The 112,856-nt window shown below is 34.6% G+C and overlaps 2 protein-coding genes across 2 annotated transcripts; one reads left to right on the top strand and one right to left on the bottom strand.

The window, feature by feature from the left end:
- Positions 1 to 6,658: 6,658 nt before the first annotated feature.
- Positions 6,659 to 16,232, bottom strand: LOC126886192 (scaffold attachment factor B1-like). Its single transcript, XM_050653049.1, has 3 exons — positions 15,850 to 16,232; positions 15,573 to 15,774; positions 6,659 to 6,963 (listed from the first exon to the last, which is right to left on the bottom strand). The coding sequence occupies exons 1-3, from the start codon at positions 16,069 to 16,071 to the stop codon at positions 6,659 to 6,661; spliced, it is 729 nt and encodes a 242-aa protein (XP_050509006.1). The 5' UTR covers positions 16,072 to 16,232.
- Positions 16,233 to 18,841: 2,609 nt separating this feature from the next.
- Positions 18,842 to 88,897, top strand: LOC114334968 (protein pelota). The gene is made up of 7 exons (XM_028285104.2): positions 18,842 to 19,023; positions 29,821 to 30,064; positions 36,616 to 36,870; positions 39,769 to 39,991; positions 41,362 to 41,554; positions 71,632 to 71,738; positions 87,914 to 88,897. Exons 1-7 carry the CDS (start codon positions 18,983 to 18,985, stop codon positions 87,994 to 87,996), a joined length of 1,146 nt encoding a protein of 381 aa, XP_028140905.1. The 5' UTR covers positions 18,842 to 18,982; the 3' UTR covers positions 87,997 to 88,897.
- Positions 88,898 to 112,856: the final 23,959 nt, after the last annotated feature.

A 112,856-nucleotide genomic window follows, 5' to 3' on the forward strand; every position in this document is an offset into this window, starting at 1 on the left:
ATATCTATCTCCAGAAATAAAAAAGTCTCTAGCTCAAAAATAAAGTGACTTATAATGAAAAGAATGTCAGTCTCAATTTTTTTTTGTGAAAAAGTGATCGGAAGCAACCCCCTAATCACCACCCTAATTAATATTAGTCATTGACCTTATTTGGTCTTCTTTATTTATGTATTATTAATAGGTTTTAGAAGTTTGACCGGTTTATAATGATTAATTTTTAAAAAATTGGGTTAAAAGCGAATAACGAATTTTTGTAGTTTGGTAGAAAATGCTCTTTTCTTCAGAATAGAAAGATTAGCAGCAGAGATACGAAAAAATGTTTAAATCGGAAATTGTAGCTTATTTAATTCCTAAGAACTTGGTTTGCAACCATTTTTTCTACGGCAAAAATTGAGTGAGCTATTGACAATTAAAACTTGTAATAACATGCAAAAACTATCTTTGCCAACCCTTTCAAAGTCACCAATTTTTGCGACTGAGGATTCAAAAAGGATTTAATATCAATAGTCGTATATACCTTGTAAGCTCCTATAAAATTCTTTTTTATTAAACTTTCTAAGATAAAAAATAAAAAAGTTACGGTTAAAAAATCAATATATTTTTTGAAAAAAAAAAAGGAGAAATCAAATTGGAAGCATAATAATGTAAGTTAGCGGTGTTTTTAGTCATTGGTCTTATTCAGTCTTCTTTATTTGTGAATTAGTAATAGATTCTAGAAGTTTGACTGGCTTAGAATGATCAGTTTTTAAAAAACTGGAGTTAAAAGCGAATAACGAATTTCTGTAGTTTGGTAAAAGATGCCATTTTCTTCAGAATAGAAAGATTATGCTCAGATATTCTAAAAAACATTTAAATAAGAAATTGTAGGTTATTTAATTCCCAAGAACTTGGTGTTAAAAAAATTTTTCTATGGTAAAAATTGAGTGAATAGTAAATAAGGAGATATCGAAAAAATCACTGTTTTATAGCGAATAAATCGAAAACTATCAATTTTATCAAAAAAATGTATAGAAGATTGTTTGCTTGGAATGAATGCTTTTATCAAGTTTTGTGGTCAAATATAGTAAAAAATTTCCACCCCGAGATGGGGTGACAACCACCCCCATGCTAAAAGCGACTTTCAGCATCATATAGATTTTGATCCTTGGACTATCCACTACATCTTAAATTTTCAAGCAAATCGATCCATTCTGTAAAAATTGCGAGATGAACAGCTTCGGTTCCTGGACTTATAAATCGAACTGTGAGAACTGTTTTAACTGTAGTATCGCTACAATATTTTAATCCCTTTGTACTCAAACGTAAATTTTTTATAATATAGTTCTTCCACTCTAACTTTTTCCATGCATTAAATTATTTACTCACAGAGTGAATTGCTCACTCTTTTTCACAGAGTGAAAACAATACTTTTTTACTCACGGAAACTAGTATCGCAAAATTAAGCAGCTTGTCTATAGGAACTACAATACCTTAAACAAGGATAAACATGGTTGATATAGTCGGTTCGCTAAACTCAGACACAACTGGCTAGTGATTTTAGCAAGTAATTTTGCCAATTTGGTAAAATTGGCATAAAAATAAAATTAATAATAAATAATTTTGGCAAAATTGGCAAAAAACAAAAAAATTTGCTACTAAAATCACTAGCCAGTTGTGTCTGAGTTTAGCGAACCGACTATACCTTGTTTACTATAGGTTTGTTCCAACTCGATACAAAACCGTTCGTGAACCGTTACGCGCATGCGGAATAACGAATAATTATGCGCAGTAACACATTTTTCGTTACTGCGCATACTCGTAACCGTTCAAGAACGGTTTTGTATCGAGTTGGAACAAACCTTATGAATTTTGACCTTTATGATTTTAGGTGAGAGTGACATTAGCGCATTTGTTGGTTATTATTTGAATTTACTGTTTATTTGGTTTTTCAACTTATTTAAGTTTTAGTCTTTATAGTATGTTATTGTAATTTTTATTTTCAAACATAATTATTATTGTTAGAACGACTAACTCTGTCCTCTCTTAATTTGATTACTTCCTCTAAGTAGGTACATACATACCTATTTATTTTTTACGTAAACGTGACAAGTAATATTTATGAGTGTGGTTATAGTTCTGTCGAATGGAAACTTATTTGCTTATTTTCGAGATTACTGTTTAATTTTTTTTATTTATTTATTTAATTACTAACGTTCTATATTGTAACGAGCTTACAGTTAAATTAAAACTCTCCATCTCCAAACTCCATCTCTAGTTATGATCGAGACATTTAGTTAATTGCACGTCCTCCTCGCCGCTGCATCGCGTCTTGTCAAGAAAGATCGATATCGGTCTGTGTGGAGATGGGACCTGTTATTCGAGGGTCAATCAAATCTAGTCTTTTGTTACACTGCTCCCCTCTTAAGTTTTGAGTGTCCCGATCAGCAACTCTAGATGAAGGCCCAGGATGGCGGAATCTACAGGAATCTCCAGCTCTCCATACACCCTTCAAGAAGAAATAACAGGCTACTGTCTTTGAAGGGTACGTCATCTTTCGGTTAATTCAACACACAGTAATTCGTACGCCGGTTTCTCTGAAAATCACCTCAAGCATGCTTCTCACAATCTTCCAATCCAGATTTTCTACTGCATGGCCTATTTTTGGTAAAACTAAATTTTTGATGTCATAATTACACACGATTTTCTTCAAATTAGTTAGAGCACGCCATATGTTCTCGTAGCTTGGCGTGTCCGTATAAGACTTCCTGGTCAGCGTATATAGCAAAGATCGAGGACCATCTTCCAATCGCAATACTCTTCCAATTTTAGGCTGCTGATTTCTTAATTCGTCTAGGCGGCCGAACTTTCTATTGAATACGGACGAGATTCCTTTAGTCATCTCAAGGTCTTGGGCAACACACAGTGGGCTAGAGAGACGTCTTCTGTAACACTAAACAGATCTTGCTAAACTTGTGTTGTCACGCCGAATCTTGCACTCTTTCTCTCTGCATAATTTGACATAAATTCCTTAAAACTTGGCTGTGATGCATCTTTCATCTCCTGTTGGAAGACTCGGGCTTCTTCTGTTTCATTTGAGCCAGCAAATGGTGCAAGACGATTTATGTAAATAACTTTTGGTTTACAGTTTGGCAACTTCTTAATTCTGTATATTACGTCATTTATTTTCTCCTTCACTTTATTCGGACCATCCCATTGTCTTTGCAGTTTAGGACACGAGCCTCGACGACGTTGTGGATTATAAAGCCAGACAAAATCGCCTACTTCAAAGCTTTCATTCTTGCATCGAGAATCATATTGATCATTCATTCTATCATTGGGTACCTGGATGTGTTGGCAAGTTCATGAATGTTGTTCAATCGTAACTCCAGGCGGTCGACTTATTCTTCGCCTGCAACATATTCCTCGGAGCCAAACTCTAGGTCGCATGGCAAACGAACTTCACGACCCAACATCAGGCAGGTTAGTATCTGACCTGTAGTTTCATTCACGGCCGAGCGGTAGGCCATCAGGAATAAATGAATGTGCTGGTCTCAATCTGGCTGAGGTTCAGATACAACTTTGGACAAGTGTTTACCCATCGTTCGGTTCATCCTCTCGACCATTCCATCTGATTGAGGATGCAGGGTTGTCGTACTGATCTTATTGAAACCAATCAATTTACAAACGTTTTGAAAAAGGGCTGACTCAAAGTTTCGCCCTTGGTCGGAATGGATCTCCAAGGGAACACCAAATCGGCTGAAGAATTCTTTAACAAGTACCTCTGCAACGGTAGCAGCTTCTTGATTTTTGTAGTTCATAGGCCTCGGTCCATTTCGTAAAATAATCCGTGGCTACCTGGATGTATTTATTTCCAGCAGCGGTTTCTGGAAATGGACCTGCAATGTCGATTGCTACTCTTTCCATAGGACTGCCAACGTTGTACTGTCTCATGGGTGCTTTTTTTTACCAACTGTATTATTACTGGATGCACACAGTTCACATTTCTGGCACCATCTTCTTACATTATCTTTACAGTTCACCCAATAGAACCGTTCTCGAACCTTTTGCAGAGTCTTCGTAATACCAAAGTGTCCACCTGATGTACCGTCATGCAACTGACGCAATACTTCTGACACTTTACTTTTAGGTACAATCAACTGAAGCTTATCTTTGATTATTCTGTACCATCATCGTTCTCAAAGGTTCTGTACCGAAGATCATCTTTTAGTACCAGGCAATTCCATTGGCTCCAGTAGGCCTTGACTTCCGGACTACATGCACTAATGTTTTGCCAACTAGGTCTCTCACCTTGCTGCATCCAATCCAATACTCTTTTTATACATGGATCATCTTTTTGGGCGTCTTGTAACTGTGGGGTCTGTCATTGCTCATTAACTACGGTGGTTCGTCTCACGGGGCAAAATCGTTTCTCTAATTTGGCACAGTGATTACAATTTGCACTGCATGGTCGTCTCGAAAGGGCTTTTGAATGAACTCTTCCGGCACTGTGTTCTATCTCGTAATCATATTCTTGTAATCATTCTAACCATCTTGCCATCTGTCCTTCTGGATTAGGGAATTGTATGAGCCATTTTAGAGCAGCGTGATCTGTTCGAAAAAGGAACTTTTTGCCATACAAGTATTTATGGAAATGTTCGAAAACCTTCACTACACCCAGCAGTTCTCTTCTGGTGATGCAACAGTGTCCTGTTTCCTAACTGTCCATCCTGGGTTTGTGAGATAACAGCTCCTATGGCACTTTTGCTAGCATCGGTATCCAAAACAAATTTTTCTGCCTATCCCGGGTAGCTTAATATCGGTGTACTAATCAGAGCCATTTGAAAGCTTTTTGGCACTCTTCACTCCATGTATATTCTTTGCCCTCCTCCGTCAACTTTGATAGGGGCTTGGAGATATTGGCAAATCCTTTCACAAATCGTCGGTCGGTAATATGTGCATAGGCCAAGGAAACTTCTAATTTCATGTTTATCTTTTGGTACTGGCCAATCTTTAATTGCTTCAATCTTTTCAGGATCAGCTGTTACACCATTACTCGATACAATATGTCCCGAGTACTTAACTTCTTTCGAAACATGTGACATTTCTTCGGACTTAACTTCAAGGTCGCTGCCCCCAATCGTTGAAAGAATTCTATTAGATTCTTGGCATGTTCATCAAAACCAGGCATGTTTTCCATGTTAGACCTCTTAAAACTGCCTCCATTAATCTTTCAAATATGGCAGGAGCATTACATAAACCAAACGGCCTAGCTGTAAACTGCCAAAGTCCTGATCCTATCGAAAATGCGGTTTTCTCCCGATCGGCTGGCTCCATGTCTACTTGCCAATATCCACTTTTTAATCGAGTGTGGAGAACCCACGAGAACCGGAGAGAGTATCCAATGTATCGTCTATTCTGGGCACAGGATAACTATCTTTTTTTGTTACCGCATTGTGCTGGCGGTAGTCGATATAAAAATGTGTTAAACCATCTTTCTCCTATACCAGAAATACTGGTGATGTCCATGGGCTGTTCGATGGTTCAATTACCCCTTGGTTGTCAATATCCTTGATAATCTCTTCGGCTTCATCTCTTTTCGCAAATGGAAGTCGTCTAGGCCGTTGTCTGATGAGGTCAAAACGGCAAACAGGTGTATGTTCTCAAAAGCCTGATTGGCTGAGCGCCTCCGGTATTTATTTTATGCGTTGCTATGCTTGTTTTGCCTTTATCTTTTTTATCAATAGCAAAAACATCTTGATACTCTATTAGCATGGACCTCACTTTTTCGGTTCGTTCATGATCAAGATCTTGGCATCTTCCAATGACCATCTCAACAAGCCCCTTTGGATACTTCGACTTCGATGATTTCTCATTGGTATTCGTAAAGCAAATCGAAGCCACGGGAACACACTGTCCGATCAAAGTTCTTCCACTTAACTTGATAGCAGTTTCCCTTAAATTCATAACTCTTACCGGGATGACATCTCGAAATCTCACCAAAGCTTTTGCCGTTAGGAACTCGACATTGTCCACTTCTTCGACCATCCTTAAACTTCCATCTCGGCATTGTCCATCAAGCATGGTTATCAGAATTTTCTCACTATTAGCGGGTATGGTTACGTCGCATGTGGTTAGTAAGCGAATGGCATCTTCTTTGCCGTCGTGAAAGGGCAATTCTTCACCATTGATCTTGAGAACTCCATTTTGAACATCCAATATTGCCCCCACTTTTCTTCGTACGTCCATCCCCAATATGAACTCGTCAGAGATCTCGACAATTAGCACTTGGTGTTTAAATGTGGTCTAGCCAATGGATACTGACATATTAGCCTCGCCATATGTATTAATTAGCTCACCAGTCGCTGTTCTAAGCTTTACTGTTGCAGATGATAACTTAAGATGGCCTCGTGCTAATTAGAGGACGCAAGGTTGACAGTTACTATGGGGGCTCTATAGTTCTCGAGGTCGGCAGTTACCCCTTGGTGTCAACCGGCTCTAGTTTTCCGACTGCTGTACGATCTTCTTACAATTACAACGAATATGGCTTACCGTCGCCGCAATTCCAACATCTAGGCTCGCGTCTCTTTGGCATCTCGTTACGAACTACTCTCCGTATCATTTCCTCCAGAAGTTCATCGTTGTGTTCGTCACTTCCTTCAATGGTTCTTACTCTATGGCTTCATGAAGTTTGACTGGCCGTCTCGTGTTCCAATGCAGTAGCAAGTGCTTCATATAAAACTTTCGGTCTTGCTAGTCGTAAAGCTTTCTGTTGTTCACTCTCTTTCAACCCATTGACGAAGTTGTCTACCGCAATGTCTTCTAAAATGCTGTCGAGTACTTCCGGATAAGCCAACCTCACCACACGAGCAACATCTGCTTCAAATTCTTGCAGATTCTCATTTGCTTGTTGACTTCTACTTCGTAGTTGTACTTTTGTTGTAGATGGGTATCTCCATAGCGTTTTTCTAGACGAGTTAACAAAATCTGGTAACATTTTTCTTGACCCTTAGGAATTGACCTGAATATATTTGCAGCATCACCTCGTAGAGCAGCAGTCAAGGAAACAGCCTTTTCTTGTTCGGTCGAATGGTTGACAGTCGCAATAGCTTCAAATTGTCTAAGGTATATAGACCAAGAAGACTTTCCATCAAATGATGGTAATTTAAATCTCATATGATGCGATGTTTCGTCTCTCAGTGTTTCATATTTCACTACAGGATGCGAAACGGAAGAACAACTGCGAAAAAGGGGAAAAATACCTGGCTTCGAACTACTAAGTGCCACGTACCATCGATCATATGGCACAGCAACGTACGTTAACCAAAACATAGAAAACGCCGTTCTTGTTTCTCTGTACTAATGATGAAATTCATAATGTTGTAAAAATTGGAAGCATCATCGTTACTAACACCTACAAACCATCAGCTATATCCTGGCCAGCACAAGTCATTCACACACATCCTCACCCGTCAATATACGTGGGGGACTACAACAGTCACCATGAACAGTGGAAATATAAACAATGCAGCAACAATGGGAACGCACTAGTAAAATGGGCGGAGGACGAACATCTCTTACTTAAGTTTGATGCTAAAGACCGACCTACATTTATATCAGCAGCATGGAAACAGGGGTACAACCCTGATCTATGTTTTGTCTCTACTAATAGAAGCGGGCAACCTCTATCAGTCTCACAAAAAGTAATGAACGATTTCCACACAGTCAACACCGCCCAGTAATCATAGAGGCAGGAACCCAAATTCCTATAATCACATCCATCCTTCGCCCATGGTGGAATCTGAAGAAAGCTAAGTGGAGTAGGTTTTCTACGGAACTGGACAAGACTCTAGGATGGATACCCCCTACCGGTAGAAATTACAAAAGATTCGCTGGAGCCGTAATAAGCACGGTTAAAAAGCATATACCAAGAGGCTATCGAAAAGAATACATTCCTGGTTGGTCCCATAATAGTAAAGAACTGTACCAAAATTTCCTTGAAAGTGGCGATCAAGAAATAGCAGATGAACTGCTCTATAGCCTAGATGCGGCGGGACAACAAAAATGGACCGAAACTGTAGAAAGTCTTAATTTTCAAACATCAAGCTGGCAAGCATGGACACTGTTAAGAAAATTAGGAAGCGGAACTCCTATAACAAGGAACAAAAGAACAATTAACCCAAACACTATTGCCTCACATCTGGTATCAACATCTAGAGCACCGAAAGACAAGCCACATACAACCAAGGTAAAACGAGAGCTCAAAACTTTAAAATTCCAATCTACAGACACCGAATACTCCCGCCCTTTCACTTTCGAAGAAGTCACTATTGCTCTCAACGATATAAAGCCAGGTAAAGCCCCAGGTTTTGACAATATTCATTCCGAATTCTTAATTAACTGCGGCAAATGTGCGAGAGAATGGATAGCCCCCTTTTTCACGGACATTATGAAAACCGGTATCATACCACAGGAACTCAAACGCTCGGAGGTCATTGCCATATTAAAACCAGGGAAACCAAATGATAACAACCCTAAAAATTACAGACCAATAGCCCTACTATCGGTGAAGTTTAAGCTTCTAGAGCGCCTTATCTACAATAGAATTAGCCCAAAGCTGCTTGAAACAATACCGGTTGATCAGGCAGGTTTCCGACCCAAAGAAGCTGCGCAGATCAGGTTCTTTCACTTACCACATTTATTGAGGTAGGGTTCCAGCAAAAACTTAAAACTGCAGCCGCATTCATAGACCTAACAGCGGCCTACGATACAGTCTGGAGAGCAGGCATGATATACAAGCTCCTCCGTATAATCCCCTGTAAATCCACCGCTCGAATAATCAACAGCATGCTAGCCGACCGAACGATTCAAGTGGTCATGGGATCTGACATCAGCACCCCAAGGAAACTGAAGAATGGACTGCCTCAGACATCTGTCCTGGCTCCTCTTCTCTTTAACCTGTACATCTCTGATATACCAGAAACCAGATCAAGGAAGTTTGGCTACGCCGATGACTGGGTCCTTGCAACAAGGTGTAAGTCATTTCAAGAAACAGAAGAAATCCTTACGGTGAAACAGAAGGTAAACGCTACGAAACGCTACGAAAACAGAGGTTTCCAGTTTCCACCTAAATAACAAGCTTGCAGGAAGAATACTCAATATTCAGTTCGAAAACACCACACTCGCCTACAATAAAACACCAAAGTTCCTTGGGGCGACTCTTGACAGAACCCCATTATTCAAGGAACATCTGATAAAAACAGCGGAAAAACTTAAATCCAGAAACAACATCATCCAGAAGCTGTGCGGCACAACATGGGGAGCATAGGCTTCCACCTTGCGATCATCTGCCCTGGGTCTAGTCTTCTCAACTGCGGAATACTGCTCTTCAGCATGGCTTAACAGCCCAGGTATACACAAAGTAGATGCCCAATTAAATAATACAATGAGAATGATTGCTGGAGTTATCAAATCCACCCCTACGCAATGGCTCCCAGTACTGATCAACATTCCACCACCCAAACTACGACGCATACACGCACTCACTAGTGAGTACAGAAAGATAGTAGATAACGAGAACCTGCCAATCCATTAAGATATAGATGCCGCCAACGGTAACCGTCTACGCTACAGACGACCACCAATAAAAACAGCAAAGGTTGCTGTGGAAAATGAGTTCAATTTAACGACAACATGGACTCGAGAATGGATGGAACAATAAAATAGCAACTTACCCTGCATCACACAAAAACCACCAGGCTTTGACTTACCACACAACACATGGTCTATGCTGAACCGAATCAGAACCCAATACGGCAGATGTGGTTACATGATGCACAAACGGGGTAAACAACCATCCCCACTCTGTGACTCTGGACAACCACAAACCACCTATCACATCACAGAACAGTGTCCCACAAGATCATATCATGGCAGGTCAGAGGATTTCCTGATGGCGACTCCAGAGTCGATAGACTTTGTAAATAAGTTAGATGTACGATTGTGAACCTATGTATTTACTTATACAAAAATATATTGTTACGCGATTGACTCTACTATTTTATTTATTTATATCTTTAGGCACTAAGTTTAATTTAAATAAAGGAAGACTTACTTATATTATTTTATTTACATCACTTATTTATTTTAATAATTACAAATAACACCAACTAACACATCTAATTTATTTACAACTCAAATTTATGATTTAATTAACTAAACATAATAACTACGATAACTAATAAATACATTTCACTAAATCCGATCGAATACAATTATATCACGCGTCGCGGCTCGTTCATTGACTGACTGGCCTGTGATCGGATTCCTGTTCTTAAATACTCTGGCAGCGGTCGCCTCGAATCGCCGTGGAAGATCTGGCCTTTACTCGTAACGCGGAGAAATATCGAGAAGAATTATGCCGGGTTGTGAGGCGTCACATTGCCCCCTCCTCAAAAGATGGTTCCTCCTGGAACCTTGTCGGGACTGGAACTGGATGCTGGTATCTGCAACTGGACCCTCTTTTACAACTCCCAGTTGTATAAAAGTGACAGGGGACGGTCTTCTCTCCGCACCAGTAACTATGCGGATTGCAACAGACTAACACCTGGACCTCGGTGTCTTTAAAAATTTCTTCTACCATATTTCGGATAACTCTCCAGTCTAATTGGCGGCATTCTAACTTTGGCATGGCTAACTTTTGCACTTCGGACTCCAACACGTGCTCTCTCAATTGAATTAATGCATCCCATACATCTTGGTAGGTAGGTTGGTCATGGACAGTGTCTTTTGTTACCAGATAGAATAGGTAACGTGATGCATCTTGGAGTTTCAATGCTTTGCCAGGAGCTGGCAGTTGGCATTGAAGTTCTGCAACTCGACCAAACTTCCTTCGGAAGGCGGATGCCAACCCTCGTGCGTCTTTGATACTGGCCGGGATGGTATGGGCCAGCGAGTAGTCATCGGGAAGTGCGAGAAGATCTCGCTTTTCTTCAGTGGTAACACCATGTCTTGCTTTACCGGTACCTCCGTAGGCACCCATGAACTCTTCAAAGGTAAGGTCAGGTATTTCTCGAACTTGGTTGACTTCCACTTCTTCATCTACGTCGTGGTCTCCCTCGTACGGCGCCAACCGGTTATGGTGGACTATCATCGGCTTTCCCCTAGGAATCTTGCTTATTCGGTAGATAACGTCATTAATTTTCTTGACAATGAGGTACGGACCTTCCCAGAACTGCTGCAACTTGGGAGAACAACCTGTTCGCTTCTTTGGATTATAAAGCCAGACTTTGTCGTTCTCCTTGAAACATCCCCTCTCGGCTTGGGTATCGTATCATTTCTTCATTCGGTCGCTAGCGATCTGAAGATTAGAACGGACCAACTCATGTATATCGTCCATTCTTCTTCGTAATTCATTCACGTAATCCTCACCAGCAACATCTTCTCCAGGTCGACATCCAAACTCTAGATCACAGGGTAGACGCATCTCACGTCCAAATAGGACTTTTGCTGGTGTTTGGCCAGTTGATTCATTAACAGCAGATCTATAGGCCATTGCGAAGAATGGAAGGTACTGGTCCCAGTCTCGTTGATGATTGGACACCATCTTTGTCAAATACTTGCCGACTGACCTATTCATACGCTCCACCATTCCATCCGATTGCGGGTGATAGGCCGTGGTTCTTGTCTTCTTCATGCCTAGTTTATCACAGATTCCTTGAAATAGATCGCTCTTAAAGTTTCTTCCTTGGTCACTATGGATCTCCAGAGGTACTCCGAATCGGCTGATACAGTCTCTGATTAGCACATCTGCAATAGTGGCGGCCTTCTGGTCTGGAATTGCGTAGATCTCAACCCATTTCGTGAAGTAATCCATTACCACCAACATGTATTTGCATCCATTGTCACTTTCTGGAAATGGCCCGGCAATATCCAAAGCTATTCTTTCAAACGGACTTCCAACATTGTACTGTCTCATAGGAGCCTTTCTTTTCCGGTAGGGTCCGTTACTTGTAGCACAGGTAGTACATTTCTTACACCAGTCCTTCACATCGTCAGAACTATTCATCCAATAAAATCGTTCCCGAATTCTCTGAAGGGTCTTCTTTACACCAAAATGCCCTCCTGATGGACTGTCGTGTAACTGACGGAGTACTTCGGCTACTCTGCTCTTTGGAATCACCATCTGTGTTCTCCTCACTGAACCATCATCATTTTCTATTACTCGTTTAAGCAAGCTATCTTCCAAGATAAATGAGTCCCACTGGGCCCAATACGTCTTAACTACTGAGCTTAGGCTTGATATTTCTTGCCAAGATAGTCGACGATTTTCTTCTTTCCATTTTCGAATCTTCTGTAAAACTGGATCTTTTTCTTGTTCTTCCTTGATCTTGGTAGGCGTCCACTCGTCGTTGACCACTGTTGTTCTTAGTACTGCTGCTTCCTTCGACTCTGTTTTGTTGCAATGGGAACATTCTGCTGGACACGGTCTTCTAGATAGAGAATCAGCGTTTCTGTGGCTAACTCCGGCCCGATGCTCGATCTTGAAATCATATTCTTGAAGTCGTTCAATCCATCTGGCTATCTGACCCTCTGGATTCTTAAACTGCATTAACCATTTAAGGGCGGCATGGTCGGTTCGGATTAGAAACTTCCTTCCGTAGAGGTATTGATAGAAGTGTTCCACTGATTTTACTACTGCTATAAGTTCTCTTCTCGTGACGCAATAATTTCGTTTAGGTTTTGAAAGCACTTTACTAAAATATCCAAGGACTCGTTCCTGTCCTCCTTGGATCTGCGACAGCACTCCTCCAATTCCCACATTGCTTGCATCCGTATCTAAGATGAACTCTCCTTCTGGCAGTGGATACCCTAATATTGGCGCTGTAATTAAATGCCTCTTCAAAGTTTCAAAGGCCGTTTGGCAGTCTCCATCCCAGCAATAATCCCTTGCTTCCTCTGTAAGTCGCGTTAATGGCTTAGCAATATCTGCAAACTTCTTAATGAATCTCCGGTAGTATGTACATAGTCCCAGAAAACTTCTCACTTGATGTTTATCAGTTGGTTCAGGCCATTCCTTAATGGAATCGATTTTTCCTTTATCCACGGCCACTCCTTCTTTGCTGACTATATGACCTAAATTATTGACTTTACTTTGAAATAACTGGCATTTCTTGGGATTTAACATTAACTGGGCAGCTTTAAGTCGATTAAAAACGTCTTCTAAATTCTTCAGGTGGTCTTCAAACGTCTCTCCCAAAACGATTATGTCGTCTAAATACACCAGGCACGTTTTCCAAGATTACCCTCTCAACACATTTTCCATAAGCCTCTCAAATGTCGCAGGAGCATTACAGAGTCCAAACGGCATAACGTTGAATTCTCATAATCCAGATCCTGTCGTGAAGGCCGTCTTCTCTTTGTCCACTGGATCCATTTCTACCTGCCAATATCCAGACTTCAAGTCCAACGTAGAAAACAATTTACTTCCAGCCAATGTGTCCAACGTGTCGTCGATCCGAGGCAGAGGATAACTATCTTTCTTGGTAACATTATTCAACAAACGGTAGTCCACACAGAACCTCATAGTTCCATCTTTCTTCTTGACCAGGACCACCGGAGAGACCCATGGGCTCGTAGAAGTTTCTATCACCCCGTCTTTCTTCATTTCTTGAACAATCCTTTCAGCTTCCTCTCTCTTCGCCTGTGCTAATCGTCGAGCTGTTTGACGAATTGGCCTAGCGGTACCAGTGTCAATTTTATGTTTGACAACTGTCGTTCTTCCTGTCTTTCCTCCTTTCGGTACGAATATGTCACGATATTGCCTAAGAAATTCCCTTAATTTCCTTTTCTCCACTTGATTCAGAGATTGGCCTGCAACTGCAACCATTTGGTCGAACTTGTCGTTGGAATTATCTGATGTTGTTGTCTGACGGATTATGGACGTCACGGGTACACAAGTTCCTACTTTTGTCTCCTTCTTGATGGTCACCGGGTAGTCATTGACATTAATCAATCTCACGGGAATTTCTTTAGCAGAAGTAACCAATTCCTTTCCAATTATGATTCCTCGGCCAACCTCCTCGTCGTGGTTCCATGGCTCCATCATAACAGGCGTTCCTTCTTCTACAGTTCCCTGTAGCCGCGCTACGATGATCGTTTCACTCCTCGCAGGCACAACTGTATCTTCTTTAATGGCTGCTAGCACAGTTCTGTCATCATGTGGATGAAGAAATACCTCCTCGTTGCCAACTTTGATTACCCTATTCTTAAAATCCAATTGAAATCCATGCAAATTCATTACGTCCATTCCTAATATAACATCTTCTTCGATGTCTGCAACTATGACAGTATGGACGAACTTTTTTGCTCCAATCCCTAATTGTATCTGGATTTCTCCATGGGTGTTGGCGTTTTCACCTGTGGCAGTCCGCAGTCGCAACCTCGTTGGTAAGAGTTTCTTACGGCTGTTTAAAACTGACGGTCGTATAATGGTCCTGGTCGCTCCGGTATCCACCAACAATGTATACTTTTTACCATTTATTTCTCCATCCACATATACACTATCTTCACGACATTTCAAAGAAGCTATTAGTATGAGAGTGTCTTTGGAAAAGTTGCGGGTCGAAGCTGCCCCCCTAAGGCCGACCCGTTCTAGTTTTCCTGCTGGTGAGTCTCTTGACTGTTATTGTACCTAGGGTACTTACATGAACTCCGTACGTGTCCCATTTCCCCACAATTCCAGCACCTTATGGTCTTTGTTTTCTTGTATGAAATGCCCTTTATCATATTGACAATCTGGTCCAGTTTGTCTTCATCCTCTTCCTCTTTCACAGTCCTAACTTTACTGTACCCGCCAGAGGCCTGGGTAGCTGATTCGTATTCGAGGGCGGCAGACAAGACATCAACCAGCGTCTTGTGACGAGCTAATCGCAGTGTTCTTTGCATTTCATTATCACGAAGGCCATCAATGAATGTTTGAACAGCCAACTTTTCCATCATGTCTTCGGGAGCTGTTGGATATGCATATCGTACCAATCTGGCAATATCGACCTCGTATTCTTGAAGAGCTTCATCTTTCTTTTGTCTTCGATTTTTAAACTGCGACTGATAGACATGCATTAAATGTTCGTGCCCGTATCGCATATTCAGTCTCTTTTTCAGCTGCTCGAAGTCATCTGTCTCCTCTACGGCTATGGTCTGGAGGACATCCAAAGCGTCGCCTCGAAGAGCAATAGTGAGGTTTACAGCTTTTTCTTTTTCGGACCATCCGTTCGCTCTGGCCGCCGATTCGAACTGTTTCATGTAGTTGTTCCATGATGACTTTCCGTCGAAATTTGGCACCTTAACACGAGCATGACCTACACTCCCTTCAACTATCGACCGTGGCTCCAATTTGTATTTGGTTTCATCATTTTTAATGTCTGTTAAGATGGGTTCCATACCTTTGTCTACTTTTTCCGTTTCCTCCATTTTCTTTTCTATTTCCTTGATCTTTTCTTCAAAAGTAGATTTTATGGACGATATCTTGTCGTCAAAATCCGAAGTGACTTTAGAGATCTCGTTAGTCATTTTGCTGTCAAGGGATGAAATATCACCCGAAACTTTCTTCTCTAATGATGCGATGTCTGTCGAAACTTTCAAAACATCCGAGGAAACTTGGGAAATTTCACTAGAAACCTTTTTCTCTAACGATGTGATCTCTGTTGAAACTTTGTTCTCCAGCGATGTAATGTCTGTCGAAACTTGGGAGATTTCACTAGAAACTTTGCTCTCTAACGATGTAATGTCTGTCGAAACCTTCGAAACATCCGAGGAAACTTAAGAGATTTCACTAGAAACTTTGCTCTCTAACGATGTAATGTCTGTCGAAACTTGGGAGATTTCACTAGAAACTTTGCTCTCTAACGATGTTATTGACGAAATTAAAGCAGCATGCTTGTCTTCAAACACGTAAGTTTCTGGATCATGACCCTCTTCTTTTAGTGCGTTCTTCAGACGTTCAACTAGATCAGCCTTTTTGCCAGTAGAACTCAGGTCCCTTTCTTCCAATTCAAGTCTCAGGTCTGCAATTGTTAGCTTACACAAGGAAGGCATGATCACACACTTTATTTATTACGATTTATATTTTATTTATTTTTAAAGGTTCCACACTCTATTTAAACCGAAAATTTACGTTGAATTGATTTATTTCAAGTATCCTCACTTCTGCACCATTTTGTTACGCGATTGACTCTACTATTTTATTTATTTATATCTTTAGGCACTAAGTTTTATTTAAATAAAGGAAGACTTACTTATATTATTTTATTTACATCACTTATTTATTTTAATAATTACAAATAACACCAACTAACACATCTAATTTATTTACAACTCAAATTTATGATTTAATTAACTAAACATAATAACTACGATAACTAATAAATACATTTCACTAAATCCGATCGAATACAATTATATCACGCGTCGCGGCTCGTTCATTGACTGACTGGCCTGTGATCGGATTCCTGTTCTTAAATACTCTGGCAGCGGTCGCCTCGAATCGCCGTGGAAGATCTGGCCTTTACTCGTAACGCGGAGAAATATCGAGAAGAATTAGGCCGGGTTGTGAGGCGTCACAATATGTAAATGTAAATGTGTCAGGTGCCATACGCTAAATAAAATAAACACTACAGGATCTAAAGCTACTGGTATTAACTGATGCTTGCACTTTTGTATCGGTTATCACAGTATCTAATTGTTTGATCTTCTCTTCTAGCATTTCTTTATTGTCGTCTATACTTTTCTGTATCTTATCGAATGTTTTCGAAACTTCTTCAAATTTCTCGTTGTTGTGTTTACAAACTTCGTCAAGTTTTTTGTTGTTTTGTCTACAAATGTCTTTAATACTTAAGAAGTCTCGTCAAATTTTTAGCAACGTTTTCCAATCTCTCGTCGAATCTTTTAGCAACATTTTCGAATTTCTCGTCGCTTTTTCTAGAAGTTTCATTAAATCTTTTAACAACATTTTCGAATTTATCGTCGCTTTTACTAGAAGTTTCGTCGATCATTCGACGAATAAAGTTCAAAAGTCTTTTAAAATCATTTTTATTTTATTTAAAAAAACTTTTAATCCCACACCTGACTCCACTGTAGCGAGCTTACAGTTAAATTAAAACCCTCGGTTCGTTTATACGAATTTATTTATATGTATAAGTTACAGACGAATTTATTTTACAGAGTATTACAAACTCTATTACAAAAATTGTTCCTTATATACCCTAGCCGTTATTTTTAGAACGTTCTATCCATCTCTAGTTATGATCGAGACATTTGGTTAATTGCACGCTCTCCTCGCCGCTCCATCGCGTCTTGTCCGGAAAGATCGATATCGGTCTGTCTGTATGGAGATGGGACCTGTTATAGGAGGGTCGGTCAAAACTAGTTTTTTGTTACAATACAGTCGTAAAAATGAAAGTATACGCATGAAAGATCACATCAATCACTTATTTTGTATTTGCTGTCATTTTCTATAACAAATGTTTGTTATTCATAGAAAAAGACAGCAAATACAAAATAAGTGATTTATGTGAACATTCATGGGTATTCTTTCATTTTCCGACTGTATTTAACTTTATATTAGTAATAGTCAGTATGATGTTCAAGCTGTTTAACGTTGAGTCCATCAATCTCCTGAATAGTGAAAAAAGATTAAACACTTCAATAAAATAACTATAAAATACGGCATGGGATAATAGCCATTTCCAAATTATTACCACTGACAGTACCTACGTATCAGTGATATTACCTATCGACCTACGTTTCACTTAATGTTTTGATTTAACTTTTTTGAAAATGAATCCTGACGCATCGACCAGCACAAAATGGAAAAAGTATAATAGTTTTCAATCCCTTTGTACCACTTCTCGAAATTTTAGTAGGTGTTATTAGGTTTGTTCCAACACCACGAGAACCGTCATGTAACGATCACGTTACTATAAAATAATACGTTCCATGCGTTCTGTGTCTTTATATAGTGCGTTCCATGGGTTATTTTGTTTACTGCGCAGGACGGTGATCGTTACATGGACGGTTTATCGTTGTGTTGGAACAAACCTATTATAACCTATTCGCTATGAGCCGATGAGTAGAGGGGATTTGACAGTTTTCTCCAGCGCTGTTAGTGGCAGTTTTGTGTATTGAATTTGAACAATTTTATCAGAAAAGTACAAGTTTCAAACCACGAGAGAGCGCTACCGACGAAACCCACAGCCAATAAAAACAGAGGTAACCTCTAAATTTCACATAAACTTCTTCTTTTTCTCAATGGCCTCTTGCGCAATTAGTCATCCAGTCGCACCAATTTATATATTAAATATTAAATTAAAATGAATAAAATAAAAAAAACTTAATTACTGTTACTATTAATTCAGTGTATTCGTTCAGTAATCAGGTTACAATAATATTTTAGTTCCTAATTTGTGTTTTTCTAGATAAATATCTATTTTTCTTAATGTTGTTCTGAAGCTATTTCCTTGTGGCATTTTTTATAATCAACTATTTTTAATGGGAATAAGCCACAATTGTACCAAAAAAATGATTTTATTAACGTTAATTGTTAATCATAAATCTTGTTTTGTATATATCACATACACCAATTTTATCAGAAAAGGACAAGTTTCAAATCAAGAGAGAGCGCTACCGTCGAAACTCATAGCGAATTCAGGAATTGAATTTTTTGTAGCTTGGCAACAATGTCGCCTTAGATCTCTGACTTACATAATGACGTACATCGTGATTTATACTGTACCAGCCATACATAGTTCTAAGACCCTAAGCGAAAAAGAAGATCAGTGTCAAATGTCACGCGTCAATTAATTAATAAATTAATATGTCAAATTCTGGAGTGTCATGTGTCATGAACAATGAACATCTCTCAAAGAATTTATCAACAAATTATGTTCTCAGTAAACAGATTTCTTAAAGTAATTGTAGTTAATACAAGTATGTTAGACACTAACTCAATATGAAACTCATATCGCAAGACGTCGATAAAAATGGTGAGGGGTAAGTAGCTTCCAAGAGAATATAAATATTAAGAGGTTATATCACATGTAATAAAACACCTGCTAAAATGCTAACAATTTTTCCATATGTTTTAGAATGAAAGCACATAGGTACATGATAGAATTATTAGTTTATTCGTATTTACATTTTGGAAAGTGCATTAGTTTTATTCCTTACCTACTGCAATGATACATTATTTGGGTACATTTGTATAATAGTGATTATAATATATTTCCTATAGGTAGGGTTACCATAATGTATTAAGGCTAAATCCGGACAGAGGTAGTCCAAGGGGTTGTGGAAAATATAAAATGTGAATCTGACTGTGTTGCTGTTGCTACCTCTACATTGTACATTATATGCGAAATGCATATGGCACAATTAAAAGTACAGCTGTTTCGCTACAATATGCAAACAACATCGAAAGTCTCTGCCAGTTTAAAGTACATATACACCTAACATACTTTAACATACTTTAGACCTATTAGAGAATAATATTACAGCACGATATAAAAAATATTTTTAAAATAGAAGAAAAGGTAGTTAAAATAATAAATTGCGAATATATAATGACATTATGTTTAGTACACTTTTACTTAACTAAAAACAAACAACTTAAAACATTCATGGAAAAGAAAAGGATAAACATTCAAGTTTTGCTTAGTCTGTACTGGGCCCAGGGATAGGTTGTTCTTCATCTGTCCTTCTTTCGTACTGTTCAGAAGAGATAATTTTTCAAGATTATATTGCCTTACAATAGGCAGATATAATCTTCCTCTTTCAGCCGTCCATACAAAATTCATCATCGAAAAGATACGTTCAGCAGGAGCCGAAGTACCAAGCAGACAAAATATGAATTCTGCTATTTTAAAAATATTCGTAAAGTAAATGTTGCTTTTAGAATATGCTTCAAATATTTCTTTCTATTTGTCATGAGTGTTTGTGGTTTCTTCTTTAGGTAGTAAAGTCCATTTAGGTTTCAGCTTTTTTAGAACTTGGAGAAGTGACGAGCGCTCATCAAATAATTCATCCACATTGACAGAATTCAGTACAACGCTGACTACAGTTAAAGCGCTCTCTCCATCTCTTTCCAGGTAGGATCATCTTGTAACGTTAACCATTTAAAGTTGTTAGCCTTGTCAAAGCTATTCGCCCAAAATTTCAAGTAATTTATTAGCACATTCGTCATATCGCCCATTTTTTAGTAAAGAAAAAATCCGGACATTTCTCATATCCGGATGCCAATCTGGATATGTCTTTCAAATCCAGACTGTCCAGACGTATGGTAACCCTACCTATAGGTATATCAGGGGTAGTAAAATAAAATGCGAATTTAATAAAATTTTTCGATGTGAACATATGGATTTTTAAATTTAAACAAAGATTTAAATTTAAGATTAAAACAACAGCTTTATTGTCACTGAAAATTGAAGAATTTTATGGACAAAGTGTACGAAGAGTCAGAAAATATCAATAACAATTATAATTTACTGAAATAACATAAATCGTCAATATTTATATAATACTCTTATTGGTGCTTCAATGTGTAGTTGCTAATGGATGTTCAGTTGATTATCTTTATTATCAATTATCAATACATAAACAGAGATGTTCAAATTTGCATTAGTGTTACAATTTTAGGTTTACAAAATATTATGCTTACAAATATTATGCTTATAGTTTCCCATTACTTGTTTTACTCTTTTTGTCCAGGTTCCTCATTTCAGCACTTTGAATTTCCAATTTCAGTTTGTATAGTTCCATAGTTTGCATGACCTTCCTTTGGGTTTATTTTTCATATGGTTTCTATTTAGCATCATCGTTGTTATTCTATTGTTTCCATCTTGTCTGTATCCTGACTATTTTACACTCTATGCTTTTCTGTACAATGTTATTTTCATGGGGTATGGCTCTTAAGATTGTTCTTTCCTGTTTTCCAGTTTTTTTACTTCAAATTATTTTCCTTTCATATCTAACTGTTGCTCCTATTATGGCCCTTAGATTTTTCACAATATATACCGTATTTTCATAATCTTCTGGTCATTCCATACTTCTGATTTTCTTTTGACAATTTTAAGTTTTGATTCCTTTTACGGCTCTCTACTATTTTTTGTCATTTTTACCCTTAGATATGGAGATTCTCACACTGTTTCAAATTTGTAAACTCATATCATATTTATATCCTTAAATCTTTATCTCGTTTGCCGTGTGTCTTCCTTTAGCCTTTCTTTATTCTTTTAGCTTAGCGCATGATTCCCTGCATCTTCCAATCTTCTTGTTATAATCTGTTTCAGATCGTTTTTATTTTTTATTATTTATAATAACTTTGTTTGAGACCTTGTTCTATTGGAAACATTTTAGTCCTATGTCCTGTTCAACCCACTTTATCCTATATTTGTTCTAGATTATTCTGGTAAGGTTAATCATCTGGCTAAGTATTCCTAGCTCTACAATTCCAATATATAGTCAACTTCATTTAACCTTTCTGGTACTGGGCCACCACCCCGTGTTGCATATATTCTTTGATATATTTAGTTTTGTTGACTGAGGTTCATGGCATCCACTTACATTGTTATTTCTTATTTTTGGACAAAGATGTAAAAATAAAAGATTTAAAATTTTAATTATTCGTGCGTGTTAAATGTGTGTGGGGTTCGCTCGTGTCCCCATCCATCCATCCAATGGCACTACAGCCCAAATCGAGCCTTGGCCTCCTTCAATAAGCTTCTCCAATCATTTCGATTTACCGCTGTTCTTTTCCATGAACGCGTTCCCAGGAAGTTCCTGGCATCCTCATCGACTTCGTCTTCCCATCTCTTTTTAGGTCTTCCAACCGGTCTTCCAATCGCTCGTGTCCCACCTGGTACTATGTCAAAGTTGACCACGAATTGTGTTCAAAATTTGATAGTTGAATTCTTTCTGATTTCTTTGCTAATTATTTTGTTTTGATATGCAGCCTAGATCAAAATCCTTGTTGGTCTGACAAATCTCTTTTTTACTTTTTCTTAAAATTTTGGAACATTTTCATACTGTTATTGTTCATTTATTTTCTTTACTGTTACTTTCATTACTGGTATTTTCATACTTCTAGACTGTAGAATCTTTCTTGGAAATTTAGAAATTTGCCTTATCATTGCCAAGTAACTACTGTTATTGTTTGTACATTTCGGAATGTTGTCTTAATGGCCCCATTAGCTTTGTAATTTGCATATTGTTTAGAATCATAGGACAAATTGCTTTTATTGCATTTCTTTGAATTTTGATTGCTGTTCATACTTTTATTGGTTGGCTTATTTTCGTAATTAGGATTTCGTGGAAAATCGTTATGAAAATAAGTGATTAGTGATTCTCGTAATTACTTTATAATGTATTGAAAGTCTTAGAGTTTAATTTTAAAGGTCTATACAGGGTGTTTCAAAAAAATGTAACACTGTCTCTAGGATAGGTAAAACCTGAAAAATAATTGAGGTTTGCTTAGTAAAAAATTTTTGTAACGCCATCCGTTTTTTTAAGATAAAGGGCGGTGATTGTAATAACATTTTATAAGAATATGTTTGGAATGTGATACATCCATGAATTTGTTTTTATATCTTACTCTCATGTAGTTCGCTAGTTGCAAGGTTAGTACAAAGTATTATTTAAGATAGCTTTTTTAAGGGTAAAACTATTAATTAAAATTCCAAGTGACTTATGCCTGGTTGCACCAATAGATATTAAGATTAAGACGTACCTTAAGCTTAAATATATGTATATCCTTATGATGGGACCACACTAGCGTCTAATGCCGTTAATTATCGCATTATTTGCATTACAGAGATGGCAAATAATGTGATAATTAACGGCATTAGACGCTAGTGTGGCACCAGCATTAAAGTATAAGCTGAACTGGAGCTTAAGATCTGTTAGTGCAACCAGGCATTAAACTTCTAAGTAAAAAGTTACTCTTGGTAAAACTCGATACTGTGTACTGTTTTCGGAATATTTTGATTTGAAAATTATGAAGTAATAACCGATGCTGGTAGAAAGTAATGATATAGTAATTAATTTAAGAAATCACAAGAATAAAATTAAGTAAAACTAAGAACATAAAATAAAATTCAATTAGAGTAAGCCTTGACGATGCCCTCTGTTTCCACGAATACACAAATCTATCTGTTTTTCTAATAGACAAGGCGGAAACGGCGGATTCGTTGGGAAGAATATTCCCATGAGATATTTTTGCATAATCACTTTCGTGACACATCCCAGAATAAGGTTTAAGAAGTCGCCCACGTGAAAAGTGGGCCAATTTTTTTTAACAATTTTTTTTAATCAAATTGCAAAAAATCAATATTTTTGAACCGGACTAATTTTTTAGGTTTTTTGGACCATTCTGGACAAAAAAGGTCTCTTATAATTTTTCTCTAAAGTTGATCTTTTTCGAGTTATAAGCAATTTAAAATTTGAAAAACGCGAAAATGACCATTTTTAAGACTTAATAACTCGGTTAAAAATTATTATTATTAAAGTCAGAAAGTAACTATATCAAAGTTTAAAGTCGCCGCTACATGATCCTGAAGAAATATGTGTCATTAATTTACTACTAAGCTGTTATTTTTAATTAATAACAATGAGCGGTTAGATCGTATTGATGCGGCTGTAAATGTGAGTGCGAGTAAGATGCACAATTGGACTGCTGGAACGGCTTCTCTCTCGCACTCAGCATTTACAGCCGCTGCACACGTGCATGGCGCTTATTATTATTACTTAAAAATAACAGCTTAGTAATAAAATAATAACAAAGATTTCTTCAGGATCTTGTAGAGCGGGCTTTAAACTTTAATTTAGTAATATATTGACTTTCATAATAATAACTTTTAACCGAGTTATTAAGCTTTGAAAATTGGCATTTTTCGTTTTTCTCAATTTTAAATTGCTTATAAGTCGAAAACGATTAACTTTAGAGAAAAATTATAAGAGACATTTTTTGTCCAGAATGGTCCAAAAAATTAAAGAAAAAATTGTTCGGGTCAAAAATATTGATTCCTGCAATTTGATTAAAAGAAAATTGTTAAAAAAATTGACCCACTTTTCACGTGGGCGACTTCTCGAACCTTATTCTGGGATGTCTCACGAAAGTGATTATGCAAAAAATCTCATGGGAATATTTTTCCCTTCGAACCCGCCGTTTTCGCCTTGTCTATAAAGAATCCATTAATCTTTAAACGGTTGGGATCAGCTATGATGTCATTAAAGTGACGTTGAATTCTGAACGTGAAGTTACCTCTATAGTATAGACTTTTTCCTTAACATATTACAGTAGAACCCCGCTAATCCGAATGTTCGGCAAATCCGAACCAATGGAAAGTGAAAAAAATTTAAAAATTCAAGACAATCACTTAAAAACATGATTATACAGAGTAAAAGCAAATATACAGAGTAAAAGCAGAAAATTGAACAATCTAGGATTAATAGGTCTTTGAAATTCAAAATTTCTTAAAAATTAATACCTACTATATACTTAGTACTTTTATGTTCGTTCTCTTGTAGTCAACTTGAGTCCAAAAATATTGTCCACAGTCTTGCGAAAACGTTTGCTGTCCTAAGAAGCATTCTTAAAGAAGTCGGTCACTTTCTTCTGACTCATGGAGGTGTAGCGAATTGACGCAGCAATGTTAAACCCTTTACGCATAAACATTACGTCGACCGGTAACGCAGCAGAGTTCTGCTCCACGTAAATTAGAGCCACACCCAGAGCTTTAGTGGTATCTGCATGTGACACTCGATATGGCAGGAAAACTTCTTCCACGCTTTCTTCATCTTCATTAGGGTTGCTTTGAGGCTGAACCAAGTCTACAATGTCTTCATCCATGAACTCTTGGTGCCCATTGTCGTCAGCTTCAATCCATTCTGTAATTGCACTTTATTTTTTGTTTTCTGATCCTGTTGTTGTACGACTTCTAGGAGGTCATCTTGTAATGGAGAGTGGAAAAATGGATCTTCTTCAAATTGTAAATCTAGCCAGCGAGTTAGAGACTACACACAAACAATGACACTGGCTCTGCATCAGTGACATCAATCTGAGATGGGTGGAAGAGGGAACCCAAAATCAACGACAACGAAAGCTTTGAATTATTAGTTAGGCTAACTTTCGGATAATCCGAACTTTTCGGAATCCGAACAGGCTGTACCCCCAATTAGTTCGGATTTGCGGGGATCTACTGTATGACCAAACTGTGTAGTCCAAAGGATTAAAATCGCGTGACCGAGGAGGCCAATGAATTGGAGCTTCTGTACCTCTACCAATCCATCGATTCGGCAAATAGTTATTTAACCAATTACGACACCTTCTATCAAAGTGAGGTGGAGCTCCATCGTGCATAAAAAATAAAGATCTTCGCTCGTTTAACATTAAATCTTCTAATATCTCGAATAAGTTATTGTTTAAAGAATCAAGGTACATATCACGAATTAAATTCAAGGTCTTCTTCTTCTTAGCCTTCTATCATCCACATTTGGATATAGGCGTCTGCCAACTCCTTCCATCGGTCTCTATCCTGAGCAACATATTTCCAATTTGTTCCGGCTACTCTTTTAGCATCATCAACCCACCTCATCTGTGGTCTTCCTCTCGGTCGTTTACTTTGGTAAGGTCTCCAATGTTGTATTGGTGCATTCCAACGTTGGTCTTTTTATCTAGCAGGGTTTTTTGTCCATTTAAGTTTGTCAACTTTTGTTGTTATGTCCTCCACTTTTGTTTTTGATCTTGTCTAATTCCAGGTAGAATGTGATAACCTATATTAATTAATAAATAATAATAGGCTCCCGTTTTATACCGCTAACGCGGCTTTATGATTATAGCAGTGTAGTCTGCTATATCTACGGCCTACAGTATACAAGGAAGGTAACAGGGCCAGTGCTACGCTTCAACCGCCTATTATTACCCCTGGTTTTACCCAAGGTACTCATTTTATTCAGGCTGAATCGACCTAGGGCCTATAGACATTACAAAAATGTCTAGCTCTTCTTGCTGGCACTGGGATCTGAACCCCGGCTTACCTGCATGGAAGTCAGACATACTACCGTCTGAGCTACTCCAGCCCTATATTAAGTAATTTGTTACCTAAAGTTACTGCCCAAATATTAACTTTAAATGAGTGTTGGTAATATGATACGCTTTTGACTCATGGATTCTTATCACATCAGTACTTAGTGTGCATTATGGGAGTTTAACATACCTTGTCGCGTAAAGGTGTCCTCGTCCGTAAAAAGAATACATTTTAAATAATTTGGATTGAGGTCTGTGCTTTCTTGCAATATTTCACAAAAATCCACTCTAACCGGTAGATCGTCTGGCAAGAGCTCTTGGACTTGTCTGTAATGATAAGGATGTACCGCTCCCGGAGTGTCCCGGAGCGAACCATGGCCGATCACAAACGCTGTCGTCGGTCGTACACCCATCTAAACTTTACGCAGAGAGGATTTCTCTCACCGCGGCCGGACGGCCATGGTTCGGTCCGGGAGCTGAAGCTGCTGCTCTTTAGTACTTCTAACTTCCAACTATCCGGTAAGTTCTCTATGACAAAATACATGGGACGTTTTCGTAGTCTGACGTTCCAAATTTTTAACCTGATCCACAATTAAAACTTCCCCTCTTCCAGTGTTCCCATACATCAAAGTTTGTAAGACGAGACACCGTGAAGCGATTAACAAATTTTCAGCTTGCTATTAATCAACTTTTTTTGGTACGCGGGATCCAGGCCTAAAATAACAAGGTTTCAAAAATCTTATTATTGTTGAAGTATCGTCATAACAATCAATGAATGTCAGTTTCCCATGGCAAACTTATAGGTCTGGATCCCGCGTATGAAAAAAACAAGCAAGCAATTAATAGCAAGCTGAAAATTTGTTAATAGCTTAAGAGTGTCTAGTCGGACAAACTTTGATATATGGGAACACTGGAAAAGGGTAAGTTTTAATTGTTTGTGGAACAGGTTAAAAATTTTTAACGGTCAGACCACGAAAACGTCACATTTATTTTGTCTGACAGAACAGACTTAAACTCTCCGAACAGAGATTAAAGTCTCTTGCAAAAATCAGACTGCTATTTATCACCAAATGGGCGTTTTATTGAGTGGAACATGTAGAATATGTCAAATGACAGGAATTATGACAGGTGATAAATAGCAGTCTGATTTTTGCATGAGAGTTTAATCTCTGTTCGGAGAGTTTAAGTCTATTCTGTCGGACAAAATAAATGTGCCGTTTTCTTGGTCTGACCGTTCCAAATTTTTAACCTGTTCCACAATTAAAACTGCCCCTGTTCCAGTGTTCCCATATATCAAAGTTTATCCGACTAGACACCCTTAAGCTATTAACACATTTTTAGCTTGCTATTAATTAACTTTTTTTTCATACGCGGGATCCAAACCTATTAGAGAAAATCGAGATATACATATTAGAGCTTTATCATTACTTTATACCAGCATTCGTTGTTACTTCATAATTTTCAAATCAAAATATTCCGAAAACGGTACAAAGTATCGAGTTTTACCAAGAGTACCTTTTTGGTGTAAAATTGTATGATGTTTAAGTTCACTTGGAATTTTGACTAAAAATTCTACCCTTAAAAAAGTTACGTTGAATTACTTGGTACGAACCTTGTAACTAGAGCCCTCTATGAGAGTCAGATATAAAAACAAGTTCATGGGATGTATCAGCTTCCAAAACATATTCGTATAAAGTATAAAATTTCACTACAATGTTCAGTGCCAGTAGTTTCGGCAAAATCATAAAAAATGTGTAAAATTTTTTCTTCAACTTTTATCTTGAAAACGGACGGCGGTATTTTTTTATTACGCAGCTCAATTATTTTTCAGTTTTTTACCTATTCTAGAGACGGCGAAATCTAAAAATCTTTGTATTGTTATTAAATGCTTTTCAAAAGTATTCTTGAAAATTTATTCGGTACTTTTTATTTGTGAAGACGACCAGTTCGAGAGCTATATCAATAAAGATATGGATGGGTGACGCTAGAGGTTAGTTCAGAGACAGAAGATAACGGAGGAAATGACAAGAAAATGAAGAAATATCTAATGATTCTGACAGCGAAGAGGAAATAATGGACATCGGCTTGCAAGATGTGTTCTTTGGTAAAAGTGATACTATGTGGCCTGAAGGAACCTACGAACATTGAGGTGATGTCCCGAACTCGTTTTCTCAAATATCGAGTTTGATGTGATTTGATGACATAAATACCAGGCAAGAACGAAGAGATATAAATAAATTGGTAGTCTCAAAGGTGACCAGAGGTGTTGTTTATGGATGTAATTGACAGAGCGACAGTAAATGCTTTTGTTTTATGGATAAATCTCAATCCGGAATGGAATTCAGCAAATTTAGATAATAGGCGGCTGTTTCTTTTGGAATTGGCAAAGGAGTTAATAGAACCCCAGATAAGAAACAGAATTAGAACCTGCTATGTGCGCTAGACTAAGCTAGCCTAACTAAGAAGACAAAGGATACTATAAAGACTATTAGATACAATTGGGACCAACAGAGACAAAATCCTGGAGGACCACATTCAACTCAACGAAGAGCATCCAAAAAGGGGAAGGTGTTATAGGTATTCAAGGAGCAAAGACAACAAAGTGAAAAGAATATGTGCCCAGTGCAAGAGAAACGTATGTTCACTACACAGCAAAACTGTTATGAGTGTGTAAAGACTGTAAAAACTAACTGCAAACATGTATATGTTGTATATTAGACGAATTTTGTAGATATCAGTAATATGCGCTTTTGTTTGAGTAACTTTTTTATATTTTATTACAACAAGCTTCAAAGTTACATGAATAAAAGTTTACTATGTATAGCACAATTAGGCATCAGTGACAAATATTTTTTAATTGTTATTTTATAATTTAAATAAATGACAAAAGCAATTAAAATAATTGTTTTCCTTCAAAAAAATAAAAACAAATTAAAACACATACACGTGTATCGCATTGGCCATGATGATTTCCAATCTCCGCTAGGAGTGGCACGTGAAGAAGAAGAAGACACGTGTATTCATAAAATACACATCTAAGCACAATGTCTGACTCTATCTGACTGACTCCTATAAACAATTCTAAGCAGATCTTTTTTTTCTTCTAACTTTTATATCTTTTTCGTTTATAGCAGGGCTCTTATTAGATATGTTGTTCTTTTATGAAAGTCCTTAAATGAGCCCATCAGAATCAAAACCTGCTAAATCCTAAATTTTTCGTGTTCCCTTTTTTTACACAGTTTCCAAGTTCAAGTGTCTATTGATCTACAAGCATAAGGTTTCGGTTCAAAACCTTCTAAATCCTCTTCAAAATACAACTGAAATGTTAAGATAGAATCAAACCCTGCTAACTCCATAGTTTTATGAACAATAAAATACTTCTTTTTCTTGTATATTTTGTATGTTTTCCTATTAAATACCTACTTTTAGTGCATTAATTGCGCCTGAAAACAGTTGAAAATTAACAATATTATGTGAGCTTAGAATCAAAATCTGCTAAATCCAAACTAAAAGTAAAAATTTTTAAAGATGTAAGGGGCATGCAAAATACTGACTACCAAATTAGTCTGCCATTATGACTTTATTGATGCCACTTCGATTAAGAAATGCCTGATACTTTTTGGGAAATTTAGATTTTTAATGTTTTTTAGTCTCCTGAAATATTTCAAAAAATGGATCTATCAGGTTTTGATTCTATAGGTCTCAAATATGATATTTTTATTATTTACAACTAAGTACTAACAGAAGGGAACATATATTTTAATTTGTAGCACTGTTGCTCTCATCCCAGAAGAGCCAGAAGATATGTGGCATGCTTACAATCTTATTTCTGAAGGAGATTCCGTAAAAAGCACTACAATCAGAAAAGTTCAATCTGAGTCTTCAACTGGTTCCTCCACATCTAGTAGAGTTCGAACAACATTAACAATATCAGTGGAAAATATAGATTTTGATACTCAGGCATGTATGTTAAGATTAAAAGGAAGAAACATCGAAGAAAATCAATATGTTAAGGTAACTACAATAGTGAAAAAACTCCAATTCAAATTATAATCATTTTTTAAAGTTTGGATACTGACTGCAATATGTATGTAGCGATCTACATACTTTTCATAAGGTTTCTATATTTTTTTATTTGTATTTTATTTGATTGCAATAAGTTTTATTTCTTAAGAATGATTTGTGAACTTCAATTTGTAGCGCAACTAGCTTATTGTCAGGAAAATTAAACTCAAGGTTCAAATTATCTATGTGCACTATTTATCTAAATGTTTACGGATATAATATTGTATGCTACAAGCTATTCTTTTATAATATAACGGCAACTATAATATTGCAACTAAACCGTCTTATACAGGGTGTTTTATTATTAATTGGAAATTTTTTAAGTGTTGATTCCTGGGCTCAAAATATTAAGATTTATGTCTCCTTACTGATTTACAGGGTGTTTTATTTATAAATTTAAAATGTGGCTCCTGGCTAATTTACAGGGGGTTTTATTTAAAAATTTAAAAAGTATTTGTACTCAGTACTTTAAAATTATTTGACATATCCTTGCTATACTTGGGAGAAAGTGTAGGTACTGTACACCATATTACTTAATTATGTTAAACGAACGTTTATGGCTACTACCAGAGGCGTACGACAGGGAAAAGAGAATGGTTGATCCTTCCCACATTCTACGCCACTGGCGGAATTGCTATTTTAGTGCCATTTTTCGATTCTCCAATACTTTCTATAAAAATTGCTGATCTAGATAGTTCCCTTCTATTAAAGGACAATGAGACGGAGTTCCATATGTATGAACCAAAATGGATCGCAAAATGGTTCTTTTTAGAACCACCATTTGTTTTTTAAGTTCTGTATGCATCTATTCGTTTCAAGCAATTACAATAGGTCAGGGGTGACAGGTTTAAACCAACATGCTTGAAACCTTGTTTTTTTTTAGAAAGAAACCACTGGCTTTTTTAAGAAAAACACCAAACTGGTGTTTTTATTTAAAGTTTTTAATCCATCTGCCGCAAATGAAAAACTAAAGATAAATAAATTTTTGTATTTTCGAACTTAGTTATTAGAATATTATTTACGTTTAAAGATGTTTTTTTGTTATATTAGATAATTTTTTGTGTGTGTAAATAAAAGTTAAAGTTCTCTTAATCATTTTTTCAATGTTTATTACTATTATGTTATAAAAGAATTTATTCAATTTTAAAGTACAGACTTATAATACTTTAAGTCTGTATAATACTGTATTTAGACTTCCAATACTTTGTATCAAATAAACCTGTTTTTTGGTTTTTTGAAAAAAACCTTGATTTTTGTCAACCCTGCAAGAGGTAAACAACGTTTTTTTTTTTTTGTTAAAAGCGATTAAAATTTCATTTGTGTAATAATGCAATCCTATGACCCAAAGAAACCGACATAATAGATTAATCAAAATAACTTTGCCGCTTCATTTTTAACTTCAAATATTTCGAAAAATAGTGACATTATCCTTACGAATGAAGAGTATATTATTTACATAGAAAGTATTGGAGAATCGAAAAATTGCGCTAAAGTAACAATTCCGCCAGTGGCGTAGATTTGAGAAGGATTGACCATTAACTTTCCCCTATCGTATGCCTCTGGTAGTAGCCAGAAAGGTTTGTGTAACATAATTTAGTAGGAGTTATGGTACCTACACTTTCTGCCACGTATAGCAAGGATATGTCAAATAGTTTTAAAATACCAGGTACAAATATTTTTTAAATTTGTTAATAAAACACCCTGTAAATCAGTAAAGGGTCAGTTTTTCTTTGAGTGATTTAGGTTAAATCTTAATATTTTAAGCTCCGAAATCTACAGTTAAAGTATTTCCAATTATTAACGAAAAACCGTGTATAACTAGGCAATAATTCTAGAGAAGTCTATAACTACAATCGCAATAAAGATCTAAGAAATAAACAAACCAAGACCCGTTAAATGTTACGAGGAGCACTCTCAAATCATAATTTACAATGTATATACGTTACTGTGAAAGTCCGTGAATGTCGAGATCCACCAGTGAATGTCGACATTCACCAAGTCGCTTGGCGGATGTCCGAGGTATGTATTGGTTAAATATCATATCACCAGTGAATGTCGACATTCATCATACATTTTTGGTGTATGCTAAAACTATGTTTTATCAAGTAAAAGTAAAAAATTACTTGGGCGTATGTTTTTTATTTGTTGGGTATGATTGTTAACTAAAATATTATCAACATAGCCGTGAATTTCTTGTTTTGAATTTTGATACCTAATATGAAAAGAAAACAAAAATTAAAAAATGAAATGTATATATATCTTATATCTGTATACACTTAATCTTATTTATTGCAACAACTTAAACTACCATGACACTTCGAATTATTGTGCAAAAGCCCCTTGCGTTTACAACTACATTTTGTCGTGGAACACTTTCTTTTGCAGTTACAACGTACCTTGTACTCCACTTTTCGAATTAGCACAAGCTGCTTCTCTTAGCGACATTTCATCAGTTGTAATTTCATCCATGGAATAGTATATTGTGCAACAAGTGCAGAAAGGTACTAATTTCTCACGAGTTTGAAAAGTTGCGGTACGAGCGCAAGCGAGTGCCGCAATTCAAACGAGTGAGAAATTACCTTTCTGCACGTGTTTCACACTATACTTTTTCTACAAGCACAGTTTTTCCTAAAAATAAAAATCACAATTTCCAAACTGTATTTAATTAATACCTACTAATCAATTTAAATTCCTTATACCTAAATAAATTGCACAGAAATCAGTTAAAAAATTAATGCACTGCCTTAATTTGTTTAAATTTAAACAATTATTACACATTATTGACATTATATTTATGCAGTCACGGATTTACACAAAACCTACTTCATTCGACGTCTCTTGCACAGGTTGCTAAATCCTTATTGGTAATTTGATAATTATAAAATGTTTAATAAGAATAAAATTGTAAAATAAAACAGTTGTAACATCCATAATTTAGTTTCTATGCTATAGTTAAATATAATAATTGTCTTATAGGTTATATATTTGTCTAAAGTTTAACCACGGATGTAAACAGAATATAACGTTACTCAGAATGCGGTAGTCCACGGATGTAAACAGAATATAACGTTACTCAGAATGAGGTAGTCAACTGTGCAGAAAAGAACTTTGCGGCACAGAAACGTCACTTTGCGGCACAGAAACGTCACTTTTCTGCACACTAATGTCAAATATCTTATACTGTGAGAAAATATCAAGTTTGCTAACATAAAACCGTGCAGAAAAGTGCACTTTGAATAGTGGTTGTAGAAAAAGTAATTTTTCTTTACAGATTGCGAATACGTGTGAAAATCTGTTTGAAGGTACCATTTTTGTTTGCTAATTTATAATAGTCTGAATCCTTTATTTCAACAAAAACCGCTAACACATTTCGTGGGTCAGTACGACCACGGTCAACATCAGGCACTTTAATTCTGACAGTATCACCGATTTGGGCCAGAGGAAACTTTTTTCTGAGGTTCGCAACATTTTTTTTGCTTGAAGTAAAATATTATATTTTGCAGCTGCTCGCTTTGAAGAAATTTTATCGTGCTGTTCAGTCATTACTTGGGATGAAGACGTGCTGGGCTGGGGAACGTCTATTTCTTGAGAGCTAGAAGTGCTACACTGTGAATCAGTCGATGCTTTAGATATAGGCGGGCTACTTTGCGTATCTGTTCCAATCGAATTTTCTTAAAAAGTATTCAAACAGGCCTCTAGCTGTTCCTCAGTTTCAATATTTACAGATATAAACAATATTACAGTATTTAAAACTATGTACAGTTTGTTTTTAAACCAAGAGGAGTGATTCAAATTTACCGCGCTGTAACGCTTGTTTGTAATTGGTCCAACCGCACGCAAGTTTACTCCACTGTTATAAAATTTTGACACTTACGACATTTATTAAGTTTTGACACTTTTGGCATTTCATAGGTTAATTCAGTTATATCGGCGATTTTTTGTGTTTTCTGTGTTGTATCTTTAATTTTTAGATTTTTAGTCTAATTTGATATAAAAGGCAGTTGTTTTTAGAACTCTTCAGCGACGTATTAATATAATATAATATTTATGGATTACCGTTGAGGGCCTACATGATCAACCAAAAAAGAAGATGTATTTAGTTATTTTTCTAGTGACTTTCTTGGGTGCGAACCTGTCTTTTTAGTTTACTCCTCCTGGTTAAAAAATAAACCATAGTTACCTACAACCGCTTATTTCGGACATTCGCAGCAACTCTTTTGTGGTTGTCGACATACACCGGTGACAGTCCGAAACTATAACAAAATTTATAAATATTCAGTCTTTCACCCAGGCATTTGGTGTGTGTCGACATTCACCGGTGAATGTCGACATACACCAATTTCTTACTTTCACAATAACATATATTACGATTTTATCGACTTTTTCGACTGTTCATATTAACTGGAGATATATGGATGTTCTTACCCAAGAAAAATAATCCTAAATCTTGCGATGAGTACCGATTAATTAGCCTTATGGGTCACACTTTCAAAATACTACTGAAAGTTATTCAACAGCGTATATATAAAAAATGTGAAGAACAATTAGACAACACACAGTTTGAATTTAGAAGTGGAATGGGAACACGATGCAGGGAATGGGAAAATGCAGGGAATATAGTAAAAACGTATTCGTATGTTATATAGATTTTCAAAAAGCGTTTGACAGAGTTCAACGTGGTAAACTCATACATGCATTGAAACACATACAACTAGATTCCAAGGATATAAATTTGATCAAAAATCTATACTGCAATCAAACAGCGGTCGTACGGGTGGAAGATAGTGAGACAAACCACGTGGAAATTCAAAGAGGAGTCAGACAGGGATGCGTGCTGTCGCCACAATTATTTAATGTGTACTCCCAACTAATATTTCAGGAGGCACTATGGGAAAGAACTGAAGGTGTAAGGTTTGCAGGGAGCATCAGTAATAAAATCACAAGATTTGCAGACGATACCGCAATCATGGCAGAGAATATAGACGATTTACAAATTCTCCTATAAATCATTAACAGAGAAAGCAGAAAGATGGGACTTACAATGAAATAAAATCAAATACATGATAATCTCAAAAAACCCTCTTGACAACATACATCTGACATTGAAGGGTAAACCGCGAGAGAGGGTCGGCAAGTATAAATACCTCGGAGCAATTATAAACTCACAATTAGATCAAGATGAGGAGATAAAGGTCAGAATAAAAATAGCTCGAAAAGGATTTATAAAGTACAAGTCAAATTTTTACAAATGTTATGTTTGTTCGCAACTACTATATGGGGTAGAAACTTGGACTCTAAAAGCCAAATCCCTAAAAAAATTAGAGGCATTCGAAATGTGGCTATGTAGGAGTATTCTGAAAATTCCTAGGACTGCAAAAGTTTCAAACGAAGAAGTGTTAAGACGAATTGGACATGGCAGAAAGCTGATGAACACAATTAAAATAAGAGAAACATCGTATCTACGCCATATACTTCGTATCGATAAATACTCTCGTGTACACGCCATCACGCAAGGAAGAGTAGAGGGGAAAAAGGCTTAGGAAGAAAGAAGAAATCTTGGCTGAGGAATATCAGAGATTGGACTAACGTCTGTGTTGAACAGATATTTCACGTTGCAAAAGATAGAGGAGCGTTTACAGAAGTGATCGTCAACCTTCGTTGGAAGACGGTACAAGAAGAAGAAGATATGAATGTTCTGTGTCACGCCCATAGTTCAGAACCGGCTGCTTATTTTTGAACTCATCCAATCGCCGGAGCTTTGGAGATTCTCTTGAAGAGGCATGTTCTGGAACAGTAAAAAGATCACATTTTACTTCGATTGCCACACCGAATCTGGTATTTCTTCTATCTGTATAATTTATAATAAATTAATTAAAACTATGTCAGCAATCATTCATGCTTTGCTGTGAAGGGTTCTTGCTTCTTCTGTATCATTTGAGCCGGTTTTGGATTCTCTATTGGCAGCTTCTTAATTCGGTATATCACATCATTTGTTCTCTTTTTAATTTCATACATTGTCTTTTAGAGTACAATCCTCGATATTGTGGATTCTATATGCAGCCAAGATCATCCACTGTGAAGCTTCCATTCGTGGACTGAGCAATATATTTATTGATCTTCGATTCTATCAACGATTATCTGGATATATTGTTGACAAGGTCGTGGATGTTGTTCATCCTTAACTTCTAGTTGATGTGTTGTTTGCCTGCTAAGTTTTCTAAGCTTCTATGTATATCGCCCATTTTTCTTATTCTTAAAATGAAGATACATCTAAATGGAACTTATAGCGGCGTAAAGAAGGTCCAGGAAGCTGTGATCCTGGTGCTGAGCGTGTTCATTTTTTAGGAGTTGTGTTGGAGCAAAGTTGGAAAAAAGATCCATAATAAAATTTTACTTGTATGTAATGTATTTGATATTTTGTTGACAAATTCTTGTAAGTTAATAACGCACCTCGTAGAGGCATCAAAATTAATACCTAATAATTTATTCAACATTTTTAGATGGGAGCATACCACACCTTAGATCTGGAACTTAATAGGAAATTTTCACTCAGAAAACCAGAATGGGATTCTGTTTCACTAGAGCGTATAGATATGGCATGCGATCCAACAAAAAGTGCAGATGTTGCTGCTGTGATCATGCAAGAGGGACTTGCTCATGTATGTCTGATAACATCCAGTATGACTCTTGTACGAGCTAAAATTGATGTTAATATTCCTAGAAAAAGGAAAGGATTTGTGCAGCAACATGAAAAGGTAAAAACTGTATTTTATAACTTCTTGAAAATACACTCACCGGCACAAAATTCCGCCCCCCAAAATGTTTCATTAAGTTTGACAATTTATAACTTTATTATTTGTACTCCGATTTTCAAGATTCTTGCACTTGTTTGTAGGTACATGTATTGATATCGTTTGTTATTATTCCGGTAACAAGAAAATTTTGCTTGCATGGCGTTATACAGGAGTGAATTGAAGCGTTGTATTTTCTCCTAACTTTAAAAAATTCTGCGAAAAATGAAAGAGCTGATTTTGTTTCATAGTCCTGTCATATTATCCCGGAGGTATCACTGAAATGTTGTTTTTTGAATTATCCGAATATCTTTTCTTGTAAGAGCAGTACAATTTTTTGTACCTATATAAAAGCACTGATTGACTCATAAACATAAATATCTTAAATAGAGGTTGGATTGATAATATTAGAATGGCCCGCATGCATCCCAGATCTCAATCCTATTGAGCATTTATGGGATGAATTAAAAATAGCTATTCGCCGTCATCCTAGGCCTCCATAAAATTTGGTACAGTGATGTTACGCTGGTATAGGAATATCGGGCTATTCCCTAGGCAAGAATAACGCATAACTCATCTTTATTCGATGCCAAACAGATTGCGACCAGTCGTTGTTGCAAGAGGTGGACATACCCATTATTGAATTGTTTTGTTGTTAATTTTGTTTTGTTAATTTTAGTGCGTTTGATATTTTTAATTAAATAAACCTTCAAAGCAGTGTTTTTATTTACAGCTCTTACAAGAAAACAGATATTCGGATAATTCAAAAAACAAAACCTTGGTGATACCTCCAGGATAATTCAAAAAGAGTTTGAAACAAAATCAGCCCTCCAATTTTTTCACAGAATTTTTTAAAGTTAGGAGAAAATACAACGCTTCTATTCACCCTCGTATAATGCCATCTAAGCAAAATATTTTTGTTATGGTTTGTTCAACAGTAATTGGTTTGAGTTCAATTAGTGCGGTCGTAAATATTATTAAATTTATCTGACCTGGCCCATTGTTAAGACCCACCCGGAGCGATAAGCCACCGAGGTAGACAGAGTTGGTCTTTTGCAATTAACACTGACTAGACGGTACTCCCATAATACAGCCTAAAATAAATTTTACCTGAAACCGGGCCTTTTATACTATTATCGGTTAATCCGGGCTGTTTATAGTGGTAACTAATTGAACTTAACCATTTACTGTTTAACATACCATACCAAAGTAATAACAAACGACATCAGTACATGTACCTACAAACTGATGCAAGAATCTTGAAAATCGGAGCACAAATAATAAAGTTATAGTGCAGGGGTGGCCAAGCTCCTTGATAGCCAGAGCCACTTTTCGTAAGTTAAAATTTTTCGCGAGCCGCAATTAAAAACGTATTCAAAAAGTATGTAAAGAAAGTATGTACAATGTTTTTTAACAGAACTTTTATTTATTGAAAACAGAAATAAAATTACGAAATATTTAAACTTAATTACATTTTTGTTTTCTTTATTCTTCTTCTCGTTTTCCTTATGTCCAATAAGAGAGTCGAACTTTGCTATCATCTATTACTTATCCATCTTTTACCCATTTCTTCCACGCCTTCCGGCCTTCTTCCCATTTCCTTCACCTGTTGCGCTGTGTTGCGTCTCTTGGCTCCGATTTCCTGGATTTGTTCCATCCACCCCTTTCTAGGTCTGCTCCTTCTTCTTTTCCCCTGTCTCTTGGCAGCTGCCACCTTCTTTACTAGTCTGTTCTCGTTCATTCCAGTTATATGTCCAAACCAATTCAGGTTTCTTGTTTCAATTTTTTTTCTGTGTTGGCCCCTGTCTTAGCATGTTTCTAATGTTTTCGTTTCTTTCTCTGTTCAACATTTGTTTTCCTTCTTTTGATAATTCTTTAAAATTTGGGTAGCACTTCTCAGTAATTCTTTCAGATGCTGGTTAGTTAATACTGATATGTGTTAGGATTTCACGAATTTTAAAATGGAATTAAATGGCCCATACGAGTACGTTGTTTCTAATATGGAAATAATTCGACAAGCATCCTTTTTTAATTTAGAGTATGTACTTGGATTTTGGTACAAATTTCCAAAATTCGGTAATCGGCGTCGACTTATAGTTTTATTTTCGAGCTTGATCTTCTTGCGTCTCTATTAATTTTAATTCACCAGATGTTGTTTGGGTCATATATTGGAAAATTCAGTATGTATACGTATATATTTCAAATGAATTCAGAGAAAAGTGAAGAGACGATTTAAAATATTTTAAGTCTTGAAATAAATTTTGGACTTCGGTCAATAAATATTCTTTCTAGCTTTTTTATTTACTCGTAAGTTTTTCTAGTTTAATATTGTAACAAATTTTTTTAAGTCGAGTAAAATGACTAAATATACAAATCGGTCTAGAGTGGGTTGATTACTGACTTTTATGTCGCGTCACTCTTAATATTCTTTCGCGCAGTTTTCGATTTGTTATATCACTCTTAGCTTGGATGGAAATGGAATTTGTTACAAAGTTGCATTTGGTCTTTCATATTTGTTGTCAGTAATTTAAAAGACATTCTGAAACACATATGGAACGATAATAATTTTTTTTAAATAATAACGCAAAATTGAAAATAAGGATCTCGGGTACATTTATCGAGAGCCACAAGCAATTCTTCAAAGAGCCGCATGTGGCTCGCGAGCCGCAGTTTGGCCACCCCATAGTGTGTACAAATCATACAGTCTTTTTTAATTTAAAAAAGTTTGATTGGGTGCTTCTCTTTTATTGACATTGCATTTTATGTTAATGTCATTATGACCAACGCTAGAAGAATAAAGTATAAAATGTATAATAAGATCTACATAAGTATATAAATAATACCTAATATTAATTTTTTTAGGGTTTGGCTAAATTTTATGACACTGTGATGCAAGCCATTCTAAGACACATTAACTTCGATATTGTTAAATGTATACTAGTTGCATCTCCTGGATTTGTTAAAGATCAGTTTTATGAATACATGTTTCAAACTGCAGTTAAAACAGACAATAAAATTTTGCTAGAAAATAAGTCAAAATTTATGCTAATTCATTCTTCTTCGGGTTTTAAACATTCTCTACAAGGTAAGATAAAACTTATTTAAAGGTTTCAATAATTTGCAGAATTGTAATCTATCTTTTGGCTATCTATATGTTGGCTGATCTATCTTCGAGGGTACACCGATGTGAACAGTTTCTGGGTGTAGGAAGATGTTCCATATTAGGGTGGGTCGAAAAACAATAATGTTTCATATTTTAATCGCTATACCGCGGAAAACTTGCCTTTGGGGTATATAAGTAAAATGCAAAGTAAAATAAAGTCATATATTGAACCCCCAGCTAGCGCATCATACTTAAAATTTAGTTTTTTTTTTTCAGAAATCAAGACATTTTTTAATTATGTTTACAATCTTTAGCCAATAATATTTGAACGTGCTATAGTGAAAACTGTTTAGTTAATAGTTTAAAAAATAGGAAATAAATTTGAAACAGACAATATCTTTTAATTTACGGTAGCGCAAAATACTCAAAAATTGTTAAAATTCACATATTAGCACCTTAAAAGAAGGTGTGGTCTAGTGTGTTGGGTGTTATTAGCACAATCCATTTTTTGTCCTTTTTCGCATTTTGTTCTTTTTGTTCATTTAGCGCAGTATCGACTTGTTTGGTGTGGGCAGATCTGGCCCAAACGGCGTACGCATATTCAGCAGTTAAAGAACATGGTGCCTGTGCCGTTGTTGTTTTGTGTATTTTGTCTCCCTTTCTCACTTTATCCCTTAGATATGTCTCTTTTCTACTTGCTGCTATTTTTCATCTGAGTTTTTTTCTTGTTTATTTGTTCTATTTTGTTCTATAGTCCGTACAATTCTTTCGGTCTCAAACTGTGATATATCTTCTCACAGCATTTGGTATTTCTTTATTAAATGCCCTTATGTTTTGTGTATCGGTGTTTTTCACTTTGTAGATTTTATTTCTAAAGTAATATTTTTGTCTCTTTTAATCTTTTGACAGAATTGTGATTGTGCTAATGCAAGTATATCACCCATTTCTTCAACTTATTTACATCGTTTGTTAAGTTATATCCAAGGATATCATTAACTTATTCTGTAAAAGCTGCTTCATCTTGTACTACTCGTCAAATACAGCATAAAATTTGGCGATTTTGTCATTTAGATATGTGTCATCAATGTAAATTATGGGCAGATTTTCTTCCCTATAGTATCCCTAAGAAAATTGCTCCAAAGCACTTGTATATCAAGTTTTTCTATTAGAATTCGATCGAGCATTCAAACCCCGGCCTACTGCGTGGAAGTCAGACATCCTACCGCCTGAGCTATCCGGCCCGCCAACCTGAACAAACTAACCTTTTCAAAAATTTATAACTATTCTATTTTGAAATAAAAGTTTTGACCAATATTTAGTTATTATATATTTGATGTATGTGTAATTTTTAGAAATACTACAAGATCCATCTGTTATAAACAAAATATCTGACACAAAAGCTGCTGGTGAGGTAAAAATCTTGGAAAACTTTTACACGATGCTTCAATGTGAACCAGCCAAGGCGTTTTATGGTAAAAAACATGTCGAAAAAGCAAATTCGGAACAGGCTATTGAAACTTTGCTTATATCAGACAATTTGTTTAGGTAAATATATTATTTATGAAAACAAATGTGATTAACATTTAGTTGTAAAATAATATGAAATTTACAGTATAGTGCACAAGAATAAAAAAACCGCTAAACGCCGTAAAAATGAGTGTCGCATACTATATTTTGATTTTGATCCAAAATAAAATTCTAGTTTTATTTTGAAGGATTATTTCATAATATTTGCTAAACTTGAAGTAAAATGCGCCACAAAAGAGTAACTTTGATACAGTTTGCATTTTGAAGCTCTTTTGTGGCGCGTTTTACTTCAATTTTAGCAAATATGGACAAATCTTTCAAAATAAAACTAGAATTTTATTTTCCATCAAAATGAAAATACATTTTCGCGGCTCGTAATATTCATATCAGATCTTTTGCAGCCGTGATATTGTATGCGCCACTCATTTTACGGCGTTTAAATGTTTTTTTTTATTCTTGTATCAGGAGTTTTTCAAAGTTTTTTATAAATTAAATATATTAAGTTGAATGTAATGTTTCTCGATTACACGTGAAGCCTTATAAATGGTCGTTTTTGTCGCATTATCTCCCAAATGATCTAGTAGTTACGATACTAAACTTGTCATAGGACAATCCGTGTTCATATCCCAGCCATCCTAATACGTTTTTTTTAAATAGAATTGTTTGTGTTCATCGAGTGTACATTAGATTTTTTTCTTTTCGAAATGGATTGTAAAAAAATATTGGGATAGCTGCCAAATGAACTCGGATTGCCCGATCAAATTTAGCCTCGTAACCACTAGAACTACATAAACCATTTCGGCGATAATAGTGAAATGGATTATACTGTTGGAGCTCCATAACTTCTAAATGGCTTAACCGATTTTGATCACTAAACATTTTTTTTTTTAACATCCCATTTATTTACAATCTGTAATAATGATTACAATAAGTAAATTGTTTAACAATTAAAAGAGACTTGCAGGAGACTGTCCAGTGACAATAACCTATAAAATCATAATTTTAGTACTTAACAAAATTATTTGTGACTAATAAATAAAACCCTATAAATAAAACTCTATAATAAATAAAATATTTTTGAAAATTTAAAATTTAAAATCTTGTTCGTAGATCGCTTGGAGTGTGGCGCTTTAGCCTTCTGTTTGCCTGGGGTCTCATTAGGTTCTTCGCTAGCCTGTTGGGGTGGTTTTGTAGTCGGATGTCGTATTTTTGGGCGTAACTGGCAATTTCTTCTTTGACAGTCTTCATTTGGAGATCACGATTGATGTGTTCATTGGGCATGTACCACGGTGCATTTGTGATAATGCGCAAGGTTTTCGATTGGAATCTCTCCAGGATGTCGATATTGGATCTCGACGCAGATCCCCACAGTTGGATACCATAGCTCCATATTGGCTTAATCACTGCCTTGTATACTAAAATTTTATTGTACAAACTCAGTTGTGACCTTTTTCCTATCAGCCAGTACATTTTATTGAGTTTCAGACCCAACTGTTTTCTTTTCGTGAATATGTGTTTCTTCCACGTTAATCTGCGGTCCAAGTGCATACCTAGGTATTTTACGTCATCCTTTTGTTGTAGTACTTGATTATTTATTGAGACGGTTGGGCACGTATCTTTTCGATTAGTGAACGTTATATGTACTGACTTGCTTTCGTTTACTTTAATTCGCCATGTTTGTAACCAGATATTTATACTGTCGAGATTTGTCTGGAGCAGTTGCGAGGCGATGTACGGGTTTGAGTGAGCTGCAATGATTGCTGTGTCATCTGCATATGTGGCTGTGATGATGTTTTGGCTTGTAGGAAGATCTGCTGTGTAGAGTAGGTAGAGAACTGGTCCAAGGACACTACCCTGAGGTACTCCAGCGTTGATTGGATATAAGTTAGTGCACTGATCTTTAACTTTTACAAGGAAATGGCGGTCGGAGAGATAGGACTTGAGGATTAGAAAGTAGTTGAGAGGAAGGACTTTTCTTATTTTGTATAGCAAGCCAGTGTGCCAGACTTTATCAAAAGCCTGCGAGACATCCAAAAAGGCTGCAGAGCAGTATTGCTTCTCTTCTAAGGCTTTGTTTATGGAATTGCAGACTCGATGAATTTGCTCGGTGGTAGCATGTTGTTGTCTAAATCCAAACTGGTGGTTGGGTATTAGCTGCTTTTCCACGAGGATTGGCTGTAATCTGTCTAGTAAGAGTTTTTCAAAAACCTTTGACATCACTGAAAGTAGACTGATAGGTCTATAGGACTTAACTTCTTCTACAGGCTTGCCTGGTTTGGGTATTAAGATGATTTGTGCCACTTTCCACAAAAGGGGATAGTAACCAGTTCTTAAGATTGCGTTAAAAATCTGTGTCAAATATTGCACGCCTTTCTTGGGAAGTTCTTTTAAAATTCTTGCAGTGATTAAGTCGAACCCTGGGGACTTTTTCGGATTCATATCTGTTTGGATTTTGTTGAAAACTTGTTTGGCTGTGAATTTCTTCAACGGTGCTTCTAGTTGGTATGGATATTCTAAATACAATTGAATATTATCTTCTGCATCAGAGTTGTTGTTTTGGGCATGTGGTTGGAACACTTCCTCCAGGTATTTGGCAAAGACTGTAGCTTTTTCGTTGTTACTTTTAGCCCATCGTCCGTTACTGGCCCGGATAGGCGGATTAGAGAGTTGTGGTCTGTTAATCTTTCGTGTTGCCTTCCATAGCGAGTATTCGGAGGTTTCCGTAGCAGATAGATTTTGTAGATATCGTTTTATGTCGTTGTTTTTATTGTTGTTTAACAAAGTTTTTAGTCGCGCTGTAGCTTGGTTTAATCTATTTTTATCCTGGGGTGCACGGGTTCTTTGCCATACTTTCCTTAGTCTTCTTTTTTCTGCGATTTTTTCTTTTATTTCGTTGGGTAAATCTTTGTGTATGATTGTTCTTGGTTGTTTAGGTGTTGACTGCCAGCCAGCTTCCTGAATTATCCTACTTAATTGATTTACTGCTTCGTCAATTTCGCCATCCGATTTTAGTGGGATGTTTAGGTCCAGTCTCTCATCAAGGATAGCCCGGAATTTAATCCAATTGGTATATTTACTACTTAGATATGGTGGAGGTTGTGTTTCGAGGATATTCGTAGATATCATGACCAAGACAGGAGAGTGGTCGGATGAAAGATCGAAACAAGATTGTGCTGTCTGGGATTCAAGTGGTATTCCTTTAGTCACACAGAAATCAACCAAATCTGAAATTTTGTTTGTGTCTGTGGGCCAGTATGTGGGTTCGCCAGTAGATATGTATTTAAGGTTGTTGGTTTCCATTGCCACGTATAATTGCCTACCTTTCGGAGTTATTAGCCTGGATCCCCAGTGAGTGTGTTTTGCGTTATAATCGCCGCCTGCTAGAAACCTGTTTCCAAGTGTGTTGAAGAATTCTTGGTATTGATTTTTGGCTATAGTATGTCGTGGTGGACTATATATTGCAGTTACTGTTAAAGGACCGTTCCAGTCTTCTATGCTAATACTTGTTGCTTGTATATAGTCTCTTTTAAACTTATTTAACTCGTGGTGTTTTATAGATGACTTAATTATGATTGCAGTTCCTCCATGTGCAGTGCCATCTGGATGTTTGGTGTTATATATTGCATAGTTGGGAATTCTCAGATAGCTTCTATTTGTAAAGTGTGTTTCAGATATTAACATTATGTCGATGTTGTGTATTAGTATAAAAGCTTTAACTTCTTGAGCATGATTTGTTAGCCCGTTGGCATTCCAAATAGCTATTTTCAAGAATTTGATCATTTTGTTAATTTAGTGACGACGGTGGTGAGAAGGTTTAACAGTGTACCCATTTGTTCCATCAGGACTTTTAACATATTCTTTAGTTCAGCCATATCATTTGAGGCGGGAGTATTGGTAGTAATTACTTCTGTTTGGTTTGTATTACTATTCGTAATTTGTTGTGAGTTATTAACGATTTGGGCGTAGGTAACTCCTGCTTGGACATGTTGTGCATGATTAATTGGCATGCTAGGCCTGGGTCTAATCGTTGGGAATTTTTTCGTTTGTAGCTCCTTGTATACCCTGCAACCTTTGTAGTTTGCTGGGTGGTCTCCCTCGCAGAGTACACACTTGACGTTGGCACTTCTTTCTTTATTAGTGCATTGCTCTGTTGCATGATCCCCTGTGCACTTTACACATCGTGGTCTAAGGTGGCAGTATGATTTGGTATGTCCGTATCGTTGACATCTAGAACATTGTGGTATCTCTCTTTTCTGGTACGGTGGTTCAATTTTTAATCTTATGGTTTAATAGGAACTCAATGTCATATATATTTCTATTATTATCAGAAGGTTCCAAGTCGACGAAAAATAGTGATAGCTGATCTTTAGTTTTAGGGTGCTTGATGTTCCAAATGTTTCTAACAGTGTGGCCTTTCTCTTCTATTTCCTTTTTTATAAGATTTTTGTCCATCGAGTAATGCATGTTCTTAAGAACAACCCTGAAACTGCGCTCGTTTTTTATTTGATAAGTATGAAACTCTGTCTTTTTTTCCGATAGGGCTTTTGTTATTGTACTATAGTAGTCAGCAGATTTTGGCTGAAGTTTAACTTGATCGGAGCTAAGAACTTTTAATTCGTAATTATTTTCAGCAATTTGGTTTAGTAATTCGATAAGTGGGGGTATGTGTTTAACCCCCTTAATAAATATTGGAGGCGGTTTGGTTATTTTCTCTTTTTCACTTGTTCTTTCATTGTCATTTATTTCATCATCTTTTGACTCGCTATTAAGTGCCTCGAATCTGTTAGAAGTGGTAGTCGGCGAGTTCAGCCAGTAATCGTTTATTTTTGTTTGCTTTACAATTCTTTTGTCTGGACTAGTTCGATGTCTTTTGTTGGAGTTTTCGACTGTTTTCCATTCGGTTTGATTTAATGAGGTGGAAGGTGGGTTAGTATATTGGGGTTGCTTTAAGGGTTGAGAGTAAGATGTGTTTAATGGTTGAGAAATTTGCATATTACCTTGTAATTGTTGATCAGTGCACATTTGGTATTTTGGAGCGTACGCCACTGGCTGCTGACTAGTACCCATTGCGTCGCATTGCATAGGTTCGTTAGATTGCAGAATATTCCGATTTATCGCCGTCGAAGCGGAATCCATTTTCGCTTTTTGGGTCCCATTAACAATCGTTTAATTTGTTTCACCACAAAAACTGGATTTTTATTTTTGTATTTATATTTAACTACAGATAAGCAAACTGGTAATATCGACTGTCTCGTTCGAAATTCAAACAAAGACTATTACTAAACATGAGTTTGAAACGTATTGTCAGGTAGTATCTGATGCATCCAAGGTCAAGTATTATAACTAAAGGTATTACAGGAATTATTGAGCTTGAAAAACCGTTTATTCCTATAGGAAATAGATTTAATCATATTTATGAAGCCTATAACTTAAAAATTCGAATTTTCCCAGATATGAGGTGAACACCGTTAGACGCGTCTAGAGTCTTCCTACAAACGCTCAATTATTGGTTAGGTAGGTTGAAATTTTGAGTAATTGTCAAAAAAACAAAAGTTTTCAAAATTTAGTTTTTCAATTTTTCGGTTACACTGAGCCGTGTGTATGTCTGATCGTGACCGCTTAGGCATCATTTGAAAGCTTAACTCAACGCTAATGATTTGGTGTATTTGCGGTTTTCCTCTCCTTGAACCCAAGTTGACCCCCAAAAATATGCCGTTTTGTACCTACCCAGTCCTATAGCTGGCTTATGGGTGGTCAAAAGTCACAAACTATGCCGATTCTGAATCGGCCCTGGCCCCCTGTTGAAACACAGAAAACAAATTCAGATCGGTGTAACTTTTCCACACACATTAGGCCGGGCCGAATAATTTTTTTTTATTTTTCTACACGGCTAGTTGCCAAAAGTTGGAACTAGTATTTATATAATCCTTTACCAAACTTGGGCCGGTTTAAAATAGTTATTTTCCTAACAAGTGCAGAAAGTCATACTTTTCCGCACGCGACTGCAGTTTGCCGAACGACGCCAAGCGGGAGTTCGGCAAGTAGTCGAGTGCGGAAAAGAGACTTTCTGCAAGAGTTAGGAACAATATTTTTTCTATGAGTCTTTAAAAAATGACCAAATCTTAATCAATTAATTTAATTAATATGAAAATACATACACAAATTAATTCTTTGACAAGGTTGTCAAAAGCACACTTTCAATATAATTAGTTAGCATGACGACGATCTTGGTTTCCATGACGATGATTCAAAACGACTGTTATTGTCTACCGATTTGACTTTCGAATATTATGTCAAAATAATTTTATTATATCGAATTGTCGCCTTAATTTCATTAAAACAGGAATACAATAAGATACATTTGAAATAAAATAGTAAATAATATCTAAATATTAGTTTATTGCATGTATTATAATTATTTTAAGGCCATATTAAAATATCTAAACGCGTGCGGAAAAGTAAGACGCGTGCGGAAAAGTAAGACGCGTGCGGAAAAGTAAAACTTTCTAAACTAAAACGCATGCGCGAAAGTAGACATTATTTGCACGCTCGTAGAAAAAGTAATTTACGCTCCTCCCCCCGGCCCCTTAAAGAATTTTTATTTTGTTAAAAAAAATGTTTGGGGCTATTAAAAAAGCTTTTGTTGTCATATTCTATTGTTAAGCGAAAGAAAGATAATTAGACCGGGCAGTATCGTCGCCCCCGCTAGCGAAATTATTCCGATTCAATTTTTTTGCACAAGCTTACTAAAAAAGAGGTCCTTATAACATATCCGCAGAGTGCCGGGCGGTGCCGTGGTCGAAAAATTGTTTAAACAATTTTTTTTAAACAAATCCACAAAAATAATTTTTTCATTTCGATCAATATTTTTTTAGATAATTTGGGTCATTCTGAGCAAAAAACGTCTCTTGTCATTTTTCTCTAAAATTGATTGTTGTCGATTTATATGCGATTAAAAATTTGAAAAATGCGAAAATGGCCATTTTCAAGGCTTAATAACTCGATTAAAAATTATTATTATAAAATTCAAAAGTGGCCAAATCAAGTTTCAAACCCTTTCTTCAAGGTCCTGAAGAGATTTTTGTCATTATTTTATTACAAAGCTGCCATTTTTAATTATTAACAATTAGCACTATAGTCCAACTGTATCGTCGCCTCCGTTAGCGAAACTATTTCGATTCGATTTTTTTGCACAAATTTACTCAAAAAGAGGTCCTTATAACACATCCACAGGGTGCCGGGCGGTGCCGTGGTCACAAAATTGTTATACAATTTTTTTAAACAAATTCACAAAAATAATTTTTTCATTGCGAACAATTTTTTTTTTAGATAATTTGGGTTATTCTGAGCAAAAAAAGTAGCTTGTAATTTTTCTCTAAAATTGATTGTTGTTGAGTTATATGGCCATTTTCGCATTTTTCAAATTTTAAATTGCGTCTAACTCGACAACAATCAATTTAAAAAAAAAATCGCAAGATGCCGTTTTTACTCAGAATCTCCCAAATTATCTAAAAAAAATTTGTTCGAAGTGAAAAAATATTTTTTGTGAATTTGTTTAAAAAATTGTTTGAACAATTTTTCGACCACGGCACCGCCCGGCACCCTGTGGATATGTTATAAGGACCTCTTCTTGAGTAAGTTGCTGCAAAAAAATCGAATCGGAATAAATTCACTAACAGGGGCGACGATACCTCCTGGACTATAGCGCTAATTGTTAATATTTAAAAATAACAGCTTTGTCATAAAATAATTACAAAAATCTCTTTAGGACCTTGAAGAAGGGGTTTGAAACTTGATTTGTTCACTTTTTCAATTTCATAATAATAATTTTTAATCGAGTTATTAAGCCTTGAAAATGGCCATTTTTGCAATTTTCAAAGTTTTAATCGCATATTACTCGACAACAGTCAATTTTATAAAAAAATAACAAGAGAACTTTTTTGCTCAGAATGACCCAAATTATCTCAAAAAATATTGTTCAAAATGAAAAAATTATTTTTGTGAATTTGTTTAAAAAAAATTGTTTAAACAATTTTTTGACCACGGCACCGCCCGGCACCCTGTGGATATGTTATAAGGACCTCTTTTTTAGTAAGTTTGTGAAAAAAAATCGAATCGGAATAATTTCGCTAGCGGGGACGACGGTACTGCCCGGTCTAAATACAGTCGACAGGAAAAATACTTAAGCGTCTAAATGCCGTTTTAGCAGATCTAAACTAAATTTTCAAAGATAATGCATACAGCGCTGATCATCGACAAAAATAAAATTCGGAGAAGAGTTAGGGAAAACAGACGGCAACTCCAGCATGAAAATAAAAATTTAAACAAGTCAATTGAAGGGCTATATTTTGATGAAAGAAAAGATCAAACCATGGTCTTCGGAAACCAGACGAATTATGAAAACTGAAGACCATATAGCTTTAATTGAAGGACCCGGTAGTTCATATTATGGGTACTTAGCTCTTAGTCAGTGTCGCATAGATATTATCGAAGGAATATTAGACTACTTACAAAGCCATAATATAGATCTAAGCAAATTAAGTGTTATGGGATGTGATGGTACAAATGTCAATACGGGCTGGAAGGTGGAATCATTCGAATTATTGAAATGCGGGTGAATAAACCATTACAGTGGATTGTATGCCCGTTGTACGCTAATGAACTTCCCTTGCGATATTTGCTGCAAAAACTAGATGACCACACAAAAGGTCGCTATTCATATTCTGAGCTGATTGGATCCCTTCTTCACAATTGCGAAAAAATGCCTGTCATTAAATTTAAACCCATAAAAGCTTCCTGCCTCTTGTAAATAAAAATGATCTAAGTTCAGATCAGCAGTATTTGTTCCAAATTTCTAAAGCAACAATTGGAGATGGAATGTGTTCTCGAAGTTTGGCAGAGAGAAGTCCAGGGAAGATTCTTAGAGTTTATGTAGCTACAACTGATCCTTGTGAAAGCATAAATATTTTATAGGGGAGTGCAATTAGAACGAGAAGATACAATGTTTCGGAAAAAATCAAACAAGGTTATATTTTTCTAAAACTTTTTTTGTTAGTTTATAAATATGTTAAAGTAAAAAGTTCTACTCACAAATTTCGCCGCTAATTGTTTATTAATTGTTTAAACAATAACAATTGTTTTGTATGAATAATGTTAAGAATATGAGTGAATTCAACATTTTATTTTGATAAAAAATGTTTTTATTTTAGTTTTGATTATGCTGAACCCGAATCTGACATTACAATTAGGCATTCCAAATCACGTGATATAATATGGCTGCTGGATGGCGAAACTGTCATCCATAGGCGTATCCAATGTTTAAACCACTTCATATTTAATTTGCTATCACAATTTCACAAATTTCGCTACACAATTAACAAAAAAACAAAACCAAACAGGATATTCTTTACAAATTTGTCAATATTCAATGTAAACATTAGATACGAAATGACCACCCCCCTTAACTATGTCTATGGCCATGTCAGTTTAGCCATCCACCGGCCACCACTGACAGTTCATTGGAATCCCTAATTTGCAAATTCAAAATGGCGGATTCAAAATGGCGGATTTTTTCCTAAAATTCCTTAAAAAGCAGTTGTAAAATCCGAATTTTTTTTATAAAACGTGTTTGTTTACATATATGTGGATATTTTTGAGAGGTTGCTGAACCTGAATCAAATTTTGATAATTTAAATTATAAAATGGCAGATCCAAAATGGCGGATAACTTAAAAAATAGTTGTAAAATCATAATTTCTTTACAAAATGTATTTATTTCTACATATATTTATTTTTGAGAGCTTTGATAAACCTAACTTAAATGTTAACATTATAAACTATAAAATGGCGGATCCAAAATGCGGATTTTCTAAAAAGAACATAAAAAAGAACATTTTTCTAAAACATTTATTGTCTTTATTTTTAACAGGTTGTTGAATCTGAATTAAAGATTAAAAATTTAAATTTCAAAATGGCGGATCCAAAATGGCGGATATTTAAATGAAAAACAAGTAGAATCCAATCAAACAAATATGGAATTTCATTCTTAAAAAAAAAGATAAACAAATAATTTTCACAAAAATATTAAAACTTAAAATGTATTAGAAAGAAAGAACCAATTATTCAAAATCTATCTCTTCAATATTCAAAAAATTGTTGCAATGGAATCATAAATAAAAAGTTATTCTTAGTAAAAAGCTCTGCATATTCTAAAACTTTAAATGCAATTATAAAATATCAATTTTTATCAATTTTGTACAAGATATGTCAATAAATAAAAATTTCAGTTAGGAGTAAAATACATATATTTTTCATAATACTGAAAATTGTTATTATGGAAAGTTGTTCAGAATTAAAAACGATGTGTCAATATGCAATTACCCTTTTATGCAATTTTTTTACATAATACCTCGTATAATATTGATAAAATATAATATTTTATATTTGCATATTAAGTGTTAGACCATGCACAGCTATTTATGACGAATAACTTTCTTCATAAAATTAATAATAAATCAGTTATCATAAATAATAAGTGAAAATTTAATGATGTTTGGTATAATTAATTTGAAACAATATTAAAAAAAACAAATTTTCGATTAGAAGGATATAATTACATATTGGAACATAGTTTTTAATTCCAAACAACTTTTCTTTATAAAAATTTTCGATATTGTGAAATATAAAGGTACTTTACTCTTGAGTGAAATTCATATTTTTGACATACCTCGTACAAAATTAACAAAATTTGATATTTGATGGTTGCATCTTATGTTATATACGATGCAGAGTATTTTATAAAGAATAACTTTTTTTCGTAAAACTGATATTAAAAAAGTTATCAATAGGTTCCAAGTTACGCAGACATACTGTATAAGAGCTAAAAAAAAAGAATGTGTGTGTACTTTGTACGCACGTAAGAAGTTATACTTCTATTATATGATTATATGATTATAAAGGAAATTAATATAATTTTTATTTATATTTTATTTAAATATTAAATTAATTTATACTTACTACTTCTCAAACATTTTTATTAAAACAGTGCCAAAAAACACATTAAAAATGCCACAAATGATTTCTGAACATTAATTGTCGGAAAAATTTTTAACTAAATACGTATTTTCTGAAAATAAAATTATATAATAAATATACTTACAATCATAAAATGTATAAAAAAAATAAAAAAAATAAAAGTTTCTATTGGGATTCGAACCAACTTACCACGCGGCTGGTATTTGCGTTGTATTGGGATTCACCCGCATTAAAACTTCGCCACAGAGACAGCTTGTCATTATGTGCGAAGATCGTCTAACTAAACAGATTAACCTTTTGACATTTTTAACTACTTATGTAAATAAAATTATTTTGATTTTGAATTGAAATGATTTAGAATTGAAAAAATACAACAAAACATAGAGTAAGAAGACAATATATGTATTAGGTGAATATTGATAGAAATTTTGAAATTTTGATGGTAATCAAATTATGTAAATAAAAGTGTTACATACTACTTATGTATTTTGGTAGGTTCAAGGTAGGTATCGGAGCCCGTATAACGACTAATAAATTTCGTAATCACTTGCGTCGTGCAAAGTGGCTATGTTCAAATATCATAACAAAATTTGATCAACTATTTATAAAACACTTACCAGTGAAAGATTCTTTAGCTTTGAATAAGCGAGATCTGCGGCACTCATACTAGGCACAGTTTGATGAGCTTTCACATTGGCATGCAACAATCATCTCTTCTATGTAAATAAGTCCAAAAATATAATATGAAAACTATTTAAAAAGGCAGTATAACCATTAACTAACTTTTTGTTTGTTGTTTCTCTTCCTACAAATTTTAAAACGCAACAAGCATACATTATAACCAAACCATGCACAGTCCCACAGCTGTGCCACAGCTGCCATATTGGATAATTCTTGTCATGTCATTTGAACATCCAATCAGAACAAAGTTATAATGCGCATGCGCCCGGTCGCTAGGTTTTCCCATATAAAATTTCACCGTCATTACGCCCGTAAAGAAGTATAACTTCAAAAAATTTTTTTGTTGAACATTTATTATTTTTGAAGCTTATTATTAAATTAATTTTAGGGAAGTTTTACAGAAAAAAGTTTTGATCACTCTGTATATACATTTTTTCAGCTTGTAATTTTCGGTTTGTGTATTACATTTTTGTTATCTTTCTTAGTTTTCTCAAAAAGAAATTGTTTATTTCATTTTTAATCTAAAATAATTCAGTGTTTTTTAAAGATTACATCCTAGGCTTTAAAAAAATATTAAAAAAATTGTATTAGATTTATTCAAACTTGAGTAATACCGTCTTAAAGTGGTGGGAATTCTGTAGAACTACGAAGTTTTCAAAAATTACATTTTTTGAGACAGCGTATATTTGAATTAAATTTTTGAGATTTTTTTTTTAATAAAACATCGTTTAGTAAGATGATTGAGAGGTAAGTTGTGCAAAGTTTAGAGCTTTGTAAGTAAAATTGTATTAGTTACACATTTTTAAATCATTTTTAAACAAAATTCATGTAAGTCTCACTTTCCGCCCACACCGTACTTATGTCCATACGTTTTATTTCTTTTTATTACAACCATAAGATAGCTTATTTTATCTTCTTTCATGTCCAATTTGTAAAATTTCTTTTGATCCATTAGTTAAAGAATTACATTTAAAAAACTCAACCGTGCACTTCTTCCAACGCTAGTTTACATTGCGCCAATGTGTGTGAGAAGGGTGACTTTAGCGTTATAAATAAAAAATTACAGAAGCTAGAGATTTAATTTTAGAAAAATCTTTATATAAGGTTTTTTTTTGTAAAATTTTCTGAATTTTTCAATGGTCAAGTCAGTTTTTTTCTAAAAATTATATTTTCGGAGTTATTTAAAAAGACATCTAAGTTCGCTGTTCATTTGTTTAATAAAAAATGAAGCACCCACTTCTCGAGTAGAACTTTTTGATATGTTGTTTATTAAACATTTCTTAATGAAATTACAAAAAGTTTTATCTTGTTTGATTTTTTCCGAAGTGAAAATCTAAATGCACTCCCCTATTAGCTAAGTTTGTAATACAAGTAGGTATATTCTCGTATGAAGTTTGAGATAAAAACACAGCCAAGATTGGAATATGGTGCATCCATGGAAACTAATGCAGTCCTCGAGGGATTTTCCGAATAATGTCTTATCAATTAGCAATAAAGTTATTCAAGGCAATGCTTGTAACATACAATACAGAACCAACTTGTTCAAAAAACTAGCTGAAGAAAACACAATGACGGACCGAGAAACAAAACAGGCACAGAACAGGGACATGAGCAGATTTAAAGATAATAACACAAACGGAAGGAAAAACAAATTGAAGTACCACTTAAACACAGAAAAGAACAGAACAATTTTGAAAATGGCATAATGGAATGTAAGAGGTATAAATGGGAAGGAAATAGAACTGGGGGAAGAAATTAGAAATAAGAACATTGAAATAGTAGCTATAACAGAGACAAAGAAAAAAGGAAGAGGATCAATAATATTAGAAAACGGAATGTTACTAATATACAGTGGAGTGGAAGAATCGAAGAGGGCTCAGGCAGGAGTAGCGTGCATGATTAAGAAGGACAGTATCAACAAAGCAAAAAATTGGATATATTACAACGAACGTATACTAAGAGTAGACATATATATGGATACAGAGGAAACCAATACAAACCTAATCATATGCTATGGACCAGATGAAGAAGCAACAAAAAACGAAAAGAATGAGTTCTGGGACAAATTACAAGAAGTGATAAATGATTGTACAGAGAAATTTGTACTCACAGGAGACATGAACAGTAGAGTGGGGAAAGAAGCAGAAAAATGGAACAATAAGACAATAATGGAAAGATAGAGGGAACATTTCCAGCTGATACTGAATGGAAATCAAGCGAATACAATGGAGAAGGAAAGCCACATCAAGAGAGTACCCATGAGAAACACGGAAAATCCAGAAACTATAGAAAAAGAAGAACTAGAAGAAGTAATGAGAAAGATAAAGATTGAAAAAGCACCAGGAAGCGATGAAGTAGCACCAGAAATGATGAAATATATAGGAGTAAAAGCAAAAGAAAAATTGTTATACATATATAACCTAATATGGAAGAGAAAAGTAATACCCAGAAAATGGACAAATGCAGTAATTATACCTATATACAAGAAAGGAAACACAAGAGACTGTAAGAACTATAGAGGTATATCACTACTATGTGTAGCAGCAAAAGTATACGAAACCATAATAGAAAGGAAAATCAGAAAAGAAATAGAACATAAATAATTAGAGGACGTACAAAGTGGATTCAAGAAAAGGACACAACACACAAGACCATATATTCACCATGCAACAAGTAATAGAAAAAGCATTAAAGAAAAATAGAGAAATATATTTGAGCTTTATAGACATGGAAAAAGCATTCGACTCAGTCCAAAGACAAGATATATGGGAAAGCCTAAAGAAGAAGGAAGTAAGTGAAGAACTGATAGAAGCAACAAAGAGTATATACATGAAAACAACAAATACAATAAGAATGTTAAATATACAGTCAGAACAATTTGAAACAACTCAAGGAGTTAGACAAGGGGGAAGTCTCAGCACAGTGCTATTCATAAATGTAATAGATGAGATAGTGAAAGAATGTAAGAAAACTTTCAAGAAATACTGCATCGGTTGGAACAGAATACAAATGATAAACGCTGAGATGTGTATATTTGCAGACGACATAGTATTAATTGCGGAAACAGCAGAAAAACTGAAATAAAACTTAGAGAAATGGAACCTAGAAGCAAGCAAATACAACTTAAACGTAAACAAAGAGAAGACTCAGATAATGAAAATATCAAGGAAACAAGGGACGGAAGATCAAATAGAAGTAATGATAGACCAACAAAAAATAATACCTACAAATTCATACAAATACTTAGGAACAGTAATCAACAACAAAGGAGACATCGAGGACGATCTTAACAACAGAATGGAAAACACAGGAAAACTATTCCAAGCACTAAATAGAGGATTCCTTAATAACAAAGAAATATCAACAAAGACCAAGATGACAATATACAAAACAATATATAGACCTACGGTGACATATGGAGCAGAAAATTGGATATTAAACAAAAGACATCAGAGCAGAATTCAGGCAGCAGAGATGAAATACCTCAGAAGAACGATCGGAGTAAAAAGAACTGCTAGAATCAGAAATGAAGAAATAAGAGAAAGACTCAAAATCAAACCGATATTCGACTCAATCAAGGAGAAAAAATTGGCATGGTTCGGACATCTAACCCGGATGGACAATAATAGACAAGTAAAAAGAGTGTGGGACGCCAAACCAATAGGGAAGAATAGAAGATGAAGACCCATTAAAGAATGGAACAGTGAGATTTCGCAGATACTGCAGAGTAAGGGTAAGACTTGGCAGGAAGCAACACAGATGGCATTTAATAGGAAGGAATGGAGAAAGTTCGTTAAGAGCTAGGACAATTCAGAAGATTGTAAAATATTGTAATTTAATGAATTGTATTATAAATGGCCCAACACCGAAAGGTACAAATGGGTCTACTGATTAAGTAAAGTAGTTAGCATGACGACGATCTTGGTTTCCATGACGATGATTCAAAACGACTGTTATTGTCTACCGATTTGACTTTCGAATATTATGTCAAAATAATTTTATTATATCGAATTGTCGCCTTAATTTCATTAAAACAGGAATACAATAAGATACATTTGAAATAAAATAGTAAATAATATCTAAATATTAGTTTATTGCATGTATTATAATTATTTTAAGGCCATATTAAAATATCTAAACGCGTGCGGAAAAGTAAGACGCGTGCGGAAAAGTAAAACTTTCTAAACTAAAACGCATGCGCGAAAGTAGACATTATTTGCACGCTCGTAGAAAAAGTAATTTACGCTCCTCCCCCCGGCCCCTTAAAGAATTTTTATTTTGTTAAAAAAAATGTTTGGGGCTATTAAAAAAGCTTTTGTTGTCATATTCTATTGTTAAGCGAAAGAAAGATAATTAGACCGGGCAGTATCGTCGCCCCCGCTAGCGAAATTATTCCGATTCAATTTTTTTGCACAAGCTTACTAAAAAAGAGGTCCTTATAACATATCCGCAGAGTGCCGGGCGGTGCCGTGGTCGAAAAATTGTTTAAACAATTTTTTTTTAAACAAATCCACAAAAATAATTTTTTCATTTCGATCAATATTTTTTTAGATAATTTGGGTCATTCTGAGCAAAAAACGTCTCTTGTCATTTTTCTCTAAAATTGATTGTTGTCGATTTATATGCGATTAAAAATTTGAAAAATGCGAAAATGGCCATTTTCAAGGCTTAATAACTCGATTAAAAATTATTATTATAAAATTCAAAAGTGGCCAAATCAAGTTTCAAACCCTTTCTTCAAGGTCCTGAAGAGATTTTTGTCATTATTTTATTACAAAGCTGCCATTTTTAATTATTAACAATTAGCACTATAGTCCAACTGTATCGTCGCCTCCGTTAGCGAAACTATTTCGATTCGATTTTTTTGCACAAATTTACTCAAAAAGAGGTCCTTATAACACATCCACAGGGTGCCGGGCGGTGCCGTGGTCAAAAAATTGTTATACAATTTTTTTAAACAAATTCACAAAAATAATTTTTTCATTGCGAACGATTTTTTTTTTAGATAATTTGGGTTATTCTGAGCAAAAAAAGTAGCTTGTAATTTTTCTCTAAAATTGATTGTTGTTGAGTTATATGGCCATTTTCGCATTTTTCAAATTTTAAATTGCGTCTAACTCGACAACAATCAATTTAAAAAAAAAATCGCAAGATGCCGTTTTTACTCAGAATGTCCCAAATTATCTAAAAAAAATTTGTTCGAAGTGAAAAAATATTTTTTGTGAATTTGTTTAAAAAATTGTTTGAACAATTTTTCGACCACGGCACCGCCCGGCACCCTGTGGATATGTTATAAGGACCTCTTCTTGAGTAAGTTGCTGCAAAAAAATCGAATCGGAATAAATTCACTAACAGGGGCGACGATACCTCCTGGACTATAGCGCTAATTGTTAATATTTAAAAATAACGGCTTTGTCATAAAATAATTACAAAAATCTCTTTAGTACCTTGAAGAAGGGGTTTGAAACTTGATTTGTTCACTTTTTCAATTTCATAATAATAATTTTTAATCGAGTTATTAAGCCTTGAAAATGGCCATTTTTGCAATTTTCAAAGTTTTAATCGCATATTACTCGACAACAGTCAATTTTATAAAAAAATAACAAGAGAACTTTTTTGCTCAGAATGACCCAAATTATCTCAAAAAATATTGTTCAAAATGAAAAAATTATTTTTGTGAATTTGTTTAAAAAAAAATTGTTTAAACAATTTTTTGACCACGGCACCGCCCGGCACCCTGTGGATATGTTATAAGGACCTCTTTTTTAGTAAGTTTGTGAAAAAAAATCGAATCGGAATAATTTCGCTAGCGGGGACGACGGTACTGCCCGGTCTAAATACAGTCGACAGGAAAAATACTTAAGCGTCTAAATGCCGTTTTAGCAGATCTAAACTAAATTTTCAAAGATAATGCATACAGCGCTGATCATCGACAAAAATAAAATTCGGAGAAGAGTTAGGGAAAACAGACGGCAACTCCAGCATGAAAATAAAAATTTAAACAAGTCAATTGAAGGGCTATATTTTGATGAAAGAAAAGATCAAACCATGGTCTTCGGAAACCAGACGAATTATGAAAACTGAAGACCATATAGCTTTAATTGAAGGACCCGGTAGTTTATATTATGGGTACTTAGCTCTTAGTCAGTGTCGCATAGATATTATCGAAGGAATATTAGACTACTTACAAAGCCATAATATAGATCTAAGCAAATTAAGTGTTATGGGATGTGATGGTACAAATGTCAATACGGGCTGGAAGGTGGAATCATTCGAATTATTGAAATGCGGGTGAATAAACCATTACAGTGGATTGTATGCCCGTTGTACGCTAATGAACTTCCCTTGCGATATTTGCTGCAAAAACTAGATGACCACACAAAAGGTCGCTATTCATATTCTGAGCTGATTGGATCCCTTCTTCACAATTGCGAAAAAATGCCTGTCATTAAATTTAAACCCATAAAAGCTTCCTGCCTCTTGTAAATAAAAATGATCTAAGTTCAGATCAGCAGTATTTGTTCCAAATTTCTAAAGCAACAATTGGAGATGGAATGTGTTCTCGAAGTTTGGCAGAGAGAAGTCCAGGGAAGATTCTTAGAGTTTATGTAGCTACAACTGATCCTTGTGAAAGCATAAATATTTTATAGGGGAGTGCAATTAGAACGAGAAGATACAATGTTTCGGAAAAAATCAAACAAGGTTATATTTTTCTAAAACTTTTTTTGTTAGTTTATAAATATGTTAAAGTAAAAAGTTCTACTCACAAATTTCGCCGCTAATTGTTTATTAATTGTTTAAACAATAACAATTGTTTTGTATGAATAATGTTAAGAATATGAGTGAATTCAACATTTTATTTTGATAAAAAATGTTTTTATTTTAGTTTTGATTATGCTGAACCCGAATCTGACATTACAATTAGGCATTCCAAATCACGTGATATAATATGGCTGCTGGATGGCGAAACTGTCATCCATAGGCGTATCCAATGTTTAAACCACTTCATATTTAATTTGCTATCACAATTTCACAAATTTCGCTACACAATTAACAAAAAAACAAAACCAAACAGGATATTCTTTACAAATTTGTCAATATTCAATGTAAACATTAGATACGAAATGACCACCCCCCTTAACTATGTCTATGGCCATGTCAGTTTAGCCATCCACCGGCCACCACTGACAGTTCATTGGAATCCCTAATTTGCAAATTCAAAATGGCGGATTCAAAATGGCGGATTTTTTCCTAAAATTCCTTAAAAAGCAGTTGTAAAATCCGAATTTTTTTTATAAAACGTGTTTGTTTACATATATGTGGATATTTTTGAGAGGTTGCTGAACCTGAATCAAATTTTGATAATTTAAATTATAAAATGGCAGATCCAAAATGGCGGATAACTTAAAAAATAGTTGTAAAATCATAATTTCTTTACAAAATGTATTTATTTCTACATATATTTATTTTTGAGAGCTTTGATAAACCTAACTTAAATGTTAACATTATAAACTATAAAATGGCGGATCCAAAATGCGGATTTTCTAAAAAGAACATAAAAAAGAACATTTTTCTAAAACATTTATTGTCTTTATTTTTAACAGGTTGTTGAATCTGAATTAAAGATTAAAAATTTAAATTTCAAAATGGCGGATCCAAAATGGCGGATATTTAAATGAAAAACAAGTAGAATCCAATCAAACAAATATGGAATTTCATTCTTAAAAAAAAAGATAAATAATTTTCACAAAAATATTAAAACTTAAAATGTATTAGAAAGAAAGAACCAATTATTCAAAATCTATCTCTTCAATATTCAAAAAATTGTTGCAATGGAATCATAAATAAAAAGTTATTCTTAGTAAAAAGCTCTGCATATTCTAAAACTTTAAATGCAATTATAAAATATCAATTTTTATCAATTTTGTACAAGATATGTCAATAAATAAAAATTTCAGTTAGGAGTAAAATACATATATTTTTCATAATACTGAAAATTGTTATTATGGAAAGTTGTTCAGAATTAAAAACGATGTGTCAATATGCAATTACCCTTTTATGCAATTTTTTTACATAATACCTCGTATAATATTGATAAAATATAATATTTTATATTTGCATATTAAGTGTTAGACCATGCACAGCTATTTATGACGAATAACTTTCTGCATAAAATTAATAATAAATCAGTTATCATAAATAATAAGTGAAAATTTAATGATGTTTGGTATAATTAATTTGAAACAATATTAAAAAAAACAAATTTTCGATTAGAAGGATATAATTACATATTGGAACATAGTTTTTAATTCCAAACAACTTTTCTTTATAAAAATTTTCGATATTGTGAAATATAAAGGTACTTTACTCTTGAGTGAAATTCATATTTTTTGACATACCTCGTACAAAATTAACAAAATTTGATATTTGATGGTTGCATCTTATGTTATATACGATGCAGAGTATTTTATAAAGAATAACTTTTTTTCGTAAAACTGATATTAAAAAAGTTATCAATAGGTTCCAAGTTACGCAGACATACTGTATAAGAGCTAAAAAAAAAGAATGTGTGTGTACTTTGTACGCACGTAAGAAGTTATACTTCTATTATATGATTATATGATTATAAAGGAAATTAATATAATTTTTATTTATATTTTATTTAAATATTAAATTAATTTATACTTACTACTTCTCAAACATTTTTATTAAAACAGTGCCAAAAAAACACATTAAAAATGCCACAAATGATTTCTGAACATTAATTGTCGGAAAAATTTTTAACTAAATACGTATTTTCTGAAAATAAAATTATATAATAAATATACTTACAATCATAAAATGTATAAAAAAAATAAAAAAAATAAAAGTTTCTATTGGGATTCGAACCAACCTACCACGCGGCTGGTATTTGCGTTGTATTGGGATTCACCCGCATTAAAACTTCGCCACAGAGACAGCTTGTCATTATGTGCGAAGATCGTCTAACTAAACAGATTAACCTTTTGACATTTTTAACTACTTATGTAAATAAAATTATTTTTTGATTTTGAATTGAAATGATTTAGAATTGAAAAAATACAACAAAACATAGAGTAAGAAGACAATATATGTATTAGGTGAATATTGATAGAAATTTTGAAATTTTGATGGTAATCAAATTATGTAAATAAAAGTGTTACATACTACTTATGTATTTTGGTAGGTTCAAGGTAGGTATCGGAGCCCGTATAACGACTAATAAATTTCGTAATCACTTGCGTCGTGCAAAGTGGCTATGTTCAAATATCATAACAAAATTTGATCAACTATTTATAAAACACTTACCAGTGAAAGATTCTTTAGCTTTGAATAAGCGAGATCTGCGGCAGTCATACTAGGCACAGTTTGATGAGCTTTCACATTGGCATGCAACAATCATCTCTTCTATGTAAATAAGTCCAAAAATATAATATGAAAACTATTTAAAAAGGCAGTATAACCATTAACTAACTTTTTGTTTGTTGTTTCTCTTCCTACAAATTTTAAAACGCAACAAGCATACATTATAACCAAACCATGCACAGTCCCACAGCTGTGCCACAGCTGCCATATTGGATAATTCTTGTCATGTCATTTGAACATCCAATCAGAACAAAGTTATAATGCGCATGCGCCCGGTCGCTAGGTTTTCCCATATAAAATTTCACCGTCATTACGCCCGTAAAGAAGTATAACTTCAAAAAATTTTTTTGTTGAACATTTATTATTTTTGAAGCTTATTATTAAATTAATTTTAGGGAAGTTTTACAGAAAAAAGTTTTGATCACTCTGTATATACATTTTTTCAGCTGGTAATTTTCGGTTTGTGTATTACATTTTTGTTATCTTTCTTAGTTTTCTCAAAAAGAAATTGTTTATTTCATTTTTAATCTAAAATAATTCAGTGTTTTTTAAAGATTACATCCTAGGCTTTAAAAAAATATTAAAAAAATTGTATTAGATTTATTCAAACTTGAGTAATACCGTCTTAAAGTGGTGGGAATTCTGTAGAACTACGAAGTTTTCAAAAATTACATTTTTTGAGACAGCGTATTATTTGAATTAAATTTTTGAGATTTTTTTTTTTTTAATAAAACATCGTTTAGTAAGATGATTGAGAGGTAAGTTGTGCAAAGTTTAGAGCTTTGTAAGTAAAATTGTATTAGTTACACATTTTTAAATCATTTTTAAACAAAATTCATGTAAGTCTCACTTTCCGCCCACACCGTACTTATGTCCATACGTTTTATTTCTTTTTATTACAACCATAAGATAGCTTATTTTATCTTCTTTCATGTCCAATTTGTAAAATTTCTTTTGATCCATTAGTTAAAGAATTACATTTAAAAAACTCAACCGTGCACTTCTTCCAACGCTAGTTTACATTGCGCCAATGTGTGTGAGAAGGGTGACATTAGCGTTATAAATAAAAAATTACAGAAGCTAGAGATTTAATTTTAGAAAAATCTTTATGTAAGGTTTTTTTTGTAAAATTTTCTGAATTTTTCAATGGTCAAGTCAGTTTTTTTCTAAAAATTATATTTTCGGAGTTATTTAAAAAGACATCTAAGTTCGCTGTTCATTTGTTTAATAAAAAATGAAGCACCCACTTCTCGAGTAGAACTTTTTGATATGTTGTTTATTTAACATTTCTTAATGAAATTACAAAAAGTTTTATCTTGTTTGATTTTTTCCGAAGTGAAAATCTAAATGCACTCCCCTATTAGCTAAGTTTGTAATACAAGTAGGTATATTCTCGTATGAAGTTTGAGATAAAAACACAGCCAAGATTGGAATATGGTGCATCCATGGAAACTAATGCAGTCCTCGAGGGATTTTCCGAATAATGTCTTATCAATTAGCAATAAAGTTATTCAAGGCAATGCTTGTAACATACAATACAGAACCAACTTGTTCAAAAAACTAGCTGAAGAAAACACAATGACGGACCGAGAAACAAAACAGGCACAGAACAGGGACATGAGCAGATTTAAAGATAATAACACAAACGGAAGGAAAAACAAATTGAAGTACAACTTAAACACAGAAAAGAACAGAACAATTTTGAAAATGGCATAATGGAATGTAAGAGGTATAAATGGGAAGGAAATAGAACTGGGGGAAGAAATTAGAAATAAGAACATTGAAATAGTAGCTATAACAGAGACAAAGAAAAAAGGAAGAGGATCAATAATATTAGAAAACGGAATGTTACTAATATACAGTGGAGTGGAAGAATCGAAGAGGGCTCAGGCAGGAGTAGCGTGCATGATTAAGAAGGACAGTATCAACAAAGCAAAAAATTGGATATATTACAACGAACGTATACTAAGAGTAGACATATATATGGATACAGAGGAAACCAATACAAACCTAATCATATGCTATGGACCAGATGAAGAAGCAACAAAAAACGAAAAGAATGAGTTCTGGGACGAATTACAAGAAGTGATAAATGATTGTACAGAGAAATTTGTACTCACAGGAGACATGAACAGTAGAGTGGGGAAAGAAGCAGAAAAATGGAACAATAAGACAATAATGGAAAGATAGAGGGAACATTTCCAGCTGATACTGAATGGAAATCAAGCGAATACAATGGAGAAGGAAAGCCACATCAAGAGAGTACCCATGAGAAACACGGAAAATCCAGAAACTATAGAAAAAGAAGAACTAGAAGAAGCAATAAGAAAGATAAAGATTGAAAAAGCACCAGGAAGCGATGAAGTAGCACCAGAAATGATGAAATATATAGGAGTAAAAGCAAAAGAAAAATTGTTATACATATATAACCTAATATGGAAGAGAAAAGTAATACCCAGAAAATGGACAAATGCAGTAATTATACCTATATACAAGAAAGGAAACACAAGAGACTGTAAGAACTATAGAGGTATATCACTACTATGTGTAGCAGCAAAAGTATACGAAACCATAATAGAAAGGAAAATCAGAAAAGAAATAGAACATAAATAATTAGAGGACGTACAAAGTGGATTCAAGAAAAGGACACAACACACAAGACCATATATTCACCATGCAACAAGTAATAGAAAAAGCATTAAAGAAAAATAGAGAAATATATTTGAGCTTTATAGACATGGAAAAAGCATTCGACTCAGTCCAAAGACAAGATATATGGGAAAGCCTAAAGAAGAAGGAAGTAAGTGAAGAACTGATAGAAGCAACAAAGAGTATATACATGAAAACAACAAATACAGTAAGAATGTTAAATATACAGTCAGAACAATTTGAAACAACTCAAGGAGTTAGACAAGGGGGAAGTCTCAGCACAGTGCTATTCATAAATGTAATAGATGAGATAGTGAAAGAATGTAAGAAAACTTTCAAGAAATACTGCATCGGTTGGAACAGAATACAAATGAAACGCTGAGATGTGTATATTTGCAGACGACATAGTATTAATTGCGGAAACAGCAGAAAAACTGAAATAAAACTTAGAGAAATGGAACCTAGAAGCAAGCAAATACAACTTAAACGTAAACAAAGAGAAGACTCAGATAATGAAAATATCAAGGAAACAAGGGACGGAAGATCAAATAGAAGTAATGATAGACCAACAAAAAATAATACCTACAAATTCATACAAATACTTAGGAACAGTAATCAACAACAAAGGAGACATCGAGGACGATCTTAACAACAGAATGGAAAACACAGGAAAACTATTCCAAGCACTAAATAGAGGATTCCTTAATAACAAAGAAATATCAACAAAGACCAAGATGACAATATACAAAACAATATATAGACCTACGGTGACATATGGAGCAGAAAATTGGATATTAAACAAAAGACATCAGAGCAGAATTCAGGCAGCAGAGATGAAATACCTCAGAAGAACGATCGGAGTAAAAAGAACTGCTAGAATCAGAAATGAAGAAATAAGAGAAAGACTCAAAATCAAACCGATATTCGACTCAATCAAGGAGAAAAAATTGGCATGGTTCGGACATCTAACCCGGATGGACAATAATAGACAAGTAAAAAGAGTGTGGGACGCCAAACCAATAGGGAAGAATAGAAGATGAAGACCCATTAAAGAATGGAACAGTGAGATTTCGCAGATACTGCAGAGTAAGGGTAAGACTTGGCAGGAAGCAACACAGATGGCATTTAATAGGAAGGAATGGAGAAAGTTCGTTAAGAGCTAGGACAATTCAGAAGATTGTAAAATATTGTAATTTAATGAATTGTATTATAAATGGCCCAACACCGAAAGGTACAAATGGGTCTACTGATTAAGTAAAGTAGTTAGCATGACGACGATCTTGGTTTCCATGACGATGATTCAAAACGACTGTTATTGTCTACCGATTTGACTTTCGAATATTATGTCAAAATAATTTTATTATATCGAATTGTCGCCTTAATTTCATTAAAACAGGAATACAATAAGATACATTTGAAATAAAATAGTAAATAATATCTAAATATTAGTTTATTGCATGTATTATAATTATTTTAAGGCCATATTAAAATATCTAAACGCGTGCGGAAAAGTAAGACGCGTGCGGAAAAGTAAAACGCGTGCGGAAAAGTAAAACTTTCTAAACTAAAACGCGTGCGCGAAAGTAGACATTTTTGCACGCTCGTAGAAAAAGTAATTTACGGCCCCCCGGCCCTTAAAAAAATTTTATTTTGTTAAAAAAATGTTTGGGGCTATTAAAAAAGCTTTTGTTGTCATATTCTATTGTTAAGCGAAAGAAAGATAATACAGTCGACAGGAAAAATACTTAAGCGTCTAAATGCCGTTTTAGCAGATCTAAACTAAATTTTCAAAGATAATGCATACAACGCTGATCATCGACAAAAATAAAATTCGGAGAGGAGTTAGGGAAAACAGACGGCAACTCCAGCATGAAAATAAAAATTTAAACAAGTCAATTGAAGGGCTATATTTTGATGAAAGAAAAGATCAAACCATGGTCTTCGGAAACGAGACGAATTATGAAAACTGAAGACCATATAGCTTTAATTGAAGGACCCGGTAGTTTATATTATGGGTACTTAGCTCTTAGTCAGTGTCGCATAGATATTATCGAAGGAATATTAGACTACTTACAAAGCCATATCTAAGCAAATTAAGTGCCATAGATCTAAGCAAATTAGGTGTTATGGGATGTGATGGTACAAATGTCAATACGGGCTCTGGAAGGTGGAATCATTCGAATTATTGAAATGCGGGTGAATAAACCATTACAGTGGATTGTATGCCCGTTGTACGCTAATGAACTTCCCTTGCGATATTTGCTGCAAAAACTAGATGACCACACAAAAGGTCGCTATTCATATTCTGAGCTGATTGGATCCCTTCTTCACAATTGCGAAAAAATGCCTGTCATTAGGGAAAAGGAAAAGTAGGGAAGGGCCGTAAAATCCACACCCTGGACCAAAATGGATGGTTGGCATATGGATGGGCGAGTGTTTCCCTAAACTTTAAGATGGGATTTGGCCCAATTTTCAATTCAGTCAGGTTTAGAAAATCGATAATTTCGTGTATGTGTCGCATGTAGGGGGGTTGTGCGCCACTGGCGAGAACTGCCGTTCTCTGAGATACCAAAATAATGTGGTGATTTAGAGCAAGGCTGCAGTGCATACCATACATTTAGTTTTCGATTAGAAATAGGCTATTGAAGGAAACGCTAAAATCGGCAATATTGCTGATAAGAAAGAGTTGCATTGCCAGTGTAGAATCGACGAATAACTGATTAATCCGTGTGACTCGGGTGTGGGAAGCAGTGTTGCCATGTATTGGGTGTACCCCTATATCTAATTTAAAAGTAAATACACTGTATAATGAAATAATAATAATAGTGTCTGTCTTTATCACAAGAAAACTCCACATACTATAACCGATTCGTCGGGAAAAATGATAATAGACGAACACGAAATTCGAACAACCTGGTATAATTATATAAACGAACTGTATAATGATGATAGACCCGAAGAACTGGAGACTTTAGAGGAAGGTGAAGGACCAGAAATACTAAAATCGGAAACACTACATGGTATAAAATTGGAATACTGTTCAAAACAATGGAATACTGATCAAACTTTTCAATGATGTTTATTCGAGTGGTGATATCCCTGAAGATTGGTTAAAGTCCGAATTCATAACCCTACCAAAAAACAACGTCCGAAAAACTGTAGCGATTATAGAATGATAAGCCTTATGAGCCACACTTGAAAATATTTCTACGTATCATCCACAGTAGAATCAGAGATAAATGTGAAGAAGACCAGGATGAAACACAATTTGGCTTCAGAAATGGACTGGGAACCCGGGACGCACTCTTTGCACTAAATGAGTGCAAACATCATCATCCAGCCCTTTGCGTCCACTGCGGGACATAGGCTTCCCTCATTTTTGTCCATTGTGCTCTATTTTGAGCCCTTTGCATCCAATTTCTCGATATTTTCTTGAGATCGTCAGTCCAACGAGTAGGTGGTCTCCCTCTACTTATTTTGCCTAATCTCGGCCTCCACTCAAGTAATCTCTTTGTCCACCTCCCATCACTGATTCGGGAGAAGTGTCCGGCCCAGTTCCATGTCAGGGTGGCAATTCGGGAAATTACATCAGTAACTCCTGTTCTTCGTCTTAAGTCTTCATTTCTAACTCGGTCACGAAGCGATATACTCAGCATTGACCTTTCCATTTTCCTCTGAGCTATTTGCAGCATTTTAGAAGTTGTAGCTGTCAATGTCAAAGTTTCGGCACCATAAGTCATCACAGGCAACACACATTGGTCAAATGTTTTACGTTTTAAAGAAATTGGTACATATATCGCTTTTAAAGACGTCTTTGAGTTTTCCAGAGGTTGCCCATGCTAGGTTTATTCTTCTTCGTAGTTCGCATGTTACGTTGTCTCTTGTGATCTTTATTTCGTGTCCAAGGTATATGTATTTTTCCACTAGCTCTACTTCGTTGTCTCCAATATTGATATTTCCGTTAGGTACTAGGTTTGTCATGAATTTTGTTTTGGAGATGTTTATTTTAAGACCCAGCCACTGGCACACACTAACTGAAGTTCATGTAGCATTGTACATTGAAGTTCATGTAGCACTAAATGTATTATTGCAGAAATGCTGAGATCAAAGGAAAGACGACTTTGCTGTATTTATTGACTATGAAAAGGCATTTGATCGTGCATAGCATCACAAATTAATTAAAATATTAAAGGATAAAGGAGTTGATGATCAAGACGTACGAATCATAGAAAAATTATACTGGCGTCAAACAGCGACAGCTTGCATAAATGGAAAATCAACAGAAACGTGTAAAATTCAAAGAGGTGTCAGATAGGGTTGTATAGATACTGTCCATACTGTTATGCAATTTATACTGAAATAGAATATTTAAAGAAGCGCTGCATAATTTGGAATGGGGCGTGAAAGTTAATGGAATCCTGATAAATACAATCGGATATGCAGATGATACAGTTATTTTAAGTGATGACATGAATGGAGTGCAATGTCTTTTAAATGTTATTGACACAGTGGGAAGAGAGTTTGGCCTAAACATAAACTGTTCAAAAACAAAATACATGGTGTTTAGCCGTTTAGCACATCAAGATTCAGGGTTATATGTTGATAGTCATATAATTCAAAGAGTACCCAGTTTTAAATATCTTGGTTGCCATATTACTGAAGAACTAGATCCAGATAAAGAGATAAAATGCAGAATCGAGATCAAATATCTCGATTGCATACTGCACAACATTTTTAAAAATGAGGTCATTCTTCTGTAATGATAACTTGCAGCTTGAACTTCGAAAAGCGTATGATTAAATGTTACATTTGGTCAGTCCTCTTATAAGGTGTCGAAGCATGGACATTAAAAATATCCACCATTAATCGTTTGGAGGCTATGCTGACAAATGTGGCAGTCCTTAAGAGAGCAAGTGCTAATCGCGAGCTGCTTGATAATATCAAATGTAGAAAGATGGCCTATTTTAAGACTTGGTAGAAAACAGGCCTCTTGGTTGAGGAATATCAGGGAGTGGGCAGGTATAAAGAAAGCAGAGCAACTATTCAGAATAGCTCCAGACAGAGACAGTTTCGCCATGTTAATCGCCAACGTCAACGGGACTTTACGCACGTTAAGAAAAAGAAGTGTCGTTTAGTTATCTTCAGAATTAATGTGTTAATTTTTTAATACTTTCAGTTCTGGGCCAATATTAGATATTTGTTTCAGATGTCCATTTATACATTTTACATTCATTGGAAAATAGTTGAAACGTAAACACGGTAGCCGTGTCAGTAGCACCTGATTGATAACAGTGTGAACACGGGAGCCGTGTCGACGGACTTAAAAGTGTTAAATAGATGTATATCTTCAAAGTATACTATAGTGTTTTGAAAGACATTTTGACAGAAAATTTGAAATAGATATTCGTTTGACTGGACTTGGGAAATTTTTATATGCAACATATAAATTTCTACCACTCATTATTAATAATTAAAGTAAACCTGTAATATAAAAAAATATTATTTTTCAAAATTTTCTATAGTTTGAATGGTGACTGTTAGATAATTTTACCTAATATACGTTGCAAAGTCCTTTAAGGGCACCCAAAGTCCGAAAATTGAATTTTTTAACTTTTTTGGGTTATGATTGAAAATTATTCTCTGAAATCTTCTCCTTCCAACGATATATATCACATAGTATAAAATATCCGTGGTTACAAAATTATTTGTTTTCTGAACGTCTGCACTCAAATTACCGTGTACCGGTAGCTTTATAATCTATTAGAGTGTTTTATGTTTTTGCGATTTTCCGAATACTAGGTTTTTAACTTTTCATGTCAAATATCTCTGGATCCTTAGATGATAGAAGGTCCAAATTTTTACAGCAGTTGTAGATAGACAATATCAAGTGCCGCGTAAAGTTTTATTGAAAAAATGTATAAAAACAAGTAAAATAATATTTGTATGAGTATTTTAAAAAATTTTAAAATAAATGTTTCTTTCACTTCCACTTTACAAAAATCGACGCGGCACTAAAAAATACATGTAGTTTCAAAATAAAAATAGGTCTTTAAGTGCTTTGGTTACAGAGACATGTGACATAACGTTAACATTGTCGTTAAATGGGACTTTGGATGCCCTTAATGAATTTGTAAATACATACATTATTTTAGTGTTCTATTTTAAGTAATTAAAATATTTTACCGCACGTTACAATAAAAACTTGTTCTACAAATTAGCAAATAATTTTTGAAAAACAAGAAAATTAATTTTAATAATAATTATATAGTTTTGAAACCCATAAATGCAAATATACATTAGAATAATTTTAAATTTTTGATCAAAACTAAAAAATCATTAATATTTTAGATGTCAAGATGTTAAACTGCGAAAGGAATATGTTAATTTGGTGGATTCTGTCAGAGAATCAGGTGGGGATGTCAAAATATTTTCCAGTCTTCATATTTCAGGAGAACGTAAGTATGACAAAAAATAATAGTGTGTTTCTAAATAAGTTTAGATTTATTTAGAAATTTGACAAATGATATATCTACAATGTCGAATCATAACATTGCGTATTATCAAAATATATTTACTATTAAAGAAGGAATACTAGTAGGCAAACAAATTATAAGTATGCTTAAAATCAGAGTATGGAAAGTTTTTTTAATTAAAAAAATAACTACAGTTTATCCCAAAACTTTCTTTCAGTGAGTCATAGTTTGTCGAATTCGCTACGACGCATTAAGCTCGGCATGACAGAAAAAAAAGTACGTCCGTGATTATTATACATTTTCTTCTAATGGCGCTACAACCCTTTATGAGTCTTGGCCTGCTTAACGATGTTCTTCCATTCTGCCCTGTCGGATACTTTTCTTCGCCACTGCCTGATGTTCATGGTTTTAAGATCCCTCTCTACGTCATCTATCCATCTGCAACAAATACATAGTTTTTGAAATTCTATGTATTATAATCTTTTAGATACTCTTCATTGTCCAGTTTGACATTGATATCATTCAATACAATTTTGACGTCATGTCTGGGTACTGCCGCGTACTGTTTTAGAAGTTCATAGAATGCTTTTTCAGTTGGTGCATGCACTGATAAAAGATAGATTTTCTGGACATCTTGGATATTAGTGCACCCTATGTAACGCACAGCTGAATCTTATGTTTGTGCGTCACAGTTTTGCCATGCCATTTCTTTCATAATTGCAATCAATGAAATGTACCTACAAGGATAATAGAATAAGAACGTTTACTTCTCCGTCATTACACTAGTTGGAATGACAAATGAGGTGTCAAATGAAAGCTTATAATCCAAGGATAGTACTAAAGGTGAGAAATTAGACCTAGATTGTCTGTCCCTCAAAAAATAAGCGTTATATTGGGGATTTCTAATGTCGACATTAAAAGTTGCACTATTTTTTTTCTATAAAACATTTTAATCTAAAACTTACCAGAAAACATCTTTGTACCCTCTACTTTCAAATAAACGTGATTAAGAAGCTAAATTTTAAGCTTCGTCGCACAACTTTTGCGATTAAACTTTGCATTGCACAAATCCGCACCTTTTTCGTTGAAAAATTCATAACCTTTATCATGATAAAAATAAAAACTTGAAGCAGGTACCTTTGTCTTCAGAAATGTTAGAGCTATATACTGTAAAAATTTCAGAAAAAAATATTAAAATGGAAGAGTTGTAGCGAGGTAAACGCAAAAAACGTGATTTCATTTTTTTTTTATTTTTAGGTTAAAATTGCGATTTTGACAATGTTCCCCCACATAAAATTCAAAATAAACCTCATTTTCGTTTTCAGCACCCTCGAAAATATAAAGTATGAATAGAATTAGCCATTCACCCCTCCGTGGTCAGTATCTAGAAAACTAAGCGCTTTTTTGAGGGTCCCGCTCGTGTATAATATCACAAAAAATTGTAACGTGATAGTATGAAAAAATAGAGGATACGGCAACAGTGTTACAAGTGATGGTCGGATCCAATGCCAAAATCTACACAGACATATTACGGTGCACTAATATGGGCCATTCCACGAACATACGCCTGTTTTGGATTACTTCGACAACGAATATTTTACTGTGCAACATAAGAAGTACGAAAGTAAATGGCGCTAATAATTATTCTAATAAACAACTATGTAATTTGCAATTTACTTTCGTTCTTCTTATTTTGCACAGTAAAATATTCGTTGTCGAAATCATCCAAAACAGGCGTATGTTCGTGGAATAGGGTATACCAAGATGTCCGATTTTCCTACGTTCCTTACATGGTGTTGTCGCCAGGAGGGGTACAACGGCCTCCTTTATTTAGATGGACTTACCCAACTGTTTTATGTATTTTAACCCGTAGAACACGAATTTTTTGGGTAACAGTTGGTCCGGGTGTCGATAAGATTGTTTTAAACATAAAACTTGAGTTTTATACAAAACATAAAATTACAAAAAAGCGATTTGTCGCAAAACAAAACTTTTTTTGTATTTTTTGGGTCATTCTAAGTAAAAAATGTTCTTAGAAGTTTTTTCGTAGAACGCATAGTTTTCGAGATAAACGCGTTTGAACTTTAAAAAAATCGAAAAATTGCAATTTTTGAACCCGAATAACTTTTGATTAAAAAATAAAACTGCAATTCTGCTTGCGGCATTTGAAATTTCAAGTAAAATTATACCGGTTTTGATTATTTGCATTGCTAAAAATTAATTTTTTTATGGTTAAACAAAGCTAAAAAAAATTAGTGTTTGAGCGTTTTGACGCGTGTCCGCTATGCACACTACGTAGAAATTACCTGTTTCCAGACGCTTGCACTTGTACCTACTCGTTCGATTTTAAATGAGAGATGCACTGAAAACATCACTTAATCACTGTTTTTGGTTAGCTTTGAATAACAATAAAAAATTTAATTTTTAGTAATGACAATAATCAAAACTGGTGTAATTTGACTTTCAAATGCTGCAAGCAGTATTTTGTTTTTTAATCAAAAGATATTCGGGTTTAAAAATTGCAATTTTTCGAAAGTTTAACCGCGTTGATCTCGAATACTAATCATCCTACGAAAAAACTTGTAAGAACATTTTTTTCTTAGAATGACCCGAAAAATACAAAGAAAATGTTTTGTTTTGCGAAAAATGGATTCTTTGTAACCTAGCAAGTTTTTTGTTTATAACAATTTTATCGACATCCGGAACAACTGTTAGCCAAAAAATTCGTATTCTACGGGTCAAAATATATAAAAAAAAACTTGGGTAAGTCCATCTACAGGACAGCACTAAGAGGAAAATGGGACATGTGCTTTAAAGAGCACATACCCATTTATTGGCTTGAATTCTATTGTGATCGACTTCAGTTTTCTTTATTACGAAACCACAACCATATTCATATTTCTATTACTCTTGTCCCGACCAGAAAACCAGAGAGTTTTCCATCTGCAGGCTGCCCAAGTCCGCCAAGTACTTTATTTCCTGAGTAGTTGCTACATCCATTTTATATTTCCGTAGCTGTTTTATGGCGTATGTCGCGATTTCTGATCTGTACCTCCTTAGTACGTTCTAAGTGTCTAATGGAATATCCTTATTTCGGTGCTTAGGTAAGTGTGTAAGTGCTCCGTGTTATTGTCCTTTTCCCAGGCAATAGTATAGGATTCGTAGCGTATTTTTTTCGTGTATAGGCAGGTATTTCATAGCCCAACCCCCAAACTGAAGGGCCAGCATTTTATGTCACGAGTTTGTTCCCTTAAGGCCGGCCATTGGTAATGTTACAAGTATAGGCGATCCCATCACCTTTATAAAGTACACCACTCATAATCTAGAGCATATATGTATACCGAAAAATGCTTAACCTACTAACAATATATCTCGCTAATTACAGCCATATTTTTGCTACCCTACCTGTTGTTTATTGTTTATAAAAAAATGTGAAAGTTTTGCTTTTTTCTCAATAAATATAAGAGCGTTTATATCTAAATTACTCAAGTATTTAAATGAATTTCATGATAAAAGTCCGTTTAGCACTAGCCTATATGTAACGGAAGGATGTAACGTTAAAAAAATGTGAATTAATAAAGTACTTTTTGCGTGGTGTACTTTTAAAATAAATTTCTGGAATTAATAGAAATTGGCATGTGAAACGTAAATCTTGTACATATAATACACAAAAAGTATAGGAATCTGTAAGAATCTAAGCTCTGTTAATGTAGCAATTATGTATAAGATGGCGCTACGAAAAAAATTAAATAAACATCAAAAATTCAGGAGCGTAATGGCCCGTTTGAAACTTTCCTTAGGAAATTTCGGTACTTGACAAATATGAGTTTATTAGGGGTCCGGACAAATAATCCCGGACAAAAAATCCCCACAAATTATCCCCGGACAAAAAATCCAAGGACAAAAAATCCCCACAAATAATCCTCACAAATAATCCCCACAAATAATCCCCGGACAAATAATCCCCACAAAAAATCCCGGACAGATAATCCCCACAATTTTTTTTTGACAAAATATCCCCGCAAAAAATCCCGGACAAAAAATCCCCAAGAAATATTTTTGCCGAATAAAGTTGTCAAATGAATGCTTATAATCCAAGGATGGTACTAAAGATGAGAAATTTAGACTGTCTGTCCGTCGGTACGTCCGACCGCGCATATAACTACTCCGTCATTATGCCAGGTAGAATGACACATGAGGGGTCGAATGAACGGTTATAATCCAACAATGGTACTACAGATGAGCAATTTGGTCCGTCGGTCTGCTTGACCACGAATATAACTCCTCCATCACTGTACCAGGTAGAATGACAAATAAGGTGTCGAATGAAAGCTTATAATCCAAGGATGGTACTAAAGATGAGAAATTAGACCAAGGCTGTCTGTCCATCGGTCCGTCCGACCGCGAATGTAACTACTCCGTCAATATGCCAGGTAGAATGACAAATGAGGTGTCGAATGAATGGTTATAATCCAACGATGGTACTAAAGATGAGAAATTTGATCCGTCGGTGTGCCTGACCGCGAATATAACTCCTCCGTCACTGTACCAGGTAGAATGACAAATGAGTTGTCAAATGAAAGCTTATAATCCAAGGATGGTACTAAAGATGAGAAATTAGACCAAGGCTGTCTGTCCATCGGTCCGTCCGACCGCGAATGTAACTACCCCGTCATTATGCCAGGCAGAATGACAGATGAGGTGACGAGTGTACAGTGAACGGTTATAATCCAACCATGGTACTAAAGATTCACGCACGCATTTCCTTTCCGAAAGTTCCACTTTCACGCACGACGTGCGGGAAAGTAAAATACCTTGTAATATTGCATTATAATATATTATAATACATGCAATAAACTAATATTGAAAGTTTGTTTTTGACAACCTTGTCAAATAATTGATTTGTGTATTTTCACTTCTAAATAAAAATTGATATAACTCTATTTTTTGTGGCTTTTTCCAAACGTACGGCCCTAGAATAAATATTATTCCTAACTCGTGCGGAAAGTGTGTTCCTCGCACTCGAATGCCTGCCCGAACTCCGCTATCGCGTCGTTCGGGTCAACGGCGTCTCGTGCGTGAAATTATCACTTTCCGCAGTAGTTAGGAAAATAACTATTTTATGATGTCGATATTTTCCAAGTTATGGGGGGAAATAGTGACAGTTAGAGGTTAGAGTTAGAGCATAACTATTGAATTGTCTCGTTAATTATGAGTTTTACGACAAAAATGTAGGTACCTATAATACAAAAATAGAACTTAGTAGATATAATTAACTTTTACATAATTTTGAATTTTGATCTCTTTCATTTTTTTTACGAATATTTAAAATTGTTTCAAATATGATTTCCTACAATTATTTCTTTTTGACAATTTTTTTCGTGCGGTTGATATTTTCCGAGTTAGCGGGAATATATTAAAAAGGGGTGGGGAGCATAATTATTGAATTGAATCTTGTTTCCGAGCTGCCCCAAATTTTATAATTCTAACCTTTAGGGGAGGTCAATAGTGGTGTAAATTTAAAATTGCGACTGAATTCCGCTGAAGGGTTAGCCGTCATATTGATTTTAAAGGAGAACCGTTGATGCTAAATACCTCCGCCATTTTCAACTTTTTTGCTCTACTGCTCATTATGTATAATAGTTCCCAGGTAGCAAGACTGTTTAACGCGCTCTATCTGAATCTGCGTTCCATTAGTGTGCAGATGGGTTATAGGTATAGATAGGGCTATTATAGCAATCGCCATTAAACCGGTTTTTGGTACGAAAATAGTGATTAGCAATTAAATTTAAGCATGAATTGTAATTTCGATTACCAAATATCGAATTCCAATTGTGAGTTCTTTCAAAAATCGTGCATGCAGCACTCTGCTTTGAATAACCCCGTTCAAAACATCCTATTTGTGATGATAATTGCTTGTCCTGAAAACGATAATCTTGATTGTAATACAAAAAAACCTATTCATTTTTGTAATTTCAAAAGTATTTGGTCATCATCATCATCAATGGCGTTATAACTCTTCGAGACTCTGCCACATTTTTTATTATTTAAAATCAATACAGCTGCCCACGATGTGAATTTGATACCGTTCACGTTATCAACACCAGTAATAAAAATTTAATGTGTTTTTCGATGATCGAAATGCCACATCAGCGACTTGTTAATTATTGTGTTTTGACTGGAATAAGAATGTGAATTTTAACCGAATTTTTAACGTGCATACAAATTGCACATACAATTTTTTTTGTTTATGCTTATTTTTTATTATAATAAATATGTTGATTTTCACCCATTCGTGAGCAAAAATTTGGTTGTTTTGACTTCTGAGTAATACCAAAAAGTCAAAAATCGTTATAACTGAAAAAACTCGACAGAGTTATGCTCGATAAACTCATAATACTCATAAAGCTAATAAAATATTTTTGATCTTTTCGTTTCACATGATTCACTGAGCGTTGGCTTATTTTTTAATATTTTTCCTTATTTTTTTTTAATTCATTGAATTATAGCGTTGATTGAGATATTAGAGGCCGTCCAATATATCAATCAACGATTATAGTGAATATGCTTATTTAATTTAAAAATAAAATAATTCTATCCTCTTCTTCTTGCTGTGACTGTCCGTGACGAATGTTGGCGATCACCATGGCATGGCATCTTTATTTTATCTGCAGCAATGCAGGAAAGCTTCACATATGTTGAGTTGAACCAGGTTCTGAGGTTCTTTAACCAGGATGTTCTTCTTCTTCCTGGACCTCGCTTTCCAAATATTTTTCCTTGCAGAATGGCTTGTAGGAGGGCATATCTGGATTCATTTCGCATAATGTGTCCAAAGTATTCCAACTTTTGAGATTTGATGGTGGTTAATACTTCTCGGTTTTTCCCCATTCTTCTGTAAGGACCTCCTCATTTGTGACCCGATCAGTCCGTGGGATTTTAAGAATTCTATTATAAGTTCAAAAAAAATTCAAAAAAATATGCTTGAAATATTTATTTCAAACTCTAAGCTCACCCCACCTTAAGGACAGCTATGACACGAATTTGATAGGCAAGCCATGCAAGTCGTTTTTGTCTATGTATGAAATTTAATAAAAAAATGTCTCATCCGGAAAGCAGATGGGTGCAGGTCGACCTATATTCGGATCTTAGACTATAACGTATATATAGTTTCGTAGAGTTTTGCTATCAGCCGTTGATGATTTGCTGATGAACGCTACTCGTGTTATTTCTTTCCGTTCATGTTCACAAGAGCATGTGTTAACAAGTAATTGGACTTCGTAAGTCCTAGGTTTTCATCCAAAGTAATCGAAAGTAGAACTGGAAGTCGATATTTTACTAAACTCTACTAAAATTTTACTAAATTTTAACTCTTCGTGTAACTTTGCGTCGATTCATATACGATTTTACTAATTTTGGATCATATTCATTTACATTCATATCATACTTTGAGTCACTTTAAAACAGATACTTGCGGTTGCAACTCTAAAACTGAAGTCCGATGTTAAATTACTCATCTTTAATACCATCCTTGTGTTATAATCTTTTATTCGAAACCTCATTATTTGTCATTATATCTGTATTAATACGGAGGAGTTGTATGTAGGAGGACAGACGGAAAGACACTCATGAAACCGGAAGTATATATTTGTTCTCGCCTTGCGAAGGTTCGTCGAATAATATATCACTTTTACTATTCCGGTGACTTTAAAACAGTAGGTATTTCCGGTCCCATTTGTAAAACCGGAGGTCCTTGGTCAAATTTCTCACCTTTAGTACCATCCTTGGATTATAAGCTTTCATTCGACACCTCATTTGTCATTCAACCTGGTATAGTGACGGAAGAGTTATATTCGCGGTCGGACGGACCGACGGACAGACAGCCTTGGTCAAATTGCTCATCTTTAGTACCATCCTTGGATTATAAGCTTTCATTCGACACCTCACTTGTCATTCTACCTGGTACAGTAACGGAGGAGTTATATTCGCGATCAGGCAGACCGACGGACCAAATTGCTCATCTTTAGTACCATCGTTAGATTATAATCGTTCATTCGAAACCTCATTTGTCATTTTCCCTGGCATAATGACGGAGAGAAGTTACATTTGCGGTCGGACGGACAGATGGACAGGCAGCCTTGGTCAAATTTCTCATCTTTAGTACCATCCTTGGTTATAAGCTTTCATTCGACACCTTATTGGTCATTCTACCTGGTACAGTGACGGAGGAGTTATATTCGCGGTCAGGCAGACCGACGGACCAAATTGCTCAACTTTAGTACCATCGTTGGATTATAATCGTTCATTTGAAACCTCATTTGTCATTTTCCCTGGCATAATGACGGAGAAGTTACATTCGCGGTCGGACGGACAAATGGACCGACAGCCTTGGTCAAATTTCTCATCTTTAGTACCATCCTTGGTTATAAGCTTTCATTCGACACCTTATTGGTCATTCTACCTGGTACAGTAACGGAGGAGTTATATTCGCGATCAGGCAGACCGACGGACCAAATTGCTCATCTTTAGTACCATCGTTAGATTATAATCGTTCATTCGAAACCTCATTTGTCATTTTCCCTGGCATAATGACGGAGAAGTTACATTCGCGGTCGGACGGACAAATGGACCGACAGCCTTGGTCAAATTTTTCATCTTTAGTACCATCCTCGGTTATAAGCTTTCATTCGAAACCTTATTTGTCATTCTACCTGGTACAGTGACGGAGGAGTTATATTCGCGGTCAGGCAGACCGACGGACCAAATTGCTTATCTTTAGTACCATCGTTGGATTATAACCATTCATTCGACACCTCATTTGTCATTCTACCTGGCATAATGACGGAGTAGTTACATTCGCGGTCGGGCGGACAGATGGACAGACAGCCTTGGTCAAATTTATCAGCTTTAGTACCATCCTTGGATTATAGGCTTTCATTCGACACCTCATTCGCTATTCTACCTGGTACAGTGACGGAGGAGTTATATTCGCGGTCAGGCAGACCGACGGACCAAATTGCTCATCTTTAGTACCATCCTTGGTTATAAGCTTTCATTAAATGTTCTAAACATTAATTACATTTTCATTCTAAATTAGACAATTAGACAAATTTGAGTGATATAACTGTTCTTCCCTGGTATAATTTTATAATATTGGGACATGAGAAGTAGGTAACAAACTATGATGAACCAATATGCGAAATAGATTTTTCCAATACTTTTGGTTTAGATTTTACCACGAGATACGAGCACAGTATTTATCCGAGTAAAATTTTCAGCGAGACCCCGTCCTTAAACCTCCTAGAAAATGAAAAGTTCGCACCTCATATATAAAACGATTTCGAGTCATCTTAGCGAGACCGCACCTGCATACCAATCTGTACTGAAACTAAACTATCAGTTGACTGTAAAGTCTGGAGTCCGCGGCTTCGCTTAGATATCTATTGCGTTATTTCTCCGATAGAGGCAGCATCTCTCGGGAAAGAATCTTTTCTCTCTGTTGCACTGCGACTTGGGGACCTCTCTTTCATACAACGGCCGGCCTTAATCAGTTTTTGTTTCACGGAAAGTATTTATTTCGTCACTATCCGCCGGCTATGCCGGTGGGAACATTCCCTTATCTGCCACCTGGAGGCGCGCCCGATGGAGGAACTGACAAATCGTTTACGGGAATATTTACGGAATACTATTTGTTAAACGTTGGATTCTAACCAAAATGTTAAATAATATATGCTAAGCAGCAAAACTAACACACCACCTTAAAAATGGGACATTTTTGATGTCTCGTGTTTTCCTAAACCTGTTGTCCGATTTAAGTGATTTTTTAATATGTTGTAGCCTTAGTACTGTTTCACATTATAAGAATTTTGTCGTGCGAGGGATTTCTCGTGCCGTAGTTTTGTCGCACTTGTCCTTTTCACACAATAAGAATTGAGGCGCACGAAGATATTTTGCTGTGCTGTTTGGTATATTATTTTTATTTACACTTTGTGGCTGAGGTAGGTACATGATACGGTGTCGGGTATGTATCATTACGATGTATCATTACAAATGGGTATTTTTTGTCCATACTTTTGTCCTAATGTACTGTAATGCGTATTTAATTCATTTGCAATTTCTATTTTGTCAGTTATTATTTCTTATGTTTTTAATTAAAAGCCTTAATTTGTTTTTGTAATCGTTGTTCTACTAAGTTATTTGTTGGATCTTGGATTAGCTCATACAATCTATGTAATAAACTATTCTAAATGGGAAATAAGCCACAATTGAACTAAAAAAAATTATTTTATTACGTTTCGACATCCGATTTGGGCGTCGAAACGTTAATAAAATTATTATTTTTAGTTAAATTGTGGCTTATTTCCCATTTAGACTAGTTTATTATAAAAATTCTACAAGGAAACAGCTTCAGAACAACATTACAATCTATGTTTTTCATGTTCAGAATTTAAAAGACCCTCTGTCATCCATTCATTTTTAAATGTTGTTCCCCTTGTTTTAAATGTTGTTTTTAGATAATTTCACACAAGACGTGACCGCCGCCCTACTCCAGTTTTGAACGAGTTGTTTACCGTATAAATCTAAAGATAATTTCGTAGAATAAAAGGTATATTTTATACGAAATAAAATTATAGCGTTGTGTTCACTTTATCGTCGAAGAAAGAGAAATAAGAGGAACCGAATTCATTGGGTCCATCCTATTAACACAAAAAGATACGATTTATACTAGTATTTTTATATTCACACATATTCACACCCTCTATACTCAACGTTTATTGCAACTATGTAAAATAAAGTTTATTATAATATACTTAGCAGTTTTAATTACTGTTCTTATCAGTAACATATAAATAATTTTGCTGTACTTATAAAATGTGTTTTTTTCTTTATCACCTAATTCGTCAAATTAATTAATTCGAATTAATTCGTGCACTGTTAAGTGTACGGCATACGCCATTCCAAGCATTTCTCGTCAAGTTTCTATCTTTATATATTTCTATTGTTTTGTCCCAATGAACAGGTCTCGCCTTAATTAATGTTATTAATATTTCACTATCAATCTGAGACGTCATAATATAAAATATATGCACCTACTTTAAACAGCCATAAAGTGTAAATGAAAATAATGTACCAAACAACCAAAAAAACTACCTTCATGCGACGGAACGACAGTATCATATGAAAGGATGCATTAAGTTCCCTATGCTACTGGCTGTCGTCTGTTGTTGTAAGCGAGGGACGACATAAACACGACGGCTTTACCGAACGTTCCAACCACCGTCTAGTGAGAAAGGCTCCATATGATTACATGCGCCACCATTGGAATGTCGTCGTGCGTTCTAACCCTCGCACGATTAAATTCTTATAATGTGAAACAAGCGTTATTCTTTAACAATATCGTTGTAATAATATTGGTGTTAGACAGGTAATTCGTCATTGTATACCGGGTGTACCAATCAGACTGTGTTAATAGTTATAGCGTTGACTGATAAATATACTGGAAGATACGAAACTAAATGAGCGTTTATGTACGACACCAGTGGTTTTAGAAATAGATGGCGTTAGCAGCTTTCTAGGTGCGAGATTGAATTTACCTGAGACAACGATGAGGCGTATTCAGGTAGCTTTGGTTATCGGAATTTGGGATCGGTCGGGTCGATCGGATTATAATAAAAATTATTTAATTCTTTTGATGCATTTAAATTTGAGTTCTCATTCAACGATAACAATGGCAATCTTTAAAATAATTATTGGAGTGTAATACCTATGTATTACTTTCTAAACTCGTTTTTAAATTAGCAAGAATAATTTTGTAGTTGTAATTTGTCTTCTAATTTGAATTCTTGAAACAAATCATTAAATATTCTAAGGCCGATGCCACATTATGCGTTTTGACCGGATGCGGTGAAAACGCATCCGTTTCCAACGCAACCGGACCGACCTGTCACATTATGCGTTTAGTCTGGTGCAGTTTGTAAGCGCGTACCGATGACTCAAAACGCATCCGTTTCCAACGCAACCGGACCGATCTGCCACACTATGCGTTTTCACCGGATGCGGCGGAAACGCATAATGTGGCATCGGCCTAAGGTTTGTTTAATAATTTTATATAATATATATATAATAATATAATTTATTTAATAAAAAATTTATTTAACGAGAAAAATACTCACTGAGTAGATATTGTACATTTCTTATTTGCCTCATAATCTCGATAAAAAATAGGTAGTTATTTTCGTTAATTACAGTCTCTTCTGATAATTGTATATTTTGTTTGGAGATATGTATTGCAAACGTATTTACTTAAATGAAATTGACTTAGTAACCCGCTCGGCCACTTTAAACTCTTAGAGAGAAAAATGGCAAGGACTCATGAATTGTTGCAATCGCGATTTCCAACAATTTCTTTTAAGTTTTTTTGTGCCGTCGATATTTTCCGAGTTAGGGGGAAAATAGTGACTAAGTATAATTATTGAATTATTTATTATTAACTTTACTTCTTAAAGGTGCCGTGTATTTCTGCGTAGGCGTCCACCGTGCATTGTATTGTCAGGTGAGATATTAGATAGTCCCGAGTACATTATTTGGCGAATAATACCCAGCTATGACATCTTTTTCTAGACCTCTCTTACCCTCTATATTTCCTTCGAGTTCCAGTTGCCGACAAGTCTATCGTTCTCCTCGCAATATGTCCCTAAGTATGTCCATGATATTTTAAGCATTCGGTGCAGGCACCTCATTTCAAAGACTTCAAGTTTGTTAGTGGAGCTGGCCTTTATTATCCATGCTTTCATTACATACAAGAGAACAAGCCAAACGTAACACTTTAGCGTATTGTACAGTAGAAAAAATGAAAGAATACCCATGAACGAACATAAAAAACACGCTGTATTTTCCTGTTACCGTGTCACACAAAAAAATTGGCCAGCACAGGTACATTAGTCCAGTCGGGTTAGACGAATAACAGGCCTAACCTTGCATTAGGAGCTGCCCCAAATTTTATTTTTTTAATCTTTAGGGGGGGTCAATAGTAGTGTAAATTTAAAATCTCGACTGAATTCCGCCATTGCGTTAGCCGCCATCTTGATTTTAAACGAGAACCGTTTTTGCTCAATATCTCCGCCATTTTCAACTTTTCGACAAAAAGTGTAGAAACTGAAATTGTTGAAAATACGACTGTGTATAATTTTGTTTATTACAATTTTTTTTGTGCGGTCGATATTTTCCGAGTTATAGGGAAAAATAATGACAGTTAAAACATAATTATTGATTTATTGAATTATCTCGTTTATTATTAGTTTTACAACAAATTTGAACCTATACAAAAATGAAGAGAATTATATTTTGTACAATTTTGATCTCTTTCATTTTTTTTTTTTTTTTTGATAAAATCAATATTTAGCGACACGTAGGATTTGAACTCAGGACATGTAGATCTCCGGTCTAACGCTCTACCACTGAGCTATCGGCTCTCGATGTTTTGACTTACGTTAAAATGGAATTCAAATGTCATAGTTAATATAAAATGTCATAAAAAATCACATTTTTAAAATAGTTTGAAATTTAAAAAAAATCCATTTATCCATACAACAGCAGTTAAATATTGTATTGTTAGTTAGCCTAGAACTATTTTTAAAATGGATTACAAAATTTGCGGAGTCCGTGACACCAACCAAGCCAAGTATATAAAAACGTTTTAAAAAGTAAGTTCTTATTCGTCAAATTCCAAATCGAATATTTCAACGTGAAATAACCAAAAAATAAAGCAGATTTCTGGGAAAACTCATCGCAACTTTTTTAAAGTGTTTAAAAAAGCTTTGTTTTTGTTTTTAAAAAAGTTTCTAGCATAAGTAAGCACGTTACGCTGAAAATAAAGTTGGTCCTTTTTTGTAAAAGATAGTTTTAAAAAAGCGTGAAAATCACCCTCTAAAAGGGAACTTGCATAACATTTTTATTTCGAAAGAGATGCTATAAATTTGCTAACTAATCGCAACTTTTTTAAAGTGTTTAAAAAGCTTTGTTTTTGTTTTTAAAAATATTTCTAGCATTAAAGTAAGCACGTTACGCTGAAAATAAAGTTTGTCCTTTTTTGTAAAAATAGTTTTAAAAAGGCGTGAAAATCACCCTCTAAAAGGGAACTTGCATAAAATTTTTATTTCGAAAGAGATGCTATAAATTTGCTATAAATCACAGCAGAACACGATTTAAAAAGAAAAAAAGTAGTTTGTGTTTTTCGTTTGGCCCCTCAAGACGAATAAAATCAAATTATTGTTACCGCTTCACAAGTGACTTTACTTATGTATTGTTTATAATACATATGATCTGTAAGTTTCATCGTAAATTTAGTTTTACAGTATTTTTTTTATTTTGAAAAAAAAATGCCTTTTTTAAATAACTTTCTAATTATCAGTGATACGAAATATCCCAAAGTGTAAAGGTTTTGGTTTTCTGAATATTTTGTTTTTCTGTAATACAAAAATTGGTTAAGATATGGCTGTTCCGAATTTGCATATACTCGTGATTAGTGACTCATTGAAGTCCTTTTAACTACAGCCTTTCAAAAATAAGCACTTTGAACCGATGAAACTTACAGATCCTCTATAATAAGCATACATACGTAAAGTAACTTATGAAGCGCTACTGATTAATTTCATTTGAGATGCTAATTAGGAGGTGATTTTTAGATTTTTTTTACAAAAAAAGGGATCAACTTTATTTTGTGCGCAACTTGTTTACTTCTGATACTAGAAATTCAAAAAAAAATAAAGCTGTTTTTAAACTTTTTAAAAAAGTTATGATGAGTTTTCCCCGAAAAGTCCTTAATTTTTTGGTTATTTCATGTAGAAATATTCAATTTTGAATTTGACAAATAATAAGAACCTACTTTTCATTAGCTACAACTCTGCTTTTACTGGGTCTACGACTTCATAATATGTCATATTTATATAAAACATTTTTTTCACTTTTTGATAAGCTGTATTTTTGCTAGAATGATTTTTTGGTGAAATACTTCCTTTTTTAGTTATTTGCGAAAATCCGTCTAAAAACGTACTATTTTTTGAGAAATGAATATATTCACTCGCAAATAACTCTGTGAGGTCAAGACTAGTGAAAAAAACTCTATAGTCAATTTATATTTTCAACATTTTTGCAGAAACAAAAACAAAAAAAAAATTAATACAGATTAATATGATGGTGCTGCGTTAAAATTTTGAATACGGGCCACGTAAAATAACCGCGTGTTCTTGGCTAGTTCCTTGAGTAGGGAGAATTTTACACTTCCCTCTAAGGCTATTTCCAACAAATTTAAGCTAGGCGCGCCACTATACGGGCGGGTTTTAAAGACAACAAAATAATGCATAGGCTTTCGTATCTTTCCGTATTTATCAATCAACGGTTATAGTATTTAATAAAATACTGAAATTAAAACCTAACTGTAGAATCAAGGTTTTCTTAATATTTGTTTTTGATTACCTCGCAACCTAAGGCTACAATTGAGTTTTAATTTCAACATTTTATAAATTTTGGAATATTCCACAGGGTGTTCCGAACTTTTAGAAAAAACACAGTATGATTGGTACACCCGGTATAGAATGACAACTTACCTGTCTAGCAACAATATTATTACAGGGATATTGTTATAGTATAAAGCTATCACATTTTAAAAAATCATTGAAATCGAGCAAGGGGTTTAGGAAATTCGAGATATCAAAAATGTCCCATTTTTAAGGCGGTGCGTTAATTTTTCTGCTAAGTGTATAATAATAATCACAAAATGTTATATAGTATTTAACATTTTTATTAAAATCAAAGTTTTACACATAACTTAATTTTTTGAATATTATTTAAATTAGATTTATTAAATTATTTTTATTAAAAAATTGCTCTTTAAGTCTAAGCATAAACCAACTTCTCCACAAACAATGCAACAAAATCTTTAAGTAATATTTTTTTGTTAGTTGTTGATTTCTTCGCACCTTCGAAAATTTTAAAGAAGCTCATCTTTGGTTCTTTGGTCTTAAGATATTTGAAGTCTAGTTTTAAATTTTGACCTCATCTTCAACATCACATTACACTTAAAAGACAAAAACCATTATATTGTTGTTTTTAAACTATGTTTTAGTAAGTTCCGTTTTTAACCATGTTTTAAATATTTTTAGAGCTAGAGCAGTTAACTGGTGTTGCGGCTATTTTGCGATTTCCAATGCCAGAATTGGAAGAAGACAGCGACGATGAAAATTAGTATTAAGAATATGTTATTAGTTTTATTATCAATTAAGGGATAATAAGAACAATCGTGAGTTTTAATTAATTTTTGCCATGGGGACAGTCAGGAAATGCCAAAATTCATCAATCCAAAGTATACTTTAGTTAACTTGAAATTTAATTGGGACATGGTACAGCTGCGGTCACTGAATAGCTTACGCTTTAATTTTTACATTTTTACAATTTGCTGAATGTCAAAATACTGGTAAAAAATTTCGCGCGTATTAAAAAAATAAGATATTAATTGTGTTGACTTCCTTATTTTCGTTATTAAGACCATAATCCATTTTATTAAAAAAAAACTTCTTTCTCTATAATTTCCATTTTTATATTTTTTTCCGTTAGATTTTGTAAAATAGATTTTTATTTTTAATTTGAATCTATCTATTCTGGGTCCACCACTGGTAACCTCACTTTGACTTAAAATGTGCGTTTAAACGGGGTAATTATTAAAAAAAGGGTTATCAGATACTAATACGTATAGATGTAAACTATTCAATGGCCTCAGCTGCATATACATTTTGTCATTGTTTATTGCTTTGAAGCTAAGGTGTATTTATGATAGTAAAATGCTAAATCATGTATTTTTGATTTTGTATTTCATTATGTTATTCAAGTAATTCATCAAGTAAACTTTATTTGAAAACTTTTTCCTTGATGGTCTTGTATTATGAATCAATAAGAGCAATTTAGCTCTTAAGACAATTTAGTTCATACTTGTTTTATTTTGTATCTATTTCTTAAACGTAATTAATTGTTATTTTTTGTAAACAACTATTGTGTATATTATATAAGCGAGGAATGTAAAATCAAATATAATGTACATAATATATTATTTATTTATAATAATATTTTTAATTAAAAATTACATTGTGAAATTTGTTTTTCATAATTTGAACGAAACCTAAATAAGTTAACTCACAGACTCACGAGAGAGCTACAACAGGTAAAAAATGAGAGCTTCCACTCATACATTACGCAGTTATCCTCAGACTATCACTGATTATGAAAAGCAAACAAAAAAATTTAAACGATCAGTCATAAGCATCCCTCCCATAAGAAAAACTGATAGAACATGGGCACAATCTAACCCTGAAAAATCTGAAGTTTTCGTGGAATACCTAACAAATGTTTTCTGTACAAGAAATAAAATTTTAAACCCACGTAACGCACCTGGACACGATTTAATAGTAGAAGATATTTTGAAGAACTTGCCACGAAAAGCGGTAGTTCTGCTGACTATCAAATACAATAATATACTAAGGATTGGATACTACCCCATCCAATGAAAAATGCCACAAGTCATCATGGTAGCCAAACCTGGTAAAGAGCCAACCGAAACCAACTAATATCGGCAGATCAGTTTGTTACCAATTGTTAGAATATACTTACAATATAAAAAGTAGCTATTATTCTATGGTTGTCACTTTATGTATTTGACAGTATTGATAATAGAAGTAATGTAATGTCAGAAAATTATAAAATATAATGTCAAAATAATAAATTTAAAGATAAAACCCATAACTAAATTAAAATTCATGGTGACGTTTCAATTATTACTTTAATCATCGTCAGAATAATAAGCTTCTTGAGCGGATGCTTTTAAATAATTTTAAAGGAACAAACATAATTAATGAAAACGTAAAAAATGACATTGACAATCATTGGGTTAAGTTAATAATTTCAAACACGCCATGTCTTGTTGCGTGTTTAAGGGTGGCTTCAAAAGAAATATGGATAATGCCTCCTTGATGCTGAGTTCTGTTGGAGAACTTGCATGACCAATGATTGAGAAGTCCTTACGACTAATAGGGTGGTCAGAATCAGTCATATGTTGGAATACTGCTGAATTTGGAACTGTTCTTGATCGTCTTCCTAAGTGAGGAGTGATACCTAAGTGTTCGCAACATCTGACATTAAAGTGACGTCGAGTCTTCCCGACGTACGTAGCTGCACAGCTACTACATTTGAATTGATATATAATGTTAGATGCGAGATCACTAGGAATCATGTCTTTCACATGGAAACGAGATCCTATCCTTTCCAAAGTCGTGAAAGCAAATCTTAATTCTATAGAGGGAAATGCTTTTTTAATTATTCTACGGATGTTGCGTCGGATTTGTAAGCTGTGGTAACCAGTATATGGAAGTTTGATATAGATCTTTTCTTTGATTTCTTCTACTTTGTTGTTTGGTTGGAATTTGTTATTGAAAAAACGTCTGATGTATCTTTAGAGGGCCACCAGTTCTGTGCACTTTTGGGACTCCGTATAAACGTCCAAGTTGTGAACCAGTGGGAGCAGTTTCTTTGAATATCTTGGAAGAACAATTTTTAAGTTTTTTCCGGAAATTGTCTTCAAATGATAACATTAATTTAAATAGGTTATTAAATGGTATGTTAATAAATTTTGTGTTATCCGATAGAATGTTGTTTAATTTTTAATTTTCTAAGACCGATTCTCAGCTCCATCAATACTCCAAACTATCTGTTAGCTAAATATCTTGTCCCACACCTTCAAATACTAACTGAAAACGAATTCACAGTAAAAGATACATTTTCATTTGCGAAGGAAATTACCAACCAAGACAGACACAAAGATGGAATTATGGTCAGTTTCGACGTTGAAAGTCTGTTTACAAACGTTCCCTTAGATGAAACCATCAACATAATAATAAATTCACTTTTCCCAAATTCCAATTCAAGCTTTTTAGGAATGAAGCAGTCAAAATTTAAAGATCTACTGACATTAGCTGCCAAAGAATGTCTATTCAGTTTTGACGGAAAAGTGTATAGACAAATAGATGGCGTTGCAATGGGCTCTCCTTTAGGACCAGTTTTCGCGAACACTTTTCTATGTCACCATGAGAAAACATGGTTAGCTGACTGTCCAATTGATTTTAAGCCACTTCTTTATAGACGATACGTGGATGATATTTTTCTCATCTTCAAACATACCGATCACATTCAACATTTTTTAGATTATCTCAACCAGAAACACCACAATATGAAATTTACTAGTGAAATTGAAATCAATGGAAATCTGCCCTTCTTAGGAATTAACATATTCAGATCACCTTCAGGTTTTTCCACTTCAATATACAGAAAACCAACCTTCACCGGCCTGTATATAAACGCAGATAGCTTCATTCCCAACAAATACAAAACAAGTTTAATCAACATACTTGTTCACCGCGCTTTCACTATCTGTTCAACCTGGCAATTCCTACATGAAGAATTAGAAAACATAAAGATGATCTTAAGTAAAAATGGTTTTTCGTTGAACTTCTTAGAAAGATACATCAGACGTTTTTTCAATAACAAATTCCAACCAAACAACAAAGTAGAAGAAATCAAAGAAAAGATCTATATCAAACTTCCATATACTGGTTACCACAGCTTACAAATCCGACGCAACATCCGTAGAATAATTAAAAAAGCATTTCCCTCTATAGAATTAAGATTTGCTTTCACGACTTTGGAAAGGATAGGATCTCGTTTCCATGTGAAAGACATGATTCCTAGTGATCTCGCATCTAACATTATATATCAATTCAAATGTAGTAGCTGTGCAGCTACGTACGTCGGGAAGACTCGACGTCACTTTAATGTCAGATGTTGCGAACACTCGCAACATCGTCACTTAGGAAGACGATCAAGAACAGTTCCAAAGTCAGCAGTATTCCAACATATGACTGATTCTGACCACCCTATTAGTCGTAAGGACTTCTCAATCATTGGTCATGCAAGTTCTCCAACAGAACTCAGCATCAAGGAGGCATTATCCATATTTCTTTTGAAGCCACCCTTAAACACGCAACAAGACATGGCGTGTTTGAAATTATTAACTTAACCCAATGATCATTGTCAAATAAAATACAAAACGTCAGACCGCGTATTTTAAATTTAAGAAATATTTTCCAAAAATTTAATATTTCTAAACTAGACATTACGCTTGCGAGGTGTGAACAGTTTCTGTTTTGCAACAGTTAAAGTTTGCCACTAGTTTAGGGTCTTAACCTAGCTAACAACCGCCGGTGTTGTTGCTTAAGTGTTTGCATATAGGTAAGTTGAGCATTTTTGCTTATATTTTTTTTTCAAGCGGCTTTCCTTTATGCTATTTTGCTTGCTCTTTTTATTTCTTTTTGCTTTCTAGTTATTAATACTTCATTGACTGGTTTTTTCTTACAATGAGTGAGGAAAAGGGGGGCTCAGTCCCCCCTTATCCTGATACTTCTTCTCCGGCTAAAATTGCAATGACTAATAATTCCGAAAAAAATCAAAATCAGACTTCCGACAATAATTCTCAGGAAGAAAAAAAGGTTAATACATACTCCGAAAAAGATCATGGACCTTTTGTAGTATATCTTGAATCTACAAATATACCGAATATAAAAATTGGCACATTCAATACAATTAAAATAGCTCGAGATATATTCAACCTCAAACTTAATGACGTTAAAAAAATAGATAGTAAAGGGCTCAATAGAGTTTCAGTTGAATTTGCCAATTTTCACTCGGCTAACATGCTACTTAAGAACACTCAACTTCTAAATCAGGGATACAAGATATATATACCTTTTAACTTCGTAACCTGCAAAGGTATCGTCAGACAGATTGATACAGATATTGATGAAAAAGAACTTCTTCGGTGTTGCGATACAGGAAATGACATTGAAATTTTACATATAAAAAGATTAAATAGAAGAGTAATTAAAGATGGAGTAACTTCTTATGAACCCACAGGTACGACACTATTTACATTTCGAGGCGTTATTATGCCCAAAACTGTGTTTTTTTATGGCATACCAAGACTAGTGGAAACATATATTGCCCCAGTGACACAGTGCTATAACTGTCTTAGATTTGGCCACACAAAAACAAACTGTAAAGGGAAAGAAAGATGTTTTAATTGCGGGGAAAACAAACATGAAGACGTATGCATGACAAAATGTTTTTACTGCAAGGACTCTCACAAATCTATTGACAAAAGCTGCCCAGAATATACAAGACAAAAGAATATTAAAGAACTGATGGCGTATGAAAATTTGACATTTTTTGAGGCAAGTGAAGCTATTCCAAAATCATACATCTCAAATAATAAATTTATTTATAACCCGAGAGATTTTCCAAATTTTAAAAATAACAGCAGGCCATTAGAAAATACTCCAAGTACCAGTACAAATAATTCTAACACCATAGAACCATCGCAACGAAGAACAAACAATTTTAGATCATCTACAGTAAAACGTTCCTTTCAACAGGTGGTTCTGAATTCCGACAACAAACGGAGAGTCGTGCAAAAACGTCAAGATAAGCAACCAAATGAAAAGAGTATATATACACAGCAATTAAGACCAGAAAAGCCAACCTCTTCCCCCAATAGCTCATTTTCTCGTTCAGAACCTTTCAAATCAAGAACCTCAGCTAATTTATCACAAAACTCCAATCAAGCCTGGCAATCCAGTGCATCGCAAAACTTTCAAAATATTGATACCTTTTCTTCAAATGACTTTTTAAACTCATGCCTAAATTTTATTAGTAATACATCATCAGAAAACTTAAATTTACTTAAAAACCATTTATTTTCCCGATTAAACGTAGAGTCCTATATGGACCAAGAGGATAAATCTGATTCTGATTTTAATTAATTAAACATATATCAAATCACATAATCATGAATTCAAAAAAGAAATTAAAATTTATTCAGTGGAATATTAGAAGTATTAAATCAAACAGGGAAAACATAACGAACTTAATTTTCAAAGAAGACCCTGACATAATTGCTATTAATGAAACTTGGCTTAAACAAGATTTTAATTTTTCTTTGAAGTATTATAATGTTGTCAGACAGGACAGAGATGACGGATATGGTGGAGTAGCTACTTGTATCAAGAAATCTATTATTTTTTCTACAATTCAGAAATACAACTCAGACCAAATCCAATACATAACAACAAAAATTGGTAACTTATACATAATAAACATTTACTCCAATACAAATAATGCCATAACTCTTCCTTTCTTGAGCTCAACAATAGAAAACATACCTACAGAAAACTTAATTATACTAGGTGATCTAAACTCTCACCATCCCCTATGGGATAAATGTCCTACCAATAAGGGAGGAAAAAATATTTATGATTTTATTTTTGATAAAGAATTAATTATCCTAAATGATGGGTCAGCAACATTGTTTCAACCTCCTAATAATAATCGTAGCGCTGTAGATCTAGCCATAGCAAGTAATAATATGGCTCTATGTTCTACTTGGGGTGTCATACAAGATTGTGGAAATAGCAACCATTTCCCCACCTTTGTCATAATAAACAACTGTGAGTTTAACAAAAATGATAGCATCTATACACAAACATACAAAATGAGAAATATTAAAAGAGCAGACTGGTATACATTCCACACTGGGATGATAACAGGAATGCTTGATTTACCGGTAAACTCTAATTACAATGAGTTTTTGGAGGTAGTTAATCAAGTAGCAGATAACTCAATTCCCTATAAAAACTGTAGAACACAGGGTAAACCTTCAAATCCGTGGTGGGATGAAGAATGTTCACTTTGGATTAAAAGCCGCAAACAGGCAATTCAAAACTTTAAACAATCTGTTTCCTTAGAGAACTATATAAACGCCAAACGTATAATCGCCCAAACTAAACGAAACCTCAGAATTAAAAAAAGAAATAAATTCATAAACTTCTGTGAATCATTAAATAAGGAATCTAACACTACCTATGTCTGGAATAAAGTTAAAAAATTCTCAAATAACAAAAATTACGGCCAGACATTTCATAACCCAGCAGATAACATTAAAACAGAAATTCTACAGAACATGTCTACAGTTTTTATTGATCCAAATTTTGAGCTTGACGATATAAACGAGCAAGTTTCCCCTTTTACAATCTGGGAACTTAACAATGCTGTAAATAATAAAAAAAATTCGGCACCAGGTATGGACGACATTCCTTACCTTATGATAAAACATCTACCACTACAAGCTAAACATTTTCTGTTGAATATCTACAATAATTGTCTAAATGGTGACAACCTTCCTGAAGATTGGAAAAACCATAATGTTATAAATATCTTAAAGCCACACAAAAATCCACTCTTGGCCAGTAGTTTCAGACCAATAGTTTTATCCTCTTGTGTGCTTAAAACATTAGAAATATTAATCAAGAATCGCCTAGATTGGTCCTTAGAACATAACTGTTCATTCACCAACCATCAGACAGGTTTTAGAAAAGGAAGAGGCACTGCTGACAACTTGACCCTCCTTCATTCCACAATTGTGGAAGCCTTTGAATCCTCCCAATCGGTTTTGGCCATCTTTCTTGATATCAAAGCAGCATATGATAATGTCAATATATACAAACTTTATAGTAAACTAAAACTTCGAAATATTCCATCTGCAATAAATAATATTGTGTTCAAAATTTTACAGAACAGACTTTTATATTCAAGATCTAATGATGGTGACTTTTTGGGACCTTTCATGGCAACTAAGGGGCTACCTCAAGGTTCTCCCTTAAGTACCATTTTGTTTAATATTTATATAGCAGAATTGTTTTGTATTAGCAATAATGAAGTTAAAATATGTGGATATGCAGACGACTTGGTTTTGTATATTAAGGGATATGATATCCAAAGCATGGTAAGTAAAATAAACAAAGAATTGGAAAACACATTACACTGGCTTGCAGAACATGACTTGTCCTTATCCAAAGACAAATGTGAAGCTGTATGGTTCACAAAGGGTAGGCGAAGAGATAATCTAACAGAAATCAAAATCAACAACACAGCCATTCCTCTAAAAAATGAAGTGAAATTTCTAGGCATAATTTTTCATAAGCATCTATCATGGGACTTACATGTTGACAATATTATACTCAAGGCAAAGAAAAATATTAACATCCTACGTGCAATATGTAGAGTCTGGTGGGGAGCTGACCCACGAACACTCCTAATGGTTTTTAATGCCTTGATCAGATCTCATCTCGATTATGGTTCCTTCCTATTCAACCCAATATCACAAAAATGCAACAACAAACTCAATGCAGTATTTTTTGAGGGACTTAAGATATGTTTGGGGTGCATGAAGTCTACACCAAATTTGGCAATCTTGGCAGAGTCTGCCCAAATGGACCTAGAACATAGAAGATTATTGTTAGCCTCTAAATTTTTAAGTAAAATCATCATTATTGAGAATCATCCCATAATATTACTCCTAATTGAAATACGTAAAAGACTTATAAACAAACCTAATTTTTATACAAGGCATAATGTACCATACTTGGTTTCGGCATTAGAATATTTTTTTCCATATTTTAAAAAAATATACAAAAGCCCAAATTTTCCATGCTATGAATTAGACTATGATACACTAATGAATCCACTTCCAATTCTAAATTGTAATATCAAAAAATATGACCCGATGATTAAAGAAAAATTCCTTATGACTACTGAACAATATGGAAAAGACCATACCTTTATATATACTGATGCCTCAAAAAACAAAGAAAGGGTAGGTTTTGGGATATGCATCCCGAGTATTGAATATAATTTCTCCTCAAGACTTCCTGGAGCTCTAAGCATAAGCAAAGCAGAGAGTATAGCAATACATCAAGCGGTGGAAGTCGCAACTACAAAACATCTAAAGAAAGCTATAATATTTTCTGATTCGCTCAATGCAATAACCAATATTAAAACATGTAATATATCTGCTTCAGCAGATATAAGGGCCCTAAAAACAAAGAAACTTATATCTTCAGCCAATGAGAATGGTACCAAAATTCTCCTTTCCTGGATACCTGGACACTCTAATATATTTGGTAACACCCAGGCTGATATACTGGCAAAAATAGGAAGAGACCTGAATGTACCCATGGAAGTACAACTGAATTCCCAGGATGCCCTATCAGTCATCAGAGGAAAAATTACAAAAGAGTACCAAGAAAAATGGAAATCTTTAGTCCAGAAGAAGACTTTGCAATACAAAACAATTCAAGACTTCTTTCCTACAAAACCTTGGTATTCAAATTTTCCATATAGAAATAGAAGACACACTACCACCATCATTAGAATGCGCACAGGCCATTGTTTAACAAAACAACATCTGTATAAAATGAATATAAAAGATAATCCTTTTTGTGAATGTGGTCGTCTCGAGGATCTAAACCACATCTTTTTTGAATGCCCGATTAATGTGATTCCTAATTTTGATATATACACAAAATTTATTTCCATGAACTTCAAAACACCGCTCTCTATATACAATATTCTAAGTTCCTTAACGGAAGAATCAGTCAATGTAATTATGCGTTTTCTTGCAATTAACCAAATAAGCTTATAAACTGCAATGCGTTTTCTAGCAATTAACAAAATAAGCTTACAAATTGCAAGGCTCAACTGTTTATATGTATCCGTGTTATATTATGTTGCTATTTGTCATTTAATTTATGTTTTAATTTTTAATCATACTTAACATGACCCAATTAATCTCATTTAATTATAATCATCACACCTCATCAAAAGCTTCCTTACAAGAACATAGTCAGCGATTTTGGTATGGCTTAGAACCAGACTACGTCAAGATCGCTAATAAATCGTGCTGGTAATCGCCTTGCAGCGAAACCAAAAACAAAAAAGAAGAAGAAGAAGAACCCAATGATTGTCAATGTCATTTTTTACGTTTTCATTAATTATGTTTGTTCCTTTAAAATTATTTAAAAGCATCCGCTCAAGAAGCTTATTATTCTGACGATGATTAAAGTAATAATTGAAACGTCACCATGAATTTTAATTTAGTTATGGGTTTTATCTTTAAATTTATTATTTTTATCAAGTTTAAGGGTGTGTCCTTATCTACATAAATATAATGTCAGTCAAGTTTCATATTGTCCTGTAATTAAGAATAAATTTATAATCGTTGATGGTCATTTAGTTATTTAGTCAGCTCACCTAACTCAATTTTTAACAGATTACGGGCCCAGTTCACGTGAACAGGTGAAAAAATATGGCGACCAGCAATAACGATTATAAAATTCAAGTCGATAAACTTAAGGGTCCTGAAGACTGGGCAAAATGGAAATGGCACGTTTCGATGTTATTACGAGCGTATACACTTGAAGACATTGTGAACAGTACGTGTAAGTGTCCCGAGGTTGCTGGAAATTCAACTTCATTGGAAGTAGAGAAGCATCAACAATGGTTAAAAGACGATGCAAAAGCGGCAAGTTTGTTAGCAGGTACGCTAGGAAAAACTGTGGCCGAGCTCGTGTTGACATGTACTCACGCTAGTGAAATATGGGACAAATTACGTGCGCGATTTGAACGTAGCAGTACGCAACGGTTAAACATGTTAATTGAAGCCTTTTTTAGAGTCCAGCGTGATGAAAAAGAAGATATTAGCACACATGTTGCGAAGTTGCAGAAACTGTTTGTAGATTTGAATGATGAATTGCTGAAGCATGATGAAAATGTTTTATCCGAAAGAATGTTAAATGGTCGGATCTTATCAACTTTGGGTAAGGACTTTGATAATTTCAAAGATTTGTGGGACGCGATACCATCGAAGAATCAAACTTTGAATTTATTGATTGAGAAATTGTGTGCCATTGAATTACGTGACCAAAGTACCACAGAATCTTTTGCGTTTGTTGCACGTAATAGCCCGACAGAAAAATACAAACAGAGCCAAAGTACAGCTACTACAAAGTCAAAGAAAAATGTACATCGTGCAAAAGAAAAATGTTCTCGTCACAGATGCAAGAAATTGGGCGAGAGAGTGTCCATTGAAAAAATCTGCTGAGAATTTGGCGAGAATAAAAGTAATGATGCTGTTTTTTTTTCTGTTGTTTTAAGTGCCTCATCTAACAATTGTGTTGAAGCTGGGAAATGGTATTGTGACAGTGGAGCCACAAATCATATCACTACAGATAAGCAATATTTCTCATCTTATACAGAGTTTGCTGAACCCGAAAAGATATCACTTGGTAAGAAGGATGTACGTATTCTAGCCTATGGACAAGGAACGGTGAAAATTCAAACGCGTCTAAATAATAAATGGAAAGATGCTGAACTGAAGAATGTTTTTTATGTTCCTGAAGCAAGCGCTCATTTGTTTTCTGTGAAAGCTGCTGCACAAAGAGGGTTCGTTACAGTACTCGACAATAAAGGTGTAAATCTACAATGATAAAAATACTCTTGAATCTGTAATGACTGGGTACTTCAGTAATGGCCTGTATGCACTTGATATACGTGTTATTAAACCGACCAATCCCATTCAAGCGAAATTAGTAGAGTCAACAGATGTGTTACAAGTGTATCATGAAATATTTGGTCATCAGCATAAGCAACACGTAAAGAAGGTCTTGAAGAAAATGAATATAGACATTGATGGGTGCAAAGAAAGCTTTTGCGATGGATGTGCAATTGGAAAAATGCATAAATTGCCATTTAAAACTAGGATCAATGGGCCACAAGTCACTGGTGAGCAGATCCATGCAGATGTGAATGGACCCATGTCTATAGAATCACTGGGAAAAGCACGTTATTACGTATGTTTTATTAAAGATGACTTTAGTAAGTTTCGAAAAAAGTTTTCTTTATGAAACACAAAAGTGAGATGTGTACCTTCTTAGAAAATTTTTAAATGAAGCAAACACAAATGGCCATGTAGTAAAGCAACTAAGATGTGATGGAGGGAGAGAGTTTGACAATAGAAAGGTATCGGAACTTCTTGCGAGTAGAGGTATAGAGCATTGTATCACTCCACCCTATACACCTCAGCAGAATGGTGTTGCTGAAAGGGAAAACCGTACCATTGTAGAGTGTGCTCGTTCCATGTTAAACCCATGCAAGTTACCCAAAGCATTGTGGGCAGAAGCATGTAATACTGCAGTGTATCTTCTGAATCGCACAGGAAAGTCATCAATTGAGAATAAAAGTCCCTATGAATTGTGGTATGGAAAGCCAGTTGGAAGTTTGAAACATTTAAGAATATTTGGCACTGAATGTTATGTTCACGTAAACAAGAATTTTCGCAGTAAATTTGATGATAAGGCGATACATGGTTATTTGGTTGGTTACGTGAATGACAGGGTTGGTTTTAGAATATGGATTCCATCTGAAAGAAGAATCGTATCGAGCCACGACGTACGATTTAAACCTGAGGTTACATGCAATTTGCGAATTTCTGAAGTTAAAGCTAAACAAGTGAACAAAATCAGTCATAATGATTTAGTGTAAATGAAAACTCGGAAGAAGGGAAAAGTGGTATCAATGAAATTGTGGAATCTAAGAATATGGAAAGTGCAGAAAGAAGCGATGATGGTGTTGAAGAATTTAGGCGTTACCCTACGCGTTTTAGAAATAAACCAAAATTGTATAATGATTTTGTTTTAGGGTCTAATTTTTAGCTTATCTACTTTTCATATTGAGGGAGAGTGTTAGAATATACTTACAAAATAAAAAGTAGCTATTATTCTATGGTTGTCACTTTATGTATTTGACAGTATTGATAATAGAAGTAATGTAATGTCAGAAAATTATAAAATATAATGTCAGTCAAGTTTCCTATTGTCTTGTAATTAAGAATAAATTTATAATCGTTGATGGTCATTTAGTTATTTAGTCAGCTCACCTAACTGAATTTTTAACACCAATAATGTCAAGAACATTTGAAACACTCTTTCTTTAAAAGAATAGAAGAAACGGTGCCTCTAAACGGGATTATATCCCCATTCCACGAATATACGACCCTCTTGGATTATCGCGACAACGAATATTTTACTGTGCAAAATATGAAGAACGAAAGTAAATTGCAAATTATAGTGTTGTTTATTGGAGTAATTATTAGAGAAAAATACTTTCGTACTTCTTATGTTGCACACTAAAATTATTCGTTTTCGCGATAATCCAAAACAGTCGTATATTCGTGGAATACACCATACCGGATGATTTATCCAGTAACTGGATAAATCATCATCTATTTTCACTTGGAAGTATCTATGATTTAAATACGATTTCAATATAATGTAAAATCGATCAGGCAAGACAGTTTTTAATTTATAAAGAAGTCCATCTTGCCATACTCTATCGAATGCTTGTTGTACATCTAAAAATACTAAAGCACAGTATTCTCTTCTTTCTAAACTAGTTTTGATTTTATTAACTATATTCGGTGCCACTGATGTGTTGTTGAATGATTCCTTCTAAATTCAAATTGATGATCCGGTATGGTGTATTCCACGAATATACAACTGTTTTGGATTATCGCGACAACGAATAATATAGTGTGCAACATAAGAAGTACGAAAGTAATTATAAACCGATAAAATCGGGAGTTCCTCAGGTTAGCGTACTTGGCCCTTTCCTTTATCTCATTTTTACTGCAGACCTCCCACAAACCGACAACACTATAACAGTTAGCGCCGGAGTCCACTTGTGATGTTCCAATCGCGCGATTGTTTTGTCGCGAAGATTGACTACATTGTTCCAAATAAAAGTCAATCCACGATTATTTAGTCGCAAATGGATTGACTTGTATTTGAAACAATGTGTTCAATCTTCGCGACAAAACAATCGCGCGACTACAAATCGCAAGTGGAGTCCGGCGCTTACATTTGCAGATGATACTGCAATAATAACCTTAGACATGGACCCGACAAGAGCATCTGAGAAGCTTCAATACTACCTGGATATCCTTTCTAGATGGCTACATATATGGAAAATAAGTGTTAATACCGATAAATCCACAAAAATAACATTTACTACAAGAACAAGCAGGCCACATCAAATTACCATAAATAACAACCCTATCCCCGTAAAAACTGTGTTAAAACATCTTGGACTTCACTTGGATGAGAAACCGACATGGAAGACACACATAAAAGCAAAAAGAAGCTAATTTAATCTATAAGGAACCGGCTATAGTGTTCTAATGTCCTACTAACTGTAACGAACCGGCTATGCTTCTAGGTATTATGAACATTAAAGGTTCTAATGCCTTACAAAAGAAAATAAGAAAAAGTCATTTATCTTACGGCTACGGCTTCCGAAGTCTAAACAGGTACACGAGTCGGTTGAAGTCCCCTGGCGATGCGACACCACCTGCAGCATCCAACACTGTGTTACTGTACCCGGAATCCGGTTAGATTCGCACCTAATCTTCAAGTTCTTCACTCTATATTATTAGTTCTATAGTTTTAAGCGCTACAGACAAATGGTTCCCAGAGAAAACCGGGAATACTAAAAGATACAGATGGGAAACTTGTGTTGAGTACTAACGAAAAATTAAAGAGATGGGCAGAATACATAAATGAATTGTTCAGAGACAATAGAACAGAGCAGATGGAAGTCGAAGTAGAAGATGATACGGTTTTGAAGATATTAAAAGAAGAAATTAAATCGGCATTAAAAAACAGCAAAAATGGTAAAGCAATAGGTCCAGACCAAATCCCAGTAGAAAGCTTAAAATGCATAAATGATGAAACCCAGTGGCGGCTCGTGATTTTTACAATAGGGGAGGCTAGACCTAACTGTAAAATATCTAGACAAATTTGCACTAGCAAAAAAATGCGCCAAAAAATGTAATTTAAGGCCCCATTTTTTGACCATTTTTTATTTACATTTCATAATATCATCCTAATTCATAATTTCATGATATCATATCATTTTAAAAATAGTTAGTCTAATAGTAAAAGTTTAATACCAAAATTTGTGTAGTTTATTTGTTAACAATTCCATCTATTTGTAAATAGATACCTATGCATATCAAAATAAATACAGATTTGAAGTTTTGCAGTCCATACATAATGAAGCTTCAAATTTTTTAAGATACTCAACTGAATTTTTTTAATTCTAAACGCGGCCTACTGCCAATTCAAAAACACGATAAATTACGGATATTTTGCTTTGAGTTAGAGATATCGGAAAAAGTTATTTGAGCAAGTTGTTCCAAATATTATTATAACCCCACATACCAAATTTCATAACAAAATTCGCACTTTTAGATTTTTCATTATTTTTAGTCAGGACCCTAAAATGCGTTGTCCCGAGACGCACCCAACCACCCAACGGAGCTGAGAAAGTACTCTGCCTCCCTTGGTATATCTCCGGGCAGCGTGTGATGCCGCCGTAGATGCCACTGTTAGGAGACCGGGTCTCCTTAAACGCCTGCTGCGCTGCACGGAGCATTAGCAACGGAGAATGCTGGGCTTCTCGGCTCCGTTCATGCATCTCGGGATAACCCAGGGTCCTGCCTACAATAATATGTAATAAAACTGAGACGCGATCATGCGTTCTAATGCTAATGCTCCATACGTATGGATAATTAGCGATAATATGGAATTTACACGTTGTATAATAGTGAGAATAATTGTTGTTTTCGCGATTCATGATAAACAAAACAGTATAGAGTGTGTAAAAAATTTATGGGGAGGCTGAGCCTCCCTTGCCTCCTCTGACGAGCCGCCACTGATGAAACCTTAGACATTATCGTAGACTTGTTTAACACAGTGTACAAAACAGGAAACATACCAAAACAATGGTTACTCTCAACCTTTTGTGCTATCACTAAAAATACAAACGCTACAGATTGCAGTGAATACAGAACAATATCATTAATAAGTCACATTCTCAAATTATTCTTGAAAATAATACATGGTCAAACAAAAAACTAGAAGAAGGAATAGATGATAGTCAGTTTGGGTTCAGAAACGGACTAGGCACCAGAGAGGCGTTATTTGCTTTTAATGTGTTAGCTCAAAGATGCATGGACATGAATGTGGATGTGCATGTTTGTTACGTTGATTTTGAGAAAGCTTTTGACAAAGTAAGACATGAAAAATTAGTGCAAATTCTAAAGACAAAAACATAGACAAAAGGGACTTACGAATAATAACAAACCTTTACTGGAATCAAAGAGCACAAATTGTAATAGATAACGAACCGAGTCCAGAAATTGAAATCAGGAGAGGAGTTCGGCAGGGATGTATTATGTCTCCATTACTCTTTAATGCATATAGTAAAGCCATTTTTGAAGAAGCATTGCTATCTCAAAGTGAAGGAATAATAATTAACGGAAGATCTATTAATAACATAAGATATGCAGATGACACCGTGATTATGGCAAGCTCTGCTGAACAACTCCAACTACTACTGAACAAAACAAACAATTTCTGTGAAGAATATGCACTAAAAATGAATATAAAAAAGACCAAATACATGATAATAACTAAGAAAACAAACATACAAACAAGCATACATTTGGGAAATGTACCAATAGAAAGGGTTGATAAATACAAATACCTAGGAACCTGGATTTCAGAGAAAAATTATCAAACAACATAAATAAGGACCAGGATAGAAATAGCAAGAAATGCGTTCGTAAAATGAAAACAGTTCTCTGCAACAAAGACCTTAGCTTAGAACTGAGAGTAAGAGCTTTGAGATGCTACGTGTTCTCGATACTACAATATGGACTTGAAAGCTGGACATTAAAGCAAGAACACATAAATAAGCTACAGTCATTTGAAATGTGGTGTTACAGAAGAATGCTTAGAATAGCATGGACACAGAGGAAAACGAACACGGAAGTACTGCGAGAAATGGGTAAAGAATGCGAAATAATAAACACAATAAAAATAAGAAAGTTACAATATCTGGGACACGTAATGAGGGGACCGCGATATGAAATGCTAAGACTGATAATACAGGGAAATATAAGAGGCGGAAGGAGTATAGGAAGAAGGAGAGTGTCATGGTTAAAGAATATAAGGGACTGGTTTAGATGCAGTTCTATAGAACTCTTTAGAGCAGCGGTGGATAGAGTAAAGATAGTGATGATAATATCCAACCTCCGATTAGGAGACGGCACTTGAAGAAGAAGAAGAAGACAAATGGTTACTACGCGAACCCGTGTTTTTGCACTCTGGCCACTATATTAACAGCCGACCCGATCGCATTTTTTCCGCAAAGAGTTAAACCGTAAACATAAAATCCTCGTTGGTCGATTGTCGCTCGCACACTGCGAAGAAAAATTAAAATCGTCCTTTCCCGACGACTATTGTTCGATCACTCCCTCGAAACCAAAAAACGTTAAAATAATAATTGTTCGAATCTGTTCCTGTCGTTTATTAAAAGTTTTAACATCGAAAAGAAAAATAAACTCGTTAATTTTTATCACCATTCCCAGACCGAAAAAAGGTTCACCCCCGTCGAAACTCCAATCTGTCTGTTATCGCTTATTAGAAATTTTTAACTATCAGTACCAGACGAAAAGTTATCGAATTACGCGTAAAGAATTTCGAAAACCCGACGAATAACATATTAGTTTCGTTGACAGTCATAAAACCATAGACGTTACATCACTCCCCTACCCCACATAAAAAGATTGCTCCAAGGGTAATCCTTTTCAATCCTCTATACGATATCTAAGGGGATTTCGCCTCTCTCGCTGAGGCCGGCCCCCTCTGGATAACCCAGGTTCTTCCGCCGTTGCCTCGTTAATTATGTCTGGGATTTCATCGTCACTCGAACTTTTTCTTACTTCTGCCGCTACCATCTGCTCTTATTCACTGTTAGTGTCCGTCAGCTGCTGTAAGTCCTGCAGTTCTTCACTAAGACCGGAGTCATCTGTCCAGAACTCGCTTTCGTTAATTCCATCGGAGGTTGCAGTGTATCGCTGTGGAGGCCTTCTCGTTATTGGGGTTATCATTCTTGCTTCGTCCTGAGCGTCTCCAATATCTGCCCTACCCTCTACATCATCGTCGTTAACTTCTGGTTCTCTTGCATAACCCCATACAATTTCTTTTTAATCATCACTTTCTTCGTCGTCGATCATTCTGGGTCTGTCTTCTACTCCATCTTCTATTATTCGCGGAAGAGGTAACGTAGGTTTTGCTTGTATGCCGATTTGTTCTTCCGCTACGGATGGTTCTTTCCAGGCGTTTTAATATTTTAACCGATATATGTGGTAAGTTTGAGTTTTACCGTCACCCTTATCCCTTATCCACTACATAGTTCACAGGTCCGCGTTTCTCTACGATTTTATATGGCCCACTCCATGGTTTGAAAAATTTCTTACTGACTCCGCTGGGCACGATCGGATCTTGAACATATACATAACCACCCCCTTTAAATTTCTCTCGTGCCTTCCCCGATTCATTCTCTCGGCATTAGCTTGTTCTAGTTTCCGCGTTTGTTCTGCTGCTAATATATAAGCCTCGTCCAGTCGTCTTCGCAGTTCGGTTGGGTAGCTTAACTCTTCTCCGTCAACGTCACAGTCAAATGGAATATTTACTTCCCTCCTCAACCCAGGCAACCAAACGACGTTTTTATAACGTAGATAACACGTCATAAAAATGACCAATTGACGTGTTTCTATGACGTAGTACCGACGTTGAAAATCACGTGTATTTGTCTCATCGATTTGACGTCATAATTGTGACGATTTTAAAACGTCTAAAAGGTGACGACTTTTATACGTCGGTAAAATCACGTCTTTTATGATTTCAAAAAGTGACCTCTTTCAGATTTTTTAAAATAGGTAGCATAAAAAATAGGTAACATGAAACCTATAGGTCTACGTCCCATGTGTCGCTGAAAATATACTACCATTAGTTTGAGATCGCTTGTGCATTAGAAACAATCTAACATTGATTCTGCATGATTGTACCAGCCCTCGCATTATAGAATTTTCACTATTTATATAAGTATACCCAGTGCTGTTTTTGTAACAATAGAGGTTCCGGTACGCAATGTTCCGGGGGTCTGGTGAGGGTTCATAAGGGGTGTCTGCCCCTGGGAAAACTTTTTAAATTTAGCCTCAATAAGGTCGTTTTAAAGCTATTTGGGAGCAAGGAAAAAATTCAAGAGTTTGTCTATAATTTGGTTGTTATTTTTATTTTTTGTCCCAAGAGGTGCCGGTACGGCGTACCGGTGCGTACCGTCACAAAAACAGAACTGAGTATACCTACTTACTGTGTCAAAACTGAAAAAACATACAAACTAATAAATAATTTATTAACAAGTTACTCGATAACACATAATTAGTTCATTAACAGAAAATAAACATAACCTCAAAGAGTTGTCAAGAAGAATACTGCATTAAACTAACTGACTGAGCAAAAACGAATACAAATCTCTTAATTAACACGTTTCTTCAACTAAATATCTAAATGAAAAGTCTTATTTTATCACACGAGACACAAACCACGTAAACAATAAATGATAAATTTCTTATGAAAATTATTTAACGAAATTGTTTGGAGTAATACAAACAAGCTCCTCCCAATATTGTGACGTCAGACTTAAACTGTTTGAAATGAAAACGTTTTTTAAACGTTATTTTAACGTCATTAATCTTACGTATTTAAAATCACCTACAAAAGACGTCTATATGACGTAATTTTCAAACACGTGTATATATTCAACCAAAACTGACGTTTCCCCGACGTTACATGACGTCAGTTGGTTGCCTGGGAATTTGGGGTGAAGCCCGTAGCATTATGTTTCCCACTCCGGTAAGCCATTAGCGCCAGTCCTATATGTTCGTCCCAATCCCGTGCCTTACTGTTTACATAATGCTTCATCATTCCAATAAGTGTTCAGTGCAATCGCTCCACCCATCCAAACTTCTTTCATTATTGTTCAAATGCGTTTGAGCATTAAAGAGCTATTTATAAAATTTTAACAATATTAGCATTTCATAGGATATCTAAGTTATATCGGCGATTTTTGTGCTTTCTGCGTTATTCTTTTAATTTATATATAGATTTTCAGTCTGCTTTTATATAACAATAGGTAGTTGTTTTTAGAACTCTTTAGCGACGTATTTAGTATAATATAATAATTTATGATCGAAGTCCGACATGGTCAACCAAAAAAGAAGATGCATTTGGTGATCTTTCCAGTGACTTTCTTGGGTGTGAATCTGTCTTTTTAGTTTATTCCTCCCGTTTTAAAAACAAAGCACCCCGTTTTAAACTAGGAGGCGTAATTCAAAGTTACCTCGCCGTAATGCTTGTTTGTAATTGGTCTAACCTCCGGCAAGTTTACTCCAGTTCATAGAGTTATATATTAGCATAGAGAGAGTGTCATTCAGAGCGAACTGACGACACCATCTTTTTTATGTGGATTAGTGCTGTTTCACTCTTACGCATAGTAAAGCTGCTACAGTTGTCCTCCTCTTCCGTGCCTATATTCACACTGAATGTCATCATTGATTTTCGATACAATGTGTTAGAAAGAGATGCAGCAAACCAGTCCATGAGATCTTGTCGTCAGGAAGCGCGGAAGGTAGGCTCTCTCTATGTTAATATATACCTCTATGCTCCAGTTATGAAATTTTGACAATATTGGCATTTCATAGGTTAACTAAGTTAAATCGGCAATGTTTTGTGTTTTCTGCGTTATTCTATTAATTTATAGTTCAGTCTGCTTTTATATATAAAAAAACGGTTGTTTTATAACTCTTTAGCTGCGTATTAATATAATATTTATAATATCTATGGATTACCGTCGAAGACCGACATGATCAGCCAAAAAAGATGTATTTAGTGATTTTTCTAGTGACATTTGTCTTTTGAATTTACTCCTCCTAGTTTAAAAACAGAGTACCTATAGCTTCTTTCACTTTATTTCTGATATGGTGCTTCTCAGCGGCTTTTTTCAGTGCGTCACAGTTTTTCGATTTCTTTCTAACGCATAAGTTGGAAGTAACAGAAAAAAAGGTAAGTCGGTGATTATAATCATTTAAAACATGTATTCTAGTTGTTGATAGATAACGCTATAATAAAAAAATGCTATAATCTGTACAATTTATTCACAATTTATACGACTATACAAATCAAAGAACATATACCTTTTTATAAACGCAATAAACACGATTGATATGTACCGATTTTTTACCAAATTACAATCATATTATAATACATATTTTTTTCGATTATACCGCCATCTATCAACAACTAAAATAAATGTTATAAATGTGTATAATGGACACGCCAGGTTAGTCAACAAAAGTTTTATAATGAATTTTGTGAAAAATATCATACATAGGTATACATGGATTTACACTGATGGTTCAGTGGATCCCATATTAAATACTTCAGGTATGGTATGGGTGTACATATCCCATCATTAGAGTATAATTTTTCCGCCAAGTTATTCAGCCATACTCAAATTTGTAATGCTGAAATAATCGCAATAAATAAAGCAGTATCAATTTGTATAGAAAAAAATATTAACAAAGCTATCATTTTTACAGATTCTCAAAGTGCTATCCAGAAAATTAATAATAAAACTTTAAAGGTAGTAAATGGTTGTTCAGGAATGACAAAAAAGACTTATATTAGAAGCAAAAAATATTAATTTAGATATTATCATTGCATGGACCCCAGGGCATTCCGGAGTATTAGGAAATATTAAAGTTGATTCACTTGCTATTGTCGGTCGTTGTCTCAATTGTCCAGTAAACATAAAGGTGGAGAAAGATGACTATTTTCCCTTTTTTTAAAAAATGTACTGGGATAAATTTAAAAAAGAGTGGAAGGAATCTTTTAAATATAAAGGTATTTTGTATCAGCAGCTACAACCAGTTTTCAAAAATAGTCCTTGGTATCTCAATGTTCCTTACATAGATAGAAGACATATATAACAACTATTATCAGAATGCGTGCAGGTAACTGTTTGGTTCCAAATCACCTATTTAAAATGGGGATAGTAGAACATTCTTATTGTGAATGTGGTCAATTAGCAGATTTACAACATGTGATACTGGAATGCCCTATTAATACTGTGCAAAATTTTGATTTATATACTGAATTAGCTAAAAACGGGTGCCCAACACCCATATCCCTTACAACCCTTCTTTATAAACCGCAGTTGGTTCTTATTAAACTTTTAATACATTTTTTAAATATACACAAAAGTAAGTTATGAGGAAAGTAAAATATGTATTGAAAATAAATAGATAACATAAATGAATATATAATAATAATTAATTTGAAAAATATGTCCAAAGTACACGTGAAAATATATTTCATATAACCGAATAATATAATCTTTTGTTTCTTTATAAACATTCTGTAATCACCTGGGGGTCTTTCACTATACCTATCTGAGGCAATAATTTGGGATTGTGTAATGGTCAGGTGTTGCCCTGTATAAGAGAAGTTTGTGCCTTTGTTGTATTTATTCCATGCCAACTCAAAATTGCCTGTAAAAAAGACATAGAAGAATAAGATTGTGTAATGGTCGGCAGTTACCCCTGAGAGAAAAAAGTTTGTGTCTTGTTATATTTGTCCCATGCCAACTCAAAATTGCCAGTGAACTCAAAAAAAAGTAGAAGAATAAGATTGTGTAATGGTCGGCAGTTGCAAGTTTATGTCTGTTGAATTTGTCCCATGCCAACTCAAAATTTCCAGTAAACTAAAAAATAAGTAGAAGAATAAGATTGTGTAGTAGTCGGCAGTTGCCCCCGAGAGAAAAAAGTTTAATGTTGAAAAAAAAGTTCAGTGTCGTTGAAAATCAAAGAAGAAAAAGAAGATTGTGTATTGATAGACACGTTGCCCCTAGTGTGAAATTTTTTATCTTGTCATGTTTGTCCCACACCAACCAAAATTGCCAGTTAACTAAAGAAGAAGAAGCAAAATGTACAATGTACTAACTCCAAATTGTAAGTGAATAAGGGATTTTTCCCTTGTTCCGAGACGATGAGCTGGCCAAATACTCAAGTAGGTGGAGGTCAATAAACTGAAGAAGAAAAAGACACGCCAGGTTTTCTCAACACGACTCTACCTTATCGACAGAGTCTACGAGAACTTGAAGTGTACGGTAAGTTGAAGCTGTAATTACATACAAAAAACGAAATATGTATGTCTTTGTACTCACTTTATAACGCTCAAAAAATTACGGGATCTGGGTTCCAATGCATATTTTTTTATTTAATTTTTTATTTTTTTAATTCTTGTATCGAAGTTACGCGTGAAGTTAGTCGTATTGATGACAGTTGAGAAAACGTGCGAGACCCGTGTATAATCACAGATGTACCTTTTTTCTGTCACTTGTGACGCACTGAAAAAAACCTCTGAGAAGCCCCATACCATTGTATAACTAGACCACTGTGTAAATAAACAATGCCCATACCTCGCATTTTTAACAGCTGGCAACCCTAATTTGCGGCTATTTTTCAGAGGCAATCTGATTATCATCGTATTAGAAAAAAAATAGCTTTAATTTGATATAAAGAAATTTTTTTTTCAAAAATGAATTACTGTTAAATCTGATAACAACCCGTTATCAATGTATTCCCCTATTCTTAAATTTATATAAATATGTGATTCTTACAAAAATCGGTTAGGAATTTAGACATTTTTGAAAGAAACGTTCGATATTTCCTTATTTAGGCGTTGCCTGGAAACGAAAAATAACTGCAAGGAAATTTTATTTCCTTACGATAAGGAAATATTTTTTTCTGTGGATGCTATACGATGTGTCACTTCTCTCACTACTTACATACATTCAAAACGAAACATTTCTCACGTAGTGAGAAAAGTCGGCCATTGCAGTGAGAAATAAATTTTCTCACTGGTTCTCCGCCGATTTTCCATACATATGATAGCCGTTTTCATGGTATAACATGCACAATACAAACAGAATAAATGTTCTCAAACAAAATGTGTTAAAGCAAAACTTACGAAGAATTACCTTTCAAAACTGTTAATTAGAATTTTACATATATAAGTATCTAAATTATTTAATTTTGAAGTTTGAACTCTTGACAAAACAGCATCCATAGAAAAAGTACAGTGTACAATACATGAGAAAATGACATATTTGTCCCTGGCTTGATTTGCGGCACTCGCCTCGTGTCAACAAACTTCTGCGCTCGTGAGAAATGTCCTTTTTCTCACTTGTTGTACGTTGTACAATACCTTACAGTAGATTCAGAACAAATTTATTTTCAATAATTTCAGCACATTATAAAATAGTCTGCCTGCCCTTTCAATAATGCATGAAATTTTGCTTGTTTAGATATATCCACAGCATGTCTAATTGCAAGCGTTGCCTTCAACATTGAATAGTTCGCCCACAAAGAAAATATCTCATCTTTCGCACCACAAAGATTTCATCTTGAAAAACCAAGCTCCAAGAAATATGCCAACATTTTCTGAGAAAGAACTTGCATTTTTATTCTTACGATAGTCCGTGAAACGGTTGTATGGATAGTTATATTTGTCTCTGGATTTTGTTAGCAATAAATCCAATGAAGCATTATTAGAGAATACGCTATTTTTACATGTACGCAAACGCAGAGTGAATGTTACGCTAATACCAGATAACGTGTCCCGCTAAGGGATTTGGTCGAAATAAGGGACGGTAATAACGTTAACGCTAATTTGATATTTGGGATGAAACATAAAAATAATGTGTAAAATACAAATTTTATAAACTAAAAATTGTAAATCATCTTGTTTCCCGTGTTGAGAAATGCTTGTGTTCTTATTTTGTTTACAATAGACTACTTTTTGTGCTTAGGATATTAGTTATTCAGATATCTTATATTATTTTTATACTGATTATTTATATCTATTGTTGGTTAAATGATTAAAATTAAAATGCATGTCAACCTGCTCAATATCCAAATTAATTTTTCAATAAAAAAATATTTACAGTATTCCTCATAATTAATTTCTAGGTTACACTTAATTCCAAACGTCGATTGTCATAATAACGTTAAGCCCCGCCCCTAAACATTTGCGATAACTCTCTTGAATACTCTTGATGCCTGTGTTGAAATATCTTTGGTTGAAATAGACC

The sequence above is a fragment of the Diabrotica virgifera genome, chromosome 6 (assembly GCF_917563875.1).
Source record: "Diabrotica virgifera virgifera chromosome 6, PGI_DIABVI_V3a".
NCBI lineage: Eukaryota > Metazoa > Arthropoda > Insecta > Coleoptera > Chrysomelidae > Diabrotica > Diabrotica virgifera.

Bases quoted from the DNA above. Each gene is read 5' to 3' on its own strand.
- LOC126886192 (XM_050653049.1), bottom strand. From the start codon at position 16,071: ATGCCTTCCTTGTGTAAGCTAACAATTGCAGACCTGAGACTTGAATTG. The intron at 15,775-15,849 runs GTTTCGACAGAC...GATGTTTCGAAG, and splicing joins TTTCTAGTGAAATCTCCCAA to GTTTCGACAGACATTACATC. The intron at 6,964-15,572 runs GTGATATTTCAT...AAATGTTACCAG, and splicing joins ATTAGAGAAGAAAGTTTCGG to ATTTTGTTAACTCGTCTAGA.
- LOC114334968 (XM_028285104.2), top strand. From the start codon at position 18,983: ATGAAACTCATATCGCAAGACGTCGATAAAAATGGTGAGGG. The intron at 30,065-36,615 runs GTAACTACAATA...CAACATTTTTAG, and splicing joins AAGAAAATCAATATGTTAAG to ATGGGAGCATACCACACCTT. The intron at 39,992-41,361 runs GTAAGATAAAAC...TGTAATTTTTAG, and splicing joins TTTTAAACATTCTCTACAAG to AAATACTACAAGATCCATCT.